This window comes from Salvelinus sp. IW2-2015, linkage group LG4q.1:29, assembly GCF_002910315.2.
Source record: "Salvelinus sp. IW2-2015 linkage group LG4q.1:29, ASM291031v2, whole genome shotgun sequence".
NCBI lineage: Eukaryota > Metazoa > Chordata > Actinopteri > Salmoniformes > Salmonidae > Salvelinus > Salvelinus sp. IW2-2015.
In genome coordinates, this window is record NC_036842.1 from 81,555,752 (window position 1) to 81,677,559 (window position 121,808).

General features: G+C 43.2%; 6 protein-coding genes across 13 annotated transcripts; 3 read left to right on the forward strand and 3 right to left on the reverse strand.

The window, feature by feature from the left end:
* Nucleotides 1-6,301: 6,301 nt before the first annotated feature.
* On the forward strand, nucleotides 6,302-11,365 carry LOC111962617 (V-type proton ATPase subunit E 1). Its single transcript, XM_023985835.2, has 9 exons — nucleotides 6,302-6,531; nucleotides 7,640-7,705; nucleotides 7,785-7,894; nucleotides 9,054-9,120; nucleotides 9,235-9,324; nucleotides 9,471-9,539; nucleotides 9,697-9,791; nucleotides 10,389-10,476; nucleotides 10,712-11,365. The coding sequence occupies exons 1-9, from the start codon at nucleotides 6,499-6,501 to the stop codon at nucleotides 10,772-10,774; spliced, it is 681 nt and encodes a 226-aa protein (XP_023841603.1). The 5' UTR covers nucleotides 6,302-6,498; the 3' UTR covers nucleotides 10,775-11,365.
* A 202-nt stretch (nucleotides 11,366-11,567) lies between these two features.
* Nucleotides 11,568-37,888, reverse strand: LOC111962618 (mitochondrial glutamate carrier 1-like). Of its 5 annotated transcripts, XR_011479713.1 has the most exons (10): nucleotides 22,310-22,386; nucleotides 21,951-22,149; nucleotides 15,409-15,496; nucleotides 14,710-14,765; nucleotides 14,034-14,480; nucleotides 13,758-13,935; nucleotides 12,857-12,954; nucleotides 12,424-12,493; nucleotides 12,025-12,338; nucleotides 11,568-11,896 (listed from the first exon to the last, which is right to left on the reverse strand). XR_011479713.1 is itself a non-coding variant. In XM_070443156.1 (9 exons), the coding sequence occupies exons 5-9, from the start codon at nucleotides 14,092-14,094 to the stop codon at nucleotides 12,197-12,199; spliced, it is 549 nt and encodes a 182-aa protein (XP_070299257.1). In that variant the 5' UTR covers nucleotides 14,095-14,480; nucleotides 14,710-14,765; nucleotides 15,409-15,496; nucleotides 16,814-16,936; nucleotides 37,281-37,888; the 3' UTR covers nucleotides 11,568-12,196. The 5 variants fall into 5 exon arrangements, 4 of the variants coding, with proteins under 4 accessions (XP_070299257.1, XP_070299256.1, XP_070299259.1 ...); XM_070443156.1 differs by lacking the exons at nucleotides 21,951-22,149; nucleotides 22,310-22,386 and adding exons at nucleotides 16,814-16,936; nucleotides 37,281-37,888 and having other exon boundaries at nucleotides 11,568-12,338; XM_070443155.1 differs by having other exon boundaries at nucleotides 11,568-12,338.
* On the forward strand, nucleotides 28,387-77,528 carry LOC111962616 (chromatin remodeling regulator CECR2). 3 transcript variants are annotated; one of them, XM_023985833.2, is made up of 19 exons: nucleotides 28,387-28,700; nucleotides 52,099-52,193; nucleotides 56,275-56,458; nucleotides 60,352-60,479; nucleotides 60,898-60,978; nucleotides 61,145-61,203; nucleotides 61,318-61,478; nucleotides 63,293-63,382; nucleotides 63,484-63,640; nucleotides 64,734-64,863; nucleotides 64,960-64,997; nucleotides 65,142-65,233; nucleotides 65,377-65,503; nucleotides 65,997-66,364; nucleotides 66,583-66,738; nucleotides 66,925-67,762; nucleotides 68,239-70,105; nucleotides 70,252-70,319; nucleotides 72,971-77,528. In XM_023985833.2, exons 1-18 carry the CDS (start codon nucleotides 28,581-28,583, stop codon nucleotides 70,298-70,300), a joined length of 4,740 nt encoding a protein of 1,579 aa, XP_023841601.1. In that variant the 5' UTR covers nucleotides 28,387-28,580; the 3' UTR covers nucleotides 70,301-70,319; nucleotides 72,971-77,528. The 3 variants fall into 3 exon arrangements, with proteins under 3 accessions (XP_023841601.1, XP_023841602.1, XP_070299255.1); XM_023985834.2 differs by having other exon boundaries at nucleotides 66,586-66,738; XM_070443154.1 differs by having other exon boundaries at nucleotides 63,496-63,640.
* A 7,567-nt stretch (nucleotides 77,529-85,095) lies between these two features.
* Nucleotides 85,096-92,468, forward strand: LOC111962621 (adenosine deaminase 2-A). The gene is made up of 10 exons (XM_023985839.2): nucleotides 85,096-85,275; nucleotides 86,161-86,510; nucleotides 86,838-87,057; nucleotides 88,865-89,075; nucleotides 89,265-89,392; nucleotides 89,575-89,665; nucleotides 89,831-89,939; nucleotides 90,170-90,327; nucleotides 90,676-90,878; nucleotides 91,010-92,468. Exons 2-10 carry the CDS (start codon nucleotides 86,207-86,209, stop codon nucleotides 91,098-91,100), a joined length of 1,515 nt encoding a protein of 504 aa, XP_023841607.1. The 5' UTR covers nucleotides 85,096-85,275; nucleotides 86,161-86,206; the 3' UTR covers nucleotides 91,101-92,468.
* On the reverse strand, nucleotides 91,616-98,286 carry ribc2 (RIB43A domain with coiled-coils 2). 2 transcript variants are annotated; one of them, XM_023985841.2, is made up of 7 exons: nucleotides 97,975-98,286; nucleotides 93,922-94,003; nucleotides 93,468-93,815; nucleotides 93,252-93,370; nucleotides 92,827-93,054; nucleotides 92,516-92,682; nucleotides 91,616-92,038 (listed from the first exon to the last, which is right to left on the reverse strand). In XM_023985841.2, the coding sequence occupies exons 1-7, from the start codon at nucleotides 98,089-98,091 to the stop codon at nucleotides 91,960-91,962; spliced, it is 1,140 nt and encodes a 379-aa protein (XP_023841609.1). In that variant the 5' UTR covers nucleotides 98,092-98,286; the 3' UTR covers nucleotides 91,616-91,959. The 2 variants fall into 2 exon arrangements, with proteins under 2 accessions (XP_023841609.1, XP_023841610.1); XM_023985842.2 differs by having other exon boundaries at nucleotides 93,468-93,779; nucleotides 97,975-98,278.
* A 426-nt stretch (nucleotides 98,287-98,712) lies between these two features.
* Nucleotides 98,713-104,469, reverse strand: LOC111962620 (probable polypeptide N-acetylgalactosaminyltransferase 8). Its single transcript, XM_023985838.2, has 11 exons — nucleotides 104,199-104,469; nucleotides 101,670-101,964; nucleotides 101,259-101,425; nucleotides 100,981-101,167; nucleotides 100,600-100,797; nucleotides 100,372-100,486; nucleotides 100,042-100,227; nucleotides 99,724-99,861; nucleotides 99,494-99,586; nucleotides 99,224-99,391; nucleotides 98,713-99,078 (listed from the first exon to the last, which is right to left on the reverse strand). The coding sequence occupies exons 1-11, from the start codon at nucleotides 104,389-104,391 to the stop codon at nucleotides 98,959-98,961; spliced, it is 1,860 nt and encodes a 619-aa protein (XP_023841606.2). The 5' UTR covers nucleotides 104,392-104,469; the 3' UTR covers nucleotides 98,713-98,958.
* Nucleotides 104,470-121,808: the final 17,339 nt, after the last annotated feature.

Below are 121,808 nucleotides of genomic sequence, written 5' to 3' on the forward strand. Positions count from 1 at the left end.
ACCTGTACATAGCCCATCTGTAAACAGCCCATCCAACTACCTCATCCCCATACTGTATTTATTTATTTTGCTCCTTTGCACCTCAGTATCTCTACTTGCACATTCATCTTCTGCACATCTACCATTCCAGTGTTTAATTGCTATATTGTAATTACTTCGCCACCATGGCCTATTTATTGCCTTACCTCCCTTATCCTACCTCATTTGCACACACTGTATATAGACTTTTTCTACAGTATTATTGACTGTATGTTTGTTTATTCCATGTGTAACTCTGTGTTGTTGTATGTGTCGAACTGCTTTGCTTTACCTTGGCCAGGTCGCAGTTGTAAATGAGAACTTGTTCTCAACTAGCCTACCTGGTTAAATAAAGGTGAAATAAAAATAAATAAAATGTATAACATCTCCTAAGCCTGTGTTAACCTCAGACCTTATTTTCTGTGTTTATCGCAAACCCCCATTATTTTCCCCCATAGGAATGGCTGAAAGATCAGAGATAACTAATTTCTGGTTTTTACGACTACAAGATGGCGAACTCTCTAACGTTATAGGGATTCCGTGTCTATGACAACCACGTTGTCGTTGGGGGACCCATTTATGGCTATGATGACGTCTACGTGGTTTTGGCTAGAAGGGATACAGTTTGTCAGACTTGACTTTTCGCATTAGTTTATGAGAATAAGGTTAAGGTTATGAAATGGCTTAGGGTTAACTAAAACATTCAACGTTTGACGTCAATTTGGCATAAACTGTTTCCCATCTAGCGAATACCCATATACGTCTATGCTGTCTAAACTGCACCGTCTAAATCAATTTACACTAAAAGACAATTTGAGTAACCAAATACAATTAGTTCGTTAACTAGTTAGCTTACATTGGTCTGTTCTGGCGAGCTAATTGTACCGGTATTGACGAACTGTGCCATGTCTGTAAGCTAAGTTAGCTAGCCAAACAAAACTCCAAATTAATGTAATGAAACAGCAGGGAGCAGGTCTCGAACCCTCGACCTTCTAGCCCGAGGTCCGGCGCGCTATCGACCGTACCGCAAAAGCATGCTCGTGCGGCAAAGTCGATTTCCGCGCTTATAAACCCAGGGTCTTTACAATAAAATTGTCGTGACAAAACTACAACCTTAACGATAAACTCAAGTTGGGGACGGTGTTGAAAAAGTGTATTGTAATAACGTTAGCTGCTGGCTGGAAAGAATAATACCTATATTATATTAGCTATAATAATGTGTCAGAAGTATGACAAAGATCTAGAGGGGTCCTGCTGGAGCAAGTCACAAAAAAAGTCTGAAATCGGTGCAATATTTAAAAGTCACAAAAAAACTAGCTTGTCAGAGATTCTTATTATGGAAAATAAGCCAAATATGCGTGGCACTTCATAAACTGAACCTTGAAAAGAAATGGTGATGGCATGAAGCGAGACGGTGGTTGGAAGAGCATGCTTGTTTGAAATGGAAAAGCGTTGCGGTAGCTTTTGATAAAGACGAACATCAGAACGAAGCAGCTGCTTTATAAGTGGGATGCACTGTTGAGGGCTACTTCCGGAGGGGTTCTGCTAATTGCACGGAGATTGTGACTGACGGTTAAATGGCGTCCCTTGAGAAGGCAAGAACAAGATGTATGTCAGGAGAAGTGCAGTATTATCATAAGGAGAAATACTTGGAATACGGAGGAGGAATGGAGGGGAAAGTGAGGCAGAGGAGGTCTAAGAGAGAGGCAGGAAGAAGGTGAGCTTGAGTCGGTTAAAAATGGCGGGGAAAAACTAGACGGTTTGTGAAAGAATAATGGTAGAAAGTGTAAGCAGAGTGAGCTGAAGACAGGAGGAGAAATGGAAGTGAATGAGGTTGAAGTATCGAAGGTGGTAGGTTTGATGAAGTTCTTGGAGCCCGAGGCTTGCACGAGGGTCAGTATAAAGAAGAGTCTGTGACAGTAGGAGTGAAGTGTTTGGAAAAAGTGGACCCTTGCCTTTTCGCTGATCCATTTGTGGTTTCAGGGTGGGTGAAAACAGAGTTGGGTGCTGTGGAATCAGTGAGGTTAACCAGAAGTGGTCTTGTGATAATTGTTTGTGTTTCTGCTGCTCAGAGGGAGAAGGCTCTCCGAGTTAAACGAATGGGGGGCAAGACGTGAATTGTTTTGCTCTCAAGAAAAGTGTGCCATTGAAAGGAGTAATTACTGACGTAGCAGAAAATGTAAAAGTTGACCAACTGAAGGGGAAGATTCCCGGTGTTTGTGATGCTCGTCGTTTGGTGTGACGCAGACAGAGTGAGGTGAGTGGTAAAACAGAAGAGTCATTGTCTGTTCTTTTGAGTTTTGATGTTGAGTCTTTGCCTGATAAAGTGATATTAGGATATATAAGTTATCCTGCACAAGATTTTGTGCCGAATACATTACGTTGTTACAGGTGTCAAACTTATGGGCATGTGGCAGCAGAGTGTAGGAGGGAGGTTCATCGGTGTGAGAAGTGTGCAGAAGGGCATGACACAAAGGAATGTGTAGCATTGGGGAAAGTAGTGGTATGTGCTAATTGTAGGTGTGTCCATGGGGCTGGAGATCAGAAATGTCCCGTGCGAGATAGGCAGGTTGAGGGTTCCAGGGTTAGAGAAGTGCAGAAGTTGTCATATGCTGAGGCAGTGGAGAAAGTAGAGGAAGATGGGTCAATGGAGAGGGATCCTGAGAGGAGTGGTATGAGTAGTAGATCTGTACCAGTACAGAGGGATAGGCCAACAAGTGATATATATTTCAGTAAGATTGGATTTTTAGCATTTATAGCAATGGTTATCAACTGTACTGCAGGGATGGAACGTAAGTTGCAGAAAATTGAGGTTGTGGTGGCAGCTGCAGAGAGGAAGCAGAAGAGTTACAGGGTGTGTTAAGTGGTTGTGTCCAGTGGCGGTTTTAGCATGTAAATCTTGGTGGGGCAAAAAAGTATAAAAGTGGGACGCATGCCAGCAAAGCCACTATACAACACAACACTAAACAATACATTAATTGCACTATAACGTTGACAAACGGTGCCCACAAACTGTTAGGGCCTATATAAAGCTGTCCCAACAGCAGTCCAAACACCTTACCACTGCTACACCTGGCTATCAGCAAAGCCTTGTCTGGCAATGAAACTGTTCATTCATAGTTTGTACATCTCATTTACTGCCTTTTAAAAAAACATAGCTGATATGGCTGACTTGCTTAAACAAATGTGGTTTCTAATGACAATTGAGATGTACAAACTATGGCATAAGGGGATGACAAGCGGATAAGAGGCAATCCGTAATTTCTATTAAGACATTAATGAGCGAGCTAGGACGGATTTAGTCAACATAACTATTTGTATAGCACTTTTGAAATGTACGGCGACAGAATTCAGAACATGGGCCGTTCTCCCTGTACACCAAGTCAGAACCGTAGGATAAATACAGGGGGCATGAAGCAAAAAATGAAAGCTCTTACAATATTTGATGATTACATTTCTCTAAAACAGGTTATGGGCTACATGTGCACCACCAAGTCAGAACAATAGGTGAAATTAAGAGGGGTAAATAGACCAAATTATTAGGGTGAGGCACATGGGCTACTAACATCTTACTACACAACATACACTTAGTATTACTTTCTTAGCTACAGTATATATATCTCCCTGGCATATTACATAATTTATGCAGCAGCATACAATACATTTTTGGACTCACCTTGTTGTGCTGTGCTCACTTGAACAGGAAGGTGGCGCCGCGGTCCTTCGTAGGCAAATTTAGTCATTTTGTCATTCTCTGGATGTATGGTGCTTTCAAAACAAATGGGAACTCTGAAAAAAACAAGGTTGAATCATGATGACGTCATTGACCTTCACGTCGTAGCTCTAGAACGAGCCCGGATTTACAATTCCAAGTTCGATGACCGTTCAAAACTTATTTTCCCAGTCGGAGTTTATTCCCGATTTACCTTTTGTCTTGAACTCGCTGAAGTCAAGTTTTCGCAGTTCCGAGTTAATAGTTGTTTTGAGCATGACACAAATCATGCTTCATTGACAGCATGGCCAATGTTGAACGTTTATCATTTTAAACTTGGAAAAGAGCCCCCTAATCCCAGATTTGCGACTACACAGACACTGTCACTGATTCCTTCCAAACCACTCATTGTTGAATTTGTGATTTCCAACTTGCTGTGTAATGTTTATGTCCAATGGCTGATGAGCACCGATACGTTTTATCTGTAATTTCTCTTCATTATTTATCTTCATATGACAAGGATTTACCAGTAGATTGTCGACTTGATTCATGATAATGACTGCTAGCTAAGATTTTGAAAGTATGATGTTGACAGTCCAATCAAGGCTACTGTACATATAACGTGATTTGACGTCATTTTATCTGTGGCTATTGACTTTGAACCTTCTTGGATAGGCACTTCTAATGTAACTCTATGGCAGCACCCAAGGGGCTATTTTCGAGGTCTAACATTAGACTTGGCGGTGACATAGCTTCCCCATGAGTGACAAAACACTGAGCCAATCACGGCGCAACGCTCCATGTTTTCTGCTGGCTTGCACCACCACCACAGAAAGCACTGAGCTAGGCTGAAACACCTGCATTTTGGTGCTGCCTTACTCAAGAAAACAAAAAAGAGACCATGTTTGTATGCATTTACATTTACATTTAAGTCATTTAGCAGACGCTCTTATCCAGAGCGACTTACAAATTGGTGCATTCACCTTATGATATCCAGTGGAACAACCACTTTACAATAGTGCATCTAACTCTTTTAGGTGGGGGGGGTTAGAAGGATTACTTTATCCTATCCTAGGTATTCCTTAAAGAGGTGGGGTTTCAGGTGTCTCCGGAAGGTGGTGATTGAATCCGCTGACCTGGCGTCGTGAGGGAGTTTGTTCCACCATTGGGGTGCCAGAGCAGCGAACAGTTTTGACTGGGCTGAGCGGGAACTGTACTTCCTCAGAGGTAGGGAGGCGAGCAGGCCAGAGGTGGATGAACGCAGTGCCCTTGTTTGGGTGTAGGGCCTGATCAGAGCCTGAAGGTACGGAGGTGCCGTTCCCCTCACAGCTCCGTAGGCAAGCACCATGGTCTTGTAGCGGATGCGAGCTTCAACTGGAAGCCAGTGGAGAGAGCGGAGGAGCGGGGTAACGTGAGAGAACTTGGGAAGGTTGAACACCAGACGGGCTGCGGCGTTCTGGATGAGTTGTAGGGGTTTAATGGCACAGGCAGGGAGCCAGCCAACAGCGAGTTGCAGTAATCCAGACGGGAGATGACAAGTGCCTGGATTAGGACCTGCGCCGCTTCCTGTGTGAGGCAGGGTCGTACTCTGCGAATGTTGTAGAGCATGAACCTACAGGAACGGGTCACCGCCTTGATGTTGGTTGAGAACGACAGGGTGTTGTCCAGGATCACGCCAAGGTTCTTAGCACTCTGGAGGAGGACACAATGGAGTTGTCAACCGTGATGGCGAGATCATGGAACGGGCAGTCCTTCCCGGGAGGAAGAGCAGCTCCGTCTTGCCGAGGTTCAGCTTGAGGTGTGATCCGTCATCCACACTGATATGTCTGCCAGACATGCAGAGATGCGATTCGCCCCTGGTTATCAGAGGGGGGAAAGGAGAAGATTAATTGTGTGTCGTCTGCATAGCAATGATAGTTGAGACCATGTGAGGATATGACAGAGCCAAGTGACTTGGTGTATAGCGAGAATAGGAGAGGGCTAGAACAGAGCCCTGGGGGACACCAGTGGTGAGAGCACGTGGTGCGGAGACAGATTCTCGCCACGCCACCTGGTAGGAGCGACCTGTCATCGGTAGGACGCAATCCAAGCGTGGGCCGCGCCGGAGATGCCCAACTCGGAGAGGGTGGAGAGGAGGATCTGATGGTTCACAGTATCAGCAGTATGCAGCTTTATTAACTCAATGATATATTTTTTTTTACACTGTTTGCAAACTGATATGTGACACGTATTAATTTCAAAATAACATGCAAAACAGGCAAGCATTTGCTAAAAATGTGGGGCTCAAATGCCCTGAATAACGGTTCGCCAATGGTGGTGTCCCATCCTTTCAGGTTGTTGGTCTGAGGTAGGACTAATAGCTTGAAATAGTGGAGTAGGATGGTGTTATTTTTTATTTTCTTTTTATAACAAGTTGTGTGTCGTGTTAGATGGTAGGGTAATTGTTTATTTATTTTTTCAAGCGAAGTATAAGGGAGTTGAACTCCAGTCTAGTAGGTGGCGGTAATGCAACATTTATTGGATGCCAACCGCCGTTAAACCTCATCAAACAAGAAGTAAACCGACCCTTGTTGTGAACGCGCAGTTCTCTGTCACCCAGTCAGCTGACTTTCAGTGCCAGTTTGTTGCTTGTCATTAGACCCATGTTTTGTGTCGTGTATGCGCAACTGAAAATCTATATAGTCAAATCAAGTAGCTGATTATTATTAGTCAGTTGTTTTCTAGCTACCTTTATTAGTAAGCAAAAAACAACAACTGAAGAACCAGCCATGGCGCTCAGCGATGCCGACGTACAGAAACAGGTAACATTATCTTGCTTGCTAAAGCTAGCTGTCTAGTTAGCTTTTCTAGCTAGCTAAGTTTTGCTAACACAAACTATTATAAAGTAGAAAGGGTAATATTTGTGCTTTCGTTTTAGTTAGCTATACTAACATGTCTGCTTTGTGAGATATATAGCTAACTGTAAATTTGTCAGCTCTCACCAAATGTCAAACGAGCTAACTGTTACTATAGTTCGATGCATCATGGCACTTCCCCTTGTGATTCAAAATTCAACTAACTGTCCAGTGTTTCCAGATTTCTATGAAATATGATCTATAATTAATTACAATATGAGTGAAATAGTTTTCCTTCACAAAAATGTATTTAGTATGTTAAAAAGCAGCTTTTATGTGTGGGCATAACGTTACTCCAACAACAGAATGATGTGTGCTTATACTTTACAAAAAAATTTGATGTGTAGACCGCTGATTGGCAGCTCATCATCATCTATGAGGAAATAACCTTTTGAAACGGTCTATTTAGATACAAGTTTCAGGTTGTTTAGTGTTTTTTAAGTGTTTTTTTTCTCCCAATTCATGCTTTGGCCACATACGAGTATAGGATGATTCAAACATTATTTGGGTATGAATTAACAGAATATTTACCTCTAAAAGTGAGATTTTCACTGGACAATTAGGCTTACTTTAATTTAGCAAGTTAGCTAACAAGCTAATTAATTGGTGCTTTCTATGCATATCAAGCCACTCTAATCCATGAGTAGATTGGTTTGCCATGCCAGTCATTTGCTCTGCCTTGATATATTGTGCCTCTGGGTTTTTGTGTTGAAAAGGCACTTTAGGAATCAATAATGTCCCCCTGCCTAATGTTTTAGAGTGCATTATCTGAAAGATGGCATACAGGCAAAAATGTACTGCGTCTAGGCATAGCTAGTTTAAAAATTTGACTTTGTGACCAATGACAGTGGATTCCTCACTTGTTCATGAGAAAGTTAGTTCTACACACAAACACAGCGGGGTGCCACTGCCACATTCCACATGTTAGGGATAAGGGGTTATTTTATATAATGGTATGAGTTATGATGATATAAGTTAAATGTTACTTCTTCATCCCCTGTTTCTCCTTGGACAGATCAAGCATATGATGGCCTTCATTGAACAGGAAGCCAATGAGAAAGCAGAAGAAATTGATGCAAAGGTAATACTCTCCCATCTAGCTGGCAAGTCTGGTTAAGGTACTGTACAAAATATTAACAAATTTGTGTCTGCTCCTAAAGGCAGAAGAGGAGTTCAACATTGAGAAGGGCCGTCTGGTGCAGACACAAAGGCTCAAGATCATGGAGTACTATGAGAAAAAAGAAAAGCAGATCGACCAGCAGAAGAAAATGTGAGTTTTTTTCCCCGTTTTATCCCAGCAGTTGAAGTGAATTCTTCTCAGCTGAATGGGACATACTCTTCATAATGATATCTTTTCCGGAGGCAGATCCCAATTTTAAACAGTGCGACATTTTGGCAATTACTACTTCTTCTTACCCAGAGTCAGATGAACTCATTGATATGTCTCTGCGTGCAGTTTGAAAGTGTTAGCGCGATGACTGGAAGTCTACAGGAACAGCTAGTATGCTAACTACAAAATGACACCGTGACATCACTATTCTGCCCTACCAAGCAAAAAGCAGTGGTGGAAAAAGTACCCAATTGTCATACTTGAGTAAAAGTAAAGATGGCTTAACAGAAAATTACTCAAGTGAAAGTCATCCAGTAAAATACTACTTGAGTAAAAGTATTTGATTTTAAATATACTTAAGTATCAAAAGTAAATGTCATTTCAAAAATATACTTAAGTACCAAAAGTAAAAGTATAAATAATTTAAAATTCCTTATGGCAAACCAGACGGCACGATTTCTTATTCACGGATAGTCAGGGGCACACTCCAACACTCGGACATAGTTTACAAAAGAAGCGTTTGTGTTTAATGAGTCCATCAAATCAGAGGCAATAGGGATGAGCCAGGATGGTCTCTTGAAAAGTGTGTGAATTTGACCATTTTCCTGTCCTGTTGAGCATTCAAAAGTACTTTTGGGTGTCAGGGAAAATGTATAGAGTAAAAATCTAATTATTTTCTTTAGGAATGTAGTGGAGTAAAAGTTGTCAAAATATAAATAGTAAAGTACAGATACCCCCACCAAAAAACTACTTAAGTAGTACTTTAAGTATTTTCACTTATTTACCTTGGTTTCACAGTAACTTTATGCAGTTACTGCTAACATGACCCCCATTTTCTCCAAAACACAATACAATATAGGCAGGATACTTGTCCACATGATTAAGCATGTATTTAATGTAGCAAAAATTACATTAACTAATTATCAACCAAATGAGCAGTTACTGCCTTTTTTTACCTTCTTGATAGAGCAGTATTCTTCCCTTTTGCACCATAATTTGTTCTCTCCATGTTGTCCTGTCCAAACCATGTGTTGTGCCTCCCATTGATAAGAGTGCTTGACTGCCAGTCTGCCACTTAATATTTGGCTTCTCCACACAGTCAGATGTCCAACCTGATGAACCAGGCTAGACTGAAGGTGCTGAAAGCTCGTGATGACATGATTTCGGTTAGTGGCGGCTTTCCTTCAATTATCTGACCACATTAAATGTTTTGCCTATCAATAACATTTTAGATATCTTGTTGCTAGTGATGTCTGACTCTTTCTCTTTCCGTGTGTCAGGATCTGCTAACTGAGGCTCGTCAGAGGCTGGCTAACATTGCCAAGGACCCAGCGAGGTACCCTGCCTTGTTGGAGGGGCTAGTTCTGCAGGTAGTCTTTCTGTGCGCTCAGGAGTAATCCGACTCATGAGCTCTGCTGTAGTCTGACAGAAGTTTGCCGTGCCGCTAATACTCACTGTCATGCAATGAACCATGGCTACTATATGCGGTCTAATTATGTCCGGGCTTCAATTTCAGGGATTCTACCAACTGCTGGAGCCCAAAGTGATAATTCGCTGCCGGCAGCAGGACATTGCCATGGTGCAGGTCAGTGTTATTTTATTAGGGATACCTTGTTGAGTCACTTACATGTTTTGCCATTGTCTGTGTATCATACTGATTTCAGCTTGTATTATGACTTGAATAGGCCTACTTGTGTTTGAGAAAATGTTGATTTATTCACAATTTGGTTTTCACCATACAGGCTGCTGTACAGAAAAATATCCCCATCTATAAAGATGCTGTGAAGAGCAAAATTGAGGTCGGCATTGACCAAGACCGGCACCTTTCACCAGACATGTATGAGATTCCTTTTCATTTCACATTAATTGTGGCTAAACAAAGAGCACATCAATGACTAAGAGGTACAATAACAACCAGGATGCTAAAAGGGGAGTCAGGTAGCCTAGCAGTTAAGAGCGTTGGGCCAGTAAAAGAAAGGTCGCTTGGTTTGAATCCCCGAGCCGGCAAGGTGGGAAAAATCTGCCATTCTGCCCTTGAGCAAGGCAGTTAACCACCAACAACAACTGCTCCCGGGTGCCGATGACGTCGAAGTTGATTAAGGCTGCCCCTTGCACCTCTCTGATTAAGGTGTTGGGTTAAATGCAGAAGACACATTTCAGTTGAATGCATTCAGTTGTTCAACTGACTAGGTATCCCCATTCCCTAAAATAGAGTGCATGTATTTGTATTCGGCACATTAGCAATGCAAAGGAATCGGAGAGATTACATCTACTTGACTGTTAAAATGGTTTTACATCTGTTTTTGAACGTTAACTTTATCACACTGTGCAAATTAGGTCTATCCATGTGATTGATTGAGTAAAGAGGACATAAGCAAGCTATAGTGGTCTTTTTAGCGAGTGACTGTGACCTGTATGTTTCTGGTGTCCACAGCTCTGGAGGTATTGAGATGTACAATGCTAATGGGAAGATCAAGGTAGCCAACACCCTGGAGAGCAGGCTAGACCTCATGGCCCAGCAGGTACAGTATTGACATATTAGGCAGAGGAGGAGGGGTTAGGAATCACAATAGAAATACCCCAAACACTAACCCAAGTATGTCACATGTACTCCAACAGGATGAGGTTGATTTGAATCTGTCTGATCTTATCTACCTTAATATCCTTTGTAAGCTCGGTTGATGAGTACTCTGTATCCTGAGTAGTACCGGGACAGCTGAGGTATTCACTCTGACCCCTCTGTTTGTTCTCTGACAGATGATGCCTGAGGTCAGAACGGCTCTGTTCGGTGCCAACCCGAACCGTAAGTTTTTGGACTAAAAGATAATGATGCTGTTGGAGACAAAGGTTAAGGGATCATTGGAAGTGTTACTGCGAACAAGCCTCTCATTTGGACTGGATATGTTGAAAGTTGTGCAGAGCCCAAGAACACCCTTTCTCTGATCTTCCCAACTTTAAGCACTTATCTCTATGATCTTCCAAAGTAAGAAACTGTTTTATGAGACACGATGTGAGGGAGAATGTGTGTTGTCTGGTGTTAAGGGTAGGTGGCTTTCACAAGTGTTTTATACTACCTCCTCAGTTTACCACTGCTCCCCTCCCATCACTAAGGGTTGTCTGATTGTCCCTTTACTTTCCCTTGAGGAATAATCAAGTTATTTTTTGTTTACTGTAAGGTGTCCAAACACCTAACAGGGTGGCTGCCGCTGTATTCCTTTTGATGTTTGTGTGTGTTGAGTGGGAACATATTGGATTGGAGAATGAATGTCTTTTGTTGTTACTTACCCATGTGATTAACAATACATATGCAACAAAGAAACATGAATATTCACTGTTTGTAAACAGATTGTTCATTCAATTCAGATGTTCTCCAATGAAGAATAAAATGGTTATTCCAACCCCATCATAAAATGTATAAAACAAAATGCTTTCATTGCCACCTAGTGGACTTAATCCAAAGTGCGTTGCCAAGAACCTGGTACTTTTTTAAATGGATCTTATCATAGGCTATACTAAGTTGTACATCAAACAAACTTCTGCTGAATTCCAAAATGTGTAAGATAAACGCAAGATGTTTAGGACAAGAGACTCCATCAGCAGAAATAAGGCTTTATTTGCAGAATCTTTATTGTGCGTATGACATGTAATTCAAAGATGCATTAAAAAAGGTTAAGTTAACAGTTACAGCTAGCTCTGAAGAGGTTTGCTTCCGAGCCTGAGTTGTGGAGAACAGGAAGGTAAGACTTTTGAGTGCAGGCCCAGCAGTCTTAACCTGTAGGAGAGGAGCCTGGCTGTTCAGTGGGTTATAGTACAGAGACTAGGATTAAAGCATTAACAGGAGGAGTCCAAGATTACAACTCTGGACTCACGGATGGGAAAGAAACTCACTGGGGAGGAAAGCCAATGCGGAGGTTGTCCTTTTTCATGAAACGAAAAGGATCTCTGTGAAAGGTGGACCAATTGCCGGCCACATTTTAGACTTCTCATGGCAGTGTAATCAGCATTATACAACATTAGTAAATAAAATGTTTGATAGTTTAAAAACAAATGTTTATGGATTTGTCACTTACATATAAAGTGCTTTTGTCAAACAACATGATAGCTTGGTAACTTCCTTAGTGATGGCAAAGTCAAGGAGCCTTTGCATAAGAACCATGGAGAGTTATCTCTCCCTCCGTTCACGTTCACTGCTGAATGAAGCAGTATGTTTTGTACTGTAAGGGACACTGCCACATGCTGTTGCTATCCCAGTAGCCCTAGCAACAGCTCTCTTACGCCCAGGAAGTAGACCCCCTGTGCGATGCCAAAGAGGGGGGCGATGACCAGTAAGCGACACGTTGCCCCCTTGAGGAATGTTGCTGGGCCCTCTTTACTCCAGATCCTCCTATAGAAGTGTGAGAAACCTGCTGTCAACCAAAGGTTAGCAGATACATATTGGAGAAATGTGGGTTTTATGGTGCAAGCCTTACCATGTGCAGTCAACAATGCCACGGTATGTGTCCTCCCCCTTCTGCAAGGTCTGTATACGAGTCTTTATGACTGCCAACAAACACACACACTGAAACCAATGTAAACTCAACTGCCCTTAACAAAGTACAGACAATGTGGGTATCGTGCTCTGGGATTGCAGAGTTATTGATAATGTATTTCATACCATTGTACTTGGGGTCTCATGGTATAATTTAATTGTAATTCGCTAATCAAATTCAATAGCCTTTGCAATCCCAACCCAACACAGGAATCAGCCCTTACAAACTGCCCCTGTATGACATCTACAGATTAGATGGTCTTATTGTGGACATTAACGTTTAGGACTGAATGATATGCACTTCTACTGAATACAGTGGTTTATCTCTCCTTTATGGGTCTCCCCCAGCCCTTCCCTGCCTCTGTCTCTCTCACCGTCAAATGGTGTGACAGCTACAGCTGCCACTGATCCGGCTGTGCAGCCTGCTGTGAAGGACTGCAGGAAGGGGGCCCACTCCTGCAAGTCTCCATGACTACTCGGCCCTTCCCAGCGTGTTCAGGTTGGTGAACAGCGGGAAGTAGATCATAGAGAAAGGAACATCCCAGGAATACGAAAAGAACGGAGGCATGTTTCAGTCGGTCCACAGCTAGATTCAGCCTGCCAGACATACAATAACTGCAGTAACCTATTGATTTATGTTGGCCTTGATTAGCCAGGGTGCCAGACCACACATACAGTAAGTACTGTACATATGTAAAAGACCAACGTATCAACAGAAATACAAAATATTGAACGGAGCGATGCAATATGTGGTATATGTAAATCAGGCAGCCTTTACAAGAAGTAAATCAAAGTCTTTGCCACAAACTAATCACCAGTAATGAGACAAATCAGGCCTGACAGTGAGTCTAGCAGGTTACCTCAGTTCAGTCAGTTCAGGATTTAGTCATTCCGAACTGAACAAGAGAAACGTGTATGTGTGTGCTTCACAGGAGGCTGCTGAGGGGAGGACGGATCATATTGATGTACGGAACGGCGCAAATGGAATGGCATCAAACACCTGGAACCATGAGTTTGATGTACAGTATTTGATACCGTTCCACTGATTCCGCTCCAGCCATTACCACGAGCCCATCCTCCCCAATTACGGGGCCTCAACCTCCTGTTGTGTGCTTGTACCATAGGGAGTGAGTGATTGATTGAGTGTGTGTGTGCGGTGTGCGTTTTTTTGACACGTACAATTTGTCTAATATCTTTAATTTAGCTTTTCACTTTCTATGCTATTTGCCTATGTGGATTTGTCAGAGGCAGAGAGAGAGACAGAGAGTGTCACACCTCATCAGTGTGGCTCCTGCTCCCCAGTAGAGGCCTGGCAGGCCTCGTGTCTTCAGTAGCTCCAGGGTGATACGGATGGCAGTGGTCCGAGGTGGAGGGGCAGGCTGGGCTGGAGGAGATGGACCAGGAGCTGGACCAGAAGCTGCAGTGTGTGCTTGGACCACTCTGCTTATGGCAGCTGTCACACACACAGACACATCACATCAGTGCCAAAAAACTTCAGCAGCAGAGTCTGAGATGTGGTTGGCCTAAGGACAAACGGTTCACAGAACTCACCCAACCTTCCTGCGTCCTGCAAATGGATCTTGAGCATCTCCATGGGTGTGGTCACTATCATCTGGCAGGTCCCCGCCCCATATCCTGCCGGTATCTCCCCCCACAGGGGCAACTTCCTGTGGGCCAAATGACAGGGTTAACAGACTAATAAATAGACACATAGCAATAATAACAATAATGGCACCACCCCTGATAAAATGATAGTTTACTGTAGCAATAGTACCTTAGTTCGTCTGACTTTATTACATGAATGTTATGTTAACTTGATGGATAAAAAAGTACTCTCGGGTATGTAAATTTATGTTTCAGTTCAATAGTTAAAAGTGTAAGTGCTGTGCTAGGACAAAAAGTTAGTTTCCCATCCTTGGAGAACTTCTGTCTGAAGATATAATTTGCTGCCAGTTTAATGGCAATCTCTGGTGTGATGAGTGAGATTCACTGCTGCACCTGCGGAAAAAATAGTAATGGATTATAACAACACAATCTACAGTTAACGTCATTAAAAAAACGTCCCCTGCACTTTCATATGATTAGCTCTAGGCTAGTTAATAACTCTAGGTGCTCAATACTTTCAAAGGGTATAATACATGGTTTATAGCAGTTATTTCAATTTAGGCAGTGTCATCTACACTCATAACACAGAATTATACATTACATTAATCCAGGGAAATAGTACCTCGATACATCCCAAAGTAACCTTCCAACTTTACTCTCTTCGTCAAACAGTCCAGCCTTCACATCAAAAGGAGAAGTATTCAGGTAAAAATCAGTTTGGGTGAACTTTCTGATATATTCATGATATATCTTATAAATCAAATCAAACTTTATTTGTCACATGCACCAAATACAACAAGTGTAGACTTTACTGTGAAATGCTTACTTACAAGCCCTTAACCAACAGTGCAGTTCAAGAAGATGAACATATTTACCATGTAGACTAATATAAAAAGTAACACAATAAGAATAACAATAACGAGGCTATATACAGGGGGCACCGGTACCAAGTCAGTGTGCGGGGGTACAGGCTAGTTGAGGTAATCTGTACATGTAGGTGGGTGCGAAGTAACTATGCATAGGTAACAAACAAACAGCAAGTAGCAGCAGTGTACAAAAGGGAGGGTCAAGGTAAATTGTCCAGTGGTGATTTTATGAATTGTTTAGCAGTCTAATTAATGGCTTGGGGGTAGAAGCTGTTGAGGAGCCTTTTGGTCCTAGACTTGGTGCTCCGGTACCGCTTGCCGTGCGGTAGCAGAGAAAACAGTCTATAACTTGGGTGACTGGAGGGCTTTGGGCTTTCCTCTGACACCACCTAGTATATAGGTCCTGGATGGCAGGAAGCTTGGTCCCAGTGATGTACTGGGCTGTTTGCACTAACCTCTGTAGCGCCTTATGGTCAGATGTCGAACAGTGATGCAACCGGTCAGGATGCTCTCAATGGTGCAGCTGTAGAAACTTTTGAGGATCTGGGGACCCATGCCAAATATTTTCAGTCTCCTGAGGGGAAAAGGTTTTGTTGTGCCCTCTTCACAACTTTTATAACTGATGCTTATTGACCATGCATAAACAATGAATACCATTTAGTAATTTGCTTTTCTATACAATACAGTGTCTTGTCAATCTTAACAAAACCCTACATCACAGAATGTTGGTTGTTCAGCATCACTTAAACACAGCTACACACTACAAACATAATTGATGGACACTTTCCTTTAAAGTTAGAATCCTTAATTGTATCAATAAGTTGAGGGATGGGCCTGTAGAAATGTAACCACTCTTAAATGAATAGACAGTGCTATGGATGCAAGGACCGACCATCCACGATACTGTTTACATTGTTTACAAACAGAGTAAAACAGGTTTATATATTTGGGTTCTGATGGGGTTCCACAGTTGAACTAAGCTCATGAGGCATTTATAAGTTATATACCTATTGATTCTTGAAGAATATATCATTCATTTCTAAGTCCAAAAATAGATGTATCAACTAAGGATTCTAACTTTAATTGGTTCACATTTGGTTCACAGTTTGATTTTCCATTGATTTGATTAAACTTCATTAGCAGCTACTAGATTGTTACTTAATTAAAATACCATGAGTAGTCAGGATGCCAAAGGATCACTCCTGTGCCAACCAGTAACTCACTTTACCAATGTAAATATAGGCTCAATGCACACTCAACCCTATGATGCCATAGTGTGTACAGGTGTATAGAGATAGACAGTTGTCTGTACTAGACAACTAGTAGAGCCAAGCATGTAAATAACTAGTACTATAGAGCCAATAATTGGTTATTTTCCCTGTCTGATTTCTTGTGGAAGCCACTCAGTAAATGTAGCGCTCACCAAACCACACCAAACACTTGTTTTGAATGCAAATGTTCAAAAACACATTTGACCTAATCTGCCCTTATGGACAGCTTAGTCTGATTATTTGAAAACAATTACTGTGTGCATGAGTCAAAACAGAACTATTCTCTCTTTCATCCAATTCAATAAACTGTACTTTATTTACTTTTTTTATTTACTTTTTTATTTTATTGTGTGAACAAAGTAAATGAGGAACCAAGCCAAGGCAGTAGGTCATCACTAGTTACCAAACACACAAAGTAATAAACAATTTATCTTCCTAAAATGTGAATTTAAACCTAACCTTAACTACACTGCTAATGTTATGCCTAACCTTAAATACAATTTTACAAAAGCTAATTTTGGTTTTCATGAATTTTTACGATATAGCCAATTTGGACTTTTTGGCTACGGGAAAACAAGGCAGTACTCACATTCTGGTGTGGACTCCGGCACCCTGCTGGTTCTGTAGGCGGGTCTTGGCCCGATCATTAGGAAACACACAGCTCACACCCACCAGTCCTGCCACGCCCCCATTAATCAGCTGAGCATGGAGGCTGCGGAGGAGGGAAACAAGCACACACACCCACGCAAGCAGCCCGAGTGACACAAATCCATGCACAGAGGAACACATACTCACACATACAAGGAAAAAAACCCACACATACAAGGAAAAACACAGACATAAGCACTATGTATATCGTTCCAAGATGGCAGCATGTCAAGTCGTTTGTCTGTGACTAGTACATTTTAACCTACTAATAACCTATTTATTTATGGTTGCGTAACTTCGTTGTTGTGTGGTGCAAACTATTTTATTTTTGCTGGTGTAAAGATCACGGGTCCTCCTCAACTCGGCACTTCATTACTTGAAGTTTACCAAAGTAACCCTATATCTGGCTGGCCTGAGTTCCTCCTTCGTCCGCGGAGTGTCTTGTCCAAGTTGCTCCTTTTTGCTCTTCGCCTGGCTGTCAGTGGCAGCTCAACCCGTTCTCTCTATCTCCCTCAACACCCAATCTACTCACACGCGCAAACAGTCACATTGACTCACATACACGCTGTCCCTCTCTCCCCTTACCTTCGTTGGCCTCTTATTTTTTTGTCAGAGAAAATGACAATTTTCGTGGTATTACTTTGTGCACTGACTTTACTGAACTCTGGAGAAAACGAACATTGTAGCAGGGTGAATACATCTGACAATGTGCTCTCCCGTCCATTAGACATTTTGTCTGCAGGAACTCGCTCTTTTTTACTCGGTCCACTTGTCCAAGTGCCGATGCATTTGTGGCATGATGTGAACAGTACGAATTTGTGTCACTACCAAAGTAAAATGGTTTTAAATGACTGTTTTGTATTGTCTGTAAACTCACTTGTAGAATTCGCTTGCAGTAGGTCTCTTAAAAAAAGAGAAGCCGTGCAAGGTTATTAAACAGAAGTTATTCTTATTTTGTTGATATCAGGTAACGTGCAACCTAACCCTGGCCCTGATATGCAATGTCTCCAAACCCCCTCTGATTTTAAATCAAGATCTGGTTTTGGTATTTTTCATTTAAATGTACGCAGCCTGTTGTCAAAAATTGATGGGGTTAGGATTTGGGCTAAATCAACTGATGCTGATGTAATTGTGTTTTCTGAAACCTGGCTCAGCAAGTCTGTTTTTGATAAGGATATTTGTATAAGTGGTTACAATGTTTATCGCACTGATCGGGTTAAGAAAGGTGGGGGTGTGGCTATATATGTAAAATGTAAATTCCATGTAAGTGTGGCAAAGTCTGAAACTATTTGTAAACAGTTGGAATTTCTTGCTTTGAATATTGAGGTTTCAAAGGGCCTTTCTATAACTGTGATTGGCTGTTATAGACCCCCCCCCCTCGCTCTCGGTGATGCATTTTCTTCTTTGACGCACCTTATGTCTAAACTTCTTTACAGTGAAATGATCTTGATTGGTGATCTCAACTGGTGTTGGTTAAAGCCTGTGTCTGATGATTTAAAAATGTTTTGTAATTCTATGAATCTTACCCAGTTGATTAACTCACCCACTCGCCCAAATCTTAAATRCCCAGATAMATCTACCSTGATTGATTTGATATTGACAAATGTTCCACATAAATATTCTGCGGTTGGTGTTTTTTGTAATGATTTAAGTGACCATTGTGCTGTTGTTGCTGTTAGAAATACTAAGGTTCCAAAGACAAACCCACGTTTTATTCGTAAGAGAAATTTGAAGTGTTTTAATGAGCAGGCTTTCTTTCATGATTTGTTTTATTTTGACTGGAGCAAGATTGAGCTTATCCCTGATGTGGAAACTGCCTGGATATTCTTTCATGGTGKTTTTTYCCAAATAGTAAACAAACATGCCCCATTCCGCAGGTTCAGGGTTAAAGGGCGGGATAATCCATGGTTTTCTTCTGAGCTGTCTTGTATTATTCACGACCGTAATCTAGCCTGGGCTAAAGCAAGGAAATCTTGTTCTGATGCTGATTGGCTTATTTTTAGGCAGTTAAGAAACAAGTGTTCTTTTCTTCTCAGGAAGGCAAAGTCTGAATATTTTATGTCTGTTACCACTGATAACCTGAATGACCCTAGAAAGTTTTGGAATGCTATTAAGTCTATGTCTGGTAACAGTAATGTTAATGAATTACCGTCATGTGTTTTGAAGGACTCTGTTGCTATATATGACAAAACTGAAATGCTGAATTGTTTCAATGAGCACTTTGTATCATCTGGTAGGCTGTTTGATTCAGTGTCCTCTGTCTCTGTACAACCCTGTGTGGATGAACCAGTGTCCTCTGTCTCTGTACAACCCTGTGTGGATGAACCAGTGTCCTCTGTCTCTGTACAACCCTGTATGGATGAACCAGTGAGAGCTGGTCAAACTTTTAGCTTTTTGCCATTCTCAGTGCAGGTGGTACTTAAAGCCCTGAAATCCTTAGATCAAAGAAAGCCTGCAGGTCCTGATCTTTTGGATCCCTGCTTTTTAAATCTGGCAGCTGATTTCATAGCTGAACCACTTGCATATCTGTTCAATCTAACCCTGGAATGTAATGAAATTCCAAAGATCTGGAAATCAGCATTTGTCCTACCACTTTTAAAAGGGGGAGATCCAACTCTTTTAAATAATTATAGGCCAATCTCAAAGCTGTCACCCCTGGTGAAAATACTTGAAACCCTTGTAAGTGAACAGCTAAAATAGTTTTTATTTACTAACTCTATTTTATCAATGTACCAATAGGAAGCATAGCACAATTACAGCAGCCATGAAGGTTTAAAATGATATCACTGAAGCCCTTGACAAAAAACAGCACTGTGTCTCACTTTTTATTGATCTCTCTAAGGCTTTTGATACAGTTGATCATGCTATACTAAGGCAGAGATTGTTGAGTGTAGGTCTTTCGGAGCATGCAGTTGCATGGTTTGCTAACTATCTGTCTGATAGAACTCAGTGCACTCAATTTGATGGGCTTATGTCTGTTAAATTGTCTGTCCTKAATGGTGTGCCCCAAGGCTCTGTACTTGGTCCTCTCTTATTCACTATTTATATAAATGATTTAGACACAAATGTCCAAAATGCACAACTTCATTTTTATGCTGATGATACTGTTATTTACTGTTGTGCCTCGTCTCTTACAAAAGCTTTCTAGAACTTGCAAACTTGCTTTTTATACTGTTCAACATACCTTGTGTCAATTGAAGCTTATCCTCAATACTGACAAAAGTAAACTAATGGTGTTTTCTAATGCAAGAAATAGACCTCTGAACCTTTCACCTATTACTACCTGTCAGGGCAAGGAGATTGAGGTTGTAACCTCATATAAATATCTTGGAATTCTAATTGATGACGGCCTCTCTTTTAAATTGCATATTCAACAACTTACAAAAAAATTGAAGCTGAAATTGGGATTTATTGTTCAGAAATGTGGTGGGTACTCTCTTCGTTCGCTGGACTTTATCCTGCTAACTGTTCCAAATGTCCGAACTGAATTTGGTAAAAGGTCTTTTATGTACTCTGCGCCATCGTCTTGGAACACCTTACAAAATAATTTTAAACTGGAAGAACTTGTCCCGATTGGTGTTTTTAAATCACTGATGAAGGATTTTGAGGCTGATTCCCTGACCTGTCAATATTTTTAATTTTCTGTTTTTGATTTTGTTATACTCTTGTGAATTCAATGGTTTTTACTAGATTACTTGTAGTTTTTCATGTTGTCTGTCTGTAATTTTTGTAATGACTTGGTGCTGCCTATCTTGGCCAGGACGCTCTTGAAAAATAGATTTTAAATCTCAATGAGCCCTTCCTGGTTAAATAAAGGTTAAATAAAAAATAAATAAATACAAATAAATAAAATGGAAATGGGAATGCTGGCATAGGGCAACAAAATGTTTCCTCCTTTCACATTATTGTTAGATTGAATCCTCCAGGTTCTAGGTGAAGAGATATATTGCAATGGGGGTTACCTAACTTTCTGCTCAGCCATCCTGTCTCTCATTGGGCTCCAGTTCAGTTTCCTTCCTCCTCCCATCGGCACAGCAGCTCAGCCCAAAGGTGTCATCACCACTACCGTACCCTTACCGGCCCACCTGTCTCCAGCACAAATGCAGCTTGCCACCTCTATGGTATCAATGTGGTGTCTGTTCTTCCACGGTGGTGAACCAATAGGGTTCCTCTCCCCTGTATTTTGTGGCACCCACCACCTGAGCTTAACCGGTGTCCTCTGGCCAGTATTCCTGCTCTGCTGTGCCACACAGGAATACCAGTGGTCTCTGTCTGTTCCAATAGAGCAAGGCCACACCAATGACAAGGGTCAGGTTACCTTTTCTCATACCTCACTATCATACAGAGGTCCTATTTATCTCTTTGTAAACTCTCTCAACTGCAGGGACAACTCTTTATGGCAATAGTTGTTCAGAGTATTGCAGAGGATTGAACGTCCACACACTGAATAAGAATTTTGACCGTAGATCTTATGATTGAAGGCCATGTTGGTCATTCATTAGCCGGATCCCAGATCTGTTTGCGCCATCATGCACAGGACAAGGAGCAGCAAGGAGTGGAAGGTCAGCACAAACACATCTGGTACCCAGGTAGGTCATTCATAATTCTGAGGCAGAATGTCCTGTGGCTCCCACACAGAAAGAGAACATCTTAAGTCTCTCTAATCTTATTGCTAAAAGGGATAAGATGATTTGATCTACCAAGGAGGGCAAAACTGAAAGATGACAAGCTTACCAGTTTCCTTTAGCTGTGTTTGAGATCCACCATTGTAACATTGGTTTGACTATTTTTTTCTGCTAACAATAATTGTCAGAAGCTGGTCTGTTATTATGCACAATATTACCCAAGCCGTAAAATCGACATCAGGTGTTCCCACCTACCCTCTTCTCCTCTTGTCCCCTTTCTTCCGTTCTTATTTTTTTCTCTCCTTATTTCCTTCTCAGCTCCCTAATTAATCTCTCTTAATCTCCCCACCTCCATTCCCCTTCTGTCTATTTTTACCACTGTAAGCCATCTCTCTACCCTCGCTTCTCTCCTCCTTTGAAAAAATAATGAATTCACCTTTCTCCATCTCTCACCTTAGTTTTGACACCATTCTCTTGATTTCTCCTCAGTTCTTATCTTCCACCACAACCATCCTCCTAACCGTTCCTCTGGATCCCTTTCATCTTACAGCTCAGTCCTTTCTAGTGCCCAGTCAGTCACATTATGCACATGCCTTTCACTGAGCCGCTCTGTGAAACTTTCTTTCAGCTCCGTTCCATTCACACTAGTCCCCTGCCAAAAACGCAGACAAGAGTTTACCCCATGCCAACTTCAACCCCCCCAAACCCCAACTGCTTCAAACTGCACCAAATCATCCAGCTCAGACAACATAGCAAATTTTTTGTCTGAAAAATTGGTTTTATCATGAGAAAGACAGCAGTGGGGAACTTACCCGTGTCAGTGCATCCCACAAGCAGGATCAAGCTGTCCACTTTCCTTTCACTTCAACAATGTGTGCAGCAACGGTAGTCAAGCAGCACAAGCTCCACCCTGCTCTGCTCCAACTATCTGATTTATATGAGTATTGGTTTTTAGTATTGATTTATGTTAATTGGAAAACAACTTCTGACATTGATAATTAGTCACATCAATGGCAAATACTTGCATCCCAGCAATAGTTTTAAATAAAAGTAAATGTAACTTTTAGACAAACATTTCTTATTTTGTGTTACAATATGTTGTCACATTACAGTACAAAGAACATTTAAAAAGGGTATAACTTACAAGAGAAAAATATAAACTGGTAGAACAATTGTTCTTATCTTTTGGAGTGGTACAAAGGTCAGAGTGACTGTGATACAGGTGGAAACAGGCGTACATTCTACATGCAGAGACAGAGATAGACTGGACTAAATGTTCACTGCCATAACAACACAGGGCTTACAAACCCTGTTATTGCCTGTCTTTATGTTTGCTATCTCATTATCTAGGCCTATTGTGTTAATTTTCTTCCACAATGAAAAGGTTGTTTTACAAAGAGTGGAAGCATTATGGATTATGGACTACTTCCGGCGCCGAAAAGAGATGGCCGCCTCGCTTCGCGTTCCTTGGAAAATATGCAGTATTTTGTTTTTTTACGTGTTATTTCTTACATCGGTACCCCAGGTAATCTTAGGTTTCATTACATACAGTCGGGAGGAACTACTGAATATACGATTAACGTCAACTCATCATCGTTCCTACCAGGAATATGACTTTCCCGAAACGGATCCAGTGTTTTGCCTTCCACCCAATACAATGGATCTGGATCCAGCCGGCGACCCTGTGCGACGCCGAAAAAGGGGAAAACGAGGCGGTCTCGTGGTCAGGCTTCGGAGACGGGCACATCGCGCTCCACTCCCTAGCATACTACTCGCCAATGTCCAGTCTCTTGACAATAAGGTTGATGAAATCCGAGCACGGGTAGCATTCCAGAGAGACATCAGGGATTGCAACGTGCTCTGCTTCACGGAAACATGGCTAACTCAAGGGACGCTAACGGAGTCGGTGCAGCCAGCTGGTTTCTTCATGCATCGCGCCGACAAGAAACAAACATCTTTCCGGTAAGAAGAGGGGCGGGGGGTATGCCTTATAATTAACGAGAAGTGGTGTGATCATCATAACAACACACAGGAACTCAAGTCATTCTGTTCACCTGATCTAGAACTCCTCACAATCAAATGTCGACCGCATTATCTACCAAGGGAATTCTCTTCAATCATAATCACAGCCGTATATATTCCCCCCAAGCAGACACATCGATGGCCCTGAACGAACTTTATCTGACTCTTTGTAAACTGGAAACCACACACCCTGAGGCTGCATTCATCGTAGCTGGGGATTTTAACAAGGCTAATCTAAAAACAAAACTCCCTAAATTCTATCAGCATATCGATTGTGCTACCAGGGCTGGAAAAACACTAGACCATTGTTATACTAATTTCCGCGACGCTTATAAGGCCCTCCCCGCCCCCCTTTCGGAAAAGCTGACCACGACTCCATTTTGTTGATTCCAGCCTACAAACAGAAACTCAAACAACAAGCTCCCGCGCTCAGGTCTGTTCAACGCTGGTCCGACCAATCTGAATCCACGCTTCAAGACTGCTTCGATCACGCGGATTGGAATATGTTCCGCATCGCGTCCAACAACAATATTGACGAATAGCTGATTCGGTGAGCGAGTTCATTAGGAAGTGCATTGACGATGTCGTACCCACAGCAACGATAAAAACATTCCCAAACCAGAAACCGTGGATTGACGGCAGCATTCGCGTGAAACTGAAAGCGCGAACCACTGCTTTTAACCAGGGCAAGGTGACCGGAAGCATGACCGAATACAAACAGTGTAGCTATTCTCTCCGCAAGGCAATCAAACAGGCTAAGTCTCAGTACAGAGACAAAATCGAGTCGCAATTCAACAGCTCAGACACAAGAGGTATGTGGCAGGGTCTACAGTCAATCACGGATTAACAAAAGAAAACCAGCCCCGTCGGCGGACCAGGATGTCTTGCTCCCAGACAGGCTAAACAACTTTTTTGCCCGCTTTGAGGACAATACAGTGCCACTGACACGGCCCCCTACCAAAACCTGCGGGCTCTCCTTCACTGCAGCCGAGGTGAGTAAAACATTTAAACGTGTTAACCCTCGCAAGGCTGCAGGCCCAGACGGCATCCCAGCCGCGTCCTCAGAGCATGCGCAGACCAGCTGGCTGGTGTGTTTACGGACATATTCAATCAATCCTTATCCCAGTCTGCTGTTCCCACATGCTTCAAGAGGGCCACCATTGTTCCTGTTCCCAAGAAAGCTAAGGTAACTGAGCTAAACGACTACCGCCCCGTAGCACTCACTTCCGTCATCATGAAGTGCTTTGAGAGACTAGTCAAGGACCATATCACCTCCACCCTACCGGACACCCTAGACCCACTCCAATTGGCTTACCGACCCAATAGGTCCACAGACGACGCAATCGCAACCACACTCGCACACTGCCCTAACCCATCTGGACAAGAGGAATACCCATGTGAGAATGCTGTTCATCGATTACAGCTCAGCATTTAACACCATAGTACCCTCCAAACTCGTCATCAAGCTCGAGACCCTGGGTCTCGACCCCGCCCTGTGCAACTGGGTCCTGGACTTCCTGACGGGCCGCCCCAGGTGGTGAGGGTAGGTAACAACATCTCCACCCCGCTGATCCTCAACACTGGGGCCCCACAAGGGTGCGTTCTGAGCCCTCTCCTGTACTCCCTGTTCACCCACGACTGCGTGGCCATGCACGCCTCCAACTCAATCATCAAGTTTGCGGATGACACTACAGTGGTAGGCTTGATTACCAACAACGACGAGACGGCCTACAGGGAGGAGGTGAGGGCCCTCGGAGTGTGGTGTCAGGAAAATAACCTCACACTCACGTCAACAAAACAAAGGAGATGATTGTGGACTTCAGGAAACAGCAGAGGGAGCACCCCCCTATCCACATCGACGGGTCAGTAGTGGAGAAGGTGGAAAGTTTTAAGTTCCTCGGTGTACACATCACGGACAAACTGAATTGGTCCACCCACACAGACAGCGTTGTGAAGAAGGCGCAGCAGCGCCTCTTCAACCTCAGGAGGCTGAAGAAATTCGGCTTGTCACCAAAAGCACTCACAAACTTCTACAGATGCACAATCGAGAGCATCCTGTCGGGCTGTATCACCGCCTGGTACGGCAACTGCTCCGCCACAACACGTAAGGCTCTCCAGAGGTAGTGAGGTCTGCAGAACGCATCACCAGGGGCAAACTACCTGCCCTCCAGACACCTACACCACCCGATGTCACAGGAAGGCCATAAAGATCATCAAGGACAACAACCACCCAAGCCACTGCCTGTTCACCCGCTATCATCCAGAAGGCGAGGTCAGTACAGGTGCATCAAAGCGGGACCGAGAGACTGAAAAACAGCTTCTATCTCAAGGCCATCAGACTGTTAAACAGCCACACTAACATTTAGCGGCCGCTGCCAACATACTGACTCAACTCCAGCCACTTTAAAAATGGGAATTGATGGAAATTATGTAAAAATGTACCACTAGCCACTTTAAACAATGCCACTTAATACAATTGTTACATACCCTACATTACCCATCTCATATGTATATACTGTACTCTATATCATCTACTGCATCTTGCCATCTTTATGTAATACATGTACCACTAGCCACTTTAAACTATGCCACTTTATGTTTACATACCCTACAGTCTCATCTCATATGTATATACCGTACTCTATCATCTACTGCAATCTGCCATGCCGTTCTGTACCACCACTCATTCATATATCTTTATGTACATATTCTTTATCCCTTTACACTTGTGTGTGTGTGTGTAAGGTAGTAGTTGTGGAATTGTTAGGTTAGATTACTGTTGGTTATTACTGCATTGTCGGAACTAGAAGCACAAGCATTTCGCTACACTCGCATTAACATCTGCTAACCATGTGTATGTGACTAATAAAATTTGATTTGATTTGATTTGATTTGGATGGTATTTTTGTGGAGAGGAGGACTTTCAGAAAACACCAATGAGAGAGCGGCTCTCACACCCCAGTTGTTGAAGTGGGTAAATGTGGCCCCCAGACTACCTGGTGTCAGGTTACATACCCTGGACTACCCTTAACTCCCGATGGAGAGGATTTTACAACTTTCATAGGCCATACTGAGACAATGAGTCCCGTCTCAAAAACTGCACAAGTGTTTCCAGAGGATCAATGGAAAAAATCAGCACTGACGATGTCGTGGGTATGATATTGACCAACCTAGGGTTTGATGCATAATCCATCCAAACTTTTGCTACTGCCTTAGTTTCATAAATCAAAGTCCTATAAGAGCACCCTTCCAGACCGTACTCAGAATAGTCTAATACAGTACTTACACACTAATGTCCCTTGCCACTAGAGTGCTTCCACAATCATCTATGTATATATTATATTTATCTATATTCTTTATTATTAATTGTATTATTTTCATTTCACTTTGACCAGCGTTGTTGGAGCTTGGAGCTTAATCACCCTGTAATTACACCTGCAACCCTTTACATGTGACTATTAAACTTATAATCTAACCTAATTGTGCAAAGAAACGTGTGATGACAAAGATCATGCTCACTGACGTGACTCATTGATTTTCACCATACATGGTCTTTTAATCTTAAAATGATGGTCAACCTATGTTAGGACAAAGCTAGTGGGCTGCATGAAATGGTATTGGATAGTCTTTATGAGGCACATACATTGCAGTTGTGAATGGATGTTCTGAAATAGTCTGGAGCCTGGATCATTGAACAAAGTCCATGTTCTAAAATGAGTAAGGCTACCTAAGCTCGACCACAGCCACACTGGACAACAGGCAGTCAGGATCTGTCTGTCTCCTAGCAACATGGCAGCACTGAAGTGGCACGATATCAAAATATCGACAGCACTGTGATAGCTGTCCACCGACTAGCCCTGAGGTGACTGCTCAATCAACCCCAGCCCTAATAGAATACAGATAGGTTCAATCAAAGGGCAGTTATCATTTGCTGGTGAATATGTCAATATAGAAAATGTTGATAAACAGAATGTTGTAGTCCGGAAATTGCATGATTGCTGTTTCTCTTCTTTCCATTGTCAAGCTTTTACGAATTGTGTAGCCTACATAAATGGTGAATTATACTATGTTATCTTGGTAGTCCATTGAGTTAGCCGCCCATTAATGTCAGTTCAGAGAGAAAAAATGACAGTGTCTAAGGCCAGTGGTCATCACTGCACACAACCTCTCTCCTGTTCATGCGCTTTCCCCTTTCTGCGATGGGGGGAGCCACAGCTTTACATATTAAACTTACTCTCCCTTGTTGGAGACTGCCGTTACAAAACAAATATATTCTACATCCTTTCCTCGCTTTTCAAGCTAATACAGCTACACTTAACTGTGGTTTTATATAAACTACAAGTTTAAATATAAAGGCTAATTGCTAGCCTATATAAGAGTTCAATAAGGATATTATTACCTAACTCATCATAACTTGTCCAGGGAGGACAAAAGAAAAGAAACATCCAACATACAGTGATCACATTTAATTCAGTGTAAATGCCCCTGCACTTAATTTCTTCAACTCTCGAAGACGCGCAACAGAAGAAGCGCACACAAATTTTATGTAGATACCGTAAGAAGTGCTTTTGCAAGACCGTTCTGAATTCACGAGCATTCCCTTTAAATGGGGACTGGTCTATCAGTCGAGGTGGTGGTGATGGCCGCATCGTAAACAAAACAAAGAAACCGGCTAATCAAATGTTCGTATCAATATACTTTAATTTGAGTATAATTACATGTAAACAAATAGGTTGATGGGTATCATAAATGCTTAGTGACTAAACATTTATGATACCCAGGATTTTGTATATTTAAATACGCGGCGTAAGTAGCTAACTGAACACCCCTCCTCGCGCCAAGCTGGTAGCGCCACCCCATCTGTTCAGCTCTTGTGAAATTCTGATTGAAACAGATTGTAGCAAGCACTCTCCGACCTGGGTTGCAATGGCAACTGACTGGATGGAACATCAACAGCAACTTTTGTCCTATTTTTTAAGGAATTAACGAGATTTTACACTGATACCTTGAGGAAATTATTTCTAATGTGAGAAACAAAGTTATACAATTTAAGGTCCGAAAATGTCCCAGGGATGTACAATTTCTGTGGAAGAGATCCAGTCTTGGTGGGAAGTCCCCGCCATAGCGCATTTCTGTTCGCTGTTCAGGACGGCATTCAACCTACCAGACTTTGAAATTGAGGTAAAGAAGTTCTCGAAATTACATGTAGATACTTGGGAGATTTTCTTTTCTATTTTTGGACTGCTAAATATCCATTTCCTTCATATTTGGCTCATATAATTCGTTTTGTAGGGCAGTTGAGAACTAGCTAGCTAGCTCACGTTAGCTAGCTAATCTATTCAGAACTTATCTGTGTTTATCTAACGCTAGCCAAGTTAGCTGCTAACTAGTAAGCTACTAGCTAAGCCAGAACGTTTGAAAACCAGTTAAGTCCCAGTTGAAATAAACGGTAGTTTTAATTTCATGATATAAATACTATTACTTTGTTGCTATAACAAGCAATGCAGTTAACGTCAGCTAACAAGTTAGACCAATGCCCATTGGCAATGGTCGTGTGTTGTATTTTGATAGTTCTTGCCAGCCGAAACAGAACCATGTGGTGTGAACCGTTTGTTTTCATTTGGTGAAATCTTTGCTCGTGTTTACAGCCATCCAGTCATAGTAAATCGCACGTCTTTGTCCAAATGTTACCTAGCTATCTTACCGTTTATAGTTTGAAACAATGTTAATTATATCACCATAAATAGCTCGAAGTTATAACGTTAGCTAGTTATCTGTAACTTATAATTGATTAGAGCGTTAACGTTAGTTATCTTTATTACTCTCAATTTCAAAATAAATCACACGTGAATAAAGGCTGCTTGCAGTTTTATCTTGCTCCCTTTTGATCCACTGTTGCCATGTTTTTATCAAGTACAGTCAAGTTCATGACGAGAGTTTCGAATTAATTGTCTAGCATGCTACCTGGACGGGGTAGTCAGGGTAACGTTTGCCATTCTGGCATTTTCATTCGCTCGAATGTTTTAACGTTACTATGATGAAGCAGTCGTTCAAATGCTTGTTTTCTGTGAAGCTAAAATAAATTCGTCTCTAGAGCGTCAGTGTACATTGGAGTCGGTGCATGGGGGGGGCTGGCTAAGCTTCACCTCTAGTTTATAGTAAAGTTGGTATTGTGTTTATTTTTTCCCGCGAGCGATATGATGCAAACGTCTCGATTCTGTAGAACTCGGGTTTGATCGATCTGCACCGTTTGGTTTTACGCGGGTGCGCGTTAATTATTTTATCAATCTTTAACCGCGTCACTAGACACAGATCACATGTGCTGCCACTGTAGCTGATTTCAAGAAACATTTTATTTGATGGATTGCCTAATCCGTGACGCATATCAGTAACGAAATCTATGATAATAAGGGTTTAATAGCATATTGGTCCTGCGCAAATGCTCACCATAAACCCACCAATTTGACGTCTTAATCGGGTGCACTCTTGGTGTCCAAGGTCACACTTCTATTGTGCTCTAGTCAATAATAAAGTAGAAGGTAGGCTATATATCTGAATAAATATTAAACCTCTTCAATTTATTGATATAGCCAATGACTTCTACATCTGTAAATATCATTTGAAGTGGTGAAAATGTACCTACCTCCATTTCAGAAATACTATTGGGATTATGTAAGAGGTAGAGTGTACATACTGAAATCTGTAATTTTGTCACTGTTAATCACTAGAGGACAATCTCTTGTTTCCCAGTCTATAAAGAATCAACCTCTCTCTGGTGTAATTATGCAATGGATGATGATAATACAAATCTAAGCCTAGACTGATCAAATGTCATTGTCACATCTTTACTGCTGCATGGACCATGGTAGTATGAGCCTTGGATTACATGATCTCACTCTCAACCGAACCAATATTCATTGCATCACGTTACATTATGTTTAGGGGCTCTGACATTTGGACATTACGGATTGCATTTTTTTTTATTGAACCTCTGTTCAAGCCAGGTTAGTCTGAAACCCTTACACAGGTAGGCTATTTATACACTGGCCCAAACGAAACTGAGCTGAAAGGTTGCCAGTTTTCCTCACTATTTGGGACAAACTAAGCCCCATCAGTGAATTGTGGCCCTGGATGATCTTATGTGCTTCATTACCTGGCCTGTAATGGAACAGAGCTTAGTGGATGGCTCTGTTGTTCCTTGTTTGGTTTGTGCTTAGCCTTAATGTGTGCTCTTAAATGACTGTGCTGAAAAAATCAGGTGGCTTGCTTAGTAAATAGCACACAAATCCAGGTCTAAGAGGATCTAGTGTCTTTGATGTGGCCTTGCCTGAGAGGTGATCGTATGACCGCGCCAGAGTAAATGATCAACTGAGATGAAGGCCTGTGTCTCACTGGACAGAGAACGAAGGGCCCAAGCGCTTTAGGAGATCACCTCAAGCTCTTTCTGTAGTCACCAGCATGTGTATACATATGTAGCCTAAATCAACTGTTGCTCAGACCAGACTATATTTTCCGTAAAGGAGCTAATTATATTTTGAAGGCTGCATTTTAGCCTTTAAGGCCATTTCTCTGATGCAAGATCTAGTTTATAAGGCTCATTCTATCTCTGTGAAGCCTTGAGGATATGTGGATATACAGCTAGGATGTTCTAACCATGTTTGGATCAACTCCACAGTTCACAGTAGGTTTGAGGAGAGAGGGGTTCCTCTGAATGATTCCTCCTGGGTCTCAGTGAACACTGGTGCTCTGTGTTTAGGCAGGAGGGGGGACTCTTGTCAAACGTTTTTATTTTGCATTCACGCTGCATACCATGAGATACCATGGTTTCACCAAGAAGACCTACAGTGACATGGATTCAGACCACTGTTGTCTCAATAAGTAGTCTAACACACCTCTATTTAGGATTGAAATAGCATATTTCTCTGAAATTCAATATTGGCCAGTCTCACCAAACTTCTAGAAGTTGATTAACATTATTTTATATAGAAGATGCAACCAGAATGTTTCTTTGAACTCTACCACCAAAAATCTTAGATACTGATTTCCTGTGTTTGTACTTGTGCTCTGTCTGTGTCTTGGTGGCACTTAAGGTTGGGTTACTTAAGAGTTGGGTTGGAGCGATGCTGGAAGTGGCTGTCATTCCCCTGACAGAATGGTCTTTCCTCTGGTATCGAGCGCCCAGGTGATTTGAGTTGAGCCTGGTCGCAGTGTCAACATTACATGACATTCTCTCCGTCCAGCATTGTGGACACAGCGATGCATGTCTCACTGGACGGACAGGAGGGTCAACATTGTGGCCACTGAGAGCTTCAACCAGCTGTCCCTGACACATTCATTGGGTGTTGTTAATCTTCTATTCTGGTTTTGTCCCCAGGTGTCAGAATTGGCAGATGGGAGGAAAGGGTATGCTAGCCTCTGAGTAATGCACTTCTTGTGTAGAGAGGATATAAAGAACAGTTTCATTTGTACCAGTGTAATCTCTTCAGAGGAAATTATCAGCATGCGAGAGAGGCAAACATGTAAGGATTGACTTGAAGAATGTATGTTACGCCTTTTGCTTTAGCTCCGCATGGCTCTAATATCTTGTCTCTTGGTCATAAAGCTGTTGGTAGCGAGAGCTCAGGATGGAGGGAATGGTTCAGTGGGCAGAGTTCACTGTGGCTTTTTTTCAGGAGCCCCTTTATGAATGTCACTGAGCCAAACTTTTGTACCTTGTGAAACCACTACCAACTGGATATTAACAAACCCAGTGATCCAGTGGGAAGGTGGTGTTGTCGAGCGGCTCTTTTCTTTTTCGGGCCACGGTTCCGGTGGCTGATAATGGAGATTTTCTTGGCAAGTTCACACAACGGCTCCTAGCACATTGTTTCCCTGTTACACTTCGCTGTCGCTCCCAGTCTCCCCTGGCCGGAGGGAGAGGGACTCTGCAGGAAGAGGCCCCAGCCGACCTGGCCGTCCCCCTGCTTCTTTGTCTCCATGGAGGCACACTTGATTTCCTGGCAATGTGGCTGTGAAATGAGCCCTGAAATCCCAGAGACTCCAGGCATTCTGAGCCTCCTCTGGATCCTCCAGAATGTGCCCTCCACCTACAGTACTGCCAGCCTGAGCCTAACATTCTACTTGAGATATGTGTCGTGCTGGTGTTTGGTGAAGTGTGTCTGATTCCATACATCTTCATCTGCTGTCTGATATCTGGAGAGCGGCAGAGAAGTTGGCCTCTTTCTGGGGCCATTTATTAAACTTAAGGCAGGCATAATGACCGGGTACTAATATGCATTGAGGGTGAATCAATTTAAGAGCTGGGTTGACGAAGCCAGTCTGCAGGGCTGGATACAGATGTAATGTAAATCTGGCTGCTGCTATCTGCACTGATGATACACTGAAACGGGTCCTGGTCGCTATGGAGTCAACCTACCTACTGTAGAGAAGATCCCACAGCACTTGACCTGGCAGTTCTCAACAAACTGAAATGAACATGGAACCTAGTATGTTGCTTATTGTCCTGAAGCCATTGAAAGTATTTCACTCCAATGACTTCCAACTCCTACTTTTAATCCAACTCCCGCCTCCATATTGTACTGATTGCTCATCACGTCCCTGTGAAAGCCAGCCCTCCTCTCGTTCTTAGGGAGTCTCCCCAACCAACTTGGGCTGTGATGTTCAGTGTGCCAGTGCTGAATAGCCTTTATTCATCCAGCCCTCAGAGCGGTGCTACTCCAGCCCTGGCATCACCATGACTAAATCCCAGATGGTGGCTCTTTCTTTGCCTTCCCCCTGGAGGGTGGAGGTGCTGCTGACTGGGTGCTGCTGCCTGCTGCAGCCTGTCTGGACTGGGGGGGCTTCTATTCTTCCCAGGCCTGCGCCTGATTGTAAAAGAAGATTTAGTCCTATTAGATCTGGCAAAGCGGGGAGCTGAGTGAGCAAGGCCTCTTGACTAAAAGCAAATGGATTAGGGAGAAGGATCTATAGTGGTTTGTGATGTTCCCCAAGTTTAGACAGGGTCCTCTGGTACCCGCTAATTCACTGTGTGGATTAAATGTCAGAGATAGGCAGCACGCTTTAGCTAAATCCTGCTGAGTCTGTGTTGAATTGGGGGCATTGATCTGAAAGGGGCCGTCCTCAGCGGAGCTCCTGGGGTTTTTGGGAGGAAGTGAACGTTGGCTGTGGGATCTGCGCTGTCAATAAAGGAAGGGTCAGCGGGCCATGTTGCAGCCAGCGCAACGCTGCATCTTGAAAAGGATCAGTGGTTGCTGCGTTCATCCTGAACCTTTTAACCCTGGCCTGCACAACTCTTTTGTCAGCCCCAAAAGGAGAAAGGACCCCCCACACACACAACAACAATGAGCCTTTCATCAGCCCAGTTTGTTTTATAATACTATATCGGCCGAATCTTTCACCCGGAGTTCTCCCTTAGCTCTGCTGCGCTACACACCACACACACTCTCCCAGCACAACCCTCCACTGCTCATCCTATCAAAGTGTCACACATGCGAACCTCACATGGCCATGTCGGCTAACTCTAAGCCCAATCCTTTTCACACCCTGCTGTCACCCCTCAAGGTTGTGGATCCCTCATAAATACACACATTCTTAGTCCTTCACATGCACTATGTCTCTCTAACTACCATACCCAGGCACATTGTAAGAGCTGACTCTCCCCTCCCCCAGCTGTGATTGACAAGTGAAGCAGCAGTACATGCATCAGATGGTTTCACATGGGGAGCTGGGGGGTGAGGGGCACACACTGGGGTTTGTTTCAGCCAACTCTATTGTTGCTGCTCCCCATGGCTCCCTCTCTCTGTCTCCAGTCTGGGGACAGCCTCTACCCTAACTGGTCTGCTCTTTCAAGGGCTCCCCTTATTTAGGCTTGTAGAGAAGAACGAACAGAGTAGAGGGTAAATTACTTATGAGCTTCTGAGAATCATGTCTTGTCTAGGGGGATTCCTTGAAAGCCAGCTAACAACCTAAGGCAAACTAATATGTATTTAGTGCGGCTGGCAGACGTGTTTACATCCCAGTCTCAGTACAGTGTGATGCAACATAACACTTTGAGAAGGTAAGAGCGGGGTGGGAAATATGGTGTTCTGAGCATTGGGGAGAGTGTGTGCAAGGGGAGAGTGTGTGAGGAGGGGGGGCATTAACCAGCGGGAGTGTCACCCCACAGACTCAGACTGGGAGAGGGGGGGTTACTGTTTGTGTGGGAAGGAGGTGCAGATTGGGTGAGACTTGAGGGACCTGAGGCTAAGGGAGGAGGAGATGGTGTATATGGGCACAAGCTCGAGTGCTTAGAGGGTGTAGTCAGTCTGAAACAAAGACTCAGTCAGATACACCTGTTGGGTCTTTGCAGTTGTTAGTTGGAGTACTTATCGCTTGTTTTGTAAAGGGCTCTTCGAAATGGTTCTGTCAAGCATGCCCTTCTCTGTGATATTTTTTGAATAGTCAGTGTTCCCCTGTCTTTAGTAGGCAACATAATGTTCCTTATGCAAGTTTTGCTGTACTGTTGTTTTTAGTTTCTCATTCCCGCTCCTGTCTCAACGTTCTGTTCTCTCACTGCTTTTGTGCGTTCTCTGTGCCAAACTCATGTTGCTGCACTTCTAGTCCCACCCCTGCTCTCCCATTTGCCTCGTGGTGTTTTCCCCAGCTCATTGCGCACTCGGTTTATTGCGATCAGAGATCCTTGGGACCTACCTAACCGTAACCATTTTAAATTTCAATGAGGTGACATCAGTTGGACGTCCCAAGGATCCCTCCTCCAACCACCACATTGGCCAAACAGTTTTTCCCTGTGTAGGGCCAGCAGGCTAAATGTTAATGGGCCATGTGTGTTGGTGTAGGATGTGTGATATGGTTGGGAAATGAGACCACTGGGTTGTCAGCGTAAAGCAGGAAACTCTAGTTCTGAGAGGAAGTGTATGTGTTTACCCGTGTGGCTGTGGAGGAATGAGGCTGCTCGCCTCCCATCTCCTGTGCTTAATGATCCTCACCCAGGGGGCTCTTCTGTCTGCACGGCAGTGAGCTCAGCCCGGGAAGGATCTGTCAAACTTTAGTCTCCCAAGCCCAGCCCCCTCTCTCCCCTCGCCAGCACAGCCAACTGTCACACCTGGCTGACTGGCCGTGACATTGAGACTGGAATGACATTGAGACTGCAATGAAACACAGCCGGCTCTCCTACTTGAGTGATCATGGGAATCAGCAGTTGCTATGTGTGTGTCTCCTTGTTTTCCCTATGTGTTGTATGACGCTGTAGATTACCAATGACAAAGTGGTAGAAGATGGGTCCTTTACTAGGTGCCGCCTTTGGCGTCGCCTAATGGGAATCCTAATAAATATAATCAAGATTCACATGTAAACAGTTTTGTCGGGTTGTTGTTTTCAGGGGCCAAATGGAGACCATAACCAGGTAGCACGGAGGCCATCATGTTTTGAATGTCAGAACGTGGCCCCAGGGTTTCACAGCAGTAAGTGTGAGATGGGCAGTCCTATCACCAGAGCTCCAACCAACTCACTATGCATCCAGATAGGTGGTATGCAGGCATCCAACTTATTTATCTAGCTTTGGTTCTTCTCAAGGTCAGGTATGAGACTGTATCTCAATGCTCTCCGGAACGAATGCATGGCACATCCTGAGGATGCGAGGGCGTCTTCCTGTGTTATGGTGTGCCTTGCTACGTGTCGTGTGGGAGGGGAGGTTTGAGTGTTGTCAGTTGATGGCTCCTGTAGGAGCCATGTAAGAGGAGGAGTGGGAAGGTAAGTGAGAATAGCCTTCACACAATGAAGGCAGGCCTCCCAACCCCCTCCCTCTAACTGCCTGCTTGAACCCCTCCTGGAGCTGTTAACGGCATTGGCATGGAAAGTATCTGCAGAGAAGCCAGCCCTGATAACATGGCCTCTATGGGTCTGCTGGAGCTCTGGAGCCATCAGATACAGCCCCAGTGGCAGGACTTATCACACAAGGCCACACATTGTCGTTGGGACACAAGCATTGATTGGGAGAACTGGGCGCTTTTCTTTTATCTTCAAATGCATCCGCCAGTCTACTCAGACTCTTCTGTTGACTGTCTTGTAGAATCACTGACTGAGCATGTTTTCTTTGTAGCGTGGCCCTATGGTGAATGCTTTAAATGAGCCTCCCTGGCTCTACCTGGGGTATCTGCCGGCCTGCGGAGCGAGGAGCTCTGGGACCTTTGTGCACACATTCAATCAACCTGCTGTGTTAACCCACCACAGAGGCTCTGTTTACGTAATCATCAGCAAATGTTTGTGAATCGTGTGGGTGGTTTTTCTCTTAACACAAGAGGCTCGTGGCTGCAGCATACAAACTGAAGTCCATTCCTTTGAATGGGATTGGCCCATCGTTGAGTGAAAATATGTCCTGTGTTAGTCAGAGCCACTGACATTGTGTAACAAAGGACATGTCAGTGGCTCTGCTGACTGGAACACAGGACATATTTTCAGTCAACAATGGGCCAATCCCATATTATGGCAGTTTTGACACCAGTGATTTGCTCATGGCAGAGCTTATGGCACAGCTCATGGCACAGCTCTGCTGTGAGTCATAATGCCAGAAGCCAACCTCTGACCCTGTATTCCAAGTGTGACGCTGCAAGCGACACCTGAGGCATAGCCACACACACACACTCTGATAGTGATCTGGCCAGCTACCCTACCATAGCAAGCTACAGCAGAGCCATTGACAGTGCTGAAGGGGCTGAATGTGCACTTTAGAGGATGTGACACACCCTTGACTTAGCATTGACTCACCCTCCAATCTTCCTTCAAGCATTTGACTCCCTTAAGGAGTGTTTACCAGGCTGCTTTGTCAAGTTTTAGTTCCTTGGTGATAAGTCTGTCAACCCCCTATCAACTCTTTGATTTGGATTGTTGACAAAGATGGACAGGCATATCTTTGTCTTATCCATGTTCTATCTGTACCATGTGCAGATCATCGGGTTGACCTAGTGTAAGTAGTTCCTTGGGGTGTAGAGTGTGTTTTTGCTGTGTGTTTGATCCTGGCAGTTTGAGCTCCTTGCAGGAGAGCTCCAGCTGCAGTGAGTGTCCCTCATCACGGCCCTTAACACACACTCTGCTTGATTAACGGTGAGCCCACAGAGGGATCTCCGTCACACTGAAGAAAGGGCACACACCCCACACTAATTCCCTTTCCTTTGCCATCTGAGCTGCCGAGTGGCACTTCAAAGGTGGAGTGGGATGGTGTTAATCCAGGACTGCTCTGCTGGGCTGGGCCCTGGTTCCCCCGGACGGCCCCAGGTTTGAAGTGTGATCAAAGTGCAGTCTGCCACTGATAGATGGGGCCCAGGGGCTGGCTGTCATGGGACCAGGAAGTGCCAGGGAGCGTGACACAGGATCTCAGTGTCCCCCTGTTGACGGAAGGGGGGGGGGGACCAGATCAGAACCAAAAGTCTTCATGATAACCTACAGTACACACACGGACACAGACTTGCATTCACAACAAGCCTACACACTCATACACTCCCTCTCTCTCTCTTTTCCAAGGCTACACACACAGATACGTTTTTGTTATCCTACATGTACATATGTATATTGTACATGTGCTATCATAACACTGAGCATAGCTCTTGAAAGAGCCCCATGTTCTAAGACATAACTAAAATCATAGGCATAGCACTGAGGCTAGCTAGATGGGGTAATTCCGTAGTAACAGAATTGTGCCGACTCAGATTTGTTCACTTAAAATGTATGCCAAACAAAAACCATTTAGATTAGTCAAAGTTCAACAAACCATACAACTGTATGCACAAGGACTACTTTTAACTGTTCACATGGAACATTTTGCAAACACACACTTCCTGTGCAGATGTGAAGTTTAATAACAGAATTTCAGTAAAATCTTTGTCTACGTTTTCCAAAAGCTCAGTTAAATATCTGCTCTGAATTAAGATTCAACGATGTCTGCAGAAAGAATAGGGTGATCTGCTATGACGGGACATATTGACTTTGAAATAATTTATTTTGGTTATTGAACTACATTAAGTGAAGTGGATTTACACCCGGTAAAGGTATTTCATCATGGGTCCCTGATCTGTACTACACAGAAATGCAAATTGTGACCCACCATCTCTCTTCGGTCTTATGTTCCAAAATTTGAAATTGTGTTTTTTTTTTTTACATCGGATAAAAGTACAGACTCGGAGCTTCAAAATTGTATATCATACACTGTAATTGTAGAACAATGTGAAAGTAATGCTGCTTTGAAAGTTGATCAACTTGTAAACCCACTCTTGAGAGAATGGCCCTTGAATGTTTTGGTACACCTACTAGAGAGCTTTTCTTTGTTTACACCCATTCAGCATTGTTCACACCCTCTTAAGCCTCACCCATCTCTTTGATTCACATGAGGCCATGTGCTAAACAGTGAGTACAGTAGTGTTCAAAACAATCAAAGATTAATACTAAAGGCTGGTTTATACTACGTCTATCGACATGTCTGTTGACAGTGAACATTCTATTGTTGTCTGACAAACTTGTCGTCGTTATTGTGTATGTAGAAGAACCATAACAATGACAGTTATACTGGTGATAGATGAGGTAGTGTGTGTGACTGTCTGTAATCGCCCCAGACACATCTGGCTAATTAGATGGGCCATGTAAAAGAGAGCTAGATGTGGCTGGGGATAGTTACAGCCTAAGTGGATGGGTCATGTAATCGTCTTGCGAAGTGGAGTCTTTTGTTTAGATATCTAGAGAGCTAAACAATGAACCATAATCCCAACCCATACAGTATAGCAATACACACGGATTGTCATAGCTAGCCACCATGCATGAGATATTGTATGAATCTGCAGGTAGGAAAATGTAACCAACTAGCTTCAATGGTAGCTAGCTAACAGTAGGCTATAGCTAGCAATGCAAATGGATTTCTGATATATGAATAATATTACTAGAAAGATCATACACCTAGCTAGCCAGCCAGCTAACAGTAGGCTTTAGCTTGCAATGAATGAATTTGACAAAATTTGAAACTTAATATCTGAAAATGTAGCTAGACTCTGAAAGTTCTCTTGTTTGCGTTTTGTACAGCTTGTTAAGTCACTCCGGTTCAAACTGACAGTGTTCCATGCCATAAGAATCATCAGATCTTTCTCCCTCTGTCAGGGATGCCATGGTAGATTTCAAAACTCTGTCAACTTCCATGACAAGGGCCACCCGGGTGGCGCAGTGGTCTAAGGGACTGCATCGCAGTGCATCACTACAGAGCCGGGTTTGATCCCGGGCTGTGTCGCAGCCGGCTGCGACTGGGAGACCCATGAGACGGCACACAATTGGCCCAGCATCGGTAGGGTTTGCTGGCCGGGATGTCCTTGTCCCATCGCGCTCTAGCGACTCCTGTGACGGGCCGGGTGCATGCATGCTGACACGGTCGCTAGTTGGACGGTGTTTCCACATTGTTGCAGCTGACTTCCGGGTTAACCGAGCAGTGTGTCAAGAAGCAGTGCGGCTTGGCAGGGTTGTGTTTCGAAGGACGCATGGCTCTCGACCTTCGTCTCTCTCTCAGCGATCTCTCGCTCTCTCGCTCTCTCTCTCTCTCGACTCTCAACTCCTTACGGGAGTTGCAGCGATGGGACAAAACTGTAACGACCAATTGAATATCACGAAAAAGAGGCAAAAAGTGCCCCAAAAAATATACACTACTGTTCAAAAGTTTGGGGTCACTTAGAAATGTCCTTGTTTTTGAAAGAAAAGCAAAAAAAATGGTCCATTTTAAAATAACATTAATCAGAAATGCATTAATGTTGTAAATGACTATTGTTGCTGGAAACGGCAGATTTTTTATGGAATATCTACATAGGCATACAGAGGCCCATTTATCAGCAACCATCACTCCTGTGTTCCAATGGCACGTTGTGTTAGCTAATCCAAGTATATCATTTTAAGGCTAATTGATCATTAGAGAACCCTTTTGCAATTATGTTAGCACAGCTGAAAACTGTTGTACTGGCCTTCTTTAGACTAGTTGAAACAAATAACTTTCTTCTGATACTCGTCAGTCTATTCTTGTTCTGAGAAATGAAGGCTATTCCACATGCGAAATTGCCAAGAAACTGAAGATCTTGTACAGCGCTGTGTACTACACCCTTCACAGAACAGCGCAAACTGGCTCTAACCAGAATAGAAAGAGTGGGAGGCCCTGGTGCACAACTGAGCAAGAGGACAAGTACATTAGTGTCTAGTTTGAGAAACAGATGCCTCACAAGTCCTCAACTGGCAGCTTCATTAAATAGTACCCGTAAAACACTAGTCTCAACGTCAACAGCGAAGAGGCGACTCCGGGATGCTGGCCTTCGAGGCAGAGTTCCTCTGACCAGTGTTTTGCCCATTTTTAATATTTTCTTTTTATTGGCCAGTCTGCTATATGGCTTTTTCTTTGCAACTCTGCCTAGAAGGCCATCATCCCTCTTCACTGTTGATGTTGAGACTGGTGTTTTGCGGGTACTGTTGAATGAAGCTGCCAGTTGTAGCATATGAACACGTCATAAGCCTAATTATTTATTTTTATTACAGGAAATTGGCTGTAAAACTGCAAAATGTCCTCAACCTCATTGCAAAATGTGTTGAATAGCATGAGATTAGCTATAAAACGGCATATTTTTCCTCTGCCCCATGGCAATATGTGACTTGTTTCAGGAAACCAACGGGAATGCCCGTTGGAAGAAGGGTATGAAGAAGAAGGGTATGATAGCTAAGGAGATGGAGATAATTCTAGCATTTGATTGCAAATAATGCAGAGGGAGTCAGAGAACACACGAGAATGTATAAAATACATGTCTCTGGATTACATATTCAAACTAAGGGCAACCATGGCATCCGTGACAGAGGGAGAAGCCTTCATTCATGTATACGGGTCAGAGAGTCTAGCTAGCTGCATATTGACAAAATTAGAAACGTATAATATTTGAAAGTCGTTTTCATTGCAAGTTCAATCGTACTGTTCGCTAGCTAGCTAATGTTAGCTGGCTGGCTCGCTAACATTACGTGTATGATCTGTGTACTAATATTATTTGTATCTCAGCCATTTGCATTGCTAGTTATAGTCTAATGTTAGCTAACATTGAACCTAGTTGGCAGATTCATGCAGGGTAGTAATGTTATGAGTTGGGATTATGGGTCGTTGTTTAGCTAGCTAGCCACATGTCTAAATAAGACTCCACTATGCAAGTTACCATTTCACTGTACTGTTTACACTTTCTGTATCCTGTGCATGTGACAAATAAACATGAGATTTTATTTGATATAGTGTTTACCGGAGAAGGTAATGTGACGAACAACATGGCCTTCACCAAAGTCAAATTAGGATATAACATTAGGCCAACAAGACAGGGTCCACGTTCTAAAATTCCTCAGTAGAATGCCCTGCTTTTATTTCGTCACTCACAACCATAAGCTATTTTCTGTAATTAGCTTGCCATTAACTTGTAAATAAGGATCTTGTTGTGAGTTTTTATTTTCCTGTAATAATGAATACAAATGAGCTCAATTTTAAAAAGTTGTCAGCTATATGACATGGTCATGATTTGAACTGGCTAGCCAGCTAACTTAACGTTCTCAGACCATGTGGGCCTCCGAAACTCCAGTACGCTACTGGTAGCTAGTGCTGAGTGAGTAATCATATTTTCTGAGGGGGGGGGGGTTGGTTTGGTTGGTTATCACATTTATTTGTCACATGCACCAAAATACAACTGGTGTGTGTGTGTGTGGTGTGTGTAAATGCTTACTTACAAGCCCTTCCCAACAATGCAGTTCAAGAAATAGAGTTGTAGCATAACAGTCTTGTATCATAGCATCCGGGCGAGGGAGCACTTTGAATGCGTCTCTGTGTGTGGAGTAAAGGTGGTCTAGAGTAAAAATATATATATATATACAGTGTGGAGAACAAGTATTTGATACACTGCCGATTATGCAAGTTTTCCTACTTACAATGCATGTAGAGGTATGTCATTTATTCATAGGTACACTTCAACTGTGAGCGACGGAATCTAAAACAAAAATCCAGAAAATCACATTGTATGATTTTTAAGAAATTAATTTGCATTTTATTACATGACATAAGTCTTTGATACATCAGAAAAGCAGAACTAAATATTTGGTACAGAAACCTTTGTTTGCAATTACAGAGATCATACGTTTCCTGTAGTTCTTGACCAGGTTTGCACACACTGCAGCAGGGATTTTGGCCCACTCCTCCATACAGACCTCTCCAGATCCTTCAGGTTTCGGGGCTGTCGCTGGGCAATACGGACTTTCAGCTCCCTCCAAAGATTTTCTATTGGGTTCAGGTCTGGAGACTGGCTAGGCCACTCAGGGACCTTGAGATGCTTCTTATGGAGCCACTCCTTAGTCGCCCTGGCTGTGTGTTTCGGGTCGTTGTCATGCTGGAAGACCAGCCACGACCCATCTTCAATGCTCTTACTGAGGGAAGGAGGTTGTTGGCCAAGATCTCGCGATACATGGCCCCATCCATCCTCCCCTCAATACGGTGCAGTCGTCCTGTCCCCTTTGCAGAAAAGCATAACCAAAAAATGATGTTTCCACTCCATGCTTCACGGTTGGGATGGTGTTCTTGGGGTTGTACTCATCCTTCTTCTTCCTCCAAACACGGCGAGTGGAGTTTAGACCAAAAAGCTCTATTTTTGTCTCTTCAGACCACATGACCTTCTCCCATCCTCCTCTGGATCATCCAGAATGGTCATTGGCAAACTTCAGACGGGCCTGGATAAGTGCTGGCTTGAGCAGGGGGACCTTGCATGCGCTGCAGGATTTTAATCCATGACGGAGTAGAGTGTGTTACTAATGGTTTTCTTTGAGACTGTGGTCCCAGCTCTCTTCAGGTCATTGACCAGGTCCTGCCGTGTAGTTCTGGGCTGATCCCTCACCTTCCTCATGATCATTGATACCCCACGAGGTGAGATCTTGCATGGAGCCCCAGACCAAGGGTGATTGACCGTCATCTTGAACTTCTTCCATTTTCTAATAATTGCGCCAACAGTTGTTGCCTTCTCACCAAGCTGCTTGCCTATTGTCCTGTAGCCCATCCCAGCCCTGTGCAGGTCTACAATTTTATCCCTGATGTCCTTACACAGCCCTCTGGTCTTGGCCATTGTGGGGAGGTTGGAGTCTGTTTGACTGAGTGTGTGGACAGGTGTCTTTTATACAGGTAACGAGTTCAAACAGGTGCAGTTAATACAGGTAATGAGTGGAGAAGAGGAGGGCTTCTTAAAGAAAAGACAGGTCTGTGAGAGCCAGAATTCTTACTGGTTGGTAGGTGATCAAATACTTATGTCATGCAATAAAAAGCAAATTAATTACTTAAAAATCATACAATGTTATTTTCTGGATTTTTGTTTTAGATTTCGTCTCTCACGGTTGAAGTGTACCTATGATAAAAATTACAGACCTCTACATGCTTTGTAAGAAGGAAACACTGCCGATTTTGCAGGTTATCAAATACTTGTTCTCCCCACTGTATATATATATTTCCTCTAGTTGTACATGTGACACGCTGGTAGATATTAGTTCAAACGGATTTAAGTGTGCCTGCATTAATGTCCCTGGCCACTAGAAGCGCCACTTCTGGATGTGCATTTTCTTGTTTGCTTATGGCCTTACTCAGCTCGTTGAGTGCGGTCAAGTGCCAGCATCATTTGTGGTGGTAAATGGACGGCTACGAATAATATAGATGAGAACTCTCTTGGTAAGTAGTGTGGTCTACAGCTTATCATGAGGTACTTTTCCTCAGGCTAGCAGTACCTCGAGACTTCCTTAATATTAGACATCGGACCAGCTGTTATTGACATATATATATATACAGTATATACACACACACACACCCCCTTCATCTTACCAGACATAGCTGTCCTGTCCTGCCAATGCATGGAAAACCCAGCCAACTGTATATTATCCCTGTTGTCGTTCAGCCACGACTCTGTAAAACAGAAGATATTACAGTTTTTAATGTCCTGTTGGTAGGATAGTCTTGAACAGTGTGATTTGGTTGACAGCTGTATACCACAGGTATGACCATCTATTTTTATTGCTCTAATTACGTTGGCAACCAGTTTATAGTAGCAGTAAGGCACCTCGGGTTTGTGGTATATGGCCAATGTGTACCACTCCATGTTGTGTCGTGCATAAGAACAGCCCTTAGCCAGGGTATATTGGCCATATCCCACACCCCCTCGGGCCTTATTGCTTCAATAGAACGGATGGTAGAGGCGGGTTACCCAGTTGCCGACATATTCTCACAAGGCACCCCAATCTCCACCCCCTGTATTTCCATATTTTCTACACGCAAATTATGGGAATTTGGGCCTGGTCTAGGAGAAGCAGTACATCCTTCGCGTCAGACGCATTAAAGAAAAGATCTTGTCCAGCTCGAGGTGAGTAATCTCTGTTCTGATATCCAGAAGCTCTTTTCGGTCATAAGAGACTGTAGCGGCAACGTTACGTACAAAATAAGTTAGAAACAATGTGAAAAAACACAAAATGGCACAGTTGGTTTGGAGACCGTAAAACTGCAGCCATCCTCTCCGGCGCCATTATTGACCGATGTCAGGGTCACGGACAACAAAAGGAAAACCAGCCATCTCACGGACACCGACGGCCCGCTTTGAGGATAATACAGTGCTACCGACGCAGCCCGTTACCAAGGACTGTGAACTCTCCTTCTCCGTGGCCGATGTGAGTAAGACATTTAAACGTGCTAACCCTCACAAGGCTGCCGGCCCAGACGTTATCCCTAGCTGTGTCCTCAGAGCATGCGCAGACCAGCTGGCTGGTGTGTTTACGGACATATTCAATCTGTCCCTATACCAGTCTGCTGTCCCCACATGCTTCAAGATGGCCACCATTATTCCTGTTCCCAAGAAGGAAAAGGTAACTGAACTAAATGACTATCGCAGTCACTTTTGTCATCATGAAGTGCTTGGAGAGACCAAGGATCATATCACCTCCACCTTACATTCACCCTAGACTCACTTCAATTTGCTTATCGCCCCAATAGGTCCACAGACGATGCAATCGCCATCACACTGCACACTGCCCTATTTCATCTGGACAAGAGGAATACCTATGTAAGAATGCTGTTCATTGACTACAGCTCAGCATTCAACACCATAGTACCCTCCAACCTCATAGTACCCTCCAAGCTTGAGGCCCTGGGTCTCAACCCCGCCCTGTGCAATTGGGTCCTGGACTTTCTGACAGACTGCCCCCAGGTGGTAAAGGGAGGAAACAACATCTCCACTTTGCTGACCCTCAACGCTGGGGCCCCACAGGGGTGCGTGCTCAGCCCCCTCCTGTACTCCCTGTTCACCCATGACTGCGTGGCAATGCACGCCTACAACTCAATTATCAAGTTTGCAGACGACACAACAGTAGTGGGCTTGATTACCAACAATGACGAGACAGCCTACAGGGAGGAGGTGAGGGCACTCGGTGTCAGGAAAACAACCTCTCACTCAACGTCAACAAAACAAAGGGGATGATCGTGGACTTGTGGAAACAGCAGAGGGAGCACTCCCCTATCCACATCGACGGGACAGCAGTGGAGAAGGTGGAACGTTTTAAGTTCCCCAGCGTAGATATCACTGACAAACTGAAATGGTCCACGCACACAGACAGTGTGGTGAAGGAGCAACAGTGCCTCTTCAACATCAGGAGGCTGAAGAAATGTGTCCTGTCAACTAAAATTCTCACAAACTTTTACAGATGTACAATTGAGCATAAAAAAACAACTTCCTCCCTAAGCCAACAGCCTTTTAAACAGCCATTACTAACGGAGGCTGCTGCCTACATACAGACTTGAAATCATTGTCCACTTTTAATTATGCCAATTTAATCATGTTTACATATCTTGCATCACTCATCGTATGTATATACTGTATTTTATACCATCTATTGCATCTTGCCTATGTCATTGCTCATCCATTCTGTCATTGCTCATCCATATATTTATATGTGTGTGTGTGTGTATATATTCTTATTCCATTCCTTTACTTAGAATTGTGTGTGTTTAGGTAGTTGTTTTGGAATTGATAGATATTTATGCACTGTTGGAAGTAGAAGCACAAACATTTCACTACACTTTCAATAATATCTGCTAAGCATGTGTATGTGACCAGTAAAATTTGATTTGATGTCGGTTCAATTACTTGAATACTATTTAGTTTCTTGTGTGAGCCCATCGCATCATTTTCTCTAAAGAGAGAAATCAAGTTAATAACTGTGGGACACTGGGCTGAAGGGAGTTGTAGTTTTCATGAATCAAATATTCAACCTACATTGAACAAAAAATATAAAAGCAACATGTAAAGTGTGGGTCCTATGTTTCATGAGCTGAAACAAAATATCCTAGAAATGTTCCATACTAACAAAAAGCAAATTTCTATCATTTTGTGCACACATTTGTTTACATCTCTGTGAGTGAGCATTTCTCCTTTGCCAAGGTAATCCATCCACCTGACAGGTGTGGCATATCAAGAAGCTGATTAAACATGATCATTACACAGGTGCACCTTGTGCTGGGGACAATTTAAAGGCCACATTAAAATGTGCAGTTTTGTCACACAACACAATGCCACAGATGTCTGAAGTTTTAAGGGAGTGTGCAATTGGCATGCTGACTGCTGGAATGTCCACCAGAGGTGTTGCCAGAGAATTGAATGTTAATTTCTCTACCATAAGCTGACTCCAACGTCGCTTTAGAGAAATTTCCAGTATGTCCATCCGGCCTCACAACTGCAGACCACTTGTAACCACGCCAGCCCAGGACCTCAACATCTAGCTTCTTCACCTACGGGATCGTCTATTGGAGAGGGGGTACAGAGGAGTATTTATGTCTGTAATATAACTCATTTTGAGTGGCTGGGCCTGCCTCCCCAGTGGGTGGGCCTGGCTGCCAATTGGGTGGGCCTATGCCCTCCCCGGCCTACCCATGGCTGCGCCCCTGCAGAGTCATGTGAAATCCATAGATTAGGGCCTAATGAATTTATTTAAATTGACTGATTTCCTTTTATATGAACTGTATCTCAGTAAAATCTTTATTGCACATGGCGTCGGTTATATTTTTCCATCAGTATAGTTCAGCGCAGAAACATGTTAATGGACTACAATGACCATAATCCATTGCACCTGTTCTTTCCGCCTCTAACAGAGATGGATAAAAAAAAATACGCCTGCTACGTTAGGTTAGATACACACAGACTGGATGAGAGCGGAATGTACACAACGAGGAGAGAGTGGGATAGACAGTTCGTGAAAGTATGCCTTATATACTTTGAAGAACTAGTCAAATGATTGTCATAACTTTAAGGAATGAAAAATGGTAAAGTCGCCAAGTAAAAACTCAGTTATATACACAACTGACATATTTCATAGCCCTTTTTTATTTATTTTTATTGATGTCTACCCAATGTGGACAATGGAATATTTTCAATGTTTTGACAATTGAATTTAAACTTTTTGCCTTTGGTAATGTCAATTAAAAAGCTAAAATTTGTGATTTTGTTTCATAATGCATTTAATGTTTAAAAAAAATGATCGAAATCGAAAACGGTGATATATATAAACGGTGATATATATATATATGTATTTTCCCCCCTTCTATTTTTTATAATGGAACCAAAATTGAGTCTGCTTCAAAAAACACTAATCGCTCAGCATTACTGGTAGCTATGGTCAAAAGTGGTCAAAAGTTTTAGAACACCTACTCATTAAGGCTTTTCTTTATTTTTACTATTTTCTACATTGTAGAATAATAGTGAAGACATCAAAACTATGAAATAACACATGGAATCATGTAGTAACCAAAAAAGTGTTAAACAAATCAAAATATACAGCTGAAGTCGGAAGTTTACATACACTTAGGCTGGAGTCATTAAAACCCGTTTTCAACCACTCCACAAATGTCTTGTTAACAAACTAGTTTTGGCAAGTCGGTTAGGACATCTACTTTGTGCATGACACAATTTAATTTTCCCAACAATTGTTTAAAGAAAGTGCGTTATAAGTTAAATAAATCTATCACAATTCCAGTGGGTCAGAAGTTTACATATACTAAGTTAACTGTGCCTTTAAACAGCTTGGAAAATTCCAGAAAATGATGCCATGGCTTTAGAAGCTTCTGATAGGCTAATTGACATCATTTGAATCAATTGGAGGTGTACCTGTGGATGTATTTCAAGGTCTACCTTCAAACTCAGTGCCTCTCTGCTTGACATCATGGGAAAATCAAAAGAAATCAGCCAAGATCTCAGAAAAAAAAATTGTAGACCTCCACAAGTCTGGTTCATCCTTGGGAGCAATTTCCAAACGCCTTAAGGTACCACGTTCATCTGTACAAACAATAGTATGCAAGTATAAACACAATGGGGCCACGCAGCCGTCATACCTCTCAGGTAGGAGACGTGTTCTGTCTCCTAGAGATGAGCGTACTTTGGTGCAAAAAGTGCAAATCAATCCCAGAATAACAGCAAAGTACCTTGTGAAGATGCTAGAGGAAACGGGTACAAAACTATCTATATCCACAGTAAAACTAGTCCTATATCGACATTACCTAAAAGGCCGCTCAGCAAGGAAGAAGCCACTGCTCCAAAACCGCCATAAAAAATCCAGACTACGGTTTGCAACTGCACATGGGGACAAAGATCGTACTTTTGGAGAAATGTCCTCTGGTCTGATGAAACAAAAATAGAACTGTTTGGCCATAATGACCATCGTTATGTTTGGAGGAAAAATGGGGAGGCTTGCAAGCAGAAGAACACCATCCCAACCGTGAAGCACGGAGGTGGCAGCATCATGTTGTGGGGGTGCTTTGCTGCAGGAGGGACTGGTGCACTTCACAAAATAGATGGCATCATGAGCCTGGAAAATGATGTGGATATATTGAAGCAACATCTCAAGACATCAGTCAGGAAGTTAAAGCTTGGACAATGACCCCAAGCATACTTCCAAAGTTGTGGAAAAAGGGCTTAAGGACAACAAAGTCAAGGTATTGGAGTGGCCACCACAAAGCCCTGACCTCAATCCTATAGAAAATGTGTGGGCAGAACTGAAAAAGCGTTTGTGAGCCAGGAGGCCTACAAACCTGACTCGGTTACACCAGCTCTATCAGGAGGAACGGGCCAAAATTCACCCAAGTTATTGTGGGAAGCTTGTTGAAGGCTACCCAAAACATTTGACCTAAGTTAAACAATTTAAAGTCAATGCTACCAAATACTAATTGAGTGTATGTTAACTTCTGACCCACTGGAAATGCGATGAAAGAAATAAAAGCTGAAATAAATTATTCTTTCTACTATTATTCTGACATTTCACATTCTTAAAATAAAGTGGTGATCCTAACTGACCTAAGACAGGGCATTTTTGCTAGGATTTAAATGTCAGGAATTATTTTTAAATGTATTTAGCTAAGGTGTATGTGAACTTCTGACTTCAACTGTAGATTCTTCAAACTCTTGGCATTCTATCAACCATATTTTTTTCTATTTAAAAAAAATAAAAAATAAAATGTAACTAGGCAAGCCAGTTCAGAACAAATTCTTATTTACAATGACGGCCATACCTGGACGACGCTGCGCCAATTGTGCACCAACCTATGGGACTCCCAATCACGGCCAGATGTGATACAGCCTGGATTCGAACCAGGGACTGTAGTGACTTCTCTTGCACTGAGATGCAGTGCCTTAGACCACGGCGCCAATCGGGAGCCCAAAGCTTAATGAGGGAGTCACCTGGAATGCATTTCAATTAACAGGTGTGCCTTGTTAAGTTAATTAATGGAATTTCTTTCCTCAATGCGTTTGAGCCAATCTGTTGTGTTGTGACAAAAGGGGGGAGGGAGGGAGGGTTACGATAGTCCATATTATGGCAAGAACAGCTCAAAACACTTTTTTTGGTTACTACATGATTCCATATGTGTTATTTCATAGTTTTGATGTCTTCACTATTATTCTACAATGTAGAAAATAGTAAAAATAAAGAAACACTTAATGTGTAGGTGTTCTAAAACTTTTGACCCTAGTGTATGTTATTGTGGTTTCTGGCACCCAAGTTCCAGGCCCTCCCAGGGTTGTGAGCTTCCCTCCTCCCAGGCTCTTCATATTGAATTATTCTTTAGCTCCATTAGAATCTGTTTAATTTTCCACCATGATCAATAGGTTTTTAAATTGGTCATTGAAATGTGCTCAAGCAGCTTAATGAACTCTGCTTTTTTTAATAATAGGACTTGGCGATAAAGAATCAGCCCAGCCAGCTCTGGCATGTTTCTATTGCACCACCAACCAGTCCTGAGTAGCTATCAGATTATTTATTTATTTTACCCCAAAGCAGAAACATCCATTTTATCCTGTTTTTAAACCACTCTCTCTCCCCCCTGTTTTCCATCCTGTTGACTGTTGACTCCTAGCTTCTTTGCTTCTCCACAGCCAGGAGGTGTGGAGGCTGACCCCCCAGTGACCCCAGCACTCAGATGGTTTTATCTAGAGAGAGGCAGCAATCTGCAGGCTGTTGCTGCACAATGAAATGGGCCTCCTCACCCTTCAGTTAATTCTGGACTGTCACCATGCTTTTTCTTTGGGGAGGTTTGTTGGTGGAGGGGAAATGTGTTTTATGCAGAGAATTTAGAAGTGAGTTCTGTAGATGGAGACAGAAGGGAGTGGTGGGGGGCAGTCAGCTGCAGGCGGATTACTTTTTAAGGGGAATAGCCAATGCTGAAGGGTCGCTTTGCATCCTGGGAAAGTGGGAAGAAAGGTTAAGTAAAATGGACACTTGGCTGATAGAGCAATTTGCATTAGTGTTTTTTGCCCTCAGCCTCCCTTGCCTCTGCTCTGTAGCTGAGGGCCTTTGGGTATCCCGGGCAGAGAGCAAGCATGCTGGGTAACAGTGGAGGAGAGGGGGGTCGTCTTTGCGGTGGCCTTAGGCTCCTGCTGCCGTCTCTCCTTGGTTCTCTCAAGGCCTTTAGAGTTTGCTCTCCTGGTTACTGCCGCTTCATAAACCCTCAATGGTGGCCACACAATGCCAGGCAGGAGACGGTTCAGGGTCGAACTTGAACCTCGTCTCCAACCGCTGGCAGAAAGGACTCCTCTGAGAACATGTGAGCTAGTCCCCCCTCCCCACAGCAACTCATTCACACTAACCGGTCCCTACACACAGCCTATCTAGTATGGTTGTTTGTCATGATCAAGCGTGTTCGACTCGAGGTGAAATACTGCCTGATTCTGGTCCCCTATGGTTCTGAAAATTTACTAGTTCCAATATCCACACTTCAACGAAGTTTTGCCACGAGAGCTCCTGTTTCATTGAAAATGTCAAACTGTGTCTTGTAAACCCTAAATTCTCATCACCTCCTACCGTTTTACTCCAGGGCATCCGTATCACTTTGGAATCACACAGCTTTTTTTTTCTTTTTCGTGCCGATCTGTGACTAATACCAACCATAAAATGTTATATGCGGACTTTAAAACAAATATTGAGTACCTTAAAAAGAGGATCTCCATATAACTCATTGGCTGACCTCTTCTCCCTGCTGTGTGTGTCTGTGTGGTAGGAGCTGGAAGATGCGCTACAGAAGCAGGACATAGACTTTCTGGCTGACCTCCTCGTCTCACTGCTGCAAGGATGCTACCAGCGCACAGACATCACGTAAGTAGTACCCCCAGCCTTCCCACATCCTTTATTTAATTTTTATTAGTTTAATATTGACTAGGTCTACCTTTTTCGCTCACTAGCACACAGCAGCATTTACCTTTCTTGTAACGCAACGTTGGTCTGTTATCTTCCCCATCTTGGTGACAACATCCAGGGGCCCGTATGGGCCACAGGAAGTTTGAGTCACAAACCCTGTTAGTAGTGAGCACATCAGAATGTGAACAGCTTGTGTTGAAATCAGCCTTTGCAACTGAGTGAGAGTTCTCACAAAGGAAGCTAGGTTTAGGAGGATTTTTCCCTGGTGGGGGACAGTTCATTTGATGAGTAAGTGTGAGATAGGGAGTGGGAAGAGCACAGGAAAGTAAAATGAATGTTCTAGTCCAAAAGGGGCCTCCACCCATTACCACCACCTCTTCTGGGGCCTCATTGATCAAAGGTGTGTGCACACAAAAAATACTCAAAACCTTTGCATGTGCCAGTTTTTTCGCAAAGGTTGGTATTCAAATTCTGAGCTTGATGAGAGTGCTTATTTTCACGCTACTTTCAAGCCATGTGTCTTGCAACCAACTTCTAGAAGGTTGATCAACTGTATTGCAAGCAAATAGGATTATTGTTTTTTTGAGGTGTTTGCTCAAATTGTAGTAATGGTAAGCTAATAGAAACACAATCATGTATTGAGAAACAAAATATTGAACAAACAATTTGTCCTTTGCATAGATGTGTGGGCTGTAGCATTTACTTTTAAATTGTTCGAAAGTACAATCAGTCTTGTAAGAATGCGCGGCCAGTGTCTGGCACTCGCTAGGCCGCATGCATTTTTTTTGGGGGGGGGGGGTCACTGTACAGAAATGTTGATAAAACTTGCCATGGCACTGTCTTTTAGGAACTATCATGGCCCAGTTCCAACATTTCCAAATCATACAGAAAATGAGGGTGTTTTTGTTACCATAAAAGGTGAATGGAGGGTGTTTTCCAGATGGGGTTGTAGCTCTTGTTCACTACTGAACAAATATAATATGGCTCTGATTTATCAATGAAAACATGCGTATATGTTGCGTGTTACAGTTTGATCAATCCCAATAATTTGTGGCGCATGCACATCCTAGAATCTCCACGTACACCAGAATTTAGTAAGACATTTACTCACTGTTGATAAGTGAGCTCCCTGCTCTTGCTCCGTCAGCACTACCGGGCCAGGCACCAGTCTGCCTGTGACTGGGGAGAGAGGTTAGGACTGATCCAGTTTCCGCACCCGGGCTGGCCTTATTGGGCTGGACAGCCACTGGCATCTCGGGGGTGGCTGCTTGGTTCTGGCCTTTCACAGAACTGCCCTTTTCATCCGCACTCGTTAAATGCTCCGGCGGAGCTGGAGAGGGGGGTGGTGGTGTTTTTAGCAGAGGATGGGGGGAGATGGGGGAGGGGGGGCTGCAGCTGTCTGAAAGTGCACACTGCTCTTTTAAGATAAGCTATTTTCTTTCTCATTTTCTCTTGTTGCGTTGGCACTCACCCCTGCCCTGACTCCTTGTTTCTATGCAACTGAGCGGGATCTGAAGGGTTCCAGACAGATCTGACCCAGAACCAACATTTTATTTACCAGCATCCAACTTAGAACAGTGATACAAACTAGGGATCCACCGATATATCAGTGAACATATTGAAATCGGACGATATTAGCTGAAAATGCCAACATCGGTATCGGCCCGATATTTAGTTTAACGGCGATGTGCAAAGCCGATGTCAAAACTGACGTGCATACCTATATAACACAGATGAGAACATCTTTGTATATAATGCAGGTACATGACGTAATGACGCTACGTAAAATGTTGCGCTACACGTGCAAAACAGCGTTCCTAACCTAGCCCACAATGTCTGCTGTATGGATCAAGCAGTCAACAAGTTGAGCAGTCATTTGAATGAGTAAGATCATTTCAGCGAGACAACTCAAAGGCGAAATCCATTAACGGCAAGATAATGGAATTCATAGCCCTTGACAATCAACTGTTCTCTATCATGGGTGATGTTGGCTTTCGCCGACTGGTTGAGCACCAGTACACTTTTTTTTTGGGGGGGGGGGGGGSCACTTTTTTTCAGATGTTGCACTACTGGAGTTACACAGTAATAGCGTCACTGCTATTAGCTTCACGACTGACATTTGGACCAGCGATATCAGCCCCATGAGCATGCTGAGTCTGACAGCACAGTGGGTTGTCGAGGATTTCGCACTGAGGAAAGTCGTATTACATGCTCATGAATATGCTGGTTAAAATGCCGCTGCTGCAATTTCAATGGCATTTGCGAACATGTTTGAAACTTAGAAACATGAACATGATAGCTCCATTCAAACAACTGGCTCGAGAAATCAGCTCATCAACTGTGCCTGCAGCAGATGTGATACTCTCTGTTATGGCATTGAAACGCCTGCTCAACATAACTGACAGGGATGTAATCAAATGTGCACAGAATTTGAGAAGCTTTATGTGCGTATGGAAAATTTCTGGGATCTTTTTTTCCAGCTCATGAAACATGGTACAAACACTTTACATGTTGCGTTTTATATTTTTGTTTAGTGTAGTATTTGTATTCTAATTCCTAATTTTAACGCCACCGATTCTGTCACATAACAGTGGAGTGCGCATGCCCATTCTGACTTTGTGTGATGTTAGTGCTGACTAGTTTCTATGGAGTAAAGATGGCCACTTTACCCGACGAGGTGGATGTTTTTACTGGCCCACATTGGTGAATGAAACAGTTGCCCTTGACAGTTTGCCCCTGCAACAAAACTGCCCACACAGGCTGTGAACAAGCGATTCGGTGGCATTTTCTCTTTGCTGTGTCGCCACCATGCTCAACACTATGTACAAGGACCGCTACTTCGATGCAGACAAGAAACAGGGTTTTTGTGAAATGTTACATACACAGCTGGACAAGATGGAAACAGTGACAGACACATTGACAGTGCGCACTGAGGAAGAGTGGCCACGGACTGAAACTTCACTGCTTGATATGTATGATGAAATCCTGGTTGAGAATGAAACGACTGAACAAATGAACAACGAAACAGCACAGCAAGTAAGTGATAGAAAAAGGTTTTGATTATGTTTTACTGGTAATGGGAACATACGTAACTGCCAACAAAATAACTTTTTTGGTGTGTGTAACCTTTAACTAGGCACGTCAATTAAGAGCAAAATCATATTTACAATGACGTCCTACCCAGCCAAACCCGGATGACGCTGGGCCAATTGTGCGCCGCCCTATGGAATTCCCAATCACGGCCCGATGTGATACAGCCTGGATTCGAACCAGGGACTGTGGTGATGCCTCTTGCACTGAGACCGCTGTGTGTGTGTTAACTATTTAACTGTACTAGAATGCTTAAAAGGCCGCTAAAATGTTTAATATCAGTTATCCGTATCGGGGTTTTTTTGACAAGGAAAATATAGGATATCGATATCGGTGCATCACTAATACAAACCCACTCAAATGCAAACAAAATGGCTTTCTTTTCGCATTCCTTTTTCCTCGAACTACTACGGTATGGCAGCTTGATTTATTTAATGACTCACAATGGACAGCCTGCTTTTCTTAATTTTAAGGACAAGGATTTGGAAGTGAGTGAGTAATGGTGCTGCTATTGTCAGATCCCAATGGTCTCTTTTGAAGGTCTTTATATTAGGGGGATTATTGTGTTGTAATTTCTGTCCAACCATCGCCCAATCAAGCATTCCTTTTAATTGCCTAGATTGGTATCAATACAAAGCACATGTTCCAAGTTTTGACCTTTTGACACTATAAGAACAGTAGGCGTTTGAGAATGAACGACTTCTAGTTGAAGAGATTGAGTATGTGACATGAATGGGTTAGAAACAACAAAATTATCCAATGTTGTATAGGAACCCTTGACTAGTTTGCTCCAACCAAATTCACTGCAGATCTCAATATTGTTTTGTTAATACCCAGCCCTCCTTACTATTGTATTGTCATACAAGCATGACATTGTCTCAGCGATTAATGGCGACGCTTTACTAGGTGTGGGAAAACATATGGGACTAATCACTCCTCTCCCCTTCAGCCCCCAGGCATTCAGCGATTACCTGGACGACATCATCAACTACCGCTGGGAGTTGGAGGAGGGGAAGCCTAACCCGCTGCGCCAGGGGCCCTTTGAGGAGCTGGCCCCACGCACGCAGGTGGAACTGCTGCACAGGCTGTGTGACTACCGCCTGGACGCTGCCGATGTCTTCGACCTGCTCAAGGTACTACACACACACACACACACACACACACACACACACACACACACACAGAGTACACCGGTTACCGTAAGTCTGCACCTGTTTTAACTCCTGTTATGACCGTTTCAGAGTTAGCATGGGGAAAACAGTTACCAAAAAAAACTGTATAAACACATTTTTTGTAAGCTGTAGTTATGGTGAATTATTGTGACACCATTTATGGTGACTGGCTGAAGAAGTGCTATCTAACCTGATGAAGTGAATTATATACAGTACCAGTCATACGTTTGGACACACCTACTCATTCCAGGGTTTTTCTTTATTTTTACTATTTTCCACATTGTAGAATAATAGTGAAGATGTCAAATCTATGAAATAACACATATGGAATCATGTAGTAACCAAAAGTGTTAAATAAATCAAAATATATTTAAGATTCTTCAAAGTAGCCACCCTTTGCCTTGATGACAGCTTTGCACACTGTTGGCATTTTCTCAACCAGCTTTATGAGGTAGTCACCTGGAATGTATTTCAATTAACAGGTGTGCCTTGCTAAAAGTTAATTTGTGGAATTTCTTTCCCTCTTAATGCGTTTGAGCCAATCAGTTGTGTTGTGACAAGGTAGGGGTGGTATACAGAAGATAGCCCTATCTGGTAAAAGACCAAGTCCATATTATGGCAAGAACAGCTCAAATAGCAAAGAGAAACGACAGTACATCATTACTTTAACACATGAAGGTCAGTCGATGCGGAAAATTTCAATAACTTTTTTTAAGTGCAGTCGCAAAAACAATCAAGCGCTATGATGAAACGGGCTCTCATGAGGACCGCCACAGGAAAGGAAGACCCAGAGTTACCTCTGCTGCAGAGGATACGTTTATTAGTTACCAGCCCAGATAAATGCTTGACAGAGTTCAAGTAAGACACATCTCAACATAAACAGTTTTTTTATGTTTTATTTTATTTAAGCTTTTTTATTTTACTAGTCAGTTAAGAACCAATTCTTATTTACAATGATGGCCTAGGAACAGTGTGTGAACTGCCTTGTTCAGGGGCAGAACGACAAAGTTTTACCTTGTCAGCTCGATGATTCGATCTAGCAACCTTTCGGTTACTGGACCAACGCTCTAACCACTAGGCTACCTGCCGCCTCCTGTTCAGAGGAGACTGTGTGAATCAGGCCTTCATGGTCGAATTGCTGCAAAGAAACCACTTAAGGACACCAATAAGAAGAAGAGACTTGCTTGTCCTAAGAAACACGAGCAATTAGACCGGTGGAAATCTGTCCTTTGGTCTGATGAGTCCAAATTTGAGATTTTTGGTTTCAACTGCTGTGTTTTTGTGAGACGCAGAGTATGTGAATTGATGATCTGACACTGCCAGTGATTTTATTTAGAATTCAAGGCACACTTAAAAACTTCTTGTCAATAGGGGGACGCTGTTTTCACTTTGGAAAAAATCGTGCACAATTTAAACGGCCTCGTACTCTATTCTAGATCATACAATATGCATATTATTATTACTATTGGATAGAAAACACTCTGAAGTTTCTAAAACTGTTTGAATTATATCTGTGAGTAAAACAGAACTCATTTTGCAGCAAACTTCCATACAGGAAGTGAAAAATCTGAAAAAGAGGCTCTGTTTCAGGGCCTGCCTATTCAATTGCCTTATATTTATCGATATGCATGCACTTCATACGCCTTCCACTAGATGTCAACAGGCAGTGGAAGGTGGAATGTGGTGTCTAGCTTGATCTGAGGTCGAACAAGAGCTTTTGGAGTGACAGGTCAGCCATTTTGTCAGTTTTCCAAGGCGCGCGAAGGAGCTCCACATTGTCTTCTGAAAAGCGGTCGGTATACACGGCGAATATCTCCGGCTCTAATTTTATTTGATACATTTGATAATAACATCATAAAGTAGGTTTTTTTCAACAGGGTTTTGTCAGTTTATTCAACGTTTATTGGGACTTTTGGAGTTTTCCGTTCTTTGCGCCAAGAGAGGATGGGAATGTTAGTAACCTTGGCTAGCATTGTGGCGCGAATTCGACAGAAGAAATGGACATTCTAAAACCAAACAACGATTTATTCTGGACCAAGGACTCCTTGTACAACATTCTGATGGAAGCTCAGCAAAAGTAAGAAAAAATGTATGATGTTATTTCGTATTTCTGTGTAAAATATTGACTCCTATTCTCCGCCGTGTTGGTGAGTGCTGTCTCACAATAAGCAAGCTGTATGTTATGGTAAAGTTCTTTTTAAAAATCTAACACAGCGGTTGCATTAAGAACCAGTGTATCTTTCATTTGCCATACCACAAGTATTTTTATGTAAAGTTTATGATGAGTTCTTTGGTCAGAATAAGTGAGTGTCCAAAATATCTCAGGATATTCTGGGAAAATGTTGCTACATATTCACAATGTATAACCACGATTGCAGCGCTAAATATGCACATTTTCTAACAAAACATAAGTGTATGTATAACATGATGTTATTAGACTGTCATCTGATGAAGTTGTCCAAAGGTTAGTGATTAATTTTATATCTTTTGCTGGTTTTTGCGAAAGCTACCGTTGCGGTGAATAAATGTGTTTGTGTGTTTGGCTATTGTGGTAAGCTAAAATAATTCTACATTTTGTTTTCGCTGTAAAACACTTAAAAAATCGGAAATAAGGCTGGATTCACAAGAGTTATCTTTCATTTGCTGTACACCATGTATTTTTCATAAATGTTTTATGATGAGTATTTATGTATTTCACGTTGCTCTCTGTAATTATTCTGGCTGCTTCGGTGCTATTTGTGATGGTAGCTGCAATGTAAAACTATGATTTATACCTCAAATATGCACATTTTATGATGAGTTCTTTGGTCAGAATAAGTGAGTGTCCAAAATATTTCAGGATATTCTGGGAAAATGTTGCTACATATTCACAATGTATAACCACGATTGCAGCGCTAAATATGCACATTTTCTAACAAAACATAAATGTATTGTATAACATGTTATAAGACTGTCATCTGATGAAGTTGTTTCTTGGTTAGTGACTAATTATATCTCTATTTGGTCGGTTTTGTGAAAGCTACCTATGCGGTGGAAACATGGTGAAAATATGCGGTTGTGTGTTTGGCTATTGTGGTTAGCTAATAGAAATACATAGTGTTTTCGCTGTAAAACATTTTAAAAATCGGAAATGATGGCTGGATTCACAAGATGTTTATCTTTCATTTGCTGTATTGGACTTGTGATTTCATGAAAATTATATTATATGATATCCCTGTCCCGTTAGGCTAGGCTATGCTAGTCAGCTTTTTTGATGAGGAGGATCCCGGATCCGGGATGGATATTAAGTAAAGATTTTAACCAGCATGACTACCACAGCATTCTGCAGCGATACGCCATCCCATCTGGTTTGGGCTTAGTTGGGACTATCATTTGTTTTTAAAAATGACAATGACCCAAAACACACCTCCAGGCTGTGTAAGTGCTATTTGACCAAGAAGGAGAGTGATGGAGTGCTGCATCAGATGACCTGGCCTCCACAATCACCCGACCTCAACCCAATAGAGATGGTTTGGGATGATTTGGACTGCAAAGTGAAGGAAAAGCAGCCAACAAGTGCTCAGCATATGTGGAAAGCATTCCTCATGAAGCTGGTTGAAAATGCCAAGAGTGTGCAAAGCTGTCATCAAGGCAAAGGGTGGCAACTTGGAAGAAACTCAAATAGAAAATATATTTGATTTGTTTAACTTTTCTTTTGGTTACTACATGATTCCATACGTGTTATTTCTTAGTTTTGTTGTCTTCCCTATTAAAAAATAGGAAGAAAAAATAAAGAAAAACCCTTGAATGAGTAGGTTTGTCCAAACTGTTGACTGGTACTGTACATTATTAATCCATGCAATGTTTGATCCCAGGGCTTGGATGCGGACAGCCTGCGCGTGGAGCCGTTGGGTCAAGATGGGAACGGTACCCTCTACTGGTACTTCTATGGTACCCGCATGTACAAAGAGGAGCCGGTCAAGAGGAAAGCAGAGCACGTCCGGTAAGAGGGTTGCACCACAGGACATCAGTTGTAGACGTTGGATGGTTTTGCTTGCCCATAATTCACCAATAGAGGTCGCAGTATGTGAACACAATGCTAGTGTATATAACCATGTTTTTTATTTTTTGGATTCTCTGATACTTTACTGTGTGTGTGTGTGTGCATTTATATATGCGCTCTGGTTTTTGTAAAGAAATGACCTATGTAAACAGTAGCACTTCCTACTGCAAATCATGTTTTCTAAGGAAGGACAAAGTAGGTACCAACATAGTTAGTTATTCTCCGTAACTACATGTACTTGCTAGCCTGTTAGAGGTTAATTACACGGGTCACTCCGGTAATAGCTACCCAGGTAAAAGGCCTGTGTAATTTAAAGTGTGGGCGGATATTTGTTTTTCATGGTGTTGTTCCTCCACAGTGAAGCCCTTGTGATCAAACCAACAGAGAAGAGGAAAAGAGGAAGACCACCAAAGAAGAAAGTGGAGGAGATCCAGCTAAGGTGACCAGCAGCAGGGTCTCTCCTTTGTGGTCTCACATTCTGTCCGCTCTCAAACAAAATGTCTCCAGAGAAATAAATATTTTCACCAGCTTTGTTCCCCAGTCCTTGTTCATGCAATGCTTTGGAGTGCATGGTAAATACTGAACGGGCTGTCCTTTTGTTTCAGTGAGGTGGAGATCGAAGTGAAGAAGGAGAATGGACTGGAAGGTCTGCACTCAGGCACAGGTGAGCAAAAAGACAAAGCTATCAAACATGGTCTGTTTAGATTGACTTCTAGTGATGTATATTGATGCTGACGATTGGGGACTCATGTTGACCATGATGTGTCTGTCCGTCCAGACCGTGAGCGTGGCGCCTGGTCCCTGGTGTGTGACACAGAGGAGCAGTGGGCCAGTCTGGCTGAGAGCATCAAGGACAAAACGTCCCCCCAGGACCGCCACCTCTACCGCATCATCAGCCAGAACTTCCTCCCTGAGATCAGCAGCATGATCGAGCTCAAGGTCAGACAGCTCTCTTCTCTCCTCACTCTTCATTCAGACATTGACTCCAGGAGGTGTTGGGAAGTGGAGGCTGGGAGGGAGGCTGTGTGATGTACCTAAAGGTGTGGAGGCGGACTGGTCTCTGCTTGCCCAGAACACCAGCTTCCAAACCCTACAGAGCCTTGGGCCCAAAGCATGTCTGTCTCTCACTGTGGACCAGTTGCCCTGTGTGCAGCTGCTGCTGGCGTGACAGTCGGGGCCGAGGACGCTCATTTATCACTAGTTTTTCTTCTAGGGAATGAGACTCGCCTTGGGAGATTGACGCCATGTTTTAACTGTTCAAATGCTGCCCTTTTAAGACATTGCATACTCATTTATCTTTGAGTATACGTAGTTAGACAGTATATCTGTTGCGAGACGAGCACATTCGGATTGGTGGTGGCTGCTATCCCTAGCCCACCATTTCCTAGTGTCCTCTTGTCTGATAACACATACTGGCCCTGTTGCTATAGAAACCCAACACAGCCTGCCCGTCTGTGACAGTCTAAAGCCCTTTGGCCATTCTGTCGGCATGGGGTCATTCTCTAATGATCACCCGATGGTGACCTGTCCTTCACGGCCAGCATGCCTGGCTGGTATCTTTCTGGACATATTCACAGTTCTCAAGCTGCTGAACATTCCCTTCCCACCGGGTGCAGGCTCTGGAAGTACAGAGCAGGCGTCTGAGTTGTATATGTGTAGCGTGTGTGAGCGCACACAGGCGTGGATTCCTTCAGTTCCCGTCCACAGCCCTGGCCATCACAGCCATTTGGTGGGGGCGCTGGCGGGAGGCAGGCGCTCACCTTGAGGTGGGATGGAGCCTCTTGATTGACGGCCCTATGCGCTGCAGTATTGTCGACCACTTAAGTGGCGACACCAGAGGCAGTCCATCTCCTGTGTGGGATTAAGTGCTGTGGGTAATGCAGAACAGAGGAGCCCCGGGACACGCTGGTGCTGCGGTGCAGAGAGAGAAGACTGGGGGATGGGAGCTGTAGCTCATTCAGCACTTTGACACCCCCTCTAGTTGTGGTGGCGGCAGCCATAAGCACCAGTGGAGCTACTTGCCTTGCTCAAACATGTCCACATGCTGGTGGCAGGCAGAACTCTAAAAGGGGGAAGGGGTTAGCCCTGGTGGTGTTCACAGGCCCGGTCATCTGATGGGCTCTGACAGGAAGCACCAAGCCAATTCCCTGACATAGATATAGATACTTCCTGGCCCAGAGGGCGCCGCTCTGACTGTAGCTTCCTTCTGTAGTTTTTTTCTTCGATGTTGTAGTCTGTGTATAAATGTTAACAGGTTGTATTCTGCGACCAATTTTGATACTCATGGACACGATTTGGGAAACAAAAAAATAATGTAACTTACTTTTTCATGAAGTGGCTATGCTACGATCTGTTTGCAAATTAACACACACACACACATGAGAAACAGCCCACCCCCACTCCGCTTTTAGTGGTAATTGTAACGTTTGATTATTAATGTCACAGGGAGCATGGAGGAGTTTGGTTAGTCAGAGACCCCCTGGGTGGTGGGTAGCGCGGTGGGTGGGGTTTAAATTGGGGTAGTCAGGGGGTGGGGAGGAACAGAGCCTGAATCGCCCAAGGGCATGTGACCCCTCCCCCTCTCCTCACAGCTCTGCTGGAAGAGCACAGAGGATTCCCCAGGGTCTGCTTGGGTATTATCTCCCGTGGAAGCGTTACTTGATCAATGCGACTGCGTGTGATTTATTTTTTTACAAGTGTGAATAACGAACCCACTTATTTGTGTTTTAATCTTGATTATTTTGCCTCTCCAGGAGAATGAACAGAAGCAGAGGCTGCTGGACCCCACCCCAGTACGCAGCTCTTACCGGCTCTCTGAGAAACGCATGAGCCAAGAGGAGGAGGTGAGACCAGCTGTGTGTTTGTGTATAGATGGTTCTTGGTGTTCTTAGTGTGTCCTGTCTCCTGTGAGACCCAGTGGACTGATAGTTTCCTGTGTGTCCAGGACACGCTGCAGGCCATAGCTGACGTGGAGCAGCAGAAACAGAGGGATGTGGACATGGACAGGCAGGCCCTGCTGGCAGAGCAGAAACGAGAGGAGGAGATGCTGCTTCGGGAGGAGCGTCAGAGAGAGGAGCAGGAGAGAGTCAAAGCTGTGGAAGGTGAGTAGTGGAGCTGGGAGGGGTAGACGGGGTGAGGCTCAGAGTGTTACACTAATAGACTCCGGGATCAAAGACGACATGATGGATTCTAAAGGACCGCCAAACTCGCGCACACCTCTGCATTTTTATTGCCGGTACGGTTGCCTGATCCACTGCCTCTGGTTGTGAATTATACCGGGGTAGGATCTTAATTTGACCTATAATGTCACAGCAAAATAATCCTGCAGCAACAGGATTTTAACATTTAGTCCATAAAGTTGCTTGATCGGTAAAATAACAACCCAATGTTTATATCCCAATACAAATTAGCTAGCAACACAAGCTAGCTAGCTAAATTGCCATAAATGTTTAATGCTTTTCGACCTGTCCCCAAATTAATATAGTTGGTTCTCATTTTGATATTTCTACCTGCGTGTCCTGATCGCGTCTGGTGTGGGTGGACAAAATCAACATGCACGCGCGAGTGGTGTGGTCCGCATGTAACAGTGTGTTACTGTGGCTTTTCAGCCAATTTATGTACATCAAGAAGCTCATCTGCATCTGCATTTCTTGCGGTGCAGGAAGATTCGGAGTAGCAAAAGTCATCAAATTTAATCTGTGCCGCATTGGGCTAAGAGTGGGAATGTTGAGCCCTTTGAATCACAAGAGACTCTTCCTCCGTCTGATGTCATCTGTCAACGGTTAATTAACTGCTGAACGACCCTCATGAATGTATTATAGATGAACAGCAGGACCGGCTGGGCTGCCTGGTCTCGGGTGGATCGGAGCCTCAACCCTCCATCTTTTAATCCGCACAGCAGGGGACGGCCTTTCATGTTGAAAGATAAAGCGATATGTGCTCCTCTGTCTCATCTTTTTATCAGCTATGCCTGCAAGAAGATGGTTGATGAATCACTCTTCTCTGAACTCCTTCAGTCTCTCGTGATGTTATGCCTGGTTTTTATGGACTCTGCGAACCAGCAGATGGCCGGATGGGCAACAAGTGCCCTTGAAACTGTAAGGAGGCTAGGAAGTACCACTAGCGTTGGCGCACTATTCCTCATGGTGTTGTGTGTAATTCATTGTGGTTCCCGTGTTCTGCTGTGTCCCCCAGAGCGAGCGCGGCGGCGGAAGCTGCGTGAGGAGAAGGCCTGGTTGATATCCCAGGGGAAGGACCTGCCCCCCGAACTGCTGCACCTGGAACCCCACTCACCCATCCAACGCGCCCGCAGGACGAAAGCGTTGTAAGAGCACACTACCACTCAACACTAGAGTACTGGTCATTTATGGAGAGTAACCTGTGTGGATTTGTTTTGAAAATGTTAAATCTTTTATTGCAGCTATGAAATTGATGATGATTATACGGCGTTGTACAAAGGTAAAGTAAAAGAATATGCCCTGTCATCTATGCAATCATCATTGTATCATATCTGTATGTGTAAAGCATATTGACCTGCTGCAGACTCTTCTGGACACTTAGCCAGGATGGTGCCTCTGTTCTGACTACAACTGTTCTCCACAGTGTTGGAGGCCCTGAAAGCCCACAAAGACTCCTGGCCCTTCTTGGAGCCTGTGGATGAATCCTATGCCCCCAACTATAATGAGATCATTCAGGTGAGCGAACTCACAGTCAAAAAGACGGGTCCAAACTTTGTCAAATGAAGGTTAGATGCCTCGGTTATGAGTTTTTTCACATTTTAATTTGATGTCATCCATTCCACAAGTAGCAATTTACGTTAGCCCTGATTTCTCCTCAGACTCCGATGGACCTGTCCACCATCGAGAGGAAGCTGAATGAAGGGGAGTACATCGCCAAGGAGGAGTTTGTGTCCGACGTGAAGCTCATGTTTGAGAATTGCATTGAGTACAATGGGGAAGACAGTGGTAAATACACACACTTCATTTTGAGCTTAACCTCATGCATGTTGTCCCTCAAATGCCTCTAGCACTTGAAAAACGTTTTTTGGGATTGACTTTGGACTTCAATTATGAATGTGAAATAGATCAATTTGATTAAGTGGAGGAGGAGAGAATTTTGGGGGAGAGCTGGGCTGTAATGTGGCTCTGGCCCTGACAGATTTGACAGTGATGAATGGGAAGTGATTGAGCTGTGCTCCAGTGCACCAGGCCCTGCCTGCCTGCCTGCCAGATAGACATTCCAGCTCCTAGCTAAGCCCCCTGTCTGGAGTCATGCATCTGTCTGAATGCTCTCCCCAGGGGTCAACCACGCTACGGCCCTCTGGGCTGGTCAGCCTGCCGGCCAACGCTGGGGTGTGTCTATGCAATGGCGTTCAGATGATACTCTGATATTTGTGTCTATCTGTGTTTAACTGGCCAGATGAATGAGCCCTGTGTGCCTGTCTGTGTTTTTCGGCAGAGTACAGCATCATGGCGGAGTCCCTGGAGCGCTGTTTCAGCCGAGCCCTGCTCAAGCACTTGCCGTCGGAGGACGGTGACACGGACGAAGAGTTCCACGTGTGTGGTGAGGACCGTGAGAGAGACCGCAAGGAGAAGAGGCGGAGCAAAGGCCCCAAACAGGCGGGGCCAGAGCGCTTGGGCCGAGCCACTGAGCATGCCTCGCGCAAACGGACACATCCAGGGGGCAAGGGCAGCACCGCCATGGAGGAGGGGAACAAGGTGTCCCAGCCTCCCCCTCCCACCCACTGGACCAACAGACACCCACACCCCCACAGCATGCCCCATGGACAACTCCACCCTGGGAATCTATACCACCGAGCACAGCAGGTAGCTAGGAACGCTTATTTGATATGTAGTTCTTGTTTAGGCTTAAAGGGAGGCCATGCATGTCAAAACAATATTTCACATAGGAGATATTGCTTTAGTACTTCAGTAGGAGTTAATAAAGAGAAAAACAGTTAAAAGAGTAGTTTTGGATAAGGATAAGGACAGATAAATGCGTGACATTTTAGACATGAGATAGTGAACTGTCATCCATTCTGCAGCAGCTTCAGCACCCACCTGGTCCCCACGGTCCACACATGTATGGTCAGAGGATGGCCATGGACCCCCGCTACGCCTACCCTCACCCTGGACAGGGACACATGCCCCGGCCTGGAGACCCCAATGCTCACCACATGCCTCAACATTACAACATGCAGGTGAGATCAGCTAAGAAAACGATCCCATGGAGTTTTCACATATTTGATGAGGAACTATCTTGTTATCTGCTCTGCTCACACAGTGTGCTCTAGCTGAACAATCTTTTGTGTGTTCCTGCTCTGTCACCGTTGGTTGGTTATATTTGCTGCTATGCAGACATACTGATAGACGTCCTTGTATTCCAGCCACACCTGAGGGATGGTCACCACATTGGCCCTAGATACCAGGTGGGGCCTGATGGCCGGCCTCTCCGTCCCCAGCACCACCAGCAGCAGCACCCCTACATGGGTCCCACCCACGGCCCCTCACTGGGCCCCCGCCCTGTGGCCCTCCAGTCTGGGGGCCTCTGCACCCCCACGCCCGAAGGCAACATGTACTCGTCCCGCCAGCACACCGACGGCCACCCCATGCACCCCGGAGGGAACCGTTACCCCGGGCCTGACGTCCCACCACAACACAACTACCCTGCCTTCCTTCCAGGCATGGGCGTGCCTCCTAGCATGTGGTCAGGGATGAACCACCAAGGCCAGCAGAGGCCCAGTGGACCTGGGATGCAGGAGCAGAATATGGCTAACCACCAGCAGCACCCCTATTTCCATGGGGGTCCACGTCCCATGGGCCCCAAACCCTGGCCAGAGCAGCCTGGTGGCCCTGGAGGGTACCCCCCACCCCCGAATAGCCAGTACAGGATGCCCTGTGGCATCAGCACCTCCCCGGGGCCCATGGCCCTGCGCCCTCCCATGCCTCATCAGGACTCACGGCAGCGTCTGGCCTCCATGCTGGAGAGCCCAGAGATGATTGCCCTGCAGCAGCTGTCTGCCTCCTCTACCGGACTCCCTGCTGGCTCCTCACGCCAGCTCATGGGCAACCTTCAGCAGCAGCCCCCACAGGGAGTTGGCAGCGCACCAACTCAAGCTCAGCCCTCGCAGCACCCACCTCCCCCTGAAATTCAGCTGCTGCGTCCTGCCAGAGACGATGGCCCAGATAGCCAGCCTGCCCATCACGCAGACATGCAGCCCAAAGGTAGGAATGATCTTCTTTGCTTTACAACTCTCCCTCTAAGCTTTATGAAAATCAACTTGGATCCTCGTTTACCTCAAAAAAAAATAATATTCAGAGTTGTCTGAAGTTCTGACTATATTTCATAAGCAAACCCTCTCCCCTCATCTCTTTGCAATGTGATGGTAATCATTTTTCACAGTAAGTGACTAATTAAATATTCATCACTTCAATGAAGTCTCGCGGCTTGCTTTGAGGGTGGAACTGAGATGACATGTCATCACACTGCAGCTACACTAGCAAGAAGATGTTTTATATAAAGGACAACCCCTAAACATTTCTCGAACAAAAATAATCAAAGATGGTGTTAATTTGGAGTCTGTGTCTTGAAAAGTAATAGGACATGTTCTCCGTCTGTAGAGGCATAAACTCAGATGTTCTACAAATGGATCCTTTGTGTTCACTGTAACATCCTTCCTCTATATTCTCTGTCCTAACAGAGTTCACATCAGATCACAAAACAACCAACAACAACCATGCAGGAACGCGGATAACCCCCTTCCAGTCTGAACATGATCGTCCCACAGAGCCTCCCAGTCGCCCCACTGGGGGCATGCAGAGCCCCTCGGCTCCAAACTTGGGCAGATCACAGGAGAGGGGTAGCGGGACCGGGGAGCAGGCTGCGTCTGGGCCGGGACACCCACAGAGCTCAGAGACAACCGACAACCAGGAGGGGGAGAGAAGAGTACAGTCTGTCTGCCAGACTCCCACTCAACAGAACAACCCTTCCATTGTTCCTCCTCCACACCCCCACAATTCACCTCACTCCCAGAACTCTCCGCACTCCCAGAATGCTCCACAGCATATAACCCAGATCCCCACTCAGCAAATCCCAGAGAATGCCCCTCACCCTAAGAACGCCCATCAACACATGATCCAGAATGCACAGCAACAAAACATCCTTCAACATATCAGTCAGAAAGCCCCACAGCAAGGATCCCAAAACCCTCAGAACACACCTCCACATGTGGCTCAGAATCCCCTTCAACGTGGTCCACAGCCAAGCCCCATGCATGGAATGCCAAAATGCGCCCCCCAGGGGGCCCAGCCTGGCCCTGGTCCACCACAGCCAGCCCCTTTCACCTCCCTGCCCCCCAGCCACCCTGTGTCCCAGCTGCCTCCCCAGCCCAGCCCAGCCGACCATGGAGACCAGAGGCCCAGCGAGCCCACTAGCAGAAGGGATTCTGGAGGCAGCTCTGGTAACCCCAGCATGATGATGAAGTCTGGACCTCCCAACAGCATCTATAAACAACAGTCGTTCAGTCCCAAGGTGAAACAGACACAGTTGGGTAACCAGGGCAGCCTGGGGCCAAGGGGACCAGCACCTGGTCACATCCCAGCCATGCCTCCCCACTCTCCGGGCCGGGTTGCTGGAGCCATGGGCAGCCCAACACATCCACACTATGGTCAACCTATGGGCAGGCCCATGCCCCCTTCAAATCGGCAGCCTTACCCAAACCAAGCTATGCCCCAGACCATGAACCCAAACCATAACCCTGCCGGCTACCCCACCTACCACCAGCAAGGAGCTGCCTATCCATACCACATGGCCCAGCAGCAGCATCTCCAGGGCCACACCAATATGTACCCCCAGTACCAGCAGCAACACTTATACCCCCAGCCCCAGGGCAACAGCCGGGGGGGCTACCCACCTGAGGAGTGGCATAGGCAGCAGCAATACCAGCCTCGCCACCCCATGCCCTCCAACACCTACCTGCCTGCAGCCAGTGCCAAGGTCAATGGGTGCCTGAAGGAGGGCAGCAGCATCGGCTCCCCCCTGGGCTCTGAGGGCTCCGGGGTCAGCCTGATGTCCCCAAGTCTCCTGCCCGAGGGCCTCCATGGAGGCTCTGCGGGGAAGGAGAGCAGGGAGGCTGGCAGCCCAATGAAGCCTCAGCATGCTCGGGTGGAGGAGAGCTCAGAGCGGCCAGAGAGCCCGAAAGAGATCCTGGACCTGGACAGCCACAACGCTGCCGCACGCCGCTGGAGTTCCCAGCCCCTGCCTCAAGTGGCCAACTTCCTGTACGACCCCCGAGCAGTGCATCCTGGGATGCAGCAGGGTGGGGCCCCACCCCCCCACATGATTTCTCGGCCTCCATACCCTAGCCAGCCTGGCTATCCTAGTGGACACTACACTCCCCAGAGACCCCACCCCCACCTCATGGAGGCCCTGCAGCGGCCCCAGCACCTACCCTTTCACCCGGGACAGACCCGCATGGCCATTTACAGACACCCCCAGACTGAAGGCCACTTCCAAGGCATGACGGTCCAGCAGAGAGGCCTGGGGCCTGAACACTTCCTTCACCCAGGGTAAGAAAGAGCTATGCTAAAGATTCTAACTGTTCATTCCCTTGCAGGGCTTTTTTGCATAAGAGACCTCGATCTCAATTGGACTCCGTGCTAAAAATATGGTTGAAAATAGGTTATTGGTGTTTTATCCTTATGTCATCTTGTAGGCAGCAGATGATGTCTCCCAGTGGTCCCAGCAGTAAACAGGGAGTTTGAGCAACTCTGTGGAAGCAGGGTAAGTGACTATTTAAGGGTATATTTTGTATTTATTATGGATCCCCATTAGCTGCTGACAAGACAGGAGCTACTCTTCCTGGGTTCCAGCAAAATTAAGGCAGTTGTACATTTTAAAAACATTACAATACATTCATAACAGATTTCACCAATCAATATTTCAATAAATCACGTCATGTTTCAGTTAGGGCTGTTACGGTGACCGTATTACTGATAAATCGGCGGTCACGAGTCATGACCTCAGTTAAATTCCACGTAACTGTTTAGTCACCGTAACCAGGCTTCTCCAAGCTCTGATGCTGCTGATGGTCATTAGTAGCCTACCAAACTTGCTAACTGCCTGGTACTCAGCACTCTATTGTCCCTCTAATCACTCTGACATCAATGCAAATGTATTTGAAAATCAAACAATTCATGAGCCCATGAGCTCATGTTGCGCAACATTTCTATAGGCTATGCAATTGTGTGAGAACATAGTTTTGGTGGCCTCTATTAAGAAGAGGAGGATCCCATCAGCTTTCTATAGGCTAGGCCTACTATATTTTCTCAACTTTCCTAATATTAAGCACATTGCTTCGCTTTACAACAAGAGTATAGCCTACCTAGCATGAAAATGAACCCCTGCCCCTGTTTCGAAACAGGTGCATGATAATGGTCAATTTTAAATCAAAACAAATTTCTCACATATTATTTAGTATATGTAAAGACAAGATTAATTCAAGAACAATCTGATGGGTGACAATATTAGCCTATCGGTTGTGAATGATATATTATCACTTGTGAATCGATATCAAAATCAAATCAAACTTTATTTGTCACATGCGCCGAATACAACAAGTGTAGACTTTACCGTGAAATGCTTACTTACAAGCCCTTAACTCTTCTTGAACTGCACTGTTGGTTAAGAAAATATTTACCAAGTAGACTAAAAGAAAAAGTAACACAATAAGAATAACAACATCGGGGCTATATACAGGGGGCACCGGTACCAAGTCCGTGTGCGGGGGTACAGGTTAGTTGAGGTAATTTGTACATGTAGGTGGGGGTGAAGTGACTATGCATAGATAATTAACAGCGAGTAGCAGCAGTGTACAAAAAATGGGGGGGGGGGCCTTTTGGTCCTAGCACTCCTGTACCGCTTGCCGTGCGGTAGCCTACCTGAATGATGCCCAGCTTGTGTGCAGTAAGGCAAGACACAGCTCCTGCCTTTTTTTTCTCTCAACTTTTTCAAATCATAGTCACACACCTCATGTAGCCTAGCCCATAGGCCTATATGTTTTGATACGGTTTGTATCACAACTTAATTTTAAAGATGTTATTTGGCCACTTAAGCACATTAATCCTATTTACAACGGGTGTAAACCCTACCTGGCATACATACGCAGCACATGAGTTTCAAGTTTGGGGAAGATGTATTCATTTAGGATCTATCGCAGCCTGGGACAGTCGAGGGATATGTTTGGAATATTTATTTCTCGCACAGAAGGACAAATTGATCAATAGAATAGGTCAACTTTTGTACTATGGGGGATAGTAGATTGACATAGGCTAATGCTTTTGCTGTTCGTTAGGCCTACTCATCTTGTTGGCTGACAAAAAGTAAATATGGACAGTTCTTCCAACGTCTTCAATATGCGCCTCGGCATTTGATAAGAACACGTGCAGTTGCGTCCCCGATGTGTGTCTTCACTTGTAGACTGTGAGAAGGACCTGTGATGCTGTGAGAAGGACCCGATCACGTGACGGGCATTGGCTAATAAGATTTGAGGTGAGTAAGAGGTGCTTCGGAGCACGCAACCTAGAGAAGGGAATTATAATTATTATATTCCGCACAAGGACACAACGGCCACTGGCCATAAAAGGCATGGATTCTTTTAGAGGGCATTACGGTCACACAAAGGGGATGCATCCAGGAAATTCGAGGCATTATCAAGTGCTTGTCAAATTGTGAATGAGAGACTGATGAAATGTATACAGCCTGTGCAAAAAAACTAAGCAGAGCTCATGCCTTTCATGCAACTTTTTTCAGATCATCATTAGTCGCATCATGCAGCCTTAGAATGTATTAAAAATCAAAACATTTTGCCCAATGTTCGTATCACAACTAAAGTTGCATAAATAACTCTAAATTAAGCATATAGGAGCACCTGTTTCTTTGTTAACCGCTCAACACAGAATAGCCGCATATCGTTTGGAGGAAATATCCTTTCTATTGTATTCTTCATACTATAAAATAATGCCACGGAATTCTAAGCAAATATTGTCTGCTAAATGAACTAATGTAGCCCACAGCCGTATCAGGGCCTAACATAAGGACAACTCAGTATGCTGTTCTGTTCTTTTGAAATAGACTACATTTTCTTCGTATCATGTTTCTTTAGACCTGTCTAAAATAAATAATGGATTTATTGTGATGGTGTAGGCTGTATTAAATAGATTTATTAGATTTTTTTAAATGTAGATGTTCGAAAGGTCCACATCAGACTGTGTGGAAGCCAGGAGATACTCAATGTGTTTGTTAATTAACGGTCAATTACTATGAGACCGGCAGTTATTTGCGTGAAAATCACCGGCTGACAAAATGTCATGACCGCCACAGTCCTAGTTTCAATGATTGATATTCTTGTTTCATTCCTTTTCTCCACAATTCAGGTAAAGGACAAATGCAACAAAACCTTTACACAAATTGGTGCCTGCATATCATTCATGACGACAACCTGTGTGCTTGCCTGTGTATCCTGTCTTAAGACTTTAAATGTGACTGCTGTCGGAACCATGATGTTCTCTGCTGCGGAGCGGTTCAAAATGGAGTCTGTCCTCTGTCTGTGTTCGAGGGCACCAGTAAGTAGGGCTCCCATTGCATCAGACAAGACATGTGCAGAGTGATGCAGGCAATGGAGACACATTTATTTGAGAATCTCTTTAGAGAATGAGTTCTTTGCCCCTGGGGATGTCTGTCTGCTTTGTGTGGAACCCTCACTGAGACTGCCTCTGCAGAGACATGGCCCTGTCTGTCTTCATGCCTGTGGACTCCCAGTCAAGTTCAGACTCTACAGCTGGTCCCTCCCTCTAGGCCTGGCCAGCAAGAACATCTGGAGACCCTGCTTCTCTGTCTGCAGGCTGGTTGGACTCAGAATTTGTCTGCCTGTGTAAACACAGGCTTTAAGTGGTCTATTGATATGGTCTGATTGTGGTGCTCTGTTTGACCTTTTTAAATTATTTTCTCTCACACTGGATTTGTCTGGAGAAGGCTCTCCCTCTTGTCTATAGCTCTCTATGGACCTCCAGTCTGGTCTTCTTAGAGCCTCTCTATTGACAAAAGGAGCTGGTCTGGTAAGAGGAGAGCACTGGTGTTTCTTTGTGTTTTTTCCTTTTCGTCTCCAAATGTTTTTAGACTCAGGTGTAGAAAAGGAGGTCCTTTGAGACTGTAGAGAAGCCGTCATCAGAACCCTGTCGACAGACACACACACACACACACACACACACACACACATGCCTTGCAGTTGCCTTTGTTTCCTTCATGTTGAATGTATGTGTGAATGAGTTCAATATATGTAGATAGATGAACAGCACAGGAGCCCCGCCATGTGAAGGGACAGAAGATGATGGAGGATTGCCTGTCGGAAAAAAGGAAAACGTTCTGAGAAGGGGAGTTTTTTTGTCCATTTCCACCTCGACTAAAACAGCTTTTTTTTTGCTGTTCCGGTGTAATTTTATGCATCCTTCAAAACTGCCTTCACTATGAGAATGTATTTTATTTCAGACCTGCAGAGAGCCTTCTCTGCTATGCACTAGGGATAGTCTACAACTACTGGAATTTAGTGGCCTTGGATTCTTTGTTGGTGCTTGTTACCGTGTGTGTATATATGAATATATATTAAGTATAACTCTTCACTGTAGGTGTCCTCTGTCAGAAAAACTGGGGTCTTTTGTGGGTTGGTTCACCACACTTCCATGTGCTCAGCTGGTTGGCATATGCACATACACACAAAGTGAACAAGTTAGAATCAACAATTGATGTATTTGTTTTTCTATATTCATGTTGTCACCCTTCCAGCCCAATTATTTTTTATTTGTTTCAATGTCATGTATTGCATTCCATACATTTTGTTGAAAAATGTCACCTAAAATGGTAATCCAATTGTAGCTCATTTATTTGTGGTGTTTATTTTACTTGGAACGGTAAAGATTGTCCACAATCACACCCATGCGTGAATATTTCTTTACGTCAGTGCTTCCTCCTCCCCAATTCAATGAACTTAATATGTCCTCAGGGTGTACAGTTCTATACGGGTATTTTAATGAATTATTTGAAGGAGAAGCACCACAAGAAAACATGACTGGAATAGTGACAAATTAATTAACCTAATTTTGTGACAACTGATAAACCAATATTGTTTTTGCAAGATTCTGTGTTATTTTTGGTCCTCTTTGTGACAATGGCGGTCTTGCTTACTGTCAACCCATTTGATTTCTGTTTGGGTTTTATTTTTCATTTTAATATTGTAGCTTTTGTCATTGCCACCATGCATCGGCGAGTGATGCATCTATCAACAATTTATCTGTGTGAATTGAAGTCTTCCCCATCTTAAATCCATGTTGCACCTGTGAACCCCACAGGTATAGCGATGACAACAAATGAATCTACCTCATAGCCAGTCCTCTGGCATCCACTAAGTCCCTCTACTCAGTCATTCACTCACTCAGACCCCAGCACACACATGGCCTTATACTACTTTGCTACAAAAGCTCATGACTATGTATACTTTTCCCTTCCATGAGACCTTTGATTGTAAGGTTACTTGTGTCACTCGGGGGTGTGGTGAATGATTGGGCATATGTCTGAGGTCGACAGAAAAGGGCTCTTTTATATACAGTGGGGAGAACAAGTATTTGATACACTGACAATTTTGCAGGTTTTCCTACTTACAAAGCATGTAGAGGTCTGTCATTTTTATCATAGGTACACTTCAACTGTGAGAGACGGAATCTAAAACAAAAATCCAGAAAATCACATTGTATGATTTTTAAGTAATTAATTAGCATTTTATTACATGACATAAGTATTTGATACATCAGAAAAGCAGAACTGAATATTTGGTACAGAAACCTTAGTTTGCAATTACAGAGATCATACGTTTCCTGTAGTTCTTGACCAGGTTTGCACACACTGCAGCAGGGATTTTGGCCCACTCCTCCATACAGACCTTCTCCAGATCCTTCAGGTTTCGGGGCTGTCGCTGGGCAATACGGACTTTCGGCTCCCTCCAAAGATTTTCTATTGGGTTCAGGTCTGGAGACTGGCTAGGCCACTCCAGGACCTTGAGATGCTTCTTACGGAGCCACTCCTTAGTTGCCCTGGCTGTGTGTTTCGGGTCGTTGTCATGCTGGAAGACCCAGCCACGACCCATCTTCAATGCTCTTACTGAGGGAAGGAGGTTGTTGGTCAAGATCTCGCGATACATGGCCCCATCCATCCTCCCCTCAATACGGTGCAGTCGTCCTGTCCCCTTTGCAGAAAAGCATCCCCAAAGAATGATGTTTCCACCTCCATGCTTCACGGTTGGGATGGTGTTCTTGGGGTTGTACTCATCCTTCTATTCCTCCAAACACGGCGAGTGGAGTTTAGAGCAAAAAGCTCTATTTTTGTCTCATCAGACCACATGACCTTCTCCCATTCCTCCTCTGGATCATCCAGATGGTCATTGGCAAACTTCAGACGGGCCTGGACATGCGCTGGCTTGAGCAGGGGGACCTTGCGTGCGCTGCAGGATTTTAATCCATGACGGCGTAGTGTGTTACTAATGGTTTTCTTTGAGACTGGTCCCAGCTCTCTGCAGGTCATTGACCAGGTCCTGCCGTGTAGTTCTGGGCTGATCCCTCACATTCCTCATGATCATTGATGCCCCACGAGGTGAGATCTTGCATGGAGCCCCAGACCGAGGGTGATTGACCGTCATCTTGAACTTCTTCCATTTTCTAATAATTGTGCCAACAGTTGTTGCCTTCTCACCAAGCTGCTTGGCTATTGTCCTGTAGCCCATCCCAGCCTTGTACAGGTCTACAATTTATCCCTGATGTCCTTACACAGCTCTCTGGTCTTGGCCATTGTGGAGAGGTTGGAGTCTGTTTGATTGAGTGTGTGGACAGGTGTCTTTTATACAGGTAACGAGTTCAAACAGGTGCAGTTAATACAGGTAATGAGTGGAGAACAGGAGGGCTTCTTAAAGAAAAACTAACAGGTCTGTGAGAGCCGGAATTCTTACTGGTTGGTAGGTGATCAAATACTTATGTCATGCAATAAAATGCAAATTAATTACTTAAAAATCATACAATGTGATTTTCTGGATTTTTGTTTTAGATTCCGTCTCTCACAGTTGAAGTGTACCTATGATAAAAATGACAGACCTCTACATGCTTTGTAAGTAGGAAAACCTGCAAAATCGGCAGTGTATCAAATACTTGTTCTCCCCACTGTATGATCTCGTCTTACCAGCTGTATAGATTGCATGCCTTCCTGCCACAGGTGAGTCTAGACAACCTGAGCCCTGTGCTTCTATTGGATACGTGTTAGACAGCATAGAGCTGGCAACGTAGTGCCCTCATTGATAGACATCTATGGCATTAAAAGGAAATGTACTCAAGGAGGGATGAATATAGGAAAATACTAGCTGTGAGACAAAAGTTGTCCCACGATTCTGTACAAGGATGTATTGCCGTTTTACTTACTAGGGAATTTTCATTTTTAGTATTAGCTAGATGAGGTCTTCTCGGAGGTAGGGTGTTCACTTGCGCTGTCCATGTATGAAGGACAGTGTAGTTGTAAATGGTCTGTGAGGTTGTGATACTATTATGCAGCTTTGTTGTCTCTGATTGTGTTGACTGCACAAGACATGGAAGTCTGTATGCCTCTACTCTGCTGTCATCCAGTTTGTCTGCACTAGTAAAATGTCTAGATTGGATTAAATGTGAATCATATTTATTTGCTCTTTTACATTTTGTACATTTTTTTACTTGTTTTTAATATACATGTGATGTCTGGTTGTTTTAAGCAGTAGACATTTACCGCCGTAGCATGGCGGCATCAAAAAGGCCCCGTATGTTCCAGTTTTATGTTCACAAGTTCTTATGACATAGATTATTTTGGAAATAGACAACGTATTTTCTATACTGTACATTTCTTAGAATAAATAACTTTTCCTGAATTTAAGTATGTTGCTTGTTCTCTCTTTTCTTTGGTACGGATGGGAGAGCTGGGAGTTAGGTGATGTCACTGATGGATGCTTAGGCCTTTCAAAGTAAGTTTCGTTTCAAGGAGCAGCCGATCTGTCTGCACGATGGAGCTATTATTCCTGATGTCGTTTGTCATCTGACGTCCAACTGTAATCTGCCCAGCCTGTAATACACTTGTGTTCTCCGGCGCCCGGCTCGTACATAGAACATCCTTCATTTAGGCTGCAACGGTGTCCGTTTTCCTCAACTAGATTTTTGTGAAAATTTGGAAAATGATGCATACTGTCTTAATAAAACACAATTTTCCACCACCTTGCTAGTGGCTAACTCTTCTTCCAGATGTTGGGTATCGTGTTCAGCCAATCAGTTTGCAGTCTGTTTACCCATGGTCTGAACCAATGATTTGATGTATACACTAGATGACTGAAGGGTTGCTGTTTTGAAGCCACCGTGCCTTTCATCTTGGCATTTCCCCACTATTGTAATTGTTTTTATTTTGGACGCTATAGAAATCCATATTTAGTTTTTGCCATGTTTATTCTATTACAAACACCTTAATGCATACTTTTAAATTATGTGAGCAAAACCAGGGTTTCCCAAACTGTCCTGCCCCCCCCCCGCCCCATTTAGTTTTTTCCCCAAGCTAGCACTACACAGCTGATTTTAAAATAATCAAAGCTTGAGTTGGTTATTTCAATCAGCTGTGTAGCGCTTGGGCAAACACCAAAACGTGCTCCCAGGGGGGGCCCCAGGACCAGGTATGGGAAACCCTGCTTTGGAGGACTGCTTCTTCTGGGGAGTGCCAATATGGCCAACCGGTGCCTTCAAAGCCTCTCATTGGCCAATGCATAGCATCAGCATAATTGGTCTGAATGCTGTGCGCAATGTCCGGAAGTAGCATTAGCCACTAACATGGAACCTGTATGTAGGCCTACACTGGACATCGCTGAAGAAATGGCTTTCCACCTGTCACTATACCTGCTTGTCACATCACATGAAGTATATACTCAGCAAAAAAAGAAACGTCCTCTCACTGTCAACTGCGTTTATTTTCAGCAAACTTAACGTGTAAATATTTGTATGAACATAAGATTCAACAATTGATACATAAACTGAACAAGTTCCACAGACATGTGACTAACAGAAATTGAATAATGTGTCCCTGAACAAAGGGGGGGTCAAAATCAAAAGTGACAGTCAGTATCTGGTGTGGCCACCAGCTGCATTAAGTACTGCAATGCATCTCCTCATGGACTGCACCAGATTTGCAAGTTCTTGCTGTGAGATGTTACCCCACTCTTCCACCAAGGCACCTGCAAGTTCCCAGACATTTCTGAGGGGAATGGCCCTAGCTCTAACCATCCGATCCAACATGTCCCAGGCGTGCTCAATGGGATTGAGATCCAGGCTCTTCGCTGGCCATGGCAGAACACTGACATTCCTGTCTTTCAGGAAATCACACACAGAACGAGCAGTATCGCTGGTGGCATTGTCATGCTGGAGGGTCATGTCAGGATGAGCCTGCAGGAAGGGTACCACATGAGGGAGGAGGATGTCTTCCCTGTAACGCAAAGCGTTGAGATTGCCTGCTGTGACACACCGCCCCAGACCATGACGGACCCTCCACCTCCAAATCGATCCCTCTCCAGAGTACAGGCCTCGGTGTAACGCTCATTCCTTCGACGATAAACGCAAATCCGACCATCACGCCTGGTGAGACAAAACCACGACTCGTCAGTGAAGAGCACTTTTTGCCAGTCCTGTCTGGTCCAGCGACGGTGGGTTTGTGCCCATAGGCGGCATTGTTGCCGGTGATATCTGGTGAGGACCTGCCTTACAACAGGCCTTCAAGCCCTTAGTCCAGCCTCTCTCAGCCTATTGCGGACAGTCTGAGCACTGATGGAGGGATTGTGCGTTCCTGGTGTAACTCAGGCAGTTGTTGTTGCCATCCTGTACCTGTCCCGCAGGTGTGATGTTCGCATGTACCGATCCTGTGCAGGTGTTGTTACACGTGGTCTGCCACTGCGAGGATGATCAGCTGTCCGTCCTGTCTCGGCGTCTCACAGTACAGACGTTGCAATTTATTGCCCTGGCCACATCTGCAGTCCTCAGGCATGCTGCAAGGAGGCATAAGGCACATTCACACAGATGAGCAGGGACCCTGGGCATCTTTCTTTTGGTGTTTTTCAGAGTCAGTAGAAAGGCCTCTTTAGTGTTCTAAGTTTTCATAACTGTGGCCTTAATTGCCTACCGTCTGTAAGCTGTTAGTGTCTTAACGACCGTTCCACAGGTACATGTTCATTGATTGTTTATGGCATGGGAAACAGTGTTTAAACCCTTTACAATGAAGACCCGTGATGTTATTTGGATTTTTACAAATTATCTTCGAAGACAGGGTCCTGAAATTAAAAAATATATATATACACACAGCCACAAGCTGATCCAATTGAATAGGTAAGCTATGGGGTGGTCTGATTTTGCTGTTGGTTAAAAGTGCTTTTTGGCTGAGCAAAATTTTATCTGGACAATTTTTCATTGGATATTGTTGTTGGTGAAATTTGCATAACCAAAAGTACTGGGCTCAGCTCTGCTTGGATCTCATTTGGCAGCCTAATTTAACCCCTGCTAAGTCACATATGAGAACTGGCATGTGTAGTGTCAGCAGAGATGAAAGAGGAAGCAAGACACTCCAATCTTAAAAAAGAACAAAAACTATTTGAGTAGAGGGAAAGTCCATGAACTAAGTAGACCAAACCCAGCAGCAAAAAAAAAATCTGAACCCTTGACTTTTGTTACTTTACGGCCTTATTCTAAAATTGATTAAATGGTATTTTCCCCTCAATCTACACACAATACTCCATAATGACAAAGCAAAAGCAGGTTTTTAGATTTTTTTGCTTATGTATAAATACAAAAAAAACACATTTGCATAAATATTCAGACTTACTCAGTACTTTGAAGCAACTTTGGCAGCGATTACAGCCTTGAGTATTCTTGGGTATGACGCTACAAGCTTTGCACACCTGTATTTGGGGATTTTCTCCCAATTTTCTCTGCAGATCCTTTCAAGCGCTGTCAGGATGGATGGGGATCGTTGCTGCACAGCTATTTTCAGGTCCCCAGAGATGTTTGATCAGGTTCAAGTCCGGGCTCTGGCTGGGCCACTCAAGGACATTCAGAGACTTGTCCCAAAGCCACTTTTGTGCTGTCTTAGCTGTGTGCTTAAGGTCGTTGTCCTGTTGGAAGGTGAACCTACGCCCCAGTCTGAGGTCCTGAGCGCTCTGGAGCAGGTTTTCATCAAGGGTCTCTGTACTTTTGCTCCGTTCATCTTTCCTTCGATCCTGACTAGTCTCCCAGTCCTTGCCACTGAAAACATCCCCACAGCATGATGCTGCCACCACCATGCTTCACCGTAGGGATGGTGCCAGGTTTCCTCCAGATGTGAAGCTTGGCTTTTAGGCCAAGAGTTCAATCTTGGTTTCATCAGACAAGAAAATCTTGTTTCTCATGGTCTAAGAGTCCTTTAGGTGACTTTTGGCAAACTACAAGAAGGCTGTCATGTGCCTTTTACTGAGGAGTGGCTTCCGTCTGGCCACTCTACCACAAAGACCTGATTGGTGGAGTGCTGCGGAGATGGTTGTCCTTCTGGAAGGTTCCCCCATCTCCACAGAGGCACTCTGGAGCTCTGTCAGAGTGGGCATCGGGTTCTTCGTCACCTCCCTGACCAAGGCCCTTCTCCCTCGATTGCTCAGTTTGGCCGGGCGGCCAGCTCTAGGAATAGTCTTGGTGGTTCCAAACTTCTCCCATTTAAGAATGATGGAGGCCACTGTATTCTTGGGGACCTTCAATGCTGCAGAAATTGTTTGGTACCCTTCCTCAGATCTGTGCCTCGACACATCTGTCTCGGGACTCTACGGACAATTCCTTCGACCTCAAGGCTTGGTTTTTGCTCTGACGTACTGTCAACTGTGGGACCTTATATAGACAGGTGTGTGCCTTTCCAAATATTGTCCAGTCAATTGAATTTACAACAGGTGGACTCCAAGTTGTAGAAACATCTCAAGGATGATCAATGGAAACTTTTTTTATTTTTATATATACATTTGCAGAAATGTCATTATGGGGTATTGCGTGTAGATTGGTGAGTAAAACAATTAATTGAATCTACTTCAGAATAAGGCTGTAACGTAACAAAATGTGAAAAAGTCAAGGGGTCTGAATAAGTTCTGAATGCACTGTGTATATATGTCAGTGGATAATAATGGCTGGAATGGAGTAAATGGAATGGAATTAAACGTCGTTCCCATGTGGTTGATTCCATTCCATTGATCCCATTCTGTTATCATGAGCCGTCCTCCCCTAGCGAGATAACTGCTACAAGTTATGTTTCGAATTGGTGATGTAATTAGTCTGTCTGTCATTGTTTTATACCTTCTGCTGAAATGTCACGCTCTCTCTCCTCGGGCAACATCCCATTCGCACTGGCACACACCACACAGCACCACAGACATGCACTGAAAGCATAGCCGTCGGAAGTAGTTTGGGGGTGCTGCAATTTTTTTTCTTTGGGGGGTTTCCTGCGCCCCAATATCTGCGCCCCAATATCCGGCGGATATTTTTTTTAAATGTATTTAACCTTTATTTAACTAGACAAGTCAGTTGATAACAAATTCTTATTTACAATGACGGCCTACCCTGGCCAAACCCGGACGACGCTGGGCCAATTATGCACCACCCTACACTCTAAAAATTAGGGGTTCAACAAGGGTTCTTCTAAGAGCCTCAAAGTTCTTCGAAGAACCTTTGGGTTCTTGGCACTGAAAATTCCCCCCAAAAGTTTCTTCCAAGAACCCGAGGTGGGGTTCATCGAGGAACCTCCTTAGTTGATGGGGGTTCTTGCAGGAACCTAACTGCCCAATTGAAACATTTTGATTTGAAAGAACAGCAGGTTGCAGGCACTTAACTGAAAAATGTTAAGATCTCCTCAATTTTAGGTTTGTCCCTTGAATGATCTAAATTGATATTGTTTCATGATAATACCATCGATCTTTTCATATTTGTGCCAATCTTTCTAAAACAGAAAATGGACACATTTCAATGTATACCAATCAACAAAGAGGTAAGAGTATGTTGAAGGCTATATGTATTGCAAGCAGATGACTGAACTGCTCACTTTTGTGTCTGTGTCTGCAGGTATACAGACAAGGAGGCATACAAAGATACAGTTGAAGTCGGAAATTTACATACACCTTAGCCAAATACATTTAAACTCGGTTTTCACAATTCCTGACATTTAATCCTTGTAAAAATGCCCTGTTTTAGGTCAGTTAGATCACTTTATTTTAAGAATGTGAAATGTCAGAATAATAGAAAGAATGATTTATTTCAGCTTTTATTTCTTTCATCACATTCCCAGTGGGTCAGAAGTTTACATACTCTCAATTAGTATTTGGTAGCATTGCCTTAAATTGTTTAACTTGGGTCAAATGTTTCGGGTAGCCTTCCAAAAGCTTCCCACAATAACTTGGGTGAATTTTGGCCCATTCCTCCTGACAGAGCTGGTGTAACTGAGTCAGATTTGTAGGTCTACAAATTTTTTCTGAGGCCTTGGCTGATTTCTTTTGATATTCCCATGATGTCAAGCAAAGAGGCGCACTGAGTTTGAAGGTAGGCTTTGAAATACATCCACAGTTACACCTCCAATGATGTCAATTATCCTAACAGAAGCTTCTAAAGCCATGACATCATTTTCTGGAATTTTCCAAGCTGTTTAAAGGCACAGTCAACTTAATGTATGTAAACTTCTGACCCACTGGAATTGTGATACAGTGAATTATAAGTGAAATAATCTGTCTGTAAACAATTGTTGGAAAAATGACTTGTGTCATGCACAAAGTAGATGTCCTAACCGACTTGCCAAAACTAGTTTGTTAACAAGAAATTTGTGGAGTGGTTGAAAAAATTTGTTTTAATGACTCCAACCTAAGTGTATGTGAACTTCCGACTTCAACTGTATGTCAATTGCTATTGGTATGTTATGCAGATCACATTTACCATCCTCCTCCCTTACCTCTTCAATGAATATCCCATAGGCCTCTACATTATGGACAAGGTATGTGTATGAAAACCATTATCAAAACAGTTTTTTTCATTCACATTCACCACAAAAATCAAGGTATGAATAGTATTGTGTGCATATTTTGTTAATCATCTGTATAATTAAAAAAAAAATGGATTCACAGACTTCGCCCTCCCAACACCTCTGATGAATATAACAGGAAACCTGTTCGATCACCATGCACTGCAAAATCATTATGGCTATGGATACGGAGAATATCAACACATTAATGTCAACATGCCAGAGGATATACCCATTGGATTTAGCGCTCTGCTCAGAGTTTACCTCATATTTAGATTTTTTTATTCTGCTATGCCACTAAAATCCTAATAAACACTGAGAACTAAAATATTAGGGTTATTGTTATTAATAGGGGAGGGGGGTAGTTAAAAACGTAACCCAGAAAGGTTATTCAAAAGGTTCTTCGAGGATCCATTAAAAGGGGTTCTTTGGAGAACTTACAGGGGTTCCCCCACAGTTTCAATTTGAAGAATCCCTAAACGATACTCCAGGAACCTTTTCTTTTTAGTGTATGGGACTCCCAATCACGGCCGGATGTGATACAGTCTGGATTCGAACCAGGGACTGTAGTGACGCCTCTTGCACTGAAATGCAGTGCCTTAGATCACTGCGTCACTCAGGAGCTATGCACTCAGGAGCTATTCAGTGCATGTCTATGGTGCTGTGTGTGTGCGCCAGTGCGAGTGGGCCGTTGCCCGAGGAGAGAGAACGTGGCATTTCAGCAGCATGTATAAAATAATGACAGACAGACTAACTACATCACCAATTCGAAACATAATTTGTAGCAGTTAGCTCGCTCGTTAACTATAGCTAACTACGCATTCATTTCGTTGTTGCCTTTCCACCGGCACTGTAAAGTCGAAATAAATCTGCACCCGTTGGAAAGATGCGATTCCCCTCTATTAAACAGTAGCCATGTAATTGCGACATTTGAACTCTTATTTATTTAATGAAGGAATAATTGCAATGTTGAAAAAACCATGCCTGCACACCCAGGAGGTCTCCAGGTGGAGGGTTGACAACCTGTGACTAAACGTGCAGTTCTATGTGGGGGGCTAAATGCCTTGATCAAGGGCACAACGGCAGAAGGTGGTAGGTCTACGTGGGATCAGACACAGCAGCTTTCCAGTGTCAATAAGGCTTACGTTTCAAGTAGGCAATAAAAAATAGTAATGAAAATGTGGTTAAAAGTAATGGAAAATGTTTACAAACCGTTAACAGTGAATAATCAGAAGTCTCTATAGCATAATGTCACTTGTGAATTCGGTGAACATAGTCTAATGGACCGACTTGGAGAACAGGTCCTGCACTTCTTCCATCCCAAGTCAACCACTGGGGGGATATGACGTGTACCACTGTTTTAGGAAGTGAGTAAGAGTAATGCTGCGTTCAAGTGATACTCGTTTATCCTGTTAGCAAGTCAGACATTTTCGAGATTCCTATTTCCGACTAATACATGAACGCGGCATTACACTTTCAGGCTACAGAACTGAAAAACAGCAATTGTAACAGTTGTTGTTATAGTATAGAGCAATATAGGAGTACCTATTCATCACTTCACTTTCACGGACAGGTTTGTTCAGTGGTGAGACTCGTTTTAATAACAATTCATGTTCATAACACTGGCAAAACATGTATGCTATTATCAATGTATTCAGCGTTCAGTGTGAACGTGCAGCTGTTACTTTGTTACACTTTAGAATTGCAGGCTTGAGGCACACACACCACTTTAACGTTTACCAAATGTTACATTGTTGTTAGATACATTGTTGTTACATTGTAGATACTGTACACTGAAATCGCCAACGCGTCAAACGTTCGCGTAGCCCTTTAAACTGAACAACATAATAGGCGACCGGCTGAAGCAGGCAATATGTCAGGTTTATAAAAAGTATGTATTCGTTTAAATATCTTGATCATAACTGCAAACTAACAAAAACACTATTAGGCATCAAACGTATTCACAACAAGGAAACTACATAATCCGTGAATCACAAAGCGGGTTTGTTGACACCGACAGCTGGTGGTGGTGCTACTCTCTTTGTCCACGTCCACCATGGTGCACTCAACTAGCCTACTTACAGATAAATACTGCAATTGCGGACAAAACTATATCAAATAAATGAATTGTGCATTTATGTATCAAATTCAGATCTAAATGCAGCCTGTCAGTATGACATCCTGAAGACCCTATCCTCTAAATATACATATTAAATCATATTCATAGAAAATATGGGAAATAGACCTCTTAAGCTATTGGCTGAACTGGACATTTTTTGTTTGTTTCAAGAGAAACTAAATTTCGGAGGAAGCAAGGATAAGAAAGTAATATTGAGGAAGTGGAAAGACCATTGATTTCTATCCTATGTTCTGTAAACAGGTGCAGTAGGCTTACACTAAAAACCAAGCTCTGTTGAACCTATTTTCCCACTAGATGAGTTTGTCTTATCACGTTTCTTTCTCCTTCAAGCCTATCTATTCAGTGTTGACCAACATTGATTAGCCACACCTTCACCATGTTGCACTGGCCAGAGAGCCACCAGGTGGCTATGGTGTCAGTCCTGCTGTGCTGGTTGACCCTGTGCTGGTGCAGCCCTGACCCCAGGCTCAGAGAGTATCTGATGCAGCAGGAGGCCTCCCGGCAGACAGGGGGCAGACTGCTGCTGACAGAGGCAGAGCTGCAGCTCAGTGCACAGCTGCACAAACTGAAGGAGCAGGAGATGAAGAGCTCGGACTTCCCTCCTGCCTTGCACTTCTTCAAGGCAAAGCCACTCATCCAGCGCAGCCTCATCTACAGTCTACTGCAGAGGATGCCCAAAGGTACACCGGATCCCAAATGGACCTGTACCCCTGTCCCCTTTGCATTTGTGATAAACTGAGAGGATACTTGTAAGCAAATATGGCACATATGTAATGTACTTCATTGTAAGCCACACAGCAGTGGAGGCTACTGAGGGGATAATGACTCATAATAATGGCCGGAACGGAGCAAATGTAATGGCATCAAACACCTGGAAACCATGTGTTTGATGTATTTGATACGATTCCGCTCCAGTCATTACCACAAGCCCGTTCTGCCCAATAAAGGTGCCACCAACCTCCTGTGTCACACAGGTTACGATGATCTCCTCCTCTGATCTGTTTTAGGAGCAGCACTTCATGTCCATGACTTCTCCATGGTGGGAGTGGAGTGGCTGGTAAGGAATGTGACGTACCGACCACATTGCTACATGTGCATTACAGAGGACCAGTCAGTTCGGTTACTCTTCTCCTCTGGTCAGCCCAAACCAAAACCTAAGTGCTCTTCTTGGATGCTGCTGGAGACCCTGAGGGCCAAAACAGGCAATACCACTGACCTTGACAATAGGTAGGAAGTAGGAACATATGTCATTATAATACAGTGCATTCGGAAAGTATTCAGACCCCTTGACTTTTTCAACATTTTGTTAGGTTACAGCCTTATTCAGTCTACACACAATACCCCATAATGACAAAGCAAAAACAAGTTACTTTTTGTTGTTGCTAATTTATACAAATAAAATATGACATTTTCAATTACAGCCTTCATCAATTTACACACAATACCCCATAATGACAAAGCAAAAACAGGTTACTTTTTGTTGGTGTTGCTAATTTATACAAATATAATAAATATGACATTTGCATAATTATTCAGACCCTTTACTCAGTACTTTGTTAAAGCACCTTTGGCAGCGATTACAGCCTCGAGTCTTCTTGGGGATGACACTACAAGCTTGGCACACCTGTACTTGGAGAGTTTCTCCCATTCTTCTCTGCAGATCCTCTCAAGCTCTGTCAGGTTGGATGGGGAGCGTTGCTGCACAGCTATTTTCAGGTCTCCAAAGATGTTAGATCGAGTTCAAGTCCGGGCTCTGTCCACTCAAGGACATTCAGAGACTTGTCCTGAAGCCACTCCTGCTTTGTCTTGGCTGTGTGCTTAGGGTTGTTGTCCTGTTGGAAGGTGAACCCCAGTCTGAAGTCCTGTTTTCTTCAAGGATCTCTCTGTACTTTGCTCCGTTCATCTTTCCCTCGATTCTGACAAGTCTCCAAGTCCCTGCCGCTGAAAAACATCCCCACAGCATGATGCTGCCACCACCATGCTTCACCACAGGTAGGTGCCAGGTTTTCTCCAGACGTGGCACTTTACATTCAGGCCAAATAGTTTAATATTGGTTTCATCAGACCAGAGAATCTTGTTTCTCATGGTCTAAGAATCTTTAGGTGCCTTTTGGCAAACTCCAAGCGGGCTGTCATGTGCCTTTTACTGAGGAGTGGCTTCCGTCTGGCCACTGTACCATAAAGGCCTGATTGGTGGAGTGCTGCAGAGATGGTTGTCCTTCTGGAAGGTTCTCCCATCTCCACAGAGCAACTCTAGAGCTGTTAGAGTGACCATCTGGTTCTTGGTTACCTCCCTGACCATGGCCCTTCTACCCCGATTACTCAGTTTGGCCGGGCGGCCAGCTCTAGGAAGAGTCTTGGTGGTTCCAGACTTCTCCCATTTAAGAATGATGGAGGCCACTGTTTTCTTGGGGCCTTCAATGCAGCAGAAATGTACCCTTCCCAAGATCTGTGCCTTGATACAATCCCTTTTCGGCATTCTACGGACAATTCCTTCGACCTCATGACTTGGTTTTCACTCTGACATGCACTGTCAACTGTGGGACCTTATATAGACAGTTGTGTGCCTTTTCAAATCATGTCAAACCAATTGAATTTACCACAGGTGGACTCCAATCAAGTTGTAGAAACATCTCAAGGATGATCAATGGAAACAGGATGCACCTGAGTTAAATTTCGAGTCTCATTGCAAAGGGTCTGAATACTTATGTAAATAAGGTATTTCTGTTTTCTATTATTAATAATTTGTGCAAAAAAGGAGGATTTTTTTATATTTTTTATCCATTTTAGAATAAGGCTGTAGTAACAAAATGTGGAAAAAGTGAAGGGGTCTGAATACTTTCTGAAGGCAATGTATGTCAAATGACATGTGTATGTCAATAAATGTCATTATATATTATGTCATTTATATGTCATGGTCATACATCACACAAGTATCTCCCTGGGGGAATAAAGACAAAATTAGATGTTCTATTTGACTCATCTCTTTCAAATTGTATGCACTCTCCAACAACCTGGTTGTTTAATCTGTGCAGCCTCATACGCAACCTCACACTCTTCACTGAGGACCCAGAGGCTGCCTATCCCAGCCAAGATGTCGTTTGGAAAAGGTTTGAGCAGGCGTTCACTTCGGCTTGGGGACTAGTCACCTACGCTCCTGTGTTCAAGGACTATTACTATGAGGGCCTGAGGCAGTTCTACATGGATAGTATCATGTATCTGGAGCTGAGGGCTTTGCTTCCAGAGGTAAACAACACATACAGATACATGTTTATTGTTCCAACCGTGTTATGAGTTCAGTTGTGTGATTAAGTTGTTAAGATGATTCCATACACAATAGTTTGAATTGACCAGTCATTTTCAAGGTGTAACCAGGATGTATTGTCTATACATAAGAGGTTGTATAATTCTTACATGTTTGTTACTGATACACAGACATACGAGCTGGATGGGAGCACACATGACAGTGCCTGGGGCCTCAAGACCTATCAGGACGTGACCAGGCAGTTTGTGTCAGAGCACCCAGACTTCCTGGGAGCTCGTGTCATCTTCACTGTGCACAGGTGACTATGCAGGAGATGCACATGATCAGTGCAAAGATGGAATTAGAATCATGGGCCCTCTAACAGTTGTACAAGGATTAGTTTATTTAAAAACTATACAGAGTTAAAGTAAGAATGAGAAGAACAAAACACGTCATATTAATGTTGAGATTGAATGTACTTTGGGAATCTGTTTGTCTAAGGCGGCTGAATGCGTCAATGGCATGGAAGGCAGTGGAGGAGGCTATGAACCTACAGAAAGCCTTTCCAGAGATAATGGCTGGATTTGACCTAGTAGGTAGATCCTTAGTCACAAGACTCCTTAAAACTGTTTCTCTCAGGAAATTACCTAAAGTTGATATGGACTTGATTTATTTATTACTAGATAGGTTTATTAAAAAATAGGTATAGGCTGTGCAGGGTGATGTTGACATGTCTGATGTTCTCATCCGGTACTAGGTGGGTCGGGAAGATAGTGGAAGACCCCTCTGGTACTTCAAGGAGGCCTTGTCTCTACCAGGCGAGAGAGGAGTCAACCTTCCATTCTTCTTCCACGCAGGAGAGACTGGTGAGCACATGAACCCTTCCACCTTATCTGGAGTGTTCATATTTAGTCTATACTCATGGAATGGGCCTATGATTTCTTAATCTGGCTCTGGTTAGGGGCCCGGATAGCACTAACTCTGATGGAATAAGACTTTATAGCCAATACTCCCTATTTTGTGTTGTTGAGAATGAAGCTTGTACAGTATAGATAAGTGTTTACTACAATCTACATTGATTGACTGTCATTTGCAGATGAAGAGGGCACTGATGTGGATGGGAACCTACTGGATGCTTTACTGTTCAACACGTCTCGCATCGGCCATGGCTTTGCCCTGCTGCGCCACCCCGTGGCCAAGGCCCTCTCTAGGAAGAAAGGGGTGGCTGTAGAGGTGTGCCCCATCTCCAACCAGGTAGGGCATTATCACTGTCACCACACTCACATGTTGATGAACGATTAAGACGGCTGCCCATCCACAGATCGAGGTAAAGGGTACATTGTATCTGCATCTTCATTGAAACTCTTCATTTTGGGGCTCCTGAGTGGCGCAGCGGTCTAAGGTACTGCATCTTAGTGCTAGAGGCGTCACTACAGATCCTGGCTCGATCACAACCGGCAGTGATTGGGAGTCCCATAGGGCGGCGCACAATTGGCCCAGCGTCGTCCTGGTTGGGGTAGGCCTTCATTGTAAACAAGAATTTGTTCTTAACTGACTTGCAGAGTTAAAGGTAAAATATAATAATTTACATTTTTTCTCCAGGTACTGAAACTGGTCTCAGACCTGCGGAATCACCCAGCTGCTGTTCTGATGTCAGAGGGCCATCCCCTGGTGATCAGTTCAGACGACCCTGCCATGTTTGGAGCTTCTGGCCTCTCCCATGATTTTTACGAGGCATTTGTGGGTTTAGGTGGAATGAACTCTCACATAGGAACTCTCAAGGAACTGGCCATGAACTCCATCAGGTGAGGCCAAGCTAGCAGGTCCAGGCACCGTACAATATTGGTGGAATAACCTGGACTAGTTTAGCTACTTGCAACCGTTTATGGCATTGTATGGTAGGGTAAGGATTCTGACTTTCAATTTTATGTTCCAGGTACAGCTCTCTGTCGCCACAGCTGAAGGAGAAAGCATTGGATTTGTGGCAGAGAAAATGGGACAAGTTTGTCTCAGAGAACTCACAATAGAGTCCTGTTGGGGCAGAGGAGTGGTCATTCGGACGCTGACAGTGGGATCACCTCAGTCTGTGAGCCTGTTGCTTGTGCCCCATAGGAAGGGAATGAGATTTGGCATGCTGGTACCAAATGGACACACAATTGGAAATGTTGTTCAAAATTCAGACAAGGGATGTAGGTGTTATTGAAACATAATTTTTGGTCTTTTTCTTTGCCTAAGAAGCTGTAGACATTTTGGCAAATTAGGGTTGAGAAGGAAAAAGAGAACAAGTTCATATCGCCCTCACGTGGATAGGGTGTGTATAACACTCCTGTAAGAAATCAAATCAGGAGACCACACTGCTGTCAACTCCTACAAAATGGAGGCCCCTGACAGAAGTTGAGTTCACTAGTCAAGGAGTCATGAAGGAAGCTGTTTTTTCACACAAAGGCATTTGATCATTATTATTTCAGTTGCAGAGAATTGTATTTGCACTGTAATTGTGAATTCAATGGTAATAGAGCACTGAGAAAAGGCTTACACTGAATGAACTGACCAGCTAGTCTGATTTCTTTAATAGCATTTTATGCTGGTAATGTGCATTTGTTTTGTACAGATTTAATTCATTATACAGATACTCTTATTTTAACAAGGGACACGTTATGACAAATGCATGCAGAACAGTAGGCAATGCCTTATTCATAGACACACTTTTCTATGAAGACTTCTGATTGTATTTTTTTTGTTGTGAAATAGTTTTGAATTAAGGGAAGGAAAACAGAATTGTTCATTTTTCCTTTGTTACAAATCATTTATCTAAATTATCACTTTTTAATACAAGAAACATTTCTCTATAATAGTCTAATAATGCATGGCAGAGTAAGGCATCCTTTATCGACTGCTGGTGTTGAACTGGGAGAAGTAACTGTCATCTGGGATGTTAGTGTACACCTTCTCCAAATACTTTTTCCTGAAGAGAAGAATGCATTGGTCTATAACTGATATCAAGAACAAAACTGTAGGCATTTGATATGTCGTCTATGCAGTGCTATGGGCAGGTCAACAAGCTCTAGGGCTGGATTCAATCCGGATCACGGTAAATATTGCATATGTCTGCTCAATCGCAAATTACCTTTACATTTTAACGCTGAATGAAGTCTCTGTGGACTAGGGAACATTGTCTTTGAAATTTCAATCGAACGATAACGCGGATCTTCCGCAAAACGAATTGAATTGAGCTCCTAGTTGATAATTTGTGTGTCCATTAACTGTGCTAATCTTGTTGATCAGTTTCTTCTGCACAATTTAATTATTTCTGAGCACAGAAGTGTTAAAGAAAATATTTTCAAAAAAATGTGTGACAAACAATGATGCTGTACGGTAATGAAGTGAAAAGTATACAGCTGCGTCCATGTGTCTGAACCTTAACATATGGAAAGTGTCTTACTGTTCATGATGGGCCTCAGCCAGCTGTGCGTTGGTGTTATCCTGGGTGCGACGGAGCTGCTTGTTGATGCGGGCCTGCTGTCTCTCCATTAGTAGGGCGGTTCGAGCCGAGGCCACACGGAACCGGTCCTGCTGGAGCTCCTCCTGCTGCTGCTCAGCCTGAATTCTCTGCACAACCAAACATGAAGAGAAGGTTAACACTATTTGTGGGTGTTGCGATCTACGCTCGCTTTTTGTCCTCTTTCAGAAGATGGAGCGTGCAACATACTGCAATGAAAACATCTCTGCTCAAAGTAAACAATGTAGATGTACCCTCTTCTCATCTATCTGTTGCTGCTGGCAGTTGATGATGTGCCGCAGCTGCTCGTCTGTGAGGCCCTTGTAGCTGTCGGGCCTGAGGCGGGGCAGACCTGGCACACTGATGCCTTGCTCATGGCTCTCACGCAGCAGCTCCCCCTGCAGCTGGTTCAGGATGTCTGTCCTGTTGTCCTCCTCCTGCTGCTGCCACTCCTTCCACCGCTTCTCTGCATTCTCTGCTGCCTGGGAACAGACAGACAAAATATGACACAGTTGACATGTTGACAGAATTACATTCTGTTCTCCCATATACAAATCACAGGAATCACACCACGCATGGTTAGATTCAGTGCCAGATAGTACTATCAATCCTAATGACTTACCTTTGCCAGTTTGACAACCACAACTGGTTAAGCACCAGGTAAAGTATAATGACTCACCTTTGTCAGATTGAAATTCTTTGTAGCGAGGGCTACGGTTCTCCTCCTCTCCTCCTCAATTCTTTGGAGCTGGAGAGCTTTGTTGTCCAGGTCCACTCTGTCCTGGTCATACTGCTGCTCTGCAAGGGTGAGGCAGGGACAGATATTGTTTTGAGAGGAGGCAGTGAGTGTATCAGTGTCTAGCATCAGGACAGGTTGTGTTGGGTTGTAGCCTACCTTCCTGTCTCTGCTGGTGTCGCGCTGTGGCCAGCTCATGCTGCTGCTGGACGGACCACTCTCTGAGCTGCTCCTGCTGCTTCTTCAGCCTCCCCTGGCTGTCTGGGTCCTCACCCACCAGCCCCGGCAGCATCTGGATCCCCTCCTGACCTCTAATTTTGTCTGGGTTGCTCAAGTCATACTCTCGCCGACTCCACCGCGGCTGGAAGTTCAATCGGAAGTCCTCTATGCCTCCTTGCAGCAGACGCTCATCCTTAAGTTGGCATTGATCAAGTAGACAAGCGGCCTTGTCGTTGCGCACTGCATCTGCAGCTAGAGGGCATGCATTCCAGCGACATATGACACTAGCTAACAGATTGGATCAATAAAACCTTAGTTGCATTGAAGCTTACTGTATGTATGGAAGCTTATATAGAGCTGTCAGGACTCCCATTCTGTATTTTATTGCACTTACCATATGCTTTAAGTGACTCTGCCTCTGCCTGTTCTTTTTTCTTTCTTTCTTTCACTTGGGAATCAAGAGCCTCTTTATCTATCTGTGAGGAACAGAAAAGTGTGACAAACATGTCTTCACAACTGAATTAACATGAGTGTTGTGATGTCACAGCCGGTTACAGTTGCAACACAGATTATCCATTATATTGACCAGACCAGATACTTAAGTGGTCGCTATAACAATGAAAATAAGTCTTCAAAAATGGAAGGCAGTCAGGTGGTGCCATTCTAGCCAATGAGAGGGCAGATACGTGTGTGAACAACGGGAACAACTCTGATATAGAGCAGTGTTGCCAACTTAGTGACTTTGTCGCTATATTTAGCGAGTATTCACACCCCTCTAGCGACACATTTTCAAAAAAGCAACTAGCGACAAATCTAGCGTTATTGGTGACTCTGACGTGAAAGCACGTATTGTTCTTACTCTTCTCAACGAGTAGCGGGTGGGGCCCAAAGCACTCACAGGCAGCCCAGTCCTCACAAAGCAGTCCCTCCCAGCTGCAGTCAGAGCAGGAGATGTTCACCCCTCCGCGTCCAGATTGCAAATGAATCGCGCATGCGGGAAGCCGCCGCTGGCTGATCCCACCCTGGCTTACATTCAGGGCGGGATGTAAATGTAAAAAAACAAACTAAAAAACAAACTAAAAATACTAAGTAACTCTGTCAGAGTGTCTCTTTTGGGTCACTTTTGCCGGTCCCAAGCCTGGATAAAGGAGGGTTGGAATTGTGACATCATAGGCGGAAATCCCAGGGGGGACGGGGGGGACACGACCCCCCCATCCTGGGAAAAATATGATTTGTCCCCCCCAATCTATCACTGTAACCATAACTATGTAATTTCAAATAATATTAATAATACGCAATGAAAGCAGTTGTGCTGAATTATGACACTTAATAGGCCTTTTTAGTTTCAAAAGAATTGCGACACCCGCCCTTTGCTCACAATGGTTTGATCCACTGCCAGTTCTTTAGCTGGCAGGTAATAGAGGTTCGTATCTACTGTCCGAAAGGCACATGTATGATGACGTGAGGTTAATCCGATCATCGCGCCCTAGCATATTTTAAATATTTCTCTGTTAGGCAGTCACACACTGCTGAATTGCAGAGCTAGCGCGAAACTAAAGCAAACATTAACTAGCAAGCTAGCTAGTACCTATTCATTAATGTGGCGTCGTCAAAGATGGGATCTTTGCTATCGTCAGTTTACTCCAGATCAGCATGCAGCTGTAGTGCTTCAAAGTCCGTGTGATAAGGTTAGCGATAAACTGAAGTCCAAACTGAACAGAACTACACTCTATACATTGTCTTAAATATATTTAATGGTCTCGTTGCAAAAGCTAAATTGTCGCTAGTGAACTTTAAATTTATTTTATTTCACTTTTTTTTTTTTTGATTATAGCAAACACCACAGAAACGGAATTGGTGCTCGCTAGCTTTACAAATTACAGCTATTGTTGGAAGCCAGCCAATTGAAACAACTATATTAAAATAAGAAAAGGTTGTGGATATGTTGTGTAAATGTGTGTGTGTGCAGCTAGACGGCCAGCCAGCCAGCAGGTAGATAATGGCAGAAAATGTAAAAAGACGGACATCAGAGTATTTTCAGTACACCAAAACGCAAAGTAAGAACTCTAGTAGCCTAATATCTCAAAGACGAGTTGATAAAATGTTCATAAGAAAGAAGTGAAATGCTAATGGATGTTTCACAATGATGTCATTAGGCAGAGCAGGCAACAGATTGACACAGACAGCAGAGCTGGGGACAGATGGCGGGACAACTGGCAGAGACAGGGAGTCTCAGGTAAGTTTGTTGAGTCTTTGTTTGGCAACATTATGAAAGGTTCTCAATTTTTTAAACTTGTAAAATAGGGACATAATTGGAAAATGCCATGGATACCCGCTCTCACTTAAACTGATGACTAAACTAAGATTTGTTTATGGCAATGGTATTGCTGTTGTGATTAATTGTGTAGTTTTGGGTACCGGTGTAGTTAGAGTACGGCAAACATTATTTCTTTTCTAGGAGACAGACTGAGTCAGTGAGGGTGGTGAAAGGAAAGAGCCAGGGAGAGAGACTTCAGAGAACAATGTCACAGCACGGCAGGACCAGGTGTCACCTTGTTGCCAGAAGCACCAGTATAGGGGACAGTGGCACAGCATTGTCCAGTTACCTCAGTGATGGCACAAAACCATATCAGCCACACCCACAATTTTTGAACCGCAAACTCTTGCCAACAGAGTGTTGACGTTTCAAGAGGCCCCAAAGCACAGAATGAATTCTGAACATCATGGCCAATACAACATTCGAGGCATTGCAGCTGAGATTAGGTCTCTTCCGATTGTACAATTTTCATTAATTGTTGATGGTACTCAGATGTTCTGGTGCTGAACAGGAGAGTGTCTTTTTGCATTATGTTGACCATGACCTTGTCCCTCACGAGGAGTTTATTGGGCTATACGGGTGTCGGAGACAACAGGCGAGGCATTGCGAAAGTGGCAACTGAAGTGTTGTTGAGGCTCAATTTGCCCATGTTGGCTTACGTGGGTAGAGTTACGATGGTGCCTCAACATGGCAGGAAAATACACAGGTGCACAGGCATTGTGAGGAAGGCAGCAGCCATTAGCCTCTATGTCCATTGTGGAGCACACTGTGTAAATCTGATTACACAGGCTGGCTGCTCAGCCTCCCCACTGATCGGGATTCCTTTCTTGGGTCCATCAGTTAGGTGTCCTCTAATGGCCAGTCAGGAAAGATTACGAGGGCATGTTTGAATCAATTGCCACGTCCAAAGAAACACATCTGCCCACCCGGAAACCCCTATGTCCAACAAGGTGGACTGTGCGGAATACTGCTATTAGAGCTGTGCTAGGGCAGTATGAGCGGGTACTAAGCAGCCTAGAGGAGAGTAGTTTTTAGTACATGACAGTACACTTACAAATTATTTATTTCATGTTATTTTATTTAAAATTGCATACTTTGTGCGACATACTTGTCCATAGCTGCTGTTTGAAGAGTTGAGACACTGACTGAAGGATATTTTGTTTGATTTATTTGGTTTTTTCATTGAAGTAGTTATTTTGCTTTTAGAACTGTACTTATTTTAAGCTTTTTGTTCTTGTAAAGATATTGTAGTAGACTCAGGCCAGTGGCACATTTAATGACTATATAAATGTATCAGAAAAAGTCAAATTAAAAGGTCAATTCAATACGGAGACTAACTTTGTGATGGTTCTCAATGGAGATTATTTTAGATGAGATCACACCATGTTCATTGTATTTATGAAAACTACACCCATACAGTGTACAGTACCATTGCTACCTACTGGCCTTTCTTGATATTGCTAGTTGTAAGTACGAATACCTGCATACATACTGGACTGGTAAGGAGCACTGCTATAACTATTATTAGTAGTAGTATTATAATGATTTAAACATTTGAACAAGTTGGTTAAACCCTTCAGTTAACTACTGTACCTATCAATTATTCAGTTGTAGGAATTATGGTTCCTCAATATACATTTAACATATTACAACGTAGGCTATGTGTTACAGCACTACTTTTGGTGTCCCCCTCAGGAATTGCTCTTGAGAAAATGTAATGTAATTGTCCCCTCCAAGGTTGATATCAGATTTTCGCCCCTGTGTGACATAAAAAAAAACTCACTTTCTCTCCCACTACGTTATTCCTCTCTCCTACAGAGTCCATCACAATTACATGCACATGGCCAATTATGCAAATTGTGATGACGTCATTTAGCGACTTCTAGGACAGCCAACTTTCCTTACTGAGGAGTTGGCAACACTGATAGTTCTCAAAGTTGCCGGGATGTCACGTGTCCTACGTATCAGTACACTCGTAAAAACCTACAGTAGATCAAATAAGCCTCACGTAGCAAATAAGCCATTACATTTTTTGTTGACCAAATTCGACATTCATATGACCATACAAAAACTCATAGCTTGGTGAGCGAAAAAACTAAACGCCAATCGCTGGAAAAGACAGAAACTTACCCCAATCGTTCTAACTTTAGCATTGAAAATCCTATCTTGACGTTGCATCTCTCGATTACGCCTCCTCTCCAAACTAGCCGTAGCAATGCGGTCCGAAAGTAATTCAGCATTGTACATTTTCCAATCTTCCCTTAGTCTCGCTGTGGTGAGAATCAAATGACCAGGGCTAGAATGCCCTCTGCAAACATATCCGTTGCTAAGCTACCCGACATTCGGATACCTATGCTGCTGTTCACAACCAAGTGGGAGTGGTAATTACCAGCTGAATGCATTCAAGTGCATTGAACTCGTTGAAAAAATCCGATTGGCTAATGGCCAACAAGCTGTGTCTGTCAACCATGAACTAAACGTGCAGCTATCATGTTTGGGAACAAATTATAGTAAACAAAATATTAACACAGCTTTTTATAAAGAATGTTTTGTTTAACTGCCGAACATGCTGTTAGAGGTAATTTCCTAAGAAGGTGAGGTCAGCATGTGGGCGAAGTCGGAGCTCAGGGACGATAGACTAGTTTCCCACTAGTAATTACCAGTTAGAGGGGCGTTCAAGTGGATGTTTCACAGGCTAGTTGCTCACAGGTTAATTGCTCATGGAAGTCGCTCTGGATATAAGCGTCTGCTAAAGGGACTAAAATGTATATGGTAAATACCATCTTCCCTCTTGGTTATGAACATAGCATTTTATATATATATATCCCTCTTCTGTCTCAGCATGCATGGATCAGTCTTGCAGACAGACATTTTGACTACAACAATATTTTTTTTACAACTCATTTTATTTATGGAAATCCAAATCAAGGACAGAAAGGCACATTTCCCTTTCAACAAAATTAAGTAAGCACTGTTATATCAATGCATAGGCAAATGCCACATTTAGGTTAGTAGTCCAAAGTGACCCATAGAACAGAATAGCAAACATTAAAAAAAATACATAAAATGTGTTTTAGTCTAGAGGAAAACATGAATTTCCTTTATGCTGGTCCATTAGAAGGGCTTGATGATGTTTTGGATTTCCCATTTCTGGCCAGTGCATTTCTGGACCACAAGTTTCTGTTTTTGTATTTCTAAACATCTTTTTGTTTGTCTGTTCTTGAGTTCCTTGCCCTGGAAAAATATACATATTTTAATGCTTTTAAACAGTGGACCGCTTTGGCAAAAAGGAAATAATTTAGGGGTGCATACAGTATAGGAAAGAACTGCCTATATACATATTAGGTGTATTGAGTTCAGTGTCAACTGTGATATGCACCTGCGTGAAGTCCCAGTGAATGCCCATGCCCTTCTGCACAGCCTCGTTACAGTCGTACAGATCAGGAAAAGTGTCTTCCCCACTGTCAGCCAAACACCTGTTGTCATTGTACTTGTGGGACTTTAGGCCACCAATGTATAGCTCCCCATTACTGCGGTAGTATGTGTGCTGAACGATCAAACAAATAAAGATAGGGCATTAGATTTGTCCTTGAATACAGAGCAAAGTTAATTAACTGCAACAGTAAGAGACAGTATTGTAAGGAGTTACCTGTGGGCCATAGTTGAAGCAGTCGAAGGCTATGGGTGTATGACCAGGAAAAAGTCCTTGATCTATACATATGTTTGCATCCAAGTTCTTCATCTACAAGTAAGAGGGTCAAATATTAAGCAAGGGATGACATACTTTATCAAACATGTGGATAAATAGACAGGCATTCAAACCTTCAATTCAGAAACTAAAGTTTAAAACCACACACAAAAGTACTGTAAAAAACATACCCCTCCATAGGCCAGTATATTGTCCCATGTGTCCAACTGAGGATAAACGTTGTCCAGGTACCACTTGAAGGGCTTACATTTCAGCTTTTCTCTGAGCTTCTTTCTCTCTGACACATCCCCGATATCTATTCCATGATCCTATTGTTGAGAGTGTGATTATGGATTATTTGTTGTATCCCGCAAAACTCTTGTATTATCAACATATCAAATGATGTAATAAATCAAAAGCTTGCAAAACTTCCAATGGTTTTATGAGTCTCATGAAGGTAGAATTCATGGGTTCAAAAAATATATGGGTACGTTATCATAAGCTCATACCTTAATTGGAATGTTCCAGGCAATATTGACATTATGTTTGTACTCATCCATCCAGATCTCTGCTGCCCTCAGTGCATTCCTCTTCATGGACATGCTCAGGTCAGGTGCGTAAGGCTTGTGGTTCCTCTCAATGTGGGCAATCTTAGAACAAGGCACTACCTCTATGCTTCCTCCACACAGCCACACCTGAAGCATTTACATTATTTGTGGAGGACATTGCCAATTATACTATTTAATGACCACAGAAAACAATGTTATCAAAAATATCAGATGTTCACAGAATCTGGTAAAAAAAAAAAAAGAATGGTGCATAATATTGTTGCTTCTCACCCGCACACCTAGCTCGACATTTTCCCCTCCATACACTTTCATTCCACCATCTAGGGCACCGATTTCACCAAGGAATTTCCTGTCCACCACCATGATTCCCATGACAGAGGGACTCCTGATGACAGAGGCAAAGCGTTAAAATAAACACTATACTCGCTGTCACACCCCCAGAACAACAAAGATGTGGGTTTGACAGTATGAGTGATTCCATTTGCCTGCTCAACTTACTTTCCTGGCAGTGACGTGTCGTTGAGATGGTACCACTCCGGCCTGAAGGACTCATACATACACCATAGAGCCCAGTCAAAAGCATGGGCCGCTGGGACGTAATGGACAACATCCAGGTCATAGTAATTCACCCTGTCAAACACAGGGGAGACCACCACTGTCCGGTCTGCCTTGATACGAGTCAACAGAGGCTCCGCCCTGCAAGCACAGACAGCAGAGTCATGGAAAACAACACACTGGCCCTGTTCCTATAGTTAAAGACTTGGCTGAACTGTTCAAGGTGAGGGACAAGTTACACAGATATTTAACTTGATGTGCGATATGGCAACTACTGGCACAGTAGTTATTTCAGAGACACTGTACATTCCTAAATACTCTTACCACTCCTTGTGGACCTCAATGTGAGCGTCTAGAATGGCAACCACATCCGCAGTAGCAGCTCTCCACCCAGAGATGCGAGCTTGAGTTAAACCCAGTGATTCAACATGTCTCACTCTGACCATGCGAAACAAAGGATTCTGCGCCTCAATGGATTTGATATAGACATCCAGGTCCCCCTTCAGATCATCTGATTGGGTAAAAATAAAAATAAATTTAAAAAAGGGTAGGAAATTAATATTATCATACAAAAGCTGTCAGTATAGTTTGGGGAGACGTACCATTGGAGCTGTGGTCATCCACCAGAATGATTTCTCTCAGCAGGTGTTCAGGGGTTCGGTTGATGATGCTGCAGATTGCCCTCTTAATGACAGACAGAGCCTCGTCCAGGTAGATCAATACCACAGCAATACTAGGAAGGTCCTTGGGGTATTTCTTCTGCAAACATCTGTTGAAGGAAACTAAACATCAGTTACACTCCTCTCATAGGTATATTAAAAAGGGATACATCAGGATTTTGGCAATGAAACCCTTGATCTACTTCCCCAGAGTCAGATGAACTCATGGACACCATTTATGTTTCTGCATCCAGTAATCATTACGTGCATGAAAGAAGGAATGTAACAGACGAGTGAGGGAGAAACCTTTAAAGAGTGAGGGGAAAAAACGGCGTCAGAGAATCGTTACTTTACTTGGATTCACGTGTCTCTGGTAGCTCTCGGTTGAGAGGTAGACGATCGCTGAGGAAAACATTGTAGCCATATTTCTCAAACAAAGCCTGTGCCTCCTCCTGATCCTCATCCGATAGATTCTCTCCCCAGCCCTGAAACAATGGAGATTGCTGGGGCTTGAGCTTCTGTTCATCTTGTCCTCTCTGAGATTTGACCGGAGCTGCCACAACTTTCTGGTCTTTAAATCTCCCTCTCTCATCCATAAGCATTTTCTGAATGGCATCCTGCTTTTGTTCAAAGTTTTTGAACAAATCGTCTGAGATAAATAAAATAAAGTGTCGGTGGTTTTATCCCAATTTAACACAGAAATAGCTCTTACATTTGAATTGTGAAAAATAAAAGTTGTCAGAATATCTTCTTCATTCACATATTTAATCTGCCAGTGCTTAACAGATAATAGCATAGTCTTCCAATCAATGCATATTAAAAGCAGTCACACGTATAAGTGAAATAGACATGTAAATTAATAACAAAGTCTGCGACACTTTAATAACTCATGAATATGTATTCATAAATAATTGAACAAATAAGTATGTCATTATTTATATAAAACGTTTTGTGGTATATTTTGCCCTATGAGTTCGGTCAGTAGAATTTTATTCAAAATGTTTCACAACTGTAATAGCCGCCAAAGGTTTACAGCCGTGTTAAGTATTAACTCTGGGGTGTAAAGACTTACGCAAGCAACACATATTTTTTGAACATTTTCTATAATTTTGAAAATGCAGAGTAGGTTGTGTAGATCTTTAGGGGGGGGGGGAATTAATATAATCCCTTTAGATTTCATTTTAAAGCAGCAAAATGTGAAGACTGTGCAAGGCGTACTTAGACTTTCACTATAACGACTGGAACTCTGACCAGACATCCTCATAGGCCTACCTATGGTATTTGTAAATATTCGTGCTCATAGGCGACGTTGTTGCCGGTGATGTCTGGTGAGGACCTGCTTACAACAGGCCTACAAGTCCTCAATCCAGCCTCTCTCAGCCTATTGCGGACAGTCTGAGCACTGATGGAGGGATTGTGCATTCCTGATGTAACTCGGGCAGTTGTTGTTGCCATCCTGTACCTGTCCCGCAGGTGTGAGTTTCAGATGTACGGATCCTGTGCAGGTGTTGTTACACGTGGTCGGTAACTGCGAGGACTATCAGCTGTCTGTCCTGTCTCACAGTAGGACATTGCAATTTATTGCCCTGGCCACATCTGCAGTCCTCATGCCTCCTTGCAGCATGCCTAAGGCACATTCACGCAGATGAGCAGGGACCCTGGGCATCTTTCTTTTGGTGTTTTTCCAGAGTCAGTAGAAAGGCATCTTTAGTGTCCTAAATTTTCATAACTGGGACCTTAATTGCCTACGTCTGTAAGATGTTAGTGTTTTAAGACCGTTCCACAGGTGCATGTTCATTAATTGTTTATGGTTCATTGAACAAGCATGGGAAACAGTGTTTAAACCCTTTACAATGAAGATCTGTTTAGTTATTTGGATTTTTACGAATTATCTTTGAAAGACAGGGTCCTGAAAAAGGGATATTTCTTTTTTTGCTGAGTTTATAAGCCCATTGGTCTCTCTCAGGACCGCAATTGGCAATTACAACCAATAAGCTGGTTCTATGACGTAAAAGTCAATTTCCACATCCATTGTTACATTAGCAAATTCTAGTTAATCAGACAGTCATTACATTTCATCACCATTCATAAATAGACTCCAAAGCCTGGCGTGCAGGCCACGTATCTTATTTCTATGCGCACTCCTATTACGCACAACCAGAATGACAGACCTATGACACAACGCGGGAAATATGAACAAAGGAAAACATTAATTGAATGAAATAAATAGCACTTCCATCTCGTGAATGTTACCATGAATCTGTGCACCGGAACAACGATTCACTCTTGAGTAGAGACAACGGTAAATGACCGCATGTTTTGTGGAACAGAAAGCCGACGGAAATACCTTTCAAAACAAACATTTCTTCGACACTTGATTAGGCGTAGGCACAGTAAATTATGATACTTGTAAAACAGCAATATATACATTTTGTAGAAGCATTTACTACCTATAGCCTTTGGGGAAACAAATAAACAATGCGTTTTCGTGACGAGAGTTTCCTAACTATTATTTAATAAAGAGCAAGCGACACAAGAAACAGATTTAGGGTGCGTTCGTAAATTCACTCTGGCCATCTACTCCAATTTTAGAGCACGCTCGTCAGTGCCAGAGCGCAGAATAACTGATGCATTTACAAACCCACCCCGTCTCAATGTGGAACTAAAGAATTTAGCGCACAAAACGTGTAAGCCTATGCGTCCGCACAGCAGTGTTCTAGAATATAAGTAAAGACATGTCATGTGTTCCCTATAAAGTGTAACCAAATGTTGTTACAAAAAAAAAAAACGTACATGTAGCCTATGATTTTCCTATGAGTTTATACGTTATCCAAAAGGCACATCATGAATTGAATCAACATTCAAGAAAGTTGATTTACTCACAGACTTTGTTGATGTTGCTTTCCAAGTCAGAAAATCTTCTATCAATGTCAATAGTTTGAGCCTCAGTAGGCCTCTCATCTGTCTTTTTGTCGGTTTCATTCCTCAAAATCAATGATATATAGCTGAGGAATAAAATACATCCTAAAACTAATAGACGCTTCACCCACATAGACCTCATATATATTATTTGCATGATTCCGTTTTTAATGGCATAGTCAAGTGTCAAAGCAACAGAACCGGTGTGATGATAACTCGAGACGTTGGTATTATTAAGACAATACAAGCATTTAATTCAAAGAGCGCTCCGTAAGCCACGCCCCAGTGGGCAGAGCTAGGCATGTTGCACTGGACACGTTTTAATTCTGCAGAGTCTAAGACGTTGGGAGTGGAGCTGACATATTTATTTATCTATTTGATTTGGAATTTTAGGACCCCTTCAGGTATATACATATATATAGATAAAATATTGATTTTGGCGCATAGAAACACAAAAAGGACAGTAAAAAAATGTATCATAAGAAACAAGGTTTTGAAGCGTCTGTCCTAAATCTAAGAGATATATATTTCCTGAGTTTTTATATATAATTTAAAAAAACATATATATATATTAGTTATGCTAATATAGTTGAGACCAGTATATTGCAGTTAATTTCGTATTTGACTAAATAAGTCAAATATATTTTGAGTAGTAAATTGGGAATCAACTTGTCCCAGACAGTTCGCAACAGAACATACTATTTATTGGGATCATCTGGTTGAGCTTGTTGACAAAACAGACCATGTTATGCCTTTTCACACTGAGATTTAATTGTCAAAGTTCTGCGGTGAGTCTGTGTAAACTATGCGATTATATTGGAGACAGGTTTACATCAGTGAATGCCATCTATTAATTTACTGTTATAGTATGTCTAAGTAACAGCCATATAGCAGCCAGGGAAACTTTATGTTCTCACTTTATAATAGAATATTCAGATTTTTCTGCCTGACTGTGGCGCACTTTACCTTAATTGTTAGGATTTTCTTGTGATCACAACAAAACTACTTATTTTGCTCAAATAGAGATAGAATAAACGTGTGTTTTATTTGAAGAGATGGGCCTGGTTGTGAATAGAACATTTTTCTGCCTGAGTGTGGCGCTGTTTACCGCAATTTTCTGTATTACTTTGACCAGAACAAAACGATTTATTTTACTCAACTAGAGATTTAAATAAATTGTGTTTCTTTGAAAAGATGGGCCTGGCTGACATGAAAAATACATTAAGATGTCCCTGAACCAATCATAGATGTCTATATACGTTTGGATGTCAAAGTACAGCACAGCAAAGCACACTACAGTAGAGTGCAGTACATTAGTGTGCTCTACTGTGTACTGTACTGAACTAAACTATACTTTCTTTACTGTACTCTACTGTGCTGTCCAAACGTGTGAACCCAACTGTTGTTTGTGACTGTGCCTACTATGATTTCCCATTGTAGCCAATTAAATTGCAGAAATTCCATTACCGAATTTTCGGAAATGCCGTTAACGATTTGCTAACGGAATTGAGTTTTAATCACTTAATAATTCATGAACAAATTTGAGATCAGTAAAAACACTAACTAATTGATTGGTATACCTTTACTTGTTACTTCTTGCTACTTAAAAACATTTTTTTTTAATGTATTTCTAATACCTTTAAGACTTTTCTGGTACATGTTTTCTAAGACCTATTTTCCATCTGCTTGACCAGAAATCAAAGCCTTTGCTTATTCCAAATTTTGGGGATGGAACATTTTTGAAAACATTTATATATGCCTTCATTATGGTGCTCATGGGTCCTTTTACATGGAAATAACCATCTCTATTTGTAACGCTGGCTATGGTTAACACAAAAGAAGGACATTGAATGCTACCTGAAAAGTAACAGTCACAGCGAGGTCAAACAGATGTGTGTGTGTTAGTCAGATTATTCAGTGTCCACAGCAGCACTATTGATTATTCTCTACCCCTGGTTCATGTGATGCATATGGTCTTAGCCATGCTCTCACTAACCCTAATATTTTCTCTGTCTCCCCTTCCGGGCCTGAGGCTCTAAGACCGCGACTGAGAACACCCTGGCCCGACACCTGGACGTGCCTGGCCCAATCTCATCTGGCCCCCCCTCTACCTGCCTGATACTGCCTCCACTGGGTCTTTTGCCCCTTCAAGGAGAAAGACCCAGGCACTGGCGTGCATGGCAGGTGGGGGGGGCTGCGAGCTCAGTCATTGACGTCTATTTTCTTTTCTTTAATATATTATTTTGGCAGTAACCCTCCAAAAAGTAATTCATAAACCTGTTTAATTTCCATATGTATAGAAAGCTAGGGGTGCACTTGTTGGTTTTTGCCCTAGCACTACACAGCTGACTCATAACCAACTCATCATCAAGATTTGATTATTTGAATCAGCTGTGTAGTGCTAGGGCAAAAACAAAACGCGCACATAGGATGGGCCACAGGACTGAGTTTGGAAAAATGTTCCACATATCCTGCCTAAGCTGTTTTGGTGCACATTTGATATCCCGCTCACAAGTATCCCTGCAGCTATGAATAAACATAATATTTCTAATTTAAATTAAAATGGAATAGTAACTGAAATCTGGACACTGACTGCAGGTAGACCTATAACCTCTCACATGTAGCCTAAAATAATATGAACTCCTGCAGAATTATGCATTTATTGCGGTAAAATTATATAATACATGTTATTTTTCTCTGGAAAAAATTTAAAAACCGGTCCATTTTCTCTGCAGTTGTTGAACGAATCGACTGATGTCAGTAAGGAAGCCCAGTTCATTCCGTTTGTGCGATACAGAGACATTTCGGAAATTAATGAGCACATTCTGTTCTGCAAGAAGCTAACCGGGAGAACTACAGGTGAGGATGTGTTTCACATTATTGACAGCTTTATCTCAGAGCACAATCTGGATTGGAAATCCTGTGTTCGTGTGCACACCTGGGAGAGTGAAATAATTAATTGACCACACAAAGAAGGTAAATCCCACTGTATAATTCACAGAGGCATTGGCCAGCAAGAAAACAAGTCCAGAGTTGCATGATGTTTTGAATGACGCAGTGAACTTTATCCATCCAGTCCAGGCCTCTGAATCACCGACTGTTTGAAAAGCTCTGTGATGACAGTGGGACTGAGCACCAGCAGCTACTGCTTAACACCGATGTCCGTTGGCTATCTAAAGGGAAAACGATACAGAGGCTTTTTGAGCCGCGATCTGAAGTAATGATTTTCTGTCTGAGCACTCACACACCCTCTTGTGGCTGTGTTCAAGGACATAGACTTGGGTACCCGCCGTGCCTATCTTGCTGATGTGTTTATCAAACTGAACAACCTGAATCTAACTCTGCAAGTTAGACACACATTCTAAACATGTATGACAAAGTGTGTGGATTCATTAAGAAGATCAATCTTTGGGAGTGGAAATGTGAAGATGGGGATATAAGTTGTTTCCAGCAGCTTGACACCTACAGTGGGCTATATTTCTACAGGTGATGTTGAAAGAGCTCATATGGTGCAAATAGTGAGCTCACAGTTATCCAAAATCAGTGAGTACAATTTCTACTTCCCTGACATTGAAAACAAGTCTGCCAAACTCGACTGGGTGTGTCATTTGTTATTTTTTAACATCTCATTTAGTAATCATGCCGGTCGCACGTGCATGAGGGGGTACTTCAGGCAGGTCAAAGGGTTTTAGTGGTACAGTACCCCAAAAAGTATGGATACCACCGTTCTAGGGCACACTGGCATAATGTAGTTTCTCTAGATCCCCGCAAGGTCAGAGTTCGCGCTCTCTCCCAGCTTGGATAGAAAGTTGTGCGTAAAACCAGTCTATTAATGCTCAATAATAGGCTACAGTCAGTACACCCTCATAACACTGGTGGGCTGCAACACTAATTTACTAGGGAGTGTTTCATTACGCAGTGTAGGCCTACGATCTATAGCTGTATACCGTATTTGGATGCTATTTATGCACTTTTTTTTTTTAAACAAGCCATCAAGTAGCCAGTCGGCATAGCGGGGCAAGAAAGAGGGTCATGGCAAAAGCAAGCCAGCGCGATGATTCTCACTCATTGAAAAGTACTGCTTTTATTTTTCTAATTAGTCTGTTGAATAGTCAGCACTTTAACTTTTCAACTGTGCTCCAAATCGTTTTCAAAATCGGAGCATCTGCACCTACAACTTAACATCACGAGCTGAACCTCTATCATTGTCTTGTCTTTCCGCAGTACTGTAAATCGCAGCACATTGAAGAATATGATTGGTCTAGTTATGTAAGGGATCAAAGGGACTGGGTGCATGTTTTCTACTTCTTAGGGATCGGCGTCCCGTCAACGGGACAGTTGTAAATCATGCAGCGCCTTTTGTCACGATCGCAGATTTTAGAGAAACAACAAATGTCGGTACATATACAGATCTGCATGGAGGAATGGGCCAAAACACCAGCAACAGTGTGTGAAAACCTTGTGAAGACTTACAGAAAATGTTTGACCTCTGTCATTGCCAACAAAGGGTATACAGTGATCCCTCGCCACTTCGCGGTTCACTTATCGCGGATTCGCTATTTCGCGGATTTTCATAATGCATTTTTTTTTTTTTTTTGGTGCATTGTGCTCTGCATTCTGATTCGCTAAAAACTCACTCCCGCTTCTTGTATCAAAACATGCTACGAATTGTGCTATCATTTTGTCGTCTCGTGCAGTTATGTGTACGTACATAAAACAGCTTGGCAAATTTACATTAAGTTGGCCAAATTATCTTGTAATTTCGAACATCTCCTAAACCCATAATAACCCACTGCAGAGCGCAGTCAGGATGCAGCGGCCCAGTCTGAAGAGCAGTGAAACGGCCTACACGTGAGTCACTGTATTTGTATACATGTAATAGTTGCTAATTGTAAAAATAAAAAAAAATTCTATTTCGCGGATTTCACTTATCGCGGGTCATTTTCGGAACGTAACCCCCGCGATAAACGAGGGATTACTGTATAACAAAGTATTGAGATAAACTTTTGTTATTGACCAAATACTTATTTTCCACCATAATTTGCAAATAAATTCATTAAAAATCCTACAATGTGATTTTCTGGATTTTTTTTTCTCATTTTGTCTGTCATAGTTGAAGTGTACCTATGATGAAAATTACAGGCCTCTCTCATCTTTTTAAGTGGGAGAACTTGCACAATTGGTGGCTGACTAAATACTTTTTTGCCCCACTGTAAGTGTCTTATATCGCCTGAAAGCTTAAATTCTTGTTAATATAACTGCACTGTCCAATTTACAGTAGCTATGCGAAAAAATGCCATGCTATTGTTTTGGGGAGAGCTCCTAACAACACTTTTTTTCATCACGATAGGTTTGATAAATTCACCTCTGAAGGTGAAATGTGTACTTATATTCGGAAATCTTGCTCTGATTTATCATCCAAGGGGTCCCAGAGATAACATGAAGTGTCGTTTTGTTACATAAAATCATTTTTCATATCCTAAAAAGGTCCATATAGCATGCACGATCGATTTTTTATTTCCACTCGTTCAATTTGCAAAGAAAGGAATCTGTGAAAATCTAACCCTAAACGTTGTTTCAACCAGTCAAATCACGTTCGTATGTATTCCTCAGAGATTCTAGAACGTAACCAGACTTCACTATGTCATTAGGTGTGTAGTATATCCTATAGGACACCAAAGTTGGTCAGAGAGCGACGCCTTCATGGCACGCCGATGACGCAGCCGGTCTTCATTTGATCAACTGTATCTTTGTCAAATAACCCCCAATCGTGGTCAAACAAAGCTAGCTAGATAGCCAATGAAACCCTATATCTGTCGCAAAATGTAAGTGCTAACCTTTTGCGACAGCATGCCTTTTCCTTTTGGACAAAAATTCTACGAATATTTAGAGTTATGAAGTTATGAAAACTGGTTGTTTTGCAAATGTTGAACTTATAATATGGCTTCTAATTCTGGAAAAGCTAAATCAAAGTCCAAGTATACATATTTGACGATATTCTTTCAGAAAAATATAATATGAATGAAAATGTCTCCTTCATGATTTGACCAAATGTACCTGGGTGACTGTTATGGGATTTTTGTGTTTAATGACTAAAATATGTATACATTTGACTTATAACTAAACAGAATACTACTATATTACTGTAAGAATGAATCTTATTATAATCATAATGTTGAATGTTATGTGTTCCTTGTTAGAAAGAATGGGTTTATCTTCAGACAGGCTAGAATGATGTCTCTACCCAGGGAGGGGAAAGACCTTGGGTTGGTTGCAGATAGTTTAACAGGTGGCAGACAGTAATAAGAAATCTAACTATACTGCCATTGTATCCGAGAGGAGGATGGACATTAAAACCTATGACATCATCTTTATTATATAACCTGATGTAAAATGTATTATGATCAGTACTCTCGAGAATAAACGCTATTGATTGATTGATTTTAAGACTGGTTTCTGTCCATTTAATGCTGATAATTATCTTACAAATTCTTATTTATGGGCAGAGTGTTTTAATTGAACTGGTTGATAAAAAGGAATCAAAATTCCTTTAACAATTTGGTCCTTAGAGTCGGAACTCAAGATCTGCCTCTGTCGTTCCAAGAAACTGCTGAAAACCGTGCACGGGCAGATCCAGGATCCGTAAGACAAAGACCTGACCTCTGACTTGAGGGTTTATTTCAGGCCAGTGGTGAACTGGTACACGACAGAGGTGGTGACGAGATCCAACGAACATTGCTTTTCCCAGTCAGCGACGAGGTCAGTAGCCTATATTCTCGATTCTGGGGGGAATGATTTAAGTTATCCTTGATTYAATGTTCTAAAATGTTTAGAATTTATCAATAATAGGAGCTTTACTATTCCAAACAGATCCAATGGGTTTTGTATGACCAATATACATGTATCGATAATGGGGCAGGTCTGAAATGACCTGAGGTAAGGTGCACTACCATTAAATAGAAATACCTTAATAGATCCGGGTGCCTTAGGGGCCAGAGGGGTTATTAAGATGGAATACTGAACAGGTGTTGACAGGTGCAGTCGTGTTGTGCAAATAGGACAGCCATTATTTCAAAAGACATACCTAAATAATATATCCCTAGAAACACCCCTCAAGATTAGAGCGGAGTTGAATGGAGCGAGAGAATGATCTGTTGAGATTAGAAAATTAAAAAGAGTAGAACGTTAGCGCTGTTTTATGTACAATGTTGTCAACAAAATTAGGTTGCTGATACTACAATCCCTATTGCAGAATGCAGCCTTTTGACAGCATGTACTAAAGTCGATTTAATCCACTTGCATTAGTCCCCTCGTTTGGTGATTGGAATTTAGACTGTGACAACTAAAAGGCTGCAGACAGACCTACATACAGTACGTTTTAGCAGGGAGGTTTGGTAGGGTGACCTGATTTGTAACTGAAAATCATTTTGTCAAACAGATTGTGAACCGAAAAGTGCAAGTTTGATTCTAGAGGAGGGACAATTAATAGAAGCGTGATTTGATTAGGGTGTAGGGGCCGATTTGTCATTTTGTCTTCAAGAGATTTCATTATTTATTTTATTTATTTAGTCTGATCAGTGGAACAATGCTCATTCTTAAATGGGCAATAGGGTCATTACCGAGCTTGTCAGCAAGAACACAACTGTTATTCATCTAACTTATTTTATTATTCCACTTCTTTCCAATTTTGCCAGTGTAATCACATATTTTAAATCTAATATGCCTACTTGTCTTTGAAAATGAATTATAAGACTATGTATTATTGCAGCCATTCATGAACAGTTTTGAATATGTCATACAAATAAGCATTGGATATTAAATGCTCCAGGAATCAAATATCATTTGACATTTTAGTATATTGCACAAGCTAGGCAGAGATGATAGGGGGACTCAACTTGTAAACACATTCGATTTTGTCTATGTAGTGTAAAATGATAGCAATGATCTTCAACTAATAGGGATAAACCACCTGCATATTTATATTCATTATTATAACAAGAACAGTTTCAAACACCCAGCACTTGGGAAACATAGATCAGGGGTGGCCAACCCTCCTGGGGAGCAAGCAGGATTTTCTCTCCAGTCCTAATTTAAAGAGATAGCTCACCCAAATTACAAAATGTTTGTGTCCTTACCTTGAAAGCAGTCTATGGACAAGTAGACTGCAATCTATGATTTGGTTACCCACTGCCATCAAGCATTAATATGGTTATTTCCTGTGCAGAGCTTTGGTGTAGTGGTAACACTCCACGGCACGTGTTGCATACAACTTTCCACCAAAGAACAGGGATCAATCCCTTCTTCCAACCTTCCCACTGTTTCTAGCATTTGCCTGTCTCCTCATCTCATTTCTGTCTGAATAAAGTGTCAAACAAGGTCGTTTTTTTATAGCATTCTTTAAATTACGTCCCCCAAAATTCTCAAAGTAACAAAGTCGTCGAATTTTGAGTTAATTTAATGTTCACAATACCCTGAATACACCTGACCTGTGTTTTTATATATTTTTTAATTCCATGGTCATACGCCTAAGCCATGTAAAAATATGTAGAATTGTTGGTAATTAGCTTTAAAACAGTACCAATTTCCATTTAGGAGTTGTGCCAGGGGACAATGAAATTCAAATAGAAAATCTCACTCCAAGCTTTCTTCAAAAGTCGTCATTACCTCGTACCATCTAAACGCGGCATAACAATGAGGAAAGAAATAAGTCAGCTTGAGGATAAATTCAGCCTCCATTTATAGTTGAACTCAGCAGGTTTTGTCTGGCTAATAGCCTGCACAAAATTGGCTGCAATATTCAAGGTAAATTAAATCTAATTAAATCCAATTTGAGAGATTCCCCTGGTGTCTTGAAGTCAAATCAAATGTTTTGTCACATGTGCCGCATACAACAGGTAACAGGTACCTTACAGTGAAATGCTTAATTACAAGCCCTTAAACCAACAATGCAGTTAATAAAAAATAAGTATTTACTAAATAAACTGAAGTATACAATAAATAAATAAATACAATAATATTTTTGGGGAAAGAACATAATTAAAGAGCAACAATAAAATAACAGTAACGAGGCTATATACAGGGGGTACCAGTACAGAGTCAATGTGCGGGGGCACAGGTTAGTCGAGGTAATTGAGGTACCTCAATTGTACATGTATGTACATGTAGGTAGAGGTAAAGTGACTATGCATAGATAATAAACAGAGAGTGGCAGCAGCGTAAAAATGCAAATAGTCCGTCCGGGTAGCCATTTGGTTAGCTGTTCAGGAGTCTTATTGCTTGGGGGTAGAAGCCGTTAAGAAGCCTTTTGGACATGGACTTGGCGCTCCGTTGCAGCTTGCCGTGCGGTAGCAACCTGCTCCACTACAGCCCCGTCGATGAGAATGGGGTGGGGTGGGGGGGGATTGGGGGGTGCTCGGCCCTCCTTTTCCTGTAGTCCACAATCAGCTCCTTTGTCTTGATCACCTTGAGGGAGAGATTGTTATCCTGGCACCACACTGCCAGGTCTCTGACCTCCTCCCTATAGGCTGTCTCATCATTGTCCGTGATCAGGCATATCACTGTTCTGTTGTCGGTAAACTTCATGATGGTGTTGGAGTCGTGCTTGGCCAAGCAGTCATGGGTGAACACTGAGTACAGGAGGGGACTGGGCACGCACCCTTGAGGGGTCCACGTGTTGAGGATCAATGTGGCAGATGTGTTGTTACCTACCCTTAGCACCTGGGGGTGGCCCGTCAGGAAGTTCAGTTGCAGAGGGAGGTGTTTAGTCCCAGGGTCCTTAGCTTAGTGATGAGCTTTGAGGGGCACTATGGTGTTGAACACTGAACTGTAGTCAATGAATAGCATTCTCACATAGGTGTTCCTTTTGTCCAGGTGGGAAAGGGCAGTGTGGAGTGCAATAGAAAATGCATCATCTGTGGATCTGTTGGGGTGGTATGCAAATTGGAGTGGGTCTAGGGTTTCTGGGATAATGGTGTTGATGTGAGCCATGACCAGCCTTTCAAAGCACTCCGTGGCTACAGACGTGAGTGCTACGGGTCGGTAGTCATTTAGGCAGGTTACCTTGGTGTTCTTGGGCACACGGACTAAGGTGGTTTGCTTGAAACATGTTGGTATTACAGATTCGGTCAGGGACAGGTTGAAAGTGTCAGTGAAAACACTTGCCAGTTGGTCAGCGCATGCACGGAGTTCACGTCCTGGTAATCCCACTGGCCTTGCGGCCTTGTGAATACTGACCTGTTTAAAGGTCTTGCTCACATTGGCTATGGAGAGGGAGATCACACAGTCATCTGGAACAGCTGGTGCTCTCATGCATGCTTCAGTATTGCTTGCCTCGATGCGCATATAGAAGTAATTTAGCTTGTCTGGTAGGCTCGTGTCACTGGGCAGCTCGCGGCTGTGCTTCCCTTTGTAGTCTGTAATAGTTTGCAAGTCATGACACATCCGACGAGCGACGGAGCAGGTGTAATAGGAATCAATCTTAGTCCTGTATTGACGCTTTGCCTGTATGATGATTCTTCGGAGGGCATAGCGGGATTTCTTATAAGTGTCCGGGTTAGAGTCCCGCTCCTTGAAAGCGGCAGCTCTATACCCTTTAGCTCAGTGTGAATGTTGCCTGTAATCCATGGCTTCTGGTTGGGGTATGTACGTACGGTCAATGTGGGGATGAAGTCAGATGCACTTATTGATGAAGCCAGTGACTGAAGTGGTGAACTCCTCAATGCCATCGGAAGAATCCCTGAACATATTCCAGTCTGTGCTAGCATAACAGTCCTGTAGCTTAGCATCTGCGTCATCTGACCACTTCCGTTTTGAGCGAGTCAATAGTACTTCCTGCTTTAGCTTTTCCTTGTAGGCAGGAATCAGGAGGATAGAGTTGTGGTAAGATTTGCCAAATGGAGTGCGAGGGAAAGCTTTGTATGCATCTCTGTATGCGGATTAAAAGGTGGTCTAGAAGTTTTTCCCCTTGGTTGCACAAGGAACATGCTGGTAGAAATTAGGTAAACCAGATTTAAGTTTCCTTGCATTACAGTCCCCGGCCACTAGATGAGCATTTTCTTGTTTTCTTGTGGCCTTACGCAGCCCGATGAGTGCGGTGTTAGTGCCAGCATCGGTTTGTGGTGGTAAATAGACAGCTATGAAACATATAGATGAAAACTCTTGGTAAATAGTGTGGTCTACAGCTTATCATGAAATGATCTACCTCAGGCGAGCAAAACCTTGAGACTTCACAAATAGACACAGACCGCCACCCCTTGTCTTACCGGAGGCAGTTGTTCTATCTTGCCTATGCACGGAAAACCCAGCCAGCTGTATGTTATCCATGTCGTCGTTCAGCCACTACTGTGTAAAATTTAAGTTATTACCGTTTTTAATATCCTGTTGGTAGGATCGTCTTGATTGGAGCTCATACAGTTTATTATCCAATGATTTCACGTTGGCTTATAGGACTGATGGTAGAGGCGGGTTAACCATTCGCCGTCGGATTCTTACAAGGCACCCCAACCTATGACCCCTTTATCTCAATCTCTTCTTCATGCGAATGACGGGGATTTGGGGCTTGTCCGGTGTCTAAAGTAAATCCTTCGTGTCCGCCTCGTTTTTGTGCGCAAGTGTTTGCGCCACAGCCTGTAGGTCCAGGTTGCGGGTCCGACTGTATTCTATACTGACTATTGCCAACCCAGACATTCTTTCCTGAGACATTATGCATTAAACTGTATGTCCATTGCGCTGCACACAATTTAAATTTAGTCTTGAATGATGCATGCCAAGATATACCAGAGATAAGGGACTGCTGATATTGCAACCACACAACTCAAATGCCGATTCACCAGTACGCTATGAACGAAATTGCAAACTGCTTTTTTTCGTCAAGTACTCAACAGTTGTATGTTGAAGAAGATAATCTGCTTGCCTCTGACAATTTTTTGGCTGTCCAGTATGCAGACAACCATTCCCGACTACACAGAGCTTCCTTCCTATATAGTTCATCTCTTTCCGTAATGTGTTGAGTGTCAATTAAAGATGTCACAGAACTGCTGTAGATTGAGTACTGCTAGTGAGACACTTTCTGAAAATGTGCTTTGCGGAACACTTTACAGAATCATCCCATTGTCTTTACCCCCAATATGATAAAGGATTAGGGATGGCGGATCTAATGGTGGATCTAACTGCACAGGTCGCCTATTTTTTGCAGGTAACCTATTTTCTCAAGTGATTTGTTTGACAATCAGATGAAAACATCACACAACAACCAGGATATATGAAACTGAGCCTGTGAAGACAGCAAAAAAAAAAGTACATGTTTACATGCCACAGCATGTCCTCTGTGTTTTTATGTGTATGACTCACGTCAGAGAGTTTGTAAAATTCAAGCTTAATCCTTTACTCACGTTACACATCCCAATCAGACACTCATAATGCACCTGTTTATATATCCTAGATAGGTGCTCCACTAGAGCCATCTCTGGGTTGGCATTATGCCCATTATCTTAACATTCGGCATCTTATCTGGGTTTCTCATAACTGGGATACAAGCTTTTTCGAGTTATTGTAAACGGGATGACGTTTATATGTGTCAACTAAAAAACAGAATATGTGGTTGAAAACTATGTCAGTGTCACCACACTCCCACCAAAAAGTCAAGTTTGGCAGACATGTTTTCAATGTCAGGGAAGTAGAAATTGAACTCACTGAGTTTGGATAACTGTGAGCTCACTATTTGCACCATAGGAGCTCTGTCAACATTACCTGTAGAAATATAGCCCACTGTAGGTGTCAAGCTGCTGGAAACAACTTATATCCCCATCTTCACATTTCCACTCCCAGAGTTTGTGATCTTCTTTATGAATCCACACACTTTGTCATACATCTTTAGGATGTGTTTTTCTTTAACTTGCACAGTTGTTCAGATTGATGAACACATCAGCAAGATGGGCACGGCGGGCTCCCCAGTCTGTGTCGTCGAACACAGCCACAAGAGAGTGTGTGAGTGCTCAGACAGAAAATCATTACTTCAGATCGCAGCTCAAAAAGCCTCTGTAGCGTTTTCCCTTTAGATAGCCAACGGACATCGGTGTTAAGCAGTAGCTGCTGGTGCTCAGTCCCACTGTCATCACAGAGCTTTTCAAACAGTCGGTGATTCAGAGGCCTGGACTGGATGGATAAAGTTCACTGCATCATTCAAAACATCATGTAACTCGGGACTCATTTTCTTGCTGGCCAATGCCTCTGTGAATGATAATGGGATTTACCTTCTTTGTGTGGGCAATTAATTATTTCACTCTCCCAGGTGTGCACACGAACACAGGATTTTCAATCCAGATTGTGCTCTGAGATAAAGCTGTCAATAATGTGAAACACGTTCTCCCCGTTAGCTTCTCGCATAACAGAATGTGCTCATTAATTTCCGAAATGTCTCAATCACAAAAACGCAATCAACTGGGCGAATCAGTAGATTCGTCCAACAACTGCAGAGAAAATTCACCACTCGACAATATTAACTTCATCGATCCTACGGCACACCATATTATTTGACAATGGAACAGTCTTCAGTACATCAGCTGCTGTCTTATAAATCATAGTTTCTGCGAGTACAACAGAAGCATGCGCTCTAGCGCACGGAGCAAACGATCAAGTGCACTTGGCACAAGCAGAGGATCAACCATTGAGCCAACGGGTAGACAGAGCAATGCAGACGCACCGAAACGAAACTAAAGAAGTAGGCCTATACATATAAAATAACTAGAGATTTCACACCAGTTGCCTCAGTAAATGTTTTCCTGCCTATTAAGATTTGTAATAACTTTAACATGTTTTTGGGGGTAATATTTTTCCCATTTTTTTTCTTCACATTTCTTAAAAATCATCCCACCTACCCCATGGGGACTGCCGAAGTACCCCTAGGGCTACGTTTACCCCCGGTTGGGAAACACTGCTCTAGAAGACTAAATTAAATAGTGCTCACCAGAATGTCTTACATGGATAGAATGCAGGGGCGCAACTTTGGATTTAGAAGTGTGGGGGACATACAGTGGGGAGAACAAGTATTTAAAACACTGCCGATTTTGCAGGTTTTCCTACTTACAAAGGATGTAGAGGTCTGTCATTTGTATCATAGGTACACTTCAACTGTGAGAGACGGAATCTAAAACAAAAATCCAGAAAATCACATTGTATGATTTTTAAGTATTTCATTAGCATTTTATTGCATGACATAAGTATTTGATCACCTACCAACCAGTAAGAATTCCGGCTCTCACAGACCTGTTAGTTTTTCTTTAAGAAGCCCTCCTGTTCTCCACTCATTACGTGTATTAACTGCACCTGTTTGAACTCGTTACCTGTATAAAAGACACCTGTCAAACAGACTCCAACCTGTCCACAATGGCCAAGACCAGAGAGCTGTGTAAGGACATCAGGGGTAAAATTGTAGACCTGCACAAGGCTGGTGGGCTACAGGACAATAGGCAAGCAGCTTGGTGAGAAGGCAACAACTGTTGGCGCAATTATTAGAAAATGGAAGAAGTTCAAGATGACGGTCAATCACCTCGGTCTGGGGCTCCATGCAAGATCTCACCTCGTGGGGCATCAATGATCATGAGAAGGTCAGGGATCAGCCCAGAACTACACGGCTGGACCTGGTCAATGACCTGAAGAGAGCTGGGACCACAGTCTCAAAGAAAACCATTAGTAACACACTACGCCGTCATGGATTAAAATCCTGCAGCGCACGCAAGGTCCCCTGCTCAAGCCAGCGCATGTCCAGGCCCGTCTGAAGTTTTGCCAATGACCATCTGGATGATCCAGAGGAGGAATGGGAGAAGGTATGTGGTCTGATGAGACAAAAATAGAGCTTTTTGGTCTAAACTCCACTCGCCGTGTTTGGAGGAAGAAGAAGGATCCAACCGTGAAGCATGGAGGTGGAAACATAATTCTTTGGGGATGCTTTTCTGCAAAGGGGACAGGACGACTGCACCGTATTGAGGGGAGGATGGATGGGGCCATGTATCGCGTGATCTTGGCCAACAACCTCCTTCCCTCAGTAAGAGCATTGAAGATGGGTCGTGGCTGGGTCTTCTAGTGAATGACCTGCAGAGAGCTGGGACCAAAGTAACAAAGCCTACACCAGCAAGGGCATTGAATATGAAACGTGGCTGGGTCTTTCAGCATGATAACGACCCGAAACACACAGCCAGGGCAACTAAGGAGTGGCTCCGTAAGAAGCATCTCAAGGTCCTGGAGTGGCCTAGCCAGTCTCCAGACCTGAACCCAATAGAAAATCTTTGGAGGGAGCTGAAGTCCGTATTGCCCAGCGACAGCCCCGAACCTGAAGGATCTGGAGAAGGTCTGTATGGAGGAGTGGGCCAAAATCCCTGCTGCAGTGTGTGCAAACCTGGTCAAGAACTACAGGAAACGTATGATCTCTGTAATTGCAAACAAAGGTTTCTGTACCAAATATTATGTTCTGCTTTTCTGATGTATCAAATACATATGTCATGCAATAAAATGCTAATTAATTACTTAAAAATCATACAATGTGATTTTCTGGATTTTTGTTTTAGATTCCGTCTCTCACAGTTGAAGTGTACCTATGATAAAAATTACAGACCTCTACATGCTTTGTAAGTAGGAAAACCTGCAAGGCAGTGTATCAAATACTTGTTCTCCCCACTGTATATTAAACACTCCAAACAGCCTACCTGACAGCTCGGAGGCGTCCACCTGGTCCTAAAGCACACAGTTGCCTTGTTTTGTATCACATTCCAGTGATAAAAATGGGGGGGACAAAAATGTCATTTCAGAATGTGGAGGGGACATGTCCCCAGTGAAAGTTGCGCCCCTGATAGAATGAATGCATTGGTAATATAGTTATCACTGGTAAAGTTGTCTGCTTTGTTTAGGGGCCCGGGTGAAAACGCAATAACTCCAAAACATTGGAAAGATTGTTCCCTTGCAAAATGGTAACATTTTTCCCAATATTTATTTTCTAAACATTTTTTTTACTCTTCCCACCTACCCCCTGGGGACTGCCGACATACCCCAGGTTGGGAAATATTGAGATAGAGGACTCATCTTTGTATCTGTGCCTTTATCGAGTCTGTGACAACATGGGCAGTTATAGCAACTCATAGGAATCCCCACCCAGTTTACTTCTTTAATATGGTGGAAGCCCTCAATGGCAATGCCAAAATAGAGGGCACATGGATATAACCTATCTCTCTATGACAACAGGCACAACTCAGCTATAAAGTAAAAAAATATATTCTCCAAAGTTGCCGAAATGCCATGTGCGTCCACTTATAGCAGTGCATTCGTAACAACCTAAACATTACGAAACTTAAATACGATCAAATAACCCCCATGTAGGAAATTAGCAATGACATTTTTTGTTGACAAATTCAACACTCATTGACCTCCATACCAAAATCCCTTACTTTGTGGGCTTACAGTGCCTTGCAAAAGTATTCACCCCCCTTGGCGTTTTTCCTATTTTGTTGCATTACAACCTGTAATTTAAATAGATTTTCATTTGGATTTCGTGTAATGGACATACACAAAATAGTCCAAATTGGTGAAGTGAAAAAAATTACTTGTTTCTAAAAAATGTTTTTTAAAGTGGTGCGTGCATATGTATTCACCCCCTTTGCCATGAAACCCCTAGATAAGATCTGGTGCAACCAATTACCTTCAGAAGTCACATAATTAGTTAGATTGCACACAGGTGGACTTTATTTAAGTGTCACATGATCTCAGTATATATACACCTGTTCTGAAAGGCCCCAGAGTCTGCAACACCACTAAGCAAGGGGCACCACCAAACAAGCGGCACCATGAAGACCAAGGAGCTCTCCAAAGAGGTCAGGGACAAAGTTGTGGAGAAGTAGAGATCAGGGTTGGGTTATAAAAAAATATTCAAAACTTTGAACATCCCACAGAGCACCATTAAATCCATTTTTTTTAAATGGAAGGAATATGGCACTACAACAAACCTGCCAAGAGAGGGCCGCCCACCAAAACTCACGGACCAGGCAAAGAGGGCATTAATCAGAGACGCAACAAAGAGACCAAAGATAACCCTGAAGGAGCTGCAAAGCTCCACAGCAGAGATCGGGGTATCTGTCCATAGGACCACTTTAAGCCGTACACTCCACAGAGCTGGGCTTTACGGAAGAGTGGCCAGAAAAAAAGCCATTGCTTAAAGATAAAAATAAGCAAACATGTTTGGTGTTTGACAAAAGGCATGTGGGAGACTCCCCAAACATATGGAAGAAGGTACTCTAGTCAGATGAGACTAAAATTGAGCTTTTTGGTCATCAAGGAAAAAGCTATGTCTGGCGCAAACCCAACATCTCTCATCACCTCGAGAACACCATCCCCACAGTGAAGCGTGGTGGCAGCATCATGCTGTGGGGATGTTTTTCATCGGCAGGGATTGGGAAACTGGTCAGAATTGAAGGAATGATGGATGGCGCTAAATACAGGGAAATTCTTTAGGGAAACCTGTTTCAGTCTTCCAGAGATTTGAGACTGGGACGGAGGTTCACCCTCCAGCAGGAGAAGGACCCTAAGCTTACT

Excerpts from the sequence above, each read along its gene's own strand:
- LOC111962617 (XM_023985835.2), top strand. The coding sequence starts at position 6,499 with ATGGCGCTCAGCGATGCCGACGTACAGAAACAG. Across the intron at positions 9,121-9,234 it reads CTCGTGATGACATGATTTCG|GATCTGCTAACTGAGGCTCG; the intron begins GTTAGTGGCGGC and ends TCCGTGTGTCAG. Across the intron at positions 9,325-9,470 it reads TGGAGGGGCTAGTTCTGCAG|GGATTCTACCAACTGCTGGA; the intron begins GTAGTCTTTCTG and ends CTTCAATTTCAG.
- LOC111962618 (XM_070443156.1), bottom strand. The coding sequence starts at position 14,094 with ATGATAGTGACCACACCCATGGAGATGCTCAAGATCCATTTGCAGGAC. Across the intron at positions 13,936-14,033 it reads GCAGGACGCAGGAAGGTTGG|CTGCCATAAGCAGAGTGGTC; the intron begins GTGAGTTCTGTG and ends TGTGTGTGACAG. Across the intron at positions 12,494-12,856 it reads AGCTGTCACACCATTTGACG|TCATAAAGACTCGTATACAG; the intron begins GTGAGAGAGACA and ends GTTTGTTGGCAG.
- LOC111962616 (XM_023985833.2), top strand. The coding sequence starts at position 28,581 with ATGTCCCAGGGATGTACAATTTCTGTGGAAGAGATCCAGTCTTGGTGG. Across the intron at positions 56,459-60,351 it reads ATGTCTTCGACCTGCTCAAG|GGCTTGGATGCGGACAGCCT; the intron begins GTACTACACACA and ends GTTTGATCCCAG. Across the intron at positions 63,641-64,733 it reads GAGAGTCAAAGCTGTGGAAG|AGCGAGCGCGGCGGCGGAAG; the intron begins GTGAGTAGTGGA and ends TGTGTCCCCCAG.
- LOC111962621 (XM_023985839.2), top strand. The coding sequence starts at position 86,207 with ATGTTGCACTGGCCAGAGAGCCACCAGGTGGCTATGGTGTCAGTCCTG. Across the intron at positions 87,058-88,864 it reads ACCACTGACCTTGACAATAG|CCTCATACGCAACCTCACAC; the intron begins GTAGGAAGTAGG and ends TAATCTGTGCAG. Across the intron at positions 90,328-90,675 it reads TGTGCCCCATCTCCAACCAG|GTACTGAAACTGGTCTCAGA; the intron begins GTAGGGCATTAT and ends TTTTTTCTCCAG.
- ribc2 (XM_023985841.2), bottom strand. The coding sequence starts at position 98,091 with ATGTACAATGCTGAATTACTTTCGGACCGCATTGCTACGGCTAGTTTG. Across the intron at positions 94,004-97,974 it reads CTAAAGTTAGAACGATTGGG|ATAGATAAAGAGGCTCTTGA; the intron begins GTAAGTTTCTGT and ends TGTTCCTCACAG. Across the intron at positions 93,816-93,921 it reads AGAGTCACTTAAAGCATATG|CTAGTGTCATATGTCGCTGG; the intron begins GTAAGTGCAATA and ends CCAATCTGTTAG.
- LOC111962620 (XM_023985838.2), bottom strand. The coding sequence starts at position 104,391 with ATGCAAATAATATATATGAGGTCTATGTGGGTGAAGCGTCTATTAGTT. Across the intron at positions 100,798-100,980 it reads ATTGAGGTCCACAAGGAGTG|GGCGGAGCCTCTGTTGACTC; the intron begins GTAAGAGTATTT and ends CTGTGCTTGCAG. Across the intron at positions 99,079-99,223 it reads TTCACTGGGACTTCACGCAG|GGCAAGGAACTCAAGAACAG; the intron begins GTGCATATCACA and ends ATATTTTTCCAG.